This window comes from Meriones unguiculatus, chromosome 17 (assembly GCF_030254825.1).
Source record: "Meriones unguiculatus strain TT.TT164.6M chromosome 17, Bangor_MerUng_6.1, whole genome shotgun sequence".
In the NCBI taxonomy this organism is placed as follows: Eukaryota; Metazoa; Chordata; class Mammalia; order Rodentia; family Muridae; genus Meriones; species Meriones unguiculatus.
This window is the reverse complement of record NC_083364.1, coordinates 13,875,095-14,019,273: the sequence shown is the minus strand read 5'-3', so window position 1 is coordinate 14,019,273 and position 144,179 is coordinate 13,875,095. Positions and strand designations below refer to the sequence as shown.

General features: G+C 42.9%; 3 protein-coding genes and 1 pseudogene across 3 annotated transcripts; all 4 read right to left on the bottom strand.

The window, feature by feature from the left end:
* Positions 1–20,547: 20,547 nt before the first annotated feature.
* Positions 20,548–31,446, bottom strand: LOC132648675 (ribitol-5-phosphate xylosyltransferase 1-like; the record flags this gene model as incomplete). Its single annotated transcript, XM_060370893.1, is given in 6 exon segments — positions 20,548–20,674; positions 20,676–20,963; positions 23,423–23,593; positions 26,052–26,366; positions 30,015–30,117; positions 31,377–31,446. Coding segments are annotated over 6 exon segments (1,074 nt in total), but the record flags the coding sequence as incomplete, so codon positions are not given.
* Positions 31,447–89,286: 57,840 nt separating this feature from the next.
* Positions 89,287–90,006, bottom strand: LOC132648630 (sentrin-specific protease 2-like; the record flags this gene model as incomplete). Its single annotated transcript, XM_060370851.1, has 1 exon — positions 89,287–90,006. A coding segment is annotated over one exon (720 nt), but the record flags the coding sequence as incomplete, so codon positions are not given.
* A 29,507-nt stretch (positions 90,007–119,513) lies between these two features.
* On the bottom strand, positions 119,514–130,417 carry LOC132648629 (ribitol-5-phosphate xylosyltransferase 1-like; annotated as a pseudogene).
* An 8,461-nt stretch (positions 130,418–138,878) lies between these two features.
* LOC132648631 (sentrin-specific protease 2-like) lies at positions 138,879–139,537 on the bottom strand (the record flags this gene model as incomplete). Its single annotated transcript, XM_060370852.1, is given in 2 exon segments — positions 138,879–138,934; positions 138,937–139,537. Coding segments are annotated over 2 exon segments (657 nt in total), but the record flags the coding sequence as incomplete, so codon positions are not given.
* Between the last annotated feature and the right edge of the window lie 4,642 nt (positions 139,538–144,179).

Below are 144,179 nucleotides of genomic sequence, written 5' to 3'. Positions count from 1 at the left end.
GCTCTTAATCACTGCTAGTTCCTCAGCTGAGGCTGACCAGCACTGATTGTCTCAGTCACACAAAAATTTCTCTTCAACAGTGCTGGTCTTTTGTTAATCACAGCTAATTCTTCAGCTCCAGCTGTTCAGACACCACAGATTCCTCACACAAATGGCCCAGCAGAGTCTTTGCTTTCCTCTGAACCTTGCCAAGCCAGGCCTCTATTGTCAGCACCGCTCTCAACATCCTTATCTTCCATGCTCCAGCAGCTGCCCACTAAGCTGTCAACACTGAATGGTTTTTTTCATCCAAACTTTTAAGTCCTTCTGCAATCCTCCCAAAACATCACGGTCAGCTCAGTCTCACAAAACACCCCACAATCCTGGTACCAACTTGTCTTAGTTAGGGCTGCTATTACTACAGTGAAACACTGTGACCAACAAGAAAGTCAGGGAGGAAAAGGTTTATTTGACTTACATATCACTGAAGGAAATCAGGACGGGAACTCAAGCAGAGTGGGGACCTGGAGGCAGGAGCTGATGCAGAGGCCATGGAGGGGTGTTGCTTACTGGCTTGCTCCTCAGGGCTTGCTCAGCCTGCTTTCTTATAGAACTAGGACCATCAGCCCAGGGATGGCACCATTCAGGATGGGCTGGGCCCTTCCTCATCAATCACTAATTAAGAATATGACCTACAGCTGTATCTTATGGATCAATTGAGGCTCCCTCTTTTGAGATGACGCTAGCTCATGTTAACAAAAGATTAGCCAGGACAGATACCAAGGGACCTTGGGGATCTTCCTGCCTCTGCCTTTCCATCCCTGGGATTACTGTGTCCTGGGACAGAACTGGGACCTTTGGACCTTGTTCTTCTTTGCAAGCACTTTACTGATCGAGCCTTTTCTCCAGCCTGGATCTTCTAATGTCTTTCATTAAACTCTTTATTTATATGCATATTGGATCTTTTTGTTTCATTTTTTATTTATTTCATGTGAACTTAGTTATTTTCTTTTTTTTCTTTTATTTATTTATTTGTTTGTTTTTTTTTTATCAGTTACATTTTATTAACTCTGTATCCCAGCCGTGTCCCGATCCCTCATTCCCTCCCAGTCCCTCCCTCCCTCCCTCATCTCCACCCTGCCCCTTTCCAAGTCCACTGATAGGGGGGACCTCCTCCCCATTCATCTGATCCTGTTTTATCAGGTATCTTCAGGACTGGCTGCAAAGCCCTCCTCTGTGGCCTAACAGGACTGCTCCTCCCTTCGGGGGTGGGGAGACCAAAGAGCCAGTTATTGAGTTCCTGTTAGAAATAGTCCCTGTTCCCCTCACTTTGGGAAACCAATTGGTTACTGAGCTACCACAGGCTACATCTGAGTGGAGGTTCTAGGTTATATCCATACATGGTCCTTGGTTGAATGTCAGTCTCAGAAAAGACCCTGTGCCCAGATATATTTGGTCCTTGTGGAGCTCCTATCCTTTCCCCATCAGACTAACTCCCCTTCTTTCTTATGATTCCCTGTACTCTGCCAAAGGTTTGGTCATGAGTCTTTGCTTTGAAAACACTGCTAGTTAGAGTCTTTCAGATGCACTCAGTAGACTCCTGTCATACGTTCAATGCACATCCCATCTGTCTTTCTAAATGAGGATTGATCATCGTACCCCATGTCCGCTCAATTGATTATCTTTTTTAGGTGTATAGATTTCATTATGTTTATCATATCTTATAGGTCTATATAAGTGAGTATATCCCATTCTTGTCTTTCTCCTTCTGGGATATTTCACTCAGAATGATCTTTTCTAGATCCCACCATTTGCCTGCAAATTTCATGATTTCCTCCTTTTTGATTGCTGAGTAGTATTCCATTGTATAAAAATACCACAATTTCTGTACCCATTCCACCGTTGATGGCCATCTGGGTTGTTTCCAGGTTCTGGCTATTACAAATAGAGCTGCTATAAACATGGTTGAGCAAGTGTCCTTTTTGTGTACTTGAACAAACTTTGGGTATATACCTAGCAGTGGTATAGCTGGGTCTGGAGGAAGCACTATTCCTATTTGTCTTAGAAAGCGCCAGATAGCTTTCCAGAGTGGTTGTACCAGTTTACATTCCCACCAGCAGTGGAGGAGGGTTCCCCTTTCTCCACAACCTCTCCAGCATGTGTTATCGCTTGAGTTTTTCATCTTGGCCATTCAAATGGGTGTAAGGTGATATCTCAGGGTCGTTTTGATTTGTATTTCCCTGATGGCTAATGAGGATGAGCATTTCTTTAAGTGTTTTTCTGCCATTTGATATTCCTCTGTCGAGAATTCTCTGTTTAGCTCTTTTCCCCATTTTTTAATTGGATGACTTGGTTTGCTGCTTTTCAGCTTCTTTAGTTCTTTGTATATACTGGATATTAGTCCTCTGTCAGATAAAGGGTTAGTGAAGATTCTTTCCCAATCTGTAGGCAGTCGTTTTGTTTTGATGACGGTATCCTTTGCTTTACAGAAACTTTTCAGTTTCATGAGGTCCCATTTATTGATTGTTGCTCTTAGAGCCTGTGCTGTTGGTGTTCTGTTCAGGAAGTTGTCTCCTGTGCCAATGAGTTCTAGGCTGTTCCCCACTTTTTTTTCCAATTGATTTAGGGTATCTGGTTTTATGTTGAGGTCCTTGATCCACTTTGACTTTAGTTTTGTGCAGAGTGATAAATATGGATCTATTTTCATTTTTCTGCATGTAGACATCCAGTTGGTCCAGCACCATTTGTTGAAGATGCTGTCTTTTTTCCATTGAATGGAATTGGCTTCTTTGTCAAATATCGAGTATTCATAGGTGTGTGGATTTATTTCTGGTTCTTCTATGCGGTTCCATTGATCCTCCTTTCTGTTTCTATGCCAATACCATGCAGTTTTTATTACTTTTGCCCTGTAGTACAGCTTGAGATCAGGAATGGAGATACCTCCAGATGATCTGTTGTCGTACAGGATCGTTTTGGAGATTCTGGGTTTTTTGTTTCTCCATATGAAGCTGAGAATCTGTTTTTCAAGGTCTGTAAAGAATTGAGTTGGTATTTTGATGGGAATTGCATTGAATCTGTAGATTGCTTTTGGCAGGATGGCCAGTTTCACAATGTTAATCCTACCAATCCATGAGCACGGGAGATCTTTCCATCTTCTGATATCTTCTTCGATTTCTTTCTTCAGAGACTTGAAGTTTTTCTCAAACAGGTCTTTCACTTGCTTGGTTAGAGTCACACCAAGGTACTTTATGTTATTAGTGGCTATTGTGAAGGGTGTTGTTTCCCTAATTTCTTTCTCAGCCTTTTTGTCTTTGGTATATAGGAGGGCTTCTGATTTTTTTGAGTTGATTTTGTATCCTGCCACTTTGCTGAAGGTGTTTATCAGCTGAAGGAGTTCTCTGGTTGAATTTTTGGGATCGCTCAAGTATACTATCATATCATCTGCAAATAGTGACACTTTGACCTCTTCCTTTCTGATTTGTATCCCCTTGATCTCCTTTAGTTGTCTTATTGCTCTGGCTAGGACTTCAAGTACTATGTTGAAGAGATATGGGGACAATGGACAGCCTTGTCTTGTCCCTGATTTCAGTGGGATTGATTTAAGTTTCTCTCCATTGAGTTTGATGTTAGCTATAGGCTTGCTGTATATTGCCTTTACTATGTTTATGTATGTTCCTTGTATCCCTGATCTCTCCAAGACTTTAAACATGAATGGGTGTTGGACTTTGTCAAATGCTTTCTCAGCATCTAAGGAGATGATCATGTGGTTTTTCTCCTTCAGTTTGTTTATGTAGTGGATTACATTGATGGATTTCCATATGTTGAACCACCCTTGCATGCCTGGGATGAAGCCTACTTGGTCATGGTGGATGATATCTTTGATATGTTCTTGGATTCGGTTTGCAAGTATTTTATTGAGTATTTTTGCGTCAATGTTCATAAGAGAGATAGGCCTGAAAGTCATAAGAATTACCAAGATGCTTTGCTTCAGAGTGACCTCACTTTGTGTCCTGTAGGAGTGAACACAGAGTGTTACAGAATATATGAGGCCTGCTCGTTTGGCTCCATTCCTATGGTAGAAGATGTGATGACAGCTGGCCACTGTGGAAACATGTCCAGTCACCACAGCGCTCCTCTGCAGTTACTCAAGGCCATGGGTGCCCCCCTTATCTTCATCAAGGACTGGAAGGAGCTTCCTGCCATTTTAGAAAAGGAGAAGACTGTAACTTTACAAGAAAAGATTCAAAGAAGAAAAATGTTACTTCACTGGTACCAACACTTCAAAACAGAACTAAAGTGGAAATTTACTAATATTTTAGAAAGCTCATTTTTTATGAATAATAAAGTTTAATCATACCTAGTTGTAAGTGTGTGTTCATAAGTGTGAATATGTACAGCACTTGATAAGGCGGCTCCATCGACTCAGTTTCACGGAAGGGACCACATGTTCTCCTTTTTGGCTAATGCTGTATACAAGATCAAAGAAATGGTGATATTTTACTGAGGCTGACCTGGCAAGATACTGACACAGGCAGCCTGAGGGGGTCACAATCAAAGTCACATTTAAGTGGGATTCATTTAAATGGAACTGGAATTCTTCGTTTCATATTTTTTAAGGTAATGTGAATACCCCATTTTTTAAAAAGATTTATTTATTTATCTATTATGCAGTATTCTGCCTGCATGTGTGCCAGCGGGCCAGAAGAGGGCACCAGATCTCACAAATGATGGTTGTGAGCCACCATGTGATTGCTGGGAATTGAACTCAGTAACTTTAGAAAAGCAGCCAGTGCTCTTAAACTCTGAGCCATCTCTCTAGCCTGGACCTGGGATTCCTATCACCCATGGTGCTGTTGGGGTTTATTCTGTATTTGTACCTGAGAAAAGCAATGTGAGACAAGAGGCTGAACTACTAGAGAGGAATTGTTGCCTGAGCCCAGAACGGACTCGGAGGTACAGAGGCCTCAGTGGTGAATCCTAGCTCTGCTGCTAAATAGTATATTAAAAAAAATCACTACCTGCCTAGGCCTCAGTTTCCTCATCTTTAAAATGTGTTAGTTCTTAGATCCCTGGAATGGAATAAACTCTTATTGAGATGATTATTTAAAATTGCTTAACAGAAGGGCCTCTGGCTTAGGCCTTGTCTTAGTCACTCTTCTGTTGCTGTAAAGAGACACCATGACCAAGGCAGCTTACAAAAGAAAGCCTTTCCCCAGGGGCTTGTTCACAGGTTTGGAGGGTGAGTCCATGGACACCAGGGTGTCACACAGGGTGGCAGGCAGGCATGGGGGTGGAGCGGCAGTGAGGGCTTCCATACTGAGACAGCAACCGAGAGACAAACAAACAGAAAGAGGCCTAAACACTCAAACAGCAGAGCCTATGGGGACAAACTCAAACCCCCTCGGCCCTATAGTTGAAGCATCTAGAGGCTAAGAAAGGAGGAGTGCTTCCTCCCGGGAATTGAGACCAGCATAGGTACCGCAGGAAGCATCGGCCTACAGCCTCAGCCACAGCAGCCAAGCAGTTTCTACACACCAACTGCATTTGATCATCTATAATCTGTGCCTCTTACTGTTCCTGTTGAGAGAGATGCTGTGTGGCTCAGCTGCCCTCAAACTCATGGTGCCTCCTCTCCTCGACCACCACACTCAGCTTCAACAGACTTTAACAGGAAACATTTTAAAAATGAGAGACAATGCCTTACACACACTTGATTTCACCAGGGTCTCTGTAATGTGAACTTACCTGGAAGTTGTGATGAGGTATCCCGTGAGAAAGAGCACAAGAGATAACAGGTTTTATTCTGAATTCCAGTCAATCCTGGGGAAGGGATTTCAGGGGGAACCTGGGGTATTTTGTTCAATGTCGAGAGAATTAAATGCTCATAGTCAGTTTTGCTTAGCTTTTTATTCAGTCCAGGAGCCCAGCTTATGGAATAGAGCCCCACACAAGGTTGAGGTGGGTTTTCCCATGTAGGTAATCCCTCACAGGCGCACCTACAGGTTTGTCTCTGGATGCCTCTGGACCCCCACAAGTTGACAACATTAACTACCACTGTGTTCACTCAGCAATCAATATGATATGTTGAGTGTTCGTGGCTTAACGTTTCCAAGTTTGGGGATTACTCACTAAAAGTGAGCAGTTTGCACACAGTCTCACAAGAACCCCACAAGATGACACTAATATTGCCCTAATATTCCTAAATGGAATCTGGAGACTAAAGATTCTATAAATCAGACATAACGAGGATGTAATCCCAGCACACATCTTCCTGCACCCGGATTGACTCTTCTTTCCTGCTGTCTACTGTTTCCTGTGGACCTGTAACTCCTTGCCACTGGGAAGCAGGTTCACGCATGCAAGATGAGCACTTCTGATCATGGCTTTATACTGATGGATCTTGTTCCTCACCTGGCCTTCAGTGCCATCATCTTTCTCAGACTTAAGAACCAAACCGACTCCCAAATTTGAAAATGGTGGACAGCTAAAGTCTGGGGTACCTGAAGTCTGGTTCCTCCATCAGTCCTGTGTGACTTGGCTCCACCTTGTGGTGGCTGTTTTCTTAGCCCTCTGCTCCTCTCTACTGCCTCCTAATTCACATCTTTTCACTCTTCAGAGGTATGTGATGAGAACTTTGCCTGCTGGTGAGATTCCAGCCCTCTCTGGATAGTCCAAGTTTCCAGAAGCAGAGCTTCCTGTCCCATGTGACCCTTTACCCCTGGTGGAAGTAGGGGTATTCACCAGGGCCTGTGGCCAAACATTGTCACTTACAGAAGCATTGCTTTGCTTCAGTGCCGAGTAATTGAATGGTGTCAGTGTGTGTGTGTGTGTGTGTGTGTGTGTGTGTGTGTGTGCACTTGCATGTGTATACATGCATCTATACATATGAAGGAAATAGGCTGACATCACGTGTTCCTCAGCCCCTTTCCACCTCAGCTCTTGAGTCAGGGTCTCCCTCCTAACCTAGGGTGCACCCATTTGGCTAGGTTGATTAGGCAGTGGGGCCCAGGTGTTCTCCTGCCGCCTTCCAGGCTGGGAACCTACAGACTCACCCCATCACACTGAGGACTTTTTACATTTGCTGGAGATCCAAACTCATGCTTTCACGGTGGGCGCTTGACCAACTGACCCATCTTCCCAGACTCTGAAACAAATTTTAAAATAGCAAATGGAAATGCACCGTTGGTGCCAAGTTCACATACACGTTCAGACATGCACAGCCGAGCTGCAGTTAAGACTGAGTGCAGGGTAGCACAGCTCTCTTTGTCATGAAAAGAGCAGAAATTTTCATGGAAATGCTCTGCTAGTGCTAATTCTCATCTTGACCTGCATGAGTGAGCTCAAGCCACGGACTGGCAAGAGATCACACAGCCCCCTCCCTTTGCAAGTTTGATTCCAAAATGTCTTTCTTCTAGAATGTAGGCAAGGCCAGGCACATTTTGAGGCTTCATCAAAAGAAGATTAAAGAGTTTTGTTTGTAATGAAATGAGTTGATGTTTAAAAAAAAAGAAAAAAAAGGAAAAAAAAAGCTGTTTCTTTTTATTTATTCACTTTCCTGCCAATTGTAGCTCCCTTCCTCCTCTCCTCTTGATCCCACCCCTCACTCTTTCCCTTGCCCCCCTCCCCTTCTCCTTGGAAAGTGGGAGCCCCCACCATCACCAACCCACGCCAGCATATCAAGTCGCCTTAGGGCTGCATGCACTTACACGTTCAGTGATAGTGTCTGGGATCCAGTCCTGGGACATGTCATAACCAACATCAGAGCACTTTAGAGTCTGTCTTAGACTCAGACACACCACTTTACACTTAAGACGACACTTCTCAGGACCAATGCGCATATGGGGCACAGGGAGATCTCGTCCTTCTTCAGAGGAAAGCCTGAGATGCTGAAGTTCCAGTAAGCTCTGAGGAGGTGTGCTACGAAGGCCATTCTGAGGAGCAAAGACACCATAAGTTCCAAATATTGACTGGGGAAAAATTTTCTCCAGGTGAGTCTACTCATGTGAAGCTCAGAACTAAAGCACATCAAGAGTTTTACTACCTGAGTGCCCATGATGGTGCTGACAAGACAGTTTTCATTGAACACATCTCTAAAAACTAATTGTTTCTTCAGTACAAGACAGAAAAAAAAAGATAAAGTAAATGGGCAGGTACAGATAAAGCTGGGATTACAAGCACCAGGAGGCATTGCCCTTATCTCATGCCTTCCTAACTTTTTGTTTCATTGTTGCTACAGCAGGCCTGGGGCCAGCAGGATTGTCCACTGGGTAATAGTGCTGGTCAGGTGAGCCTATGAACCTGAGATGTAGCCTTGGGATCCAGCATGCAATGAGGCTCAGCTTCTAAAGCTTGTCCTCTGGCCTCCACAAATACACAATGGGACACATTCATGCACTCATACATGTATACACACACACACACACACACACACACTGTACACACCTATGCTCTCTACAAACATACTCTGTCCACACACATACTCTCTCTCTTGCTAAATGATAGTTTAAAATAGAAAAACTTAAAATTAAATCAGGCTTGTAGAATTGTGGTGTGTCCACCAGGAAAAACTGCTTGGACACAGGGTTCAAGCTGATAGAAAATATTAGTGAGCTGGCAACTACAGTGAGCACTCAGGATCCTAGGGTAGCCCTCAGCTTTTCTCAAGGTGAGCTTTTAAGCACGAAACCCATAACCTGTGTCTGAGGTCTGTCTTCCCCTCCTTTTGCTCGCATCCCAGACTTGGGAAACCATCACTGTATTCTTCTCTTCCATGAACCAGAGATTTTCAGATTATCTTATCTCACAGAGGTGAGATAATACAACATTTATCAGGTTTATTTCACTTGACATAACTTATCCATGTTCAGCCATAATTTTTCTTCATATGAAAATTCTTCCATTGTGTGTATGTCATGTATGATGAGTAATCTTGGGTTGTCAACTTGATCACATCTGGAATCAACTAAAACTCAAGCACCTGGGCACATCTGTCAGGAATTTTCTTTTCTTTTCTTTTTTTATTTTAGAACCTTCTTTTTCTTTTTCTTTTTTTTTTAACTTTCTAAAAAGATTTTCGAAATTATACTATAATTACATTTCTCCCTTCCCTTTCCTCCCTCCACACCCTGGCATTTCCCCTCCCTACTCTGCTTCAGATCCATGGCCTCCTCTCCTTTCATTAATTGTTATGGCATTGCAAATATGTATATCAGTATGCATAATCCCAAATATAACCTGCTAAGTCCATAAAACATTGCTGGTGTGAGGAGCTTCTGGGAGGCTGTTCTGCACTGGGTATCTAATCTGTGTGCCCTTCATGAAGCTGGCCCCCTTCAGATGGGATTTTCCTGGACTGGGTCATTTGAGAGGGATCCTTTGGGGTCAGATGACCCACCCTAAATTTGGGCCACACCTTCCAGTGGAAGCCTGCATAAAAGATCCTGGAAGAAGGGAGTCTTTGCCTTTTGTCCACTCACCCTCCCTTTCTCTGGCAAGTTCATCCATCTTGCTGCTGAGGCATTTCTTCACTGGCATTACAGCCTACTTCTTTGGGATTTCAACATATACTGAGGACCAGCTTAGACAGCCAGCTTTGTAGACTGAACAAACTAAGGGGATCTTGAAGGTGGTAGGGATTAAACCGTGGCCTTTGTTTATGCAAGGCATACGCTCAGTAATTGCTGATCTACAACCTCCCTTCCTATATCCTGTATTTTATCATTCGGGGCTCTTTGTATCCAAGGCTGACTGTGAAATCCCCACGTTGCTTAAGATGACCTTGAACTTGTGGTTCTCCTGCCTCTGCTTCCAGAGCGCTAGGAGAAGAGGCGTGCCCCATCACAAGCAGTTGTGTGTGGTCTGGGAAGTAAACCCAGGGTTCTTATTTGCTGGGCCAAGAGTTCCACCAAGTGAGCTCCACTCCACTCCAGCCCAGCTCTGCTTCCCCACAACTCAGCCCACACATGCTGACTTCTTTGAGCAAGCCTGCACACAGGCACACACACATATGCACACACGTACACACGTGAACACAGACAAACACACACCAGAAGCTACAGAAAGAAAAAACACAAGGTTAAATGTCAAAAATGTCAAACTGTGTCCAGAACATGAAGTGGGGTTTGGAAAGGCGGCTGTGACGGCCATTCTTGACTGAGAACTGGATTCCAGTTATCTGGTATTATGTAAAACCCCAAAATGAAAAGGCACACCTGTGAGGGATTCCTTGCTTAATTTTAATCCTCATCTTTGAACAGGGAAGCCGTGCCTCTAATCCAGGCCACACCTTCCGCTAGAAGCCTCTATAAAAGGCGCTGGAACTAGGGAGCTTTTGCTATTTGCCTGTTACTGCCTCGCTGAGAAGAAGTCCATTCCTTCACTGTCCTTGCAGTCTACTTGTGTAGAATTCTGGCCTTTACTGAAGACCAGCTGAGACATCCACACTCATGGACTGAAAAACTACTGGACTTTTGGACCTTCCATTCATAGGCAGCCATCTCTGGACTAGCTGGACTTCAGCCTGTAAGTCATCTATCTAAACTCATCTATCTATCTGTCTGTCTATCTATCTATCTATCTATCTATCTATCTATCTATCTATCTATCTATCTATCTATCTATCTATCTATCTATCCTGTGTGTGTGTGTGTTCTGTTACTCTCTAGATCCCTGACTAAGCCTGCCAGCCTTGTAAACAAGGGGTGCCCAGTTGTCCACATGCTTTGGTTCTGCCCCTGCAGTTCTCTGCTCTGAGAAGCTCCTTTGGTTAAGAGAGGAAGGCAGGAAAGAGCTGAGAGGCGCGCTCTTCTCTGTGGTTTCTCTCTGCCCTCTTGTGGCGGTTGCCTGAATTTGCAGGGTGAGAGGCACAGCCATTCCACAGTGATCCACTGGGATAAAAGGCCGCTGTCTTCGCTCACCTTTCAGAGTTTATTGCAGTTCGGTCATTTATTTGTGTTGGGGGTGCGGCAACTGCTGGCTTGCCACAGCACATGTGGAGGTCGGAGAATAATTCGGGTGACTGGGTTCTGTCTTTTTATCTTGTGTGACTCAGGAATTGCCCTGAACTGGTCAGAGTTGCCAGTGAACAGCTAACCGGGCTGAGCCATCTCATTGGTCCTCAGTTCTGTTTGGCAACGATCAAATCAAATATAATCTACAAAGCTTCGCCACTGATCAATCAGATGTTATATGAGTTTTATGGAGATATGGTTATGTATCTAGATTTTTGGGAGTGAGAAAAGCATCTACAAGCAGGTTTAAACTCATGGTTTGGCCTCCGTCTTTCAAGGTTTAAGGACATAGAAGCTTCTCAAACTATTTCTAAAAGCTTTTACAAGGGATAACTATCTTTTCATTTATTACATTTTTTTTCTAATTTTGTTTTGTACATTTTAGCAGTGATTTTTACTTAGTTCTCCAGTACACTGTTTCTCTGGGAAAAAAAAAAAAAAGAGAGAGAAATTGGCTTAGTACAAATCCTAGGTTTTATTTTTTTAAGATTTATTTTTAATGTGTATGAGTGTTTTACTTTCACATGTGTAAGAGCAGTGTGTGTGTGGGTTTCCTGCTTAAAGCCAGAAGAGAGTGTCAGCTCTCCTGGCACTGGAGTTACAGCTGATTGTAAGGTACAAAGACAGGGCTAGGAATCAAAGTGTGGTCTTCTAGAAAAGCATCACTCTTTACCACGGAGCCATATCTGCTGAGTCATCCTAAAAAGATCTCTCCAGCCAAGCAGTGGTGCTGCCACTTTTAATCCCAGCACTTGGGGGTTTTTATATTTATTTATTCATTATATGTGCTGAACTTCTGCTCCTCTGAGTTCTTACTGATCTTGGGTTTGCTTCAGCCAGCAGGAGTTCCAACAGGAATTCCAGGAATGAAAACAAGCTTTAAGACCCTAGACCTGGGGATAGTGGGCAGGGCCTCCATTCACCAATGAATGTTGCCCTGGTGCATAAAACCACATCATAACCAGCTTGTGGAAACTGGCCTTCCAGAGCCTTGGTGACAGTGGAGGGAGGCACACAGTAGTCTTGCTTCTAACGTGTGTTGACTGCTGTCTTTGGCTGAAAGTCTCTGACACTCATTGTGATTTCCACAATTTCAGGTTCTACAGAGGCTCCTTGTGCCCTAGAGCGATCCTTCTCCCTCGGTAGGGAAAAACAAAAGGCAGATTCGGAACTCCACTGACCTTTCTATAGCGAGACTGAGGAAATGCCACCTGAAAGACAAGATTAGAGAAGATCAGCTATGTGAGAAGTGTCCTTTGACACTGCCACCTCCTTCTGTCTTGGTGGCCTAACTGACCCCAGCGCCAAAAGAAACCTGTGCTCTTCCCCTGCGGATTCTGACCTTGAACCACCATGTCTGGTGTGGATAAGACATCTCCCAGTTGACTAAAGGACCCTTCAGCCATCAAGGGGACAACCCAAGAACTCCCACAGAACGACCAGCTGACCTGCACTTTGACTTGGACATCAGAAAGCTGTGTTGCAGCAGGCAGCCAACACCTGAGCAAAGACAATCCAAGTAGTCCCTCTATAAGGCAGCCTTCCAAGCAGGGTAAAAGAATGAGCCCTGAACAGCCAGAGAAAGGCCAGAAGAGGAAATGCCAAGAAGACAAAGAGGATGATGTGTGGTCCGAAGAGCCAGTCCAGTCCTGGAAGAAGGTGAAACAGGAACAGCATGAAACAGAGCTTGGGGATGAAGAGCCTGACAAGAGCCGAATATGGACACCCCAGGAAAAGGGTCCGTTACAGCTAATGGCCCCAGAGTGTGCCAAAGGCCCTGAAGAAGAGGCTGTGACTGAGGAGTCTGTGGGTGGAGGCCAGGGTCTCAAGCCCCCCCACAGCAACAGGGAGGAAGAAGTTCAGAAAAACCACAATGAAAAGTTCCCAGGGCTGTTGGAACTCCTCCAACCTGACGTCCCCGTGAGCTCTGGCCCTCACAGCACTCACACAAGCACCATGGACACCTCCAAGACTCTCAAAGGTTGTGCTGAAGGGCAGAATCATGAATCGGAAACACCTCAAATCTATACAGACAGTGTCAGCAATGGCATGCCCAGCAGCAAAGTGTCAACACCTGAGGTCAAGAAAAAGGCTCTTGAAGGCCAAGAGAAGGGCAGAGGGCTGGACTGTGGTCCTGATATCACAGTGGACATGGAGAAAGAAATCGGCAGTGTGCTAGGCCCTGGGTCAAAAGATGAGATCTTGAGCTGTGCCTTCAAACTGCAAATGACTCGAGGAGACCTGTGGACCCTAAGGAACACCCAGTGGCTCAACGACAAAGTCATCAATTTTTACATGAATCTTCTCATGGAAAGAAATCAAAGTCAAGGCTACCCGGCACTTCACGCATTTAATACCTTCTTTTACACCAAGTTAAAGTCTGGTGGCTACAGGTCAGTCAGAAGATGGACCCGGGCAGTAAACATCTTTGCAAAGGAACTTCTCCTGGTCCCAGTTCACCTGGGCATGCATTGGAGCCTGGTGGTCACAGACCTAAGAAAGAAGAGTATTGTCTACCTGGACTCCTTGGGACAGAAGAGACCCGACATCCTTGAGCTGCTTTTCTGCTATCTGCGGGAGGAGAGCAAAGCGAGAAGGAACAGCGACCTGAGCCCTGCTGAGTGGAAGCAACGTAGCATGTCGGCAGAGGAGATTCCTCAGCAGCTGAATGGGGGTGACTGCGGCGTGTTCGCCTGTAAATATGCAGATTACATTTCCAGGGGCCAGCCCATCACCTTCTCCCAGCAGCACATGCCTCTGTTCAGGAAGAAGATGGTGTGGGAGATCCTGCACCAGCGCTTACTGTAGCAGCGCCCCCTGGCGGCCACTGCGAAGCAGCTGCTCCAAGCTCTTTCCCAGGTGAGGCTAAGGACTGCAGGTACTGGGTGTGGAAGAGCCTTGAACAAGTTCTGAGTGTAAAGACTGCGGCCAGGACAGCCACGGCTGCACAGAGAAACCCTGTCGGGACAGAAACAACAACAACAACAGAAGACACGTGTGCCCACCGAAAGTTAGAAACTATCCGGCCTGCACAGCGCATGCTCACAAGCACGTGGCTTTCAAGATTTATCTGTGACTGAGGTCGATGCTGGATTGAATTTTGCTGTTCTTGTTCACAAGTTTTAGCTAACTGGCAGTGGACGGCTTCCGGTGCTTTTCGGCCTTTCGTTCTCGACTGCTTGTTTGCATTAGTTATTACTGAAAGGAAGGCCACCAGTTGCCTGTCTCCGAGTGAATCTCAGGTTCCTTCCGGTACTGTGTGCTACCACAGAAGTGTCACAGTGTGCTGCTGTTCACGGGACCTGAGCAATCCAGGAGAAGTAAGAAACCCACCGGAGGCATCTCAAGATACTTCCCAGCCTGGAAGTAAAGACACCTATTTTATTCTCCGAAGAGGAGTAACTAATGATAGATGTGCATTGTAAACCCGGGACTCCTTGAAGCCTCACCCTCCTGAGGGCTGTACTAAACTGTTTATTCCAAAAAAATAAATATATATATTTATATATATATATGTAAATAAAAAAATATTTATATATAAATAAAAATATATTTTATATATTATATATATAAATATATATATTCTTAAGCTATTTTTAAGATTTTTAAGCTATTTTTCTTTGTATATATTAAGCTGAAATTTAATATGTCATGTTAATATTTATATTCTGTCATCTTAGCCCCACTATTGGTATAGACTTAATATATTTAGTGTGAATATTGCCAACTACATGATAATCTATTTTTATACAGGAAACTTTAATTTTTTATTAGCAGTAAATCTTACATTTGTGTTGTTATTCATTAAAGTTTTTATTTAATAAAGTTTGGAGTTTTTTGAACATACTTCTCAAGATCCTGTGCCTGCTGTTCCTTGCATGGTGTAGTGAGGTTGTCCGAGAGAACTGGAAAGCAGATGTCCGAGACAAGATCCAACAGTGTAAGCCGGAACCTGTTCATACATCTGCATGCTGAGATTGCTCTCGTTCCAAACCTCTGACCTGAAGACAGGGCACTTTAGCCAAGACCTGTCCTCCTCCTGGGAGAAGCTCAATATCGCAGCCACGGCTGCCTTGAAAAACCAAACAGAACAACCAAAACAAACAAAAAAAAATATGTGATATCAAGACTTCAAAAATTCAAAGTTTTAACATAGTAATCAATGGAGTTCTGATACCTAAAATTACTTCTCATCATGTTAAAACCACCTCTGTCCAGACCTCTGGACAAAAAAAAGAATGTTGATTTTTTTAACCCCAGATATTTTTTTTTTAAATCCCCAAGCTTTTATTATGACTTAAAAGTAGAAGGCTCCAGAAGTTCATCTTTTGTAACTTAAAAGAATTCATGAGAGCCTCACGGAGTTTGCAACTTGGATCTATCTACCTGTCACAGGTCAATTGAACTCCAATCAACAGACTAAAATTTCCCAACTTTTGCCTGTTCCTGATGGAATAGGTGTGTGTGTGTGTTTGGGGGGTGCTCCAAATGTAAGAGTTTCCTTTAAGTTCCTTAACTTTAGCTTCTGTCCCTAGTCTGAATATGTCTCAGCAGATTTCCACTCACCTGACAGTCACCACCCAGGAACCAGAATCAGACAACAAAGCACTCCAAAAGTGATCTACAGCACCCAAGCCCCAGGCAGTCCTACAAAAGTGGAGAGCCTGGGCTTGCTAGGTGATGTGCTCCAGTCCAGCTGCCGTGATTGCTTCCTGTCTTTTACCTTGATCAGGAAACCAGATGCTTCTGATGAGTGCCCCATTTCCTGAATGAATCCCCTCCCAGGCTTTGATTAACATTCCAGCCTTCCTGGGCCCCTACAATGGCATCCTAATTTCAGTTGAGGCCCATTTACAAAAGCATCTATGTCACCCTTATCCTCAAAAAAAGACTGAAAAAGTTCAGTCCAAAGGAAACTCTCTGGCAAGGAAGACAAATGGCTACTTGGTGTGCCTACCCAACAAACCAGGCTGGCTCATACTGACCTCCAGGCTCCCTTGTTTGAAATAAATAAATAAATAAATAAAAAGGTACCTGTAAAAAAACAACTAGATCAAGATCCATCAGCAGGTTGATCCATTAGCTGAAGCAGTTTTGCAACATGATAAAGCACTCACCATACTCTTTGCAGAACAAGGATGTGATTGTGTGGCTGTAAGAGAAAATGTTGTTCTATGCAAACCACTCAGCAATCATTAGAGATTCCTGTACTCTCAGGAAAACAAAAAGAAAAACCAGCAAACAAACAAACCCCGTACACTGCAGACAGAAAAATGACCCAGAACAGGGCAAGCCCATGGTTGCCATTCTCATTTCTTTGATTTTCCTGGTGATAACTCTGTCTTCAGCTACTGCAGAACACCAGACACTTCTGCTTCTGCTGATCATCGCTGGCTTGTGCATCATAAATGTCTTAACTAGATACAGAAATTTTGGTCTGGGTGCCAGTATACTGATGTTTATTAAATCCCCATGTGAACAGATGTTAGGCCCACCGAGAGCCCAATTACCAGAGAGACAGATGAAGGTAACTTGGAGATGGATTGCCTCAATCAGAAGAGGTTTATTCAGGCCAGTGAGTGATGGGGCTGCTTTGCAAGTGAGCAGGGAACAGCCCCGAGAGACAAAGGCATTGGGTTTTTAAAGGAAAAAGCAAGGGAGGTGTGGGGGTTGCAAGCTTGGCAGTACATGATTGGGTGAATGGGGTTATGGGGTAGTTGACTTTTAATATCATTGGTTCCTTTTAGGCACCCACGTCCAGTCAGGCCTGCCCCCAACATCTGGTGGATATCTGATCTTCAAGTTACACCCAGAATGTCCTGGATGGGGGAGCTGTGGCCATCGGACCAGTTGCCAGGCACCTTATCTCATACTGGAGGCCTGGACATTCTTCTGCAGCAGGGTGGGTCTTGTCCCCATTCACCCACTTCTCCTTTTGTCTGTGTCCTTCTGCTTTCTGGAAAACTACCAGGAGAACTTAGTTTAATTAATATGGGGTATAGAATTCATAAAGAAACCTGTAAAGCTAGCCTGTTCCTTTCACAGGTAACCACCACAGGGTCAAGAACTTTACTCAGGATACAACTTAAGTGGGGGATGGAAGTGATGGTGAACATTATGTTTAAAGTTACTGTGCTTAAGAGAACTATCAAACAAAAAGCGTGTCTAGCCTGTAAGTCCTACTTGTCCAAGGACAGAGGAGGTCTCAGAATGCTTGGGGTTGTTGTTGTGATTGCCTGGTCTTGTTCATGGAGGATACAGACAATGTGTGGTCACTCCTGTGAATAAGCTTGTTTGCCCTTGACTGCACCTAGATGGAGGTGTCTGAGGATATGCAGGCAGGAAGTCTGCCAGTGTTCCTGCCTCTAGGTGCACAAGGCCAGGATGGACACAGCCTGTGAGACTTTAGGAACACATGATTATTGTACCTTGGGACTGCATCTTGAGAGCACTCTCAGGCACAGTCTTCACACCGGGGGTATCTGGTGCTAGCATCTGAATGAAGTTTCTTCTTTGTTAAAATTTTAATAAATAGATAAAGAAATAAAAAAGCTTTGTTTTCTGAAAGTACGGAGATCTGTGTTTTTGGAAGTTGAATGAAGTATTTCCAAATGTACATTTTCAACACTGGTATCTTCAAATATAAGTCTCAGCCTTGTTTTAAGTGCTGTACCAAACTGTTTATTCCAAAAAGGGTACTCAACTTAAAGCTACTTTAACATTTTTGGTACAGATTAAACTGAAATTAATTTGTTACTCATTAAGAGTATTATTCCCCTTCACATCCTCACTGTGATTTAGTATTTAGCCTCAATAGTTCCAGTTTCATAATAATCAGTTTTACATGTAATAGTTCAACCTTTTCTGTTCATTGCATAATTTATAATGGTATTATGAAGTCTTTATTTTATAAAGTCCAGAGATGTCCAGAACATACTTTATAAGATTATGCTCCCACTGCTACTTTTATGATGCATTCAAGATTTTCTGACACAACCTAGGGAGCAGATAGCTAGGGGATAACCCATCAGCATTTCTGTCATTCAAGCATCCTACATCAAGTTCTGATTACAGTACTTAAGGGCTTTGTTGCCTGAAATTCTCCAATCTTCCACATTTCTTCTGCAAATCACTTCCAAAGTATTAAGAATCACATGGTCAGGGTATTGTAACAACAGCCCAACTCCCATTACCGATTTTCCGTATTAGTTCCTTTTCTTGTTTACTATGAAAAAATGTTTTGACAAAGCAAGGAGAGAGTTCATAATGTATTCCACAATTCAAGGGTATAGTTGATATATATAGGAAGACCTAGTTGGTAGCTGGAGCTCAAGCAGTTGGTCACATTGTCAACTGGGACCAGAATAAGTTCCTTTGCAAAGAGGTTTAGTGCCTGTGTCCATCTTTTGACTAACCTGTAGCCCCCGTTCCATTTTTAATTGGATTATTTGCCTTTTTTTTGTTATCCAGTTTCTTGAGTTCTTTACATAGTTTGGATATTAGTCCTCCATCAGGTGTGGAGTTGGTAAAAATATTTTTGCATTCTGTAGGGTGCTACTTTAATTGATAGTGTCCTTTGTATTACAGAAGATTTACAGTTCCTTGAGGTTCCATTTATCCTAGTGCCTGTGAGATTGGTGTTCTGTTCAGAAATTCATCTCCTGTGCCAGTTAAGTACAGAGCTGTTGCCTGCTCTTTCTCCTATCCAGTTCAGTGTATCTGTTTTATGTTGACTGAACACAGCTGTATCTGTTGGTCTGGTCAAGTTTTGAAAGGTATTTCGGTGAATAATAGTACTATTGAACTTTTAGCATGATTTCAGCAGAACCCGTTGTAAAAGATTTTAGATCACCTTTTAAATTTCCTCAAGCTCCCCCAAAGCATCTATTTTGCCTGATTCCCTCCTTTTATCACAAATTCAATTCTGCAAAAAGGGATAGACCTGACACTCTTACAGATAAACACTGAAAATCCTTTCTTTCTTTTTTCATCCTGAGATCCAAGGTAATTGGCTGCTGGACTGATGGGACACACAGCAATCACCAGCTAAGATAGTGTCATCAAACCATCTTCTGTAAGACAGCAAGCAGCAGTAAGCTAACAGCTCCAGGAACATGACCTGGTGTCTCAGGTATTGCCAAGTTGACAACTGTTGGCTCCTAACCTTCCATGCTTACACTATCCTGCCATCTTCCTAGGATGAACACTCAGTGTCCTGAACTCTAGTCACAGCATGGAGTCTGTTCTAAAGGCTGTGGAGCCATTAGAAGGGGACTGGCTGGCAAAGCAGGTCCTGTGAGACTTTTACACACCTCTCTGTAGTCTGGCGTTCTTCTACCTGGTCAGCCATGATGGAAATAGTTGATGCCTGACAGTTCTGCTAGCCTGGATACATCTATTCTTGCCTCCTTTCTGGCCTTGGTACCCTGCAGATGTCAGAAACTATGAGCCAAAATAAACCTTTCCCCACTTGTTCCTGCTGGCTATTTTGTTACTATGTTAAGGACACAGATGCTTTTCATTCTGAGAAGAGAGTATGACCAGTTAGTTGGCTTGAGAAAAATCCTCATGGAAACTGAAGTTTTTAATGTTTTTTTTTTCTGACTGCAATAACCAGTGTTTTAACATATAATGCTGTTTCCCTAAAGTTTGCAATTTCTAATATCGGTACATAAAATAGAACGTGTTATCAAGTGCAATGTTTTGGGACTGTATACATTGTATACTAGCCACAACTTGCTAATTCACATACAAATCACCTCAGAGTTGATACAGTTTGTGAAAGCACGTAACACCCACTCAGGCACCTTTCAATTATATTAAAATAATTTCCATGTTGTATAGAAGAGCCATTAAGTTCATTGATGCTATCTAACCTTGCAGCCATTGTTCAGCATATATCCTGCTACTGACATGACCAGATGTCAGCCCTAGTAAATAGTACTCTATCAGTTAGTTCTTTATTTTATGTGTCATATGCACTTGTGAGCATGGAAGACAGAAGAACATGTCAGGACCTACTGAGCAATACTTACAGATGGCTGAGTGTGTGCCATGCATACTGGGCACTGAACTCAGGCTATATGCAAGGATAGTGAGCACTTTCAAACACTGAGCCAGCACTCCAGCCCCTAAAGTGGGTTAAAGTCATTGAGCACGGTCAGTAAATGCTGGCTTCTTGATCTCGGTAGAATTGAACCTGAGTCACCTGTCTACCTATCCATCCATCCACCAATCTATCTATCCACCTATTTGATGTGTTTGTGTGTGCATGCTGTTGGGCGGTCACATGACAGCCCATGAGACTCACTTCTCCCCTACCGTGTAGTTTCTGGGGGACTGAACTTAGCTCATCAGCCTTGGCAGTAAGCACCTTTAACCACTTAAGGATATTGCCAGGTAAGCCTCAGTAAAATATCGCCATTTCTTTGATCTTGTATACAGCAGTAGCCAAAAAGGAGAACATTTGGTCCCTTCTGTGAAACTGAGTTGATGGAGCCACCTTATCAAGTGCTATACATATTCACTCTTAGGAACACACACTTACAGCTAGGTATGATTAACCTTTATTATTTATAAAAAATGAGCTTTCTAAAATATTAGTAAATTTCCACTTTAGTTCTGTTTTGAAGTGTTGGTACCAGTGAAGTAACATTTTTCTTCTTTGAATCTTTTCTTGTAAAGTTAGTCTTCTCCTTTTCTAAAATGGCAGGAAGCTCCTTCCAGTCCTTGATGAAGATAAAGGGGGCACCCATGGCCTTGAGTAACTGCAGAGGAGTGCTGTGGTGACTGGACATGTTTCCACAGTGGCCAGCTGTCATCACATCTTCTACCACAGGAATGGAGCCAAACGAGCAGGCCTCATATATTCTGTAACACTCTGTGTTCACTCCTACAGGACACAAAGTGAGGTCACTCTGAAGCAAAGCATCTTGGTAATTCTTAAGACTTTCATTTGTCTCCTGAGGCTGCCACCTAGGAAATTAAACAAACAACAAGGAAATCCCTGTAAGGTTTTACTTTCCTATGGCATCTTTTTTGAAGCAAATCTTTTAATGTCATTTATCAAAAATGTGAACACATCAGAGAGATGATAAATATGAGAGGCATTGAAAATGTTGGGCCAAACACATTTCTTAAAACTTCTTTAAGGTTTGGGGTGTGGGTATAGCCCAGCTGCTAGAACTCAGACCTAGTATTGATCATCATCTATCCATAAACTGGGTATATAATTCCCTAATTCTACAAGTTGGGAGGCATAGGAAGAATCAGGAGTTTAACATCATCCTGGGCTAAATACCGAGTTTGAGGCCAGCCTGTGCTACGTAAGACTACCTAAAAAAAGTTTTTTTTTTTGTTTTGAACATTTGGAAATAATCTGAACATTTTATTACTTTATATTTAAAAATATCCAGTGATCAATCTTCGAATGGGTATTATTCATTCAATCGTATTTCCGGAGTGCTGTGTCCTCTTGTCTTACTCTGATGCAGCTGTGCTTTATCCAGTGGTGGGCATTAGGTCTTTCAGTTAAGTCAGGACATTTTCTAGAAAGTCTGAAGCCCCAAGAACTGGTAGGGAGGCCAGCAAGGTGGAAGTAGGGGAACTTAGGCGAGCAGTCAAAAACCATGAAGTCTGCTTACAGAAGACTCAACTGTAGTGTTCTGAAGAGGGAACGACATAAGCAATAAACATTTTAACAATCAATCTGGCTGTGGTCTTGAGAATGGAATGAATATATAGGCCACATACATGCAGAAGCTGAGCCTGGCATTCTTTTCTATTTGTATTCTCTTAGTGAAATAAGCTCCAATCTCTAAAGGGAGACTGAGGAGGTGTCAAGAGGTTAGGACAGAAGGTATAAAGCAGTCTTTGAGGACGAAGGGGGAATACTTTAGGAAATATAGGAGTGATGGGTTCTTCAGCTTTCAAACTGTCTAAACTTATGCACAGCTGCGTGAGTATGGCTATGGGGTGGGCAGAAGGGGAGACTAGACAGGTAGGGCTTGCTAGATGGGGGAATTAGAAAGGGGAACATATATGCAGGGCTGGTTGACTGTAGAATTTAAGCTGTGTAATTCAGAAGTTGATACAGGGACAGGAAGAACAATCTGGGCATAGTAAAAACCATGTTGTAAATTCCAGCTGAACTGTGGAGTCCCATTACAGAGAATGAGTTGGAATGGCAAGATAGGATGATTACCAACAGAAATGCTAGAATTCCAGGTCATGGAGAAACCTTGTGGTATGTGAAATGCAAGTGGTCATTTAGGAAATGACCATAACAGGAAATGGCTGATCGAAGCCTATGATCTATAAAGGGGAGAAAGGAAAGAAACCTTATACCAAGGTGATAGAAGGATTGGCTAGACTTAGAAGTCACCAAGAATTCAGACAAGACTGGTGTCAGCCAGAGGGGCAATGGAGCTCCAGTCTTTAAGGAATCAGGGAGGTAAGGTGAAGGTGAAGGCTCAGGGCTACAGAGTTCCAGTTATACACACTGGCATGAGACTGAGAACTGGGGTTCCGGGTGCAGAAGGACAGAATGGTCTAGAAGCAGCAGGAGCACAGAGGGTACTACCTGACCTCTAGCTCAGCTCAACCAGAACCATTTTATTAGTGCTTGTCCTCCAGTAAGACTTTGCTCTCTCATACCACCTCTCACTCACCAGCCCTTCAGCTGCTGTGTAAGCACCCCCCTGCCTTATGTCCTTTGCCTTGGCTCCCCTCTCTAAATGGACCCTGCTGACTCTTGTGCCCTCTTCAGGCCTGTATATAATATAGCCCTCCACCTGGTGCTCTCCTTCGCTACCTGAAAACAAATGTTCTACCCTCCACCTCAGTCCTCTCTGTGGCCTTCTTGTCTTTAATTCTCTTCTCACACGTCATTACCATCTCCTGACACACACTGTTTTACTTGTCTCCTCCAACAAGTGCTATGAGGGCAATGTTTTTGTTTTGTTTTCACTGTTTTTATGAGTAAGATGGTTTTTGTCATTTGGCAGTTGTTTGATAACTCAGAGTAAATGAATTTAATACAATTACATTAACAGTAATTGTATTAAATTCATAGTAATTAGTGATATCCATCTAGAAGGCAATTTCTGTCACAATTAAAAAATAAATTTCTAGATCTAGAAGCATATGTTTTAGGCATCCATTCCCTGGCCACTCAGCTTTATACTCCATGTGTTTATTTAATAGCAAAAGAAATTATTGCAAAATGACTTTCATTACTCCATCAATACTTGCTTCCTGATTATAATGGGAAAGACTGGAGAAAAGCCAGTTTCCTAAGTTTTAGTTACTACTGTACCTTTAGACAGGAGGCTGGAATAAGCAGTTACCACTGTTTCTCTGGAAACCTATTTGTACACAAGGTGACATTCGGATTGGAGAGCAACAGGAAGGAACCATGCAAACATTGAACTTTCTGCTCTCTTGCAGAAACCCAACAAAGTTTATCACTTCCATCTTGTTTCAAAATGTTCATTAGTGCTTGTCTTGATGAGTTTTCATAGACAGTTCCTAAAAAATTACATATGTAGGGCCTCTCATCATGCAGCATCGACCAGCTGGCTTCAACCACGGGAAACTTTCTGTATCTATAAAAGCAAGTAATGAATTACTATATGGTAGGATGCCCCTCAGCTTGGCTTGTTAAGCCATCTGTTAAGGACAATGATTTCTAAGCACATTGTACACCATAGACATAAACAGTCCTATTTGTCCACTAAAAAGAAAATATACTGTTATAATCATGATCTCTGAAGAGTTAATTTCAAAAAAATTCCAAAGAATAAAACAATGAATAAAACCTGTGTTGGTATAACATTCTTTTGAAATGTATACACCTTACCCTTGTTCATTCAAATGCTGATTCCCCCCCCCCCATCTGTCTGGTTTCAATCTGGATATTGCCTTGTGATACTTATTTTAAGCATACTGTCTCAACTGTGTGCAAACATCCCAAAATAAAGAAATTAGACACAATATTGAGCTGAAAGGAGCCAGAGGACAGGAAAGAGGGGAGGAGCCAGAGGGCAGTGGGAGGAGAGGAGAGCTAGGAGAGAGAGCTGGAGGAGAGATCTTGGAACTACGTGGAGATGGCCTGGACATAATATTTCACAAAAAGCAAGTATAACATGGGAAATCTAAATGTTAGGAAACTATGAGGGCTTGGATGTTTAGGATGGAGTAATTATTGCCCAGCACTGTGTTCTAGGTTAACTAAATAAAGCCAGTCTCTATGTGGTGATTTCGTTATACAGATGTTAGGACTATCAGCAGTTTACTAGAAGATATATTAATCACTGCTTACAACAAACCTGTTATTCTACAGAGGGGGCTCATTCCATGGGCACTGGTTTGCATATAAATGTGTGCCTGTAGTCTATCCTATACACAAGATTATTATGGCATTTTGGGTCAAATAACTTTTTGTTTTAAAGAGTGCCATACACTGCACCATGTTTAATAACATTCCTGGGCTCTACCCCCTTGACACCAGTTGTTATAATTCCCCCTCTTCAGTTGAGACAACCAAAAGGTTTCCGGATGCTACCCAATGTCTCCTCATCGGGAACAGGGTGAGGTTGGCAACACCAAAATGACTATGCTTCTGTCTTCTATTAGGCGAGTAGGTGATGTTATACAATGTGGAAAAAGTATAAACATTTCTACAAATACAGGCTCTTTTCAATAAATAGATTTTTCTGAAGGTTGGGTGTACTTACAAAGTTTTTGAAATTTTAAGGCTGGTCCCAGCCTAAACCTGTTCGCCTGGAATGTTGTCCACATAGGGGTGGGAATACCTGTCCCTGGCATTTCTCTAGTGACATTTGTACAGCTAAAGCAGTCTGAATTCAGACATGGTGGTAACCAGTGACATAATAACGAATGTCGGATTTAATTCTATCAGTGAGATGATTCATTTCCTCAACAAATATGTGAGTACCTACTGTGTATAAGCATTATTTTAAAATTTACTTTTTTTAAATTTATGTGTATATTAGTATATTTGTGTGCCTGCTTGTCTCCATGTGTAGCCAAGCACCCACAGAGTTCAGAACAGGGATTCAGAGCCTTGGAACTGTAATCACACATGGCTATGAGACACAGAATATGGGTGCTTAGAACTGAATCTGAGTTTTCTATATGAGCAGTAATTGTTCTTAACTGCCCCAGCCACCTCTATAGCCCATTTCTACAGAACTATTTTAAATCTGGGAAGAAAACTCCTGACCTCAGAAAGTTTATATACTACTGAGAGCCTATCTCTTACTATTAAAAATCTATCCACAGAAAGTTTAAAAAATGTTTTCCATTTTTTTTAAACTGGAGGATGATTATATATTGAGGATCCTAAACTATCATTTAATTAACCTCTGCTTTTACAGTTGAGATTAACATCAAGTCAGCCAATCACAAACCCAAGGGAAGTCTATACAGTATATAAAAATATTGCCACAACAGTATTTGTTTAAACTAGAATTATGGCTCTGCCTTTGTTCATTCTCTGCTAAACCTCTCTTCAGGGCACTATTAAGCTTAAATTTTTATCCTATATCCATTTTTAGAACAAACAAGTACTCTTCATTTCTCCTCAGAAGATGGTAAAATACAACAAAGTAGTTACTATTGCCACTGAGGCTCTAGGCCACTCTTTTTGATGGTAGGAAAGATAGGCCTGCCTCATCACCAGTGAACCTACTGCCATTTAAAACACCATCTTCATGTGTGATGCATTAAATCAACCACTTTCTTTCAAATATGCAAATATTTCATAATCAAATATAACAGTGTATCAGAGGAAAAGATAACTGACTAGATTTGGATTTCTGCTTAATAGCACATGGGGAGGCTAAAGTCATAAATTCTATTATGCCAAATTGTCAAGCACATTACTAATTATGTAAGTCTGTATAAAATCTACAAACAAATTTGCAAATTCCAAACAAATTCAAATTCACATTATGAGTTTAAAAATAAAATAAAATAAAACACCATCTTCCCTGTTCTGTTCAGAACACCCGAGGGATGCCTTTCTTATCTTGTACTTACGTTGCTACACCTAAAGGCCACTGGAAAACATCTGTGCCATTAATCCAAGGGCTGTCGTATGTTATGAAAAGTAGGTCCACAAAGCCTCCATTTCTTTTGAGGAACTGCATTATCCAGTCATTGTCACAGTATTCATTTCCAAGCAAGACAACAGCCAGATGCTGCAGTTTCTGGGTTTGCATTAAATTCTGTGCATAAAGTAACCACTGGGTGGCATGGGAGATCTTTGCTTTTTCTCTTCCATTTAACACAAGGACCACATTGTCCACGTCTATGGAGAAGTACCCTGGAACCACACCCGGGCCAGTGATGAAGCTGTTGAAAACAACACACCACAAGCAAGAGATAAACAAAACTGAACAAAGAAAATTTCAATCGTTTTATATAAAATCTAGAATAAGATTTAATTAATATTCTTGTTGGAAGTGCAATTTGTATAATGCAAATTTTTCTGAGCAAGTGGGACAGAATAATAGAAAGCTTTGGATGTAGAAATTCAGCTAGTATATGAGAGTGGACTCTCATTTCTTCACTGAAGGCAAGGCATTAAGATACAATGTAAAGGAATGCATCAAGCTTCAGGAGATTCTGAGCATAATTAAAAGGATTTATGTGCATGCGTGCCAAGGCGTGCTTGTGACAGCCAGAGGACAACTTGGAGGAGTTGGTTCTCTCCTTCCACCATGCAGACCTTGGGGTTGAATTCAGGTTGTCTGAGTTAAGGGCAACCACTTTTACCTGGCAAGTCATCTTACCAGCCCTTAAAGGATAATTTTATGTAAATATGAAAGTACATAAAAATAAGTATTGAAAAATACTTATATATCTTCCATCAGTAGAAATATAAAAATCTGAGTGAGATTATACATTAAGTTCCTAATAGCAATTCTTTAGTGAAGAATAAAAAGAGTAAGAAACAAAGAAAAGGTTTTATTGGAAACTATTCTGTTAGGAGGAAAGTTAAACATAGAGAATTCCTGACAGCTGAGATATATTAAGTCTGAATGGTTAGCAAGTTGGAGAATGTTGTATTTTCTTCTTTGCAATATATTTTTAAGAGTCTTCATAAAAGGAATAGACATGCTCCAAAACTCACACTGTCATCTGCTGCCCCAAGCAATCACTGCCGCCGAATTGTTCTGAACTTTGGGAGTCAAAGTGCAAGGGAATGAGCAGTTGGGAAGTGAAAACAGTGAGTGGGGACAACCATTCTGAAATTCCGGATGAGGATCAACAGAATGTAGTGGGGGAGGAAAATGAAGGAGAGAGAGGCAGCACCTGACAGAACATGGTCTGAGAAGAGAAGGATGGAATGCACAGAACATCCTGGAGTAGGGAGATCACCTCCCAGAGAGCTCAGGGTGAGTGAAGGCTCGAGAGAGAAGGGGTATAGATGCCTGCACATCTAGTTAAGGGAGAGAATTACAGATGCCCTCACTCTCAGTGTGCTAGGAATAAGAATGTGCGCCCCACTCCCTGTCCATGTGGCGCTGGGAACCAAGCGCAGATGTGCGCATGTTCAGTGAGAGTGCTACTAACTGAGCTGTATTTCCAACCCTTAGCTTAAAACACGAAAATACACTAACATTATAAAAATAAGGCTTGTGTATGAGTAGTATAATGTACAGAATGAGTGTTGTGTTCTTTGTGTTCTAATTATCTAAGGTTATTACTGAAAATCCATTAACTGAAAATAATCATGTACAGAATTCTAATTTGCTCTTGTGGGTTACTCAGCATATGTGTAAGCATCAGAACTTACAATGTTCAATATATTTTTCTACCGCTTGCTTCAACTGAAAAATGTCTTCAGAGTAAGCACTTCCATATAGCGAGCCCAGAGGAATCATTTCAGTCCGAAGTAACTGTGCAAACAGTAGAGTTTTGAAACTCACTTAAGTTAGCTTAAGTGTAACTTGACTGAGACTACAACTTGCGATTCCATGAGACTTCATTCACTTTGCATACATTATCTACTACTATTCATTTTTTAATAAGGTATTTTAAAAGTCTGTCACAGAACTTGACTACAAAGTTCTCTAAGAGGAAAGAACAAGGTTTCTTCCATGATTGTAAAATCTTGCGTACAAACCTCAGAAAGGAAAACTGGGCTTAGACTTTCTTCGTGGTAGTTAACAATGTTTTCTATCACTGTGGTAATACCAAGTAATCATAAGCTTAGGGTGACAGGCATGACTGTGCCTTCAGGGAAGAAATGAGAGTCTCACATATTCCATTCTATAGACTAGTTGAATTCCAGAAACGTCTCTGCAAAGTTAGTCCACTGACATGTTCACTGCTCAACTACAAACACAGAAAGCAATTTATGCATGCAATAGACATTCACTTTTTTTTTTTTGTACTGGCCATTGAACCCAAGGTGTTGCACATTCTATGACAGCCTTCATGCCACTAAGATCCACTTACTCTTTCAAGCAGTGAAATCTAACTAGTATGAAGCTTAGGAGTATACACACAACCTACAATGAGATTAGAACAATGAGGCTAAATACTTGTTTACACTGCATGCATGATTCCTTTGAGAGAGTCAGCAATGACAGGCTAAGGAGCTAGCTGGGTTGGCAAAGTGCTTGTGCCGTGAGCATGAGGACCTAAGGACAATTCTTGAACTAAGATGAAAGGCTGATGTCGTGATGGAGAGGCAGATCCCTGGTGCTCACTGTCCAGACAGCCTAGCCTAATCAATGAGCTTCCACATAAACCTGTTCTCAAAACCAGCTGATAGCTGCAGGCTGCCGAGGTGTGTATGTGGGCACACATGTGAACATAAGGTTGAAGGGAGAAGTGATGGGTTGTACAGAGAAGGAACTGGAGGGGAGGGAATGCAGGTTGGACTGGATCATGTATTCATGATCTAACATGTATTCATGTCCTCATGTACTAACATTATATAAAATATTTAATTGAAGACAAACCGGGACAAGCCGGGTTCAGTGATGTACACCTGTAATCCCAAAACTGAGGAGGCAGAGGCAGGCAGATTGTTGTGAGTTTGAGGCCAGCCTGGTCTACAAAGCAAGTCCAGGGCAGCCAAGGCTACACAGAAAAACACTGTCTTGAAACAACAACAATAACAAAAATGAAGTAAACATGTAAAAACAACTAATATTTATTTCCGTTAAAAGCCAACTGGAAACAGTACCTTCATGATAAAACTATGTTTTTTCTAATTAAAATCACCTTAATTCTATTTGAAAATTAAGAAGTTATACAGTGATATGTAAGTTAAATAAAAGTAAAATCCTTAAAAGTCTTGGCATTGCACTGGTTTTTTAGAATCTAAAAATCAAAACAGAAACAGTTTTGAATTTTGGAAAAAAAAAGGAGCCTACATAATTACGTAAATCATAGTAGATATGACATAAAAATGTTTTAATAAGTAACAGTTGGACTCTGAGTATTTCCAGGTTAACCTAACTATGAACGAAAAGAAAATCATGAAAGTAATGTTTACTTTCGTCCTCTAAGGCATAGAACATTGTGTTCATTTACCAGTAAAGTGTATGAAATGCGGAACATGAAGTTTTCCATATCATTAGCTAAAACCAAAATAAGACTCTCCAGGATTTATTTACAGACTTTTAGTTTCTCTCTTCTCTGCACTGGGGACTGACCCCGGGGCCTGGCACATGCCAGGCAACTCATCTGCCACTGAGGCAGGTCTCCAGCTTTCCCTCCAAAATTACCTTGAAATGTCTAATTCAATAAGCAAACGTTTACTAAAGTGTAAGCAGGACCTATTTATTTATTTATTCATTCCCAGGATTGATTTCTGTTTTCTTCCCAAGCTGAAGCATAAAAATATAAAATAGGTTTATAGAAGTATAAATATACTGTGCATACTATATGATAAAATATAGAGCATACTTATGAGAGTACATTCCCTCCAGTAGGTCCATGAGGCGTCACGCGGCAGGCAAGGTCAGTGTTGTCTAATAGTACCTGTACTGTGTTCTTCCTACAATCAATTGTCCTTCCCTCCATTGCGCAGTCACATCTGGGGGATCAAGAGTGCCTTCGAAAACATGTTCCCACAGATACAAACCTGGTAGTCAAAGAACAAAACCAGACACATCTGCTGTCTCATCCATTTTAGAATGTTAGGAAAATGTATGTTTTATTCTTTTCTCTTTTTACTCTGAGCTGAGACGTTTCTCTCCATGGTCGGTTGCAGGCAGTGACTGAGACAATCCTCGATCATGTGTGGCAGCTTACTGTATGCGGGGCAGACTTCAGTGGCTGTAGTTGTAAAGATGACAGGACATTGTACTTATACCGAGGAACCCCAAATGTTCCTGAACCCTGGCTACCCATCATATTCTGAAGCAAAATGTATATTATAAACTAAAATACCATCATTATTAGAATTAATTTAATATCGTGACTGGAGAGACTAATTGTCTTGCGCTGAAGCTACAAGTACACCAAAGCATTTAGTGTGTCAAGGGGATAGATATCACCTCCCCATTTGCTCAGACATCCTTGATGGCATGATCCCATCTGCAAGCTGACAGACACTTCATCCTGTCTCCTAAGGGCAACCAGGATGCTTTGTTTTGTTACATGAGGTAACATTAATATGCAGGCCTACAACCTCTGAGAACCCCTTGTCAGTTATTTTGAAAGATATTCTTTGGTCCATTTCCATTATGCCATGCTCTTAAAGCCACACTAACAACCAGTATGAAAATGTGGGCCATTGTATAAAACATCCAAATGTGTCAGGCTAAATAATGCCCCGCTTCTCCAGGTCATACCCTAATCTCTAGATCCTTTGACTATTGTCTTACACAGCAGAGTGTCTCAATGTGACCTAGCTGCTGAGGTGCAGAGCCTTCCAGAGACACAGACACTCCCGCCTTGAGGAAGGCAGAAGCTGAAACGTTCTCAATGGCTCCATTGGCAGTTCGCTACAGCAGCCTCAGCAAACTGTAGTATGTGGGTAGAACACCTGGAAGGGAGGTGCCACTGTAACAAACAGTTATATGTGGAAGGGGCTTGGAAACTGGGAAAAGGGGGTGGCTGGAAGAACTCTGAAGAGTAACTTTATTTTTATTTTTATAAGCAAAGTCTACTTTAGATTGCCTGAAACAGACTGCAGAATAATTCAGATGCTCACAGTTCATTTAGTGAGCAAGACTCAGAAGAGAGCAAGGAACACAGTACAGAAAACCTACATTGCCTTAAGAACAGACTCCCTGAAACTGACTTGGTTAAAGGAAATACACAATCTAGCAAATTCCATACCAGGACAGGATACACTTTACACTGTCTTCTCATGCTTTTCCTCTTACACTGACTTACCAATGGCTGCTTTGCCCCACATTTGTACACTGTGTTCATGTTTCTCTTTTGTGTGTTTCTTTAATATTTGCAGATGATCTTCTGGGCTCCTCCAAGGGTCTTGGGTCACTTCTCCAGCCCCACCCCCTGCAGCACACACAGCTTGTCTTCTAAGCTCCAGAAGGCTCTATTCCATTGCTGTTGCTCTTCTTGGTGGTCATCTTATGTCACTGCAACTGGGATGGACTTCCCCAATAGCCTCTCAGAGGCTCTCTGCATGGTCCCTTTAATCCTGGGTCTTCAACTGCTGCTGAGGCTGCACCTTCAGCAGTGGCCTCTCCTGGCTTCTCACAGAGCCAAGTCTCAGCTGATCTCCACACTCCTTCATGCCTTCAAAACCAGTACCACCTGGGTGACTCATACACTACCAAGTTCTGTTGCCAACAGCCTTGGCCACCTCTGGAACACAGCGCCTGTGTGTTGACCCCGAGAAAACACTTTCCAGAAGGCTTTGAATTAATGATGCTGGGCTCCTAAGCACTGCTAGTTACTCAGCTGAGGCTGACCAGCACTGATTGTCTCAGTCACACAAAGCTTTGTCTTCAACGGTGCTGGCCTTTTGTTAATCACAGCTGATTCTTCAGCTCCAGCTGTACAGACACCACAGATTCCTCACACAAATAGCCCAGCAGAGTCTTTGCTTTCCTCTGAAACTTGACAAGCCAGGCCTCTATTGTCAGCACCACTCTCAACATCCTTATCTTCCAAGCTCCACCAGCTGCCCACTAAGCTGTCAACACTCAATGGTTTTTTCATCCAAAGTTTTAAGTCCTTCTGCAAACCTCCCAAAACATCACGGTCAGCTCAGTCTCACAGCAACACCCCATAATCCTGGTACCAACTTGTCTTAGTTAGGGCTGCTATTACTACAATGAAACACTGTGACCAACAAGAAAGTCAGGGAGGAAAAGGTTTATTTGACTTACATATCACTGAAGGAAGTCAGGACGGGAACTCAAGCAAGGCAGGGACGGACCTGGAGGCAGGAGCTAATGCAGAGGCCATGGAGGGGTGTTGCTTACTGGCTTGCTCCTCATGGCTTGCTCAGCCTGCTTTCTTAGAGAACTAGGACCATCAGCCCAGGGATGGCACCACTCAGGATGGGCTGGGCCCTTCCTCATCAATCACTAATGAAGAATATGACCTACAGCTGTATCTTATGGATCAATTGAGGCTCCCTCCTTTGAGATGACTCTAGCTCAGGTTAACAAAAGACTAGACAGGACAGATACCAAGGGACCTTGGGGATCTTCCTGCCTCTGCCTTTCCATCCCTGGGATTACTGTGTCCTGGGACAGAACTGGGACCTTTGGACCTTGTTCTTCTTTGCAAGCACTTTACTGATCGAGCCTTTTCTCCAGCCTGGATCTTCTAATGTCTTTCATTAAACTCTTTATTTATATGCATATTGGATCTTTTTGTTTCATTTTTTATTTTTTTTTCATGTGAACTTAGTTATTTTCTATTGTGATTTCTGAGAAACCTGGGCAGTTTTAGTAGCACAAAAACTTTTATAAATGTTGATAAGAGTAGAAAGGCTCTTTAGCCTAAATTTAAATCATACATTACAAAATGTTTTTACTTATCCTCTTTATAAAATTACTGGTATTTTGACCCAGAGAACATCTAAAATTCATGATACCATACATTCTATTTTTCAGTACCCGTGGTGTTATTAATCCCCTATTATTAGTACCAGAGCAATGTTAATTAGTTATTAACATTTTTTCCATCCCCACAGAAAATCTTATGTACTTGTCCTGTTGTTTGGTCTGATCTGTGGCCATCTAAAATTGCTTTCATTAAGTTTTGTTTTGTTTTGTTTTTTTGGTCTCATGGCTCATGTCCAGTAAAACAGACTTGCATCTCTCTTTAGAAAACTGTTGGAATCTGGAGAATGTTCTTAAACACATGTGCAGTCAGCAAGTAGTTATTTAGCACCCTACATCCTCATCACTTGTTTGAGCAATGTGGGAGAGCAAACAGAAACTTGGTTTTGTCAAAATGCAGTGTGTGGCCACCTCTGTCTTGTAGATGACCCCTGTGTGTGCCTGACGGCTACCATGAGCAGGTGCTGGTTAATATTGAGTGGCATAGGTCATCCTACAAACAGGAACCATGCCTGGGAGATGGTAACATAGTCAACCTGGAGAAACATTATTACAAATCATAAATCTTGCGGGTTTTGGAAAAAGAACTCAATCTTTGTAATACATTTCTTCCATGCTGTAGCTTCTTAACATAGCAACAAAAGAAGTCAGTAGAACAAAATGAGTAAACTGTCATTAATACAAAAGAAGTCAGTAGAAATAAACTGTCCAAAATTTGCAAAATTTTGCAGTCGAACACTTTTGCCAAAATAACTTTCTTCTAAAAGGTAGATGGGAAACTGCACTTACCTATAGTTAACAGAAGAGGGCACTGCAGGCACACTCTTAAAATATATGACCATGGTATTAGAGGTTTCTGATCTAGTCTAACAAATTCTTTAAAAAATAGATTATAGAAGTTCGGTGCTTATGTGTCAGTGAATTTGTGATGCTTGTTCTGAGTTAAAAAATCAGAATGTTACAAAGAGAATTCTGGGTTTGTTATTAAAGAGATCTGTGTGCGTAAATGTGGCTAATCTTTTATGAGCAAGCTATTTCTAGGTCACTCCAACTGAGGGAACAAATGGAATAAAGATGATAAAAAGAAAGATTTCTCTGTGTTGGCCCCATCAGCTGTGCACTGAGGCTTGTCCCCTCCCTACTCTTCCTGCTCTCTGATGTGCGAGTGACCTCCTCCTTCATCATGGTTGGCTGTATTAATGTCTTCCACGTGCCACACCGGGCTAAACCCAGACAAATAGCACTGTTCCTCGCTCTGGGAGACGTGTACACTGCCACAGTGATGTGGATGCCAAAGGGCACGTGGCACTGTCAGTTCTGCTGATAGGGCATGCATGCGGCCATAGGGCGACTTGATATGCTGGCGTGGGTTGGTGATGGTGAGGGCTCCCACATTCTAAGGAGAAGGGGAGAAGGGGAGGGGGTCAAGAGAAAGAGTGAGGGGTTGGGATCAGGAGGAGAGTAGGAAGCTGGCTACAATTGGCAGGAAAGTGAATAAATAAAAAGAAACAGCTTTTTTTTTTCCTTTTTTTTCTTTTTTTTTAACTAATCAACTCATTTCATTACAAACAAAACAGTTTAATCTTGTTTTGATGAACCTCAAAATGTGCCTGGCCTTGCCTCCATTCTAGAAGAAAGATATTTTGGAATCAAACTTGCAAAGGTAGGGGCCTGTGTGATCTCTTGCCGGTCCGTGGCTTGAGCTCGCTCAGGCAGGTCAAGATGAGAATTAGCACTAGCAGAGCATTTCCATGAAAATTTCTGCTCCTTTCATAACAAAGAGGGCTGTGCTACCCTGCACTCAGTCTTAACTGCAGCTCGGCTGTGTATGTCTGGAGAAGCCCAACCTTGAACTCTAGAAGATATATTTATCTGTGTGCTGTGTTCTCACACAATAGGAGTAGGACAGTTGGGATCTCTGAGCACTAATTCACTTTCACACCACACTGCACCAGGACTCACCTTCCTCTGTCAGCTGTTTATTTATTTTTGACTCCCTGCTTTAAAAGATAACAGTTTGAAAACTCCCAGGTTGGTGATGCAGCTTGATTTCTATGTCTGTATTCTGGGGCTTCTGACTAAACTTCCCTCTTATTAATCAACATCTAGACTTAGGGGTTAGTTCTATAATTTCATAGTGGGCAGGGTAAGTTTCACTTCTGATCCCTACCAAAATGTCACCAATGTTTGGCGCTCCTAGCTCATATACTTTGTCTTGTTTGCCCAGGTCTTCTACTAGTGTGACAACATTTCCGGTTCTTTGAACTGTACCTCATGTGACACAATGTCAAATCATTCCCCTAATACTTTCAGAGAGAGCCACTGTGGAAAACAGCATGTCATTTTCCTACAGCCTGGCAATGTAGAGTTGCCAAAGAAAATAAAGTTTCCATCTTACTATAGTTCCAAAAATGGGAATTAACTTAAGTCCATAGAAGCATGCAGGAGAATCTTTATGATAAAATACAATGAGAATAAAATGAAAAGGAAAGACCCAAATTGCTGAGGACATATAGCACATGCATTCATCAGAGAACATGTGCTTGAGGTAACAATTATTCCCTAAATTATTGATGGAATTCAGTAAATCCAAATAGATAATGAATCTTGAGGCTTTAGAAACACGGACAAGTAAAAGCACATGAGGGAAGCACAAGAATGACAACAGTCTGGAAAAGTGAAAGAAATATGGAGGAGGCACAGTACTCCAGACAGAATAAAGCCACAGCGACCAAGGCACTGTGTTGTCAGTGAGCCCAAGCATTCAACAGAACATCTTAATGTCGATGTGCAAGTGAACAGTTAGTTGGTTTTTGACACTGGTGCAAAAACAATAAAGAAAAGGTAAATTTTTTCAAGAAATGGTGTTGGAATAATTAGATATCCATGAGCAAAATAGTTACACTTTTTGCAGCCTATGAAAAGTTACCTTGAAAAGGACTGTAGATTAAACATAAAATTATTATAAAGTGTTTAAAAGAAACCATAGAAAATGATCTCCATTACCTTGAGGATTGATGATAAGTTTCCATATATGACTCCAAAAAAAAATCTCTGAAAAAAATATCAACAGCAGCAGATTGAAAGGAAATGTTTGCGAGTCATATACACGAACATTGCAAAATGTAGTCTCAGTACAAAAAAACCAATGCCTGGTAGAAAAAAATGGGCAAAATATTGGAAGATATTTGTATCATTTTTTCTTTGATGTGAAAAACAAATAAACAAGCAAACAAACAAACAAAACAGCAGACAAAAGCAAGCTAAGAGCAGCGAGGTGTCTGTTGGGTCCTGGTTTGCAGGTCCTGTCGAGCAGGAGCCCCAGCGGGTGAGGCCGGGCATGCCAACAGACTGTGTCCATCCTGGCCTTGTGCACCTAGAGGCAGGAACACTGGCAGACTTCCTGCCTGCATGTCCTCAGACACCTCCATCTAGGTGCAGTCAAGGGCAAGCAAGCTTGTTCACAGGAGTGACCACACACTGTCTGTATCCTCCATGAACAAGACCAGGCAATCACAAGAACAATGCCTAGCATTCTGAGACACCCTCTGTCCTTAGACAAGTAGGATTTACAGGCTAGACACGCTTTTTCTTTGATAGTTCTCTTAAGCACAGTAACTTTAAATATAATGTTCGCCATCACTTCCATCCCCTACTTAAGTTGTATCCTGAGTCAAATCCTTGACGCTGTGGTGCGTATCTGTGAAAGGAACAGGCTAGCTTTACAGGTTTCTTTATGAATTCTATACCCCATATTAATTAAACTAAGTTCTCCCGGTAGTTTTTCAGAAAGCAGAAGTACACAGACAAAAGGAGAAGGGGGTGAATGGGGACAAGACCCACCCTGCTGCAGAAGAATGTCCAGGCCTGCAGTATGAGATAGGGTGCCTGGCAACCGGTCCGGATGGCCACAGCTCCCCCATCCAGGACATTCTGGGTGTAACTTCAAGATCAGATATCCACCAGATGTCGGGGGCAGGCCTGACTGGACGTGGATGCCTAAAATAAACCAATGATATTAAAAGTCAACTACCCCATAACCCCATTCACCCAATCCTGCACTGCCAAGCTACCTTCATCTGTCTCTCCAGTAATTGGGCTCTCGGTGGGCCTAAAACCTGTTCACACTGGGATTTAATAAACATCAGTATACTGGCACCCAGAACAAAATTTCTGTATCTAGTTAAGACATTTTCAATGGACAAGCCAGCGATGGTCAGCAGAAACAGAAGTGTCTGGTGTTCTGCAATAGCTGAAGACAGAGTTATCACCCGGAAAAACAAGGACATGAGAATGGCAACCATGGGCTTCCCCTGTTCTGGGTCATTTTTCTGTCTGCAGTGTACGGGGTTTGTTTGTTTGCTTATTTTTGTTTTTGTTTTCCTGAGAGTACAGGAATCTCTAATGATTGTTGAGTGGTTTGCATAGAACAACCTTTTCTCTTACAGCCAAACAATCACAACCTTGTTCTGCACAGAGTACGGTGAGTGCTCTATCATGTTGCAAAACTGCTTCAGCTAATGGATCAACCTGCTGATGGCTCTTGATCTAGTTGGTTTTTACAGGTACCTTTTTTTTATTTTTTTTCAAACAAGGGAGCCTGGAGGTCAGTATGAGCTAGCTTGGTTTGTTGGGTAGGCACTCCAAGTAGCCATTTGTCTTCCTTGCCAGAGAGTTTCCTTTGGACTGAACCTTTTCAGTCTTTTGTTGAGGATAAGGGGTGGCATAGATGATTTTGTAAATGGGCCTCAACTGAAATTAGGATGCCATTGTAGGGGCCCAGGAAGGCTGGAATGTTAATCAAAGCCTGGGAGGGGATTCATTCAGGAAATGGGGCACTCATCAGAAGCATCTGATTTCCTGATCAAGGTAAAAGACTGGAAGCAATCACAGCAGCTGGACTGGAGCACATCACCTAGCAAGCCCAGGCTCTCCACTTTTGTAGGACTGCCTGGGGTTGGGTGCTGTAGATCACTTTTGGAGTGCTTTGTTGTCTGATTCTGGTTCCTGGGTGGTGACTGTCAGGTGAGTGGAAATCTGCTAAGACATATTCAGACTAGGGACAGAAGCTAAAGTTAAGGAACTTAAAGGAAACTCTTACATTTGGAGCACCCCCCAAACACACACACACACCTATTCCATCAGGAACAGGCAAAAGTTGTGGAATCTTAGTCTGTTGATTGGAGTTCAATTGACCTGTGACAGGTAGATAGATCCAAGTTGCAAACTCCGTGAGGCTCACATGAATTCTTTTAAGTTACAAAAGATGAACTTCTGGAGCCTTCTACTTTTAAGTCATAATAAAAGCTTGGGGATTAAAAAAAAAATTATCTGGGGTTAAAAACTTCAACATTCTTTTCTTTCTCCAGAGGTCTGGACAGAGGTGGTCTTAACATGATGAGAAGTAATTTTAGGTATCAGAACTCCATTGATTACTATGTTAAAACTTTGAATTTTTGAAGTCTTGATATCACATATTTTTTTTTTGTTTTGGTTGTTCTGTTTGGTTTTTCAAGGCAGCCCTGGCTGCGATATTGAGCTTCTCCCAGGATGAGGACAGGTCTTGGCTAAAGTGCCCTGTCTTCACGTCAGAAGTTTGGAATGAGAGCAATCTCAGCATGCAGATGTATGAACAGGTTCCGGCTTACACTGTTGGATCTTGTCGTGGACATCTGCTTTCCAGTTCTCTTGGACAACCTCACTACACCATGCAAGGAACAGCAGGCACAGGATCTTGCAAAGTATGTTCAAAAAACTCCAAAATTTATTAAATAAAAACTTTATTGAATAACAACACAAACGTAAGATTTACTACTAATAAAAAATTAAAGTTTCCTGTATAAAAATAGATTATCATGTAGTTGGCAATATTCACACTAAATATATTAAGTCTATACCAATAGTGGGGCTAAGGTGACAGAATATAAATATTAACATGACATATTAAATTTCAGCTTAATATATACAAAGAAACATCTTCAAAAATAGCTTAAGAATATATATATATAATATGTAAAATATATTTTTATTTATATATAAATATTATTTTATTTTATATATATAAAAATATATATATTTTTTGGAATAAACAGTTTTGTACAGCCCTCAGCAGGGTGAGGCTTCAAGGAGTCCCGGGTTTACAATGCACATCTAGCATTAGTTACTCCTCTCCGGAGAATAAAATAGATGTGTTTACTTCCAGGCTGGGAAGTATCTTGGGATGCCTCCAGCGCGTTTCTTACTTCTCCTGGATTGCTCGGGTCCCATGAACAGCAGCACACTGTGACACTTCTCTGGTAGCACACAGTACCGGTAGGCAACCCCGGAGATTCACTCAGAGACAGGCAACTGGTGGCCTTCCTTTCAGAAATAACTAATGCAAACAAGCAGTCGAGAATGAAAAGCACCGGAATCCATCCACTGCCAGTTAGCTAAAACTTGTGAACAAGAACAGCAAAATTCAATACAGCATCGACCTCAGTCACAGATAAATCTTGACAGCCGCATGCTTGTGAGCATGCACTCTGCAGGCTGGGATAGTTTCTAACTTTCGGTGGGCACACTTGTCTTCTGTTGTTGTTTCTGTCCCGACAGGGTTTCTCTGTGCAGCCGTGGCTGTCCTGGCCGCAGTCTTTAAACTCAGAACTTGTTCAAGGCTCTTCCACACCCAGTACCTGCAGTCCTTAGCCTCACCTGGGAAAGAACTCGGAGCAGCTGCCTCGCAGTGGTCGCCAGGGGCCGCTGCTACAGTAAGGGCTTGTGCAGGATCTCTCACACCATCTTCTTCCTGAACAGAGGTGCTGCTGGGAGAAGGTGATGGGCTGGCCCCTGGAAATGTAATCTGCATATTTACAGGCGAACACGCCGCAGTCGCCCCCGTTCAGCTGCTGAGGAATCTCCTCTGCCAACATGCTGTATTGCTTCCACTCCGCAGGGCTCAGGTCGCTGTTCCTTCTCGCTTTGCTCTCCTCCCGCAGATAGCAGAAAAGCAGCTCAAGGATGCCGGGTCTCTTCTGTCCCATGGAGTCCAGGTAGACAATACTCTTCTTTCTTAGGTCTGTGACCACCAGGCTCCAGTGCATGCCCAGGTGAACTGGGACCAGGAGAAGTTCCTTGGCAAAGATGTTTACTGCCCGGGTCCATCTTCTGACTGACCTGTAGCCACCAGACTTTAACTTGGTGTAAAAGAAGGTATTAAATGCGTGAAGTGCCGGGTAGCCTTGACTTTGATTTCTTTCCATGAGAAGATTCATGTAAAAATTGATGACTTTGTCGTTGAGCCACTGGGTGTTCCTTAGGGTCCACAGGTCTCCTCGAGTCATTTGCAGTTTGAAGGCACAGCTCAAGATCTCATCTTTTGACCCAGGGCCTAGTGCACTGCCGATTTCTTTCTCCATGTCCACTGTGATATCAGGACCACAGTCCAGCCCTCTGCCCTTGTCTTAGTCTTCAAGAGCCTTTTTCTTGACCTCAGGTGTTGACACTTTGCTGTTGGGCATGCCATTGCTGACACTGTCTGTGCAGATTTGAGGTTTTTCTGATTCATGATTTTGCCCTTCAGCACAACCTTTGAGAGTCTTGGAGGTGTCCATGGTGCTTGTGTGAGTGCTGTGAGGGCCAGAGCTCACGGGGACGTCAGGTTGGAGGAGTCCCAACAGCCCTGGGCACTTTTCATTGTGTTGTTTCTGAACTTCTTCCTCCCTGTTGCTGTGGGGGGGCTTGAGACCCTGGCCTCCACCCACAGACTCCTCAGTCACAGCCTCTTCTGGGGGGCGTTTGGCACATTCTGGGGCCATTAGCTATAACGGACCCTTTTCCTGGGGTGTCCATATTCGGCTCTTGTCAGGCTCTTCATCCCCAAGCTCTGTTTCATGCTGTTCCTGTTTCAGCTTCTTCCAGGACTGGACTGGCTCTTCGGAGCACACATCATCCTCTTCCTCTTCTTGGCATTTCCTCTTCGGGCCTTTCTCTGGCTGTTCAGGGCTCATTGTTTTACCCTGCTTGCAAGGCTGCCTTATAGAGGGACTACTTGGATTGTCTTTGCTCAGGTGTTGGCTGCCAGCTGCTACCCAGCTTTCCCATGTCCTAGTCAAAGTGCAGGTCAGCTGGGCGTTCTGTGGGAGTTCTTGGGTTGTCCCCTTGATGGCTGAAGGGTCCCTTAGTCTACTGGGAGATGTCTTATCCACACCAGACATGGTGGTTCAAGGTCAGAAACCTCAGGGGAAGAGCACAGGTTTCTTTGGGAGCTGGGGTCAGTTAGGCCACGAAGACAGAAGGAGGTGGCAGTGTCAAAGAACACTTCTCACTGAAAGACTCCCAGGAGCCTATCTAGACGGGGAGACCCCGCTTCCCAAGGAACAGCGAGACCAGCCTTCAGATGCAAGCTGCAAGAGGTTTATTTTGATACACGGGTACCCGGGGCGACCAAGCCTATCAGAGGATTTGTGCGCCTCTTGGTTGGTGTGACGGGTTTTTATAGGGCTCGGGAGCAGGAGGCGCGGTTACAGAAGTGAGAAGCATAGTTACAGGGTTCTGATTGGGTGGTTTGAACAAAGCTGTAGTTAAGTCACGTACCCAGAACAGTGAAGGCGGGAAGGCAGATTGTGAGCCCAGTCACGTACCCACCCGGAACCGGAAGGCGGGAAAGAATGCAGCGAGGTAGCTCTTGCTATACCGCGCCTACTCTACATAGTGTTAACAATCGCTGCTTATCTTTTGGTCTTTCATTTCCCCCTTTCCTATGATCATTTGAAGACCCAATCTTGGGTCTTCCAGATATGACCCCTTGTATCTTATAGATTTATTTTTTTATAATGGGATCTGGGGTTCCTTCAGGGTGAATATAGGGGTAGTAAGCCAAGGAGAACTATTACAGGATCTCTCTAGGCTTTTAGCCCAGTTGCTGCAATATTAGTGTCCATTTCAGCTAAGCAGATGTCCAAGACAATAGCTAATGCCAGGGAGCCCCTTTTGACTTAGCATTTCAGCCTGCTAGGGGGGATTTGGTCGTAGATCGGTCTTCTGGAGCTTCTTCGAGCTGACCGTTGGACCGTAGGCATCAGGGGCTAGGAAGGCTGAAATGCCAGTCAAAGGCTGGGCAATGGGGAAGTCCCAAGCATCTGGTTCGTTGATCCACCTGAAGAGGCAGGGAGCAATCCTGTCAGTTTCCAGGAAGTCCAGATCTCAGCTTGCAGTCCACAGCTGATCCCGGACAGAGTTAAACAGGTGAAGATCTGCTGAGACAAATTCAGACTGGAGACAGGAGTTAAAATTTGTCTATTAAATGGGTAAGATCAGGGAAAATCTCATCTGCGATCCTTTTGAGCTATGCCAGATCCAGGTCACATCCCTGAAACTCATATGAAATTTTAGTACACAAAAGGAAATATACATAATTTTAAATACTCAGAAAAGTAACATATCAGCAAATCAAACATTTTGAGAGGAACAGGTAAAACTGCATCCCATTGAATGAGTATCAGTTAGCTGTTTGTTTTATAACCTTTATACACAACCTAAGTATGTCCACAGTAACACATTTTTTTCCTTTGGGCATAGCTGTTTGTAATTAGTCACGAATGAAGCTTGGCCATTTTTATACACTCAGCATATACTTTTAGTTTTCACTTTTACTTTTATGTTTACACTGGAAAGTTAAGCAGAAATACATTACTGGCTTTTAGTGCTAAACCCTGGATGCTTGGACTTTCCTTAACAAAGCAACTAGAAGGAATAGGTTTAGGATATTTCTGTGTCAAAATCTACCCCAGAAATGGCAGATATTAAGAATACCATACTAAAAGCTATGACTTTTGGGTCAGATACACACATTAAACAGATGTTTTTAAAATAACGAGAAGTACCTTTAGTCTATCTTCAGAAGCCAACAAAGGAAATTAAAATCTTAACCTGGTGACTGAATAATAAGCAGTTATTGCTCCATCAACTTATCAGAACTCTATTGATCAATGTCAACACTCTGAACTTTTAAAATTTTATAACATAAGCACAATAGTAGCAAAGAGGGGGGAGAAATTTAAAATATTTCCCATTTTTAATCTGCTTTAAAATATTTATCTCTTTATAACTTATAATTATATCTTAAAAAAACTACTTAGACTCTCCAATCTTTTGAATTTATCAACCCTGAAACATTTTTTTTAAACTAAATAATAACACTCTAGATTTTTACAACCTAAACTCCTGTATTCTCAGACCCTATATAAGCTCCACTTATTTATCTTAAGACATGAATCCTGTGAGCAAGGCAAACCTGTCTTTTTTTTTTCTAAATAATGTATCTAGTACTCTGTGGTTCTAGCTAATGATCAATGAGCTAACAGTCGATCTAATTGTCTTTTCTCTAGCTGCAAAGCTACCGTAAGCTTAGCATAGCCGTCAAGGTGTTCAGAGACCTGAGAAGGATAAATTATAAGCTAAATAAATACCAATCCATGTGCCAATCAAAATGACAGGGATGACTAGTTAGCCCATTACCTAGGCAGTGTCCCTGGCTCCTGTGTTTCAGCATCCTGAACAGACGCAGTTCTGCCAGGCACATAAGATGAGAGACTGTTTCTGTGGAGAAACTGTTTCTGTGGAGAGAATGGCCTCACCTCGCCCTTAGCAACGTGAAACATTGACTCCAGGTGTCCACAGTTTTGGCTGGGCCCTAACAGTAGGCCAGTTGAGGCAGTATTGCCCAGTGGTTAGCATACCACAATCCAGAGTAGCATTCATCTGTTGTTGTGCCCAAATCTTCTCGGAGACCTTGGGGGACCTACTGCCAGGATTGCGGGACTTCCTGTCACAATAAGCTTACATATGTTAAAATGCCTAATTCAGATTTCTGACAAGCTTGAGGGCCAGCATATCCGAGTTACTCTGTTTTTATCATCTGCTCTAAACTGTGTCCTATAAAACAGAATGCTATGATCTCTGATTCTAGCATATTTTCGAGATGCATGTCCTAGAAGTATATATTTTAAGACAAATAGATAAGAGACTAGGTAAGGCTCAACTGCAGTATTTAGCATGACTTTAAATCTGTTCTTTCTGAACTAAAATCAAAGCAAACCTTTTAATCGGATACAGTTCATAGAGAGGCTAGCTAATCTTGCTGCTCCTACCACTTGCATTAAAATTGAACATTAAAAAGCTTTGCATTTAGCCCTAATGACTAAACATATCTCCGGACCAGCATGGCGGCTGGCCACGTGTAACCGAACTGAGCTGGAATCCTTAAACAAACATGGCAGCCAAACTACAGCTTCACGCGCTCTCTATTGCTGAACCATCATGGCGGCTGGCCACGTGTAACTGAACTCAGCTGGAAGTCTTAAACAAATATGGCAGCCAAACTACAGCTTTACGAGCTCTCCATTGCTGAACCATCATGGCGGCTGGCCATGTGCTAGCATTAGCACAGGCTGTGACTGACAATACCAAACATGGCCATTAGGTGCTGATGATACAGCAAACACTTCGGAGCTTCCATAATCCCCCACAACCAAAAGTTCCCAGTAATCGAACAAGCTTTAGAACCAACTGCAAAAGAACAATTTTAAACTGTAATTATTTTAGCCATACCAAACCTATCAGCTAGAATTTTTTCCTTAAAAGAGCATAAAAAAACATTTTGTAATGAGGAATCACCAGCCTTTTAAATGAAGTATAACATTTTAAAATACAGTTTTTTTTTTAAATCATATTAACTCTCTGGCTTTTTATAACACATCCACTAACCTTCTGCAACATGCTTTATACATTCAGATTTCTAGCTTTTCTTTTCTGGCTTAACCAGACATGCTTACTTTTTTGCTCTCTTTCTTGCTTTTCAGACAACATAAAAACTCTCACTAAAATCCTTCCCATTCTGACATGATCCTGCTGAAGCCCAGAGTCTACGTACGATTTGCTTTTTATAGGCAAAGCAAAAGCAAGTTACATTACTATAAAGAGGAGTTCTGAAACTGCCAAATTTTTTTAAAATAACTTTCCTGCATCTGATAACATAAAGGTAACAACCAAACTCTAAGGAACTTAGAACAAGCTTTAAGGAACTTGGTGAAACTTCCCCTTTTCTTTGTCTCAAGATAAAGAACAGGGTGTAAACATGTTTTTTTATAAACAAAGCAGCTTATCAAACAAACAGCTCTCCATAAGATACATTTCAAAAACTGCAATTTTCTCAGTCATAGTCATACCCAAATGTCTGATAAACTTTAAACAATTTTTTAAAACCCGTTTTTGCAATATTAAAACAAAGTACCCCTTTTGTAGAAGTCACAAGGCAGAAACATAATCTTTAAAATTAAAACCAGATTTTAAAACCAGAATTTACCAGTGCAAGCAATTTAATTTTTAAAACCAATACCAATTTAAAATAAGCTATCCTTTTAACCTAGAAGGAAATGAGAATTATTTGACCAAGGTTTTCCTTTTTTTTTTTTACCCATACCAAGATGGCGGTTACATTATAAAATCACATGGTGAAGTCAAGATGGCGGCGAGACACTGAGACACTTTAGACCACGTGGCAGCCTATACAATATGCACTTATGGATCTAATAAGGCGCATAGGCACACATTTTAAACAAATTTCGTGAGGCCTTTCAGAACAGAAAACAAAAGGTAGACAGACAAACAACACTCACTACACTTATGACAAAAATCAGGCAGACAAAAGACACAAACCGCGCGGTACGAGATCAGCGCCAAAGCGAACACAAACATTCAGATGGAGACCGTGTAGGAGGTCCGGTTCCTCCATCTCCCAGATGAAGCACGTAGCCTTCTCTCAGGGGCGTCGCCCCAAAGAGTCCCACTCGGCTCGTGTTTCCAGACAGGAGGGAACCCAAGAAGGGTTACCTTTCAGACAGGGAAGCAAATGATTCCCCTACCAGGCACTCCTGAGACGTCTCCCAGGAGGCACGTAATAGAAGTACGAGCCCGTCGGCTCCTTCTAGTTTCCATCTGATACAGATGACCTGGCCAAGTCCAGACCACAGGGGGACTCGAACCCCCTGGAAACGAACTCACACAAAGACAGACCGTCTAACAGAACGATACACAAGACTCACAGAACAAAAAGCCGGCAAGTCTTACCTCCCGACGCTGGGTCGGTGGTCCCTGGGCGGGGGTCTCAGATCTCGGTGGGACCTCCAAATGAAAGACTCGCAGGAGCCTATCTAGACGGGGAGACCCCACTTCCCAAGGAACAGCAAGACCAGCCTTCGGATGCAAGCCACAAGAGGTTTATTTTGATACACGGGTACCCGGGGCGACCAAGCCTATCGGAGGACTTGTGCGCCTCTTGGTTGGGGTGACGGGTTTTTATAGGCCTCGGGAGCAGGAGGCGCGGTTACAGAAGTGAGAAGCATAGTTACAGGGGTCTGATTGGGTGGTTTGAACAAAGTCGTAGTTAAGTCACATACCCAGAACAGGGAAGGCGGGAAGGCAGATTGTGAGCCCAGTCACGTACCCACCCGGAACCGGAAGGCGGGAAAGAATGCAGCGAGGTAGCTCTTGCTATACCGCGCCTACTCTACATAGTGTTAACAATCGCGGCTTTTCTTTTGGTCTTTCACTCACATAGCTGATCTTCTCTAATCTTGTCTTTCAGGTGGCGTTTTTTCAGTCCCCCTAAAGAAAGGTCTGTGGAGTTCGAAATCTGCGTTTTCTTTTTCTCTACTGAGGGAGAAGGATCACTCTAGGGCACAAGGAGCCTCTGTAGAACCGAAATTGTGGAAATCACAATGAGTGTCAGAGACTTTCAGCCAAAGACAGCAGTCAACACATGTTAGAAGCAAGACTACTGTGTGCCTCCCTTCACTGTCACCAAGGCTCTGGAAGGCCAGTTTCCACAAGCTGGTTATGATGTGGTTTTATGCACCAGGGCAACATTCATTGGTGAATGGAGGCCCTGCCCACCATCTACCAGGTCTAGGGTCTTAAAGCTTGTTTTCATTCCTGGAATTCCTGTTGGAACTCCTGCTGGCTGAAGCAAACCCAAGATCAGTAAGAACTCAGAGGAGCAGAAGTTCAGCACATATAATGAATAAATAAATGTAAAAACCCCCAAGTGCTGGGATTAAAAGCGGCAGCACCACTGCTTGGCTGGAGAGATCTTTTTAGGATGACTCAGCAGAGATGGCTCCGTGGTAAAGAGTGATGCTTTCCTAGAAGACAACACTTTGATTCCTAGCCCTGTCTTTACAGCTTACAATCAGCTGTAACTCCAGTGCCAGGGGAGCTGACACTCTCTTCTGGCTTTAAGCAGTAAACGCACACACACACACACACACACACTGCTCTTACATATGTGAAAGTAAAACACTCATACACATTAAAAATAAATCTTAGAAAAATAAAAGCTAGGATTTGTACTAAGCCAATTTCTATTTTTTCCCCAGAAAAACAGTGTACCAGAGAACTAAGTAAAAATCTTTGCTAAAATGTACAAAACAAAATTAGAAAAAAAATGTAATAAATGAAAAGATAGTTATCCCTTGTAAAAGCTTTTAGAAATAGTTTGAGAAGCTTCTATGTCCTTAAACCTTGAAAGACAGAGACCAAACCATGTGTTTAAACCTGCTTGTAGCTGCTTTTCTCACTCCGAAAACTCTAGATACATAACCATATCTCCATAAAACTCATATAATATGTGATTTATCAGTGGCGAAGCTTTGTAGATTATATTTGATTTGATCATTGCCAAACAGAACGGAGGACCAATGAGATGGCTCAGCCAGGTTAGCTGCTCACTGGCAACTCTGACCAGTTCAGGGCAATCCCTGAGTCACACAAGATAAAAAGACAGAACCCATTCACCCGAATTATTCTCCGACCTCCACGTGTGGTGCGGCAAGCCAGCAGTTGCTGGACCCCAACACAAATAAATGACCAAACTGCAATAAACTCTGAACGGTGAACTAAGACAGCGGCCTTTTATCCTAGTGGATCACTGTGGAAAGGCTGTGCCTCTCACCCTGCAAATTCAGGCAACGGCCAGAAGAGGGCAGAGAGAAACCACAGAGAAGAGCGTGCCTCTCAGCTCTTTCCTGCCTTCCTTTCTGACCCAAAGGAGCTTCTCAGAGCAGAGAACTGCAGGGGCAGAACAAAAGCATCTGGACAACTGGGCTCCCCTTGTTTACAAGGCTGGCAGGCTTAGTCAGGGGTCTAGAGAGTAACAGAACACACACACACACACACACACACACACACATACACACACACACACTAGATAGATAGATAGATAGATAGATAGATAGATAGATAGATAGATAGATGAGTTTAGATAGATGACTTACAGGCTGAAGTCCAGCTAGTCCAGAGATGGCTGCCTATGAATGGAAGGTCCAAAAGTCCAGTAGTTTTTCAGTCCATGAGTGTGGATGTCTCAGCTGGTCTTCAGTAAAGGCCAGAATTCTACACAAGTAGACCGCAAGGACAGTGAAGGAATGGACTTCTTCTCAGCGAGGCAGTAACAGGCAAATAGCAAAAGCTCCCTAGTTCCAGCGCCTTTTATAGAGGCATCTAGCGGAAGGTGTTGCCTGGATTAGAGGAACGGCTTCCCTCTTCAAAGATGAGGATTAAAATTGAGCAAGGAATCCCTCACAGGTGTGCGATTTCATTTTGGGGTTTTACATAATACCAGATAACTGGAATCCAGTTGACAGTCAAGAATGGCCGTCACAGCTGCCTTTCCAAACCCCACTTCATGTTCTGGACACAGTTTGACATTTTTGACATTTAACCTGTGTTCTTTCTTTCTGTAGCTTCTGGTGTGTGTTTGTCTGTGTTCACGTGTGTACGTGTGTGCATATGTGTGTGTGCCTGTGTGCAGGCTCTCTCAAAGAAGTCAGCATGTGTGGGCTGAGTTGTGGGGCAGCAGAGCTGGGCTGGAGTGGAGTGGAGCTCACTTGGTGGAACTCTTGGCCCAGCAAATAAGAACCCTGGGTTTGCTTCCCAGACCACACACAACTACATGTGATGGGGCATGCCTCTTCTCCTAGCACTCTGGAAGCAGAGGCAGAAGAACCACAAGTTCAAGGTCATCTTAAGCAGTATAGGGCTTTCACAGTCAGCCTTGGATACAAAGAGCCCCAAATGATAAAATACAGGATATAGGAAGGGAGGTTGTAGATTAGCAATTACTGAGCGTATGCCATGCATAAACAAAGGCCATGGTTTAATCCCTACCACCTTCAAGATCCCTGTATTTTGTTCAGTCTCCAAAGCTGGCTGTCTAAGCTGGTCCTCAGTAAATGTTGAAATCCCAAAGATGTAGGCTGTAATGCCAGTGAAGAAATGGCTCAGCAGCAAGATGGATGAACTTACCAGAGAAAGGGAGGGTGAGTGGACAAAAGGCAAAGAATCCCTTCTTCCATGATCTTTTATGCAGGCTTCCACTGGAAGGTGTGGCCCAAATTTAGGGCGGGTCATCTCACCCCAAAGGATCCCTCTCAAATGACCCAGTCCAGGAAAATCCCGTCTGAAGGGGGCAAGCTTCATGAAGCACACACCGATTAGATGCCATGTGCAGAACAGCCTCCCGTAAGCTCCTCACACCAGCAAAGTTTTATGGACTTAGCAGGTTATATTTGGGATTATTCATACTGATATACATATTTGCAATGCCATAACAATTAATGAAAGGAGAGGAGACCATAGATCTGAAGCAGAGTAGGGAGGGGAAATGCCAGGGTGTGGAGGGAGGAAAGGGAAGGGAGAAATGTAATTATGGTATAATTTCGAAAATCTTTTTAGAAAGTTAAAAAAAAAAGAATAAGAAAAAGAACAGGAAGGTTCTAAAATAAAATAAATAAATAAAGAAAGAAAGAAAAGAAAATTCCTGACAGATGTGCCCAGGTGCTTGAGTTTTAGTTGATTCCAGATGTGATCAAGTTGACAACCCAAGATTACTCATCATACATGACATGCACACAATGGAAGAATTTTCATATGAAGAAAAATTATGGATGAACATGGATAAGGTATGTCAAGTGAAATAAACCTGATAAATGTTGTATTATCTTACCTCTGTGAGATAATATAATCTGAAAATCTCTGGTTCATGGAAGAGAAGAATACAATGATGGTTTCCCAAGTCTGGGATGCGAGCAAAAGGAGGGGAAGACAGACCTCAGACACAGGTTATGGGTTTTGTGCTTAAAAGGTCACCTTGAGAAAAGCTGAGGGCTACCCTAGGATCCTGAGTGCTCAGTGTAGTTGCCAGCTCACTAATATTTTCTATCAGCTTGAACCCTGTGTCCAAGTAGTTTTTCCTGGTGGACACACCACAATTCTACAAGCCTGCTTTAGTTTTAAGATTTTCTATTTTAAATTATCATTTAGCAAGAGAGAGAGTATGTGTGTGCACAGAGTATGTTTGTAGAGAGCATAGGTGTGTGCAATATGTGTGTGTGTGTGTGTGTGTGTGTGTGTGCATACCTGTATGAGTGCATGAATGTGTCCCATAGTGTATTTGTGGAGGCCAGAGGACAACCTTTAGAAGCTGAGCTTCATTGCATGCTGGATCCCAAGGCTACATCTCAGTTCATAGGCTCACCTGACCAGCACTATTACTCAGTGGACAATCCTGCTGGCCCCAGGCCTGCTGTGCAGCAACAATGAAACAAAGAGTTAGGAAGGCATGAGAAAGGGGCAAGGCTACCTGGTGCTTGTAATCCCAGCTTTATCTGTACCTGCCCTTTTTACTTTATCTTTTTTTTTTTCTGTCTTCTACCATTAATATAAAATATCTTCTGGCCCTGTTACTTCTCTTATATCTATTGTATTCATTACAAAAGTAGCTAGAAAATGGCCATGTAGTGGAAAACACTCTGAGACCCACACTGGAGTCACAGAATCCACATGGTGCCCTACAGCTTCCAGGAGACCAGCTTCCAATGCCTTGTTACGGCTGTCACCAGGCATACAAATGCTCCACAGATATACATGCAGTCAAAACACCCATACACATATAATAAAAAAAAATTAAAGTATGTTAATGTAGGCAACATCTCTTCCCATCTCATCGTGACTTCCCATATTCAAAACAAAAACCAAAACAACAAAACAGCCCAGTTTAAGCATAGGGGCTATAGCCCAGGACCTCCTCTAAAGGGCCAGTCTCCCAAAACCACAGTCAAAATAAAAATTCAGTTTCTTCCACAGTTTCTCCCTTTTTAGACAGTTTCACTGTGTAGCTCCCATAGCTATTCTTTGTTGTCAACTTGGCTACATCTGGAATGAACAAACGCCAAGGTTCTGGGTACATCTGTAAGGGACTTTTCTTAATTGAATCACTGGAAGTGTACAGACCCACCTTTAATCTGGCCACTCCTTATGGTGGCAGCCCATACAAAGGAGGTGAAAGCAGGAAGCTCTCTCCTTGCCTGCTTGCCCTCACTCTGACTGGCAAGTCCACTTCTTCACTGGCATTAGAGCCTACTTCTTCCAGGATTCCAGAATGTGCTGAAGACCTGCTGAGACATCCAGCCTTAACCAAACAGCTATTAGCCTCTTGGACACTCCTTTGGAGACAGCCATTGTTGGAATAGTCAGGCCACAGCCTGTAAGCCACCATAATAAATCCCTTTTACACTTTCCTGTACATATTCATTCTATTAGTTCTGTTTCTTCACTGAACCCCGACTAATACAGTAGCCTAGTATGGCCCCTAACCCAGGCAATCCCTCTACCACACCCTTCCTGAGCTCTGGAATTACATATGAGAATCAAGGGTGTCTCCATCCTATTAATTTACATCGGGGACTCAATTTTTCCTCTAGGACCCACCACAAATCCATTTCCAAAGCATAGTATGCAAATATATTCTATGTCTGTCCATTCTTTTATGACGGAAATAATCATGACTGAATATGACAGAAAGGAGGGTTTAGACCAAGCATTCTGTCTCGCTGCCACTACCCACTTCTGATGGCCTGTGGGATGTGTGACACCTGGAGCAACTCAGTTGATAGGAGTGCTGCTGGTGCTTGGGGTGCCAGGCCGAGGGTTTTCAGGTTCTTGTCCTCTTCCTCAAGAAGGAGCTAAAGCCATGCAAACATTACTTTCCTCAAAAGCTAAGTGATAGTATTGATCAGAAGGAAACATGCTGTCAAGAGTGGCATTGGCCTGTACAAGTGAGGGTACACAGTGCCCCAGTTAGTTTGGGGCTCCTTTTTCTGGGGTTCAGGGGGTGGTTATGCGCCAATCACCAACCCTAGACTGTTCTCCCTGGGCAAATATCTATCAACAAGTCAAGACTAACGCCACAGCCTGTGTCTCTAGGGGAGAGACTAGAAAAACAGGCACCCCCTTAATGCCGTCTACCGAAGTGTAAGGAAAAGAGAGCCTGACCTTTGCCTTCTAGAATATGGGCAGAGATCTGTAGCTGCTAAGAGATCTTTTTGTCATGCTTTGCTCTGAATACTTACTCTCCCACCTTTCACCCTGACTGTTGAATTGCAGCTGACAGTTCTTGTCTGGCCTAACTCTTGTTGCATTCCTTGGAGTGCTAACACCATCTTGTTAAAATAAGGGATGGGATTTAATATTTTCATCGGTATAGCCTCCTGGAATATTCATATTCTGACTACACTGTGCATCAGACACATGGGAAACCTTAGTAGGATTCTAAGAGCAGAAAATAGTTGTCCTAATGAGAGACTGGTTGGGGTAGGTGTTCAGAATTCCCGAGATGAACGGAATGAAGGCCGATCCATTGTAATTGAACTGTGACTCGTGTAGCATGGAAACAGATGGACCTGAGTACAAGCCCGATGCTCTTACAGGTGAGCAGGTGAAGACGAAAAGTGTACTGAAGAAACAATAAGTTTTTAGAGATGCGTTCAATGAAAAATGTCTTGGCAGCACTGTCACTGGCACTCAGGTAGTAAAACTCTTTTATAAGGTTATTCTCTTGATGTGCTTTAGTTCTGAGCTTCACATGAGTAGACTCACCTGGAGAATTCTTTTCCCCAGTCAATATTTGGAACTTATGGTGTCTTTGCTCCTCAGAATTGCCTTCGTAGCACACCTCCTCAGAGCTTACTGGAACTTCAGCATCTCAGGCTTCCCTCCGAAGAAGGACAAGATCTCCCTGTGCCCCATATGCGCATTGGTCCTGAGAAGTGTCGTCTTAAATGTGAAGTGGTGTGTCTGAGTTTAAGACAGACTCTAAAGTGCTCTGATGCTGGTTATGAAGTGTCCCAGGACTGGATCCCAAACACTATCACTGAACGTGTAAGTGCAAGCACTTTGTGAGGTCAGGGGTCACTGGGAGTCCAGACAGTGCTGGACATGTGTTGAGAGTCTGATGTGTGCTGCGATGGTCTGGTCTGATCCCTAAACACAAGGGAGCATGCTGGCTTCACCTGCTTCATTTGTAACCAGTCCCCTTGGGGGCACAAGAATGTACACTTTCATTTAAGGGGTTCCCAGGACAGCCCATCAGACAGGAAATTCATTAAAGCCACAATTATAGCTAAAAACTATGTGAACTTGGTGCTAACGGTGCATTTCCATTTGCTATTTTAAAATTTGTTTCAAGGTGGGAAGATGGGTCAGTTGGTCAAGTGCTCACCGTGAAAGCTTGAGTTTGGATCTCCAGCAAAGTAAAAAGTCCTCAGTGTGATGGGGTGAGTCTGTAGGCTCCCAGCTGGGAAGGCGGCAGGAGAACGCCTGGGCCCCACTGCCTAATCAACCTAGCCAAATGGGTGCACCCCAGGTTAGGAGGGAGACCCTGACGCAAAAGCTGAGGTTGAAAGGGGCTGAGCAACACGTGATGTCAGTCTATTTCCTTCACATGTAGTCTTAGAAAGATGATGGCACTGAAGGCCAGGTGAGGAACAAGATCCATTGGTATAAAGCCGTGATCAGAAGTCCTCATTTTGCTTGCGTGAACCTGCTTCCCAGTGGCAAGGATGTTCAGGAAACATCAGACAGCAAGAAAGAAGAGTCAATCCGGGTGAAGGAAGATGTGTGCTGGGATTACATCCTCGTTATGTCTGATTTACAGAATCTTTAGCCTCCAGATTCCATTATAGGAATATTAGGGGAATATTGGTGTCATCTTGTAGGGTTCTTGTGAGAATGTGTGCAAAATGCTCACATTTAGCGATTAATTCCCAACTTGTAAATGTTAAGCCACAAACACTCAACATGTCATATTGATTTCTGAGTGAACACAGTGGTAGTTAATGTTGTCAACTTGTGGGTGTCCAGAGGCATCTGGAGACAAACCTGTAGGCACGCCTGTGAAGGATTACCTACATGGGAAAACACACCTTAACCTTGTGGGGGGCTCCATTCCATAGGCTGCGCTCCTGGACTGAATAAAAAGCTAAGCAAAACTGACTATGAGCATTTAATTCTCTCAAGATTGAACAAAATACCCCAGGTTTCCCCTGAAATCCCTTCCCCAGGATGGACTTCAATGCAGAATAAAACCCGTTATCTCTTGTGCTGTTTCTCATGGGATACCTTAACACAACTTCCAGGTAAATTTGCATTACAGAGACCCTGGTGAAATCAAGCATGGTAAGGCATAGTCTCTCATTTTTAAAATGTTTCCTGTTAAAGTCTGTTGAAGCTGAGTGCGGTGGTCGAGGAGAGGAGGCACCATGAGTTTGAGGGCAGCTGAGCCACACAGCATCTCTCTCAACAGGAACAGTAAGAGGCACAGATTATAGATGATCAAATGCAGTTGGTGTGTAGAAACTGCTTGGCTGCTGTGGCTGAGGCTGTAGGCCGATGCTTCCTGCGGTACCTATGCTGGTCTCAACCCCCGGGAGGAAGCACCCTTCCTTTCTTAGCCTCTAGATGGTTCAACTATAGGCCCCATAGAATTTGTCCCCCTAGGCTCTGCTGTTTGAGTGTTTAGGTCTCTTTCTGTTTGTCTCTCGGTTGCTGACTCAGTATGGAAGCCCTCACTGCCACTCCACCCCCATGCCTGCCTGCCTCCCTGTGTGACACCGTGCTGGCCATGGACTCACCCTCAGAAACTGTGAGCAAGCCCCCGGGGAAAGGCTTTCTTTTATGAGCTCCCTTGGTCATGGTGTGTCTTTACAGCAACAAAAGAGTGACTAAGACAAGGCCTAAGCCAGAGGCCCTTCTGTTAAGCAATTTTAAATAATCATCTCAATAAGAGTTTATTCCATTCCAGGGATCTAGGAACTATCACATTTTAAAGATGAGGAAACTGAGGCCTAGGCAGGTAGTGATTTTTTTTTTTAATATACTATTTAGCAGCAGAGCTAGGATTCACCCCTGAGCCCTCTGTACCTCCGACTCCATTCTGGGCTCAGGCAACAATTCCTCTCTAGAAGTTCAGACTCTTCTCTCACATTGCTTTTCTCAGGTACAAATACGGAATAAACCCCAACAGCACCATGGGTGATAGGAATCCCAGGTCCAGGCTAGAGAGATGGCTCAGAGTTTGAGAGCACTGGCTGCTTTTCTAAAGGTCCTGAGTTCAATTCCCAGGAATCACATGGTGGCTCACAACCATCTATCATGAGATCTGGTGCCCTCTTCTGGCCTGCTGGCACACATGCAGGCAGAATACTGCATAATTGATAAATAAATAAATCTTTTTTAAAAATGGGGTATTCACATTACCTTAAAAAATATGAAAGGAAGAATTCCAGTTCCATTTAAATTAGTCCCACTTAAATGTGACTTTGATTGTGACTCCCTCAGGCTGCCTGTGTCAGCTCTTGCTCTCCCCAGGCTGACCCATCCTTTCTCTGCCAGTTATCATTACAGGAGACCAATCTCTTCATGGCACTTCTCTGCTTAAAAGGCTCCCAGTGCTCTGCCCGGCACAGGAGGGCTCCATTGTGCTGGGCATTCTGGAGCTTCTCTGTACACCGGCTCCTTCTTCAGATCCTCATGCCATCATGGCAGCCCAGAACTGAGTTTCAGACCCCGAGGGATCAGCGGTGAGTCCTAGCCCCCCCCCCCACTTCCTAGCATCAAAAAAAAAAAAAAATCACAGTCTAACCTCATGTGCAGTACACAGAAAAACAAGTCCTTTGGGGCTAGAGCCCAGCTGCCAGAGGGCTTAGCTAGAATGCCCCAAAGCCTGGGTTTATTACCCAGGACTACAGAAAAACAGTTGTGGAGGCATCTGCCTATAATTTCACCATTTAGTGGGTAAAAACAGAGGCATCAGGAGTTCAAGGTCATTCTTTCCTACTTTGCAAATTTGGGGCCATCTTGGGCTCCATGATCTTGTCTCAATAAACAAGTTCAAGGCCAGCCTGGTCTACATGAGACCTGCTGTCCAAAATAAAAGAGCCTTACTCTTACACCCTATTCTGATATAGAACAGAACATCGCTAAAAATTAAATTGAGGCAATTAGCAAGTTAAAAAATGCCAGCTCAATGTACCTTCATATGTTTAAAAAATGTGAAGTATTTTTTGTCTTCTATCATACCTAAACTTTGAGTGGATCTCTGGAAAAGTTATTTGCAGTGACCGAGGGTAAAATGTGTCTTTTCTCTGGAATGCATTTTCCTCTCTCATAGATGGCCAAGTACTTACTATTCAACCTTTAAATGCAGGAACAGGCGGCTGCAGAGTGATGGGTGGGAGGTGGGGTAGAGAGGTGGAGGAGGGGTGGTGATGGCTCAGGAATAGTCTTGCATGTATGAGGCCTTGGTTAATCCTCCACCACTTCAAAGTAACAATCAATTGTTGAAGAGCTGTTCTTTCTATAACACCTTATTCCCCAACCTGCCTCACGCACAGTCTGCTTTTCCTCCCATCCATCTCCCCAAGTCCTGAATTTGGATGACACTATTATTCCCACAGCCTGCAACTCTTTACTTATGCAATACACGGTTAAGATACTTCAGGAGAACTGCCTAACGCCGACTCCCTGTTCTTGGCTTATGTTTGTTCATTGACTAAGGGAGCAGTCGAAAAGTCGCCAAGCCACTGCCCGAGATCGGGCCGTCAGACAGGGTGATGTGTGAGCAGCCAGTCAGGGTATGACACGTCACTTCACGTCACTTAGGTGGGACCAGGGCTTATATAAACAGCACCACTTCGGGGCTCGGTCTCTCCTCCTTTCATCGCTTGCCTGTAATAAAGCCTGTTGCAGAAGGATCCTGTTGTCAGTGTGCGTTCTTGCTGGTGAGATGATCACGAGGCTCGCAACATCTGGTGCCGAAACCCGGGATTGAACAACCCGAGAAGCAGGGAGCCTGCCATCGCCGGTGCCCAAGAGAGCCCTGTTTGCGGGGAGGATTCAGAACTGCAGCATGGAGGTTAGTTCTGAGAGGCATGTTTGGTCTTGATTTATCTCATCTTTCATTTCAGCTAGCAGAAGCCCTTATTGCTTTCCCTGTTGTGATCGTTGCCCTCGTCCTCTTTCTTTTGGTTTCGTACAAGCTTGAGGGTGACCTTGGAAGGGAAGAGATTAACAAAAAGCTAAGAGTAGGCACTAAGGGAGGAGGTACAAGACGGCATGTCAGAAACAGAACGTGACAAAAGATTAGGGGCCCCAATGGATAGAAATAGAGACGTCTCTAAGAAAAAAGGCCCTTCTGTGGATGTTAAAGCTGCAGGAGCGAGAGGTAAGGGAAAGAATGCCCTGGGGGAGAAAGGTGAGAAGGGAAGGAGAAACCCAAAAGAGAAGCCTCTTTATCCGATAAAAGAATTGGAGGCTTTGGGGCTTGATAGCTCTGAATCTGAGCAGCTAAATCCCTCTGAGGAAGAGGACTTAGAGGGGGAAGCAGCCCACTATGAGGAAGAACAATACCACCTGGATGAGCAGCCATTACTGTTGTATCAGAAGCAAAGTAGTATGAGGAACAGGAAGGGCGCACTTTCTCAGTCGGCCACTCCCGTTGTCTCTAGTGCTCCTCCACCCTACACCGGGAGGCACTGTCCTGATTTCTTCTTTTCAACAAAAGATAGACACAAAATTTTTTAGACTTTTCCAGTATTTGAAGATGTGGAGGGAGGCCGTGTCCACGTACCTGTAGATTACCTGCTAGTCAAGGAACTGGCAGAGTCAGTTAATAAGTACGGGGTGGATGCTAATTTCACAATTACGCAGCTTGAGAGGCTAGGCTCTACAGCAATGACCCCAAATGACTGACAGACTGTAGTGAAAGCTGCCCTCCCTAATATGGGAGTGTATTTGGAATGGAAAGCCTTATGGCATGATGCCTGTCAATCCCAAGCTAGGGCTAATGCCAATGCAGAAGACAGTCAACGATGCTGGACATTTGAGCTACTAACAGGACAAGGTCCACATGTTCAGCAACAGACAGATTATGATTGGGGAGTGTACGGCCAAATATCTGCTGCTGCAATTAAAGCATGGAAGGCCCTTTCAAAGAAGGGTGGGACCGAGGGCCATTTAACAAAAATTATCCAGGGTCCTCAGGAGTCATTCCCAGAATTTGTGGCCAGAATGACAGACGCAGCAGGCAGAATATTTGGAGACCCGGAAAGGGTCCGACCAATGATAGAGCAACTGGTGTATGAGAATGCTTCACCAGAATGCAAGGCAGTCATTACCCCCAGAAAGAGCAAAGGACTAACAGATTGGATAAAAGTTTGCCAAGGACTCGGAGGCCCGCTTACCAACGCCAGCCTGGCGGCAGCCATATTACAAACCAATAACCGCCCAAGTTTTGGAAACAATAAAGTTTGTTTTAATTGTGGCAAAATGGGTCATTTAAAAAGAGACTGTCATGTGTCTGTGCAAAAGAAAGTTCCTGGTCTTTGCCCTAAGTGTGGAAAAGGCAATCACTGGGCTAATGAATGCCATTCAGTTAGAGATATTCAGGGAAAACTTATCCAGCATGAAACCCCCCCTAATGAGAGGAATAAGAATATTAAAAAAAAAAAAAAAACGGGTCTCAGGGCCCCCCAAAAAATGGGACACAGGCAGAAAACAGGAGGGTTTATCCAGCTGTAGAGCAACAAGAGGATCAGCAGGGCTGGACCTCCATTCCACCTCCCAATTCTTATTAATGCCACACATGGGGGTGCGACCTGTCCCAGTGGAGTTTGAAGGCCCCCTGCCTGAAGGAATTGTCGGTCTTATTTTGGGTCGCTCCTCTCTCACTTTAAAAGGACTTATGGTCCATCCTGGAATTTTAGATCAGGATTTTACGGGACAGCTCCAGGTGCTTTGTTCCTGCCCCCAAGGCGTATTTTATATTTCTCCTGGAGATTGGATTGCTCAATTAGTCCTTCTCCCAAGCCTTCATGACTGTTTTCCATCTACCGGAACACCAAGGGGCACAAAAGGACTCGGTTCCACAGGAACAGATTTTGCTCATTTGGTAGTTGATCTTAAGACTAGACCTACCCTACAAATACAAATAGAAGGAAAAAGTTTTACTGGTATTTTGGACACAGGGGCTGATAAAAGCATTATCTCTTCCACCTGGTGGCCTAAGGCGTGGCCTGTTACACAATCATCCCACTCCTTACAAGGGTTGGGATATAAGGCCAGCCCTGCAGTTAGTTCACGCTCTTTGATGTGGCAAGCACCGGAAGGTCAAACAGGAAGTTTCATACCATATGTTCTTCCTCTCCCTGTCAATCTCTGGAAAAGAGATATTTTGCAGGATTTAGGATTAGCATTGACCAATGAGTACTCTCAACAAGTGGTTGATATAATTAAAAGGATGGGTTATAAGGAAGGAAAAGGCCTTGGTAAACAGGAACAAGGGAGATTACACCCGATTTCACAGGAAAGTAATACAGGGAAACAAGGCCTGGGTTTTCATTAGCTGCCATTGAGGGTTCCATGCCCATATCTTGGCTCACAGAGGAAGCCATATGGGTTCCTCAATGGCCCCTTTCCTCTGAAAAGTGGGAAGCCGCTACAAGGCTGGTTAAAGAACAGGTACAGCTTGGTCATTTGGAACCTGTACTACTTCCCCCTGGAATACACCCATTTTTGTTATAAAAAAGAAATCAGGAAAATGGAGGCTTCTCCATGATTTGAGGGCTATTAATGCACAGATGCGATTATTTGGAACAGTGCAATGAGGCTTGCCTCTGCTTTCAGCCCTGCCTAAGCAATGGAGAATTATAATAATAGACATCAAGGATTGTTTTTTCTCCATTCCATTGTGCCCACGAGACAGACAGAGATTTGCCTTTACCCTACCTGCTGTTAATCAGTATGAGCCAGACAAAAGACATCAATGGATGGTTTTACCTCAAAGCATGGCTAATAGCCCCACCATGTGTCAATTGTATGTGCAGATGGCTCTTGAACCAGTTAGACAGCAATTTCCTTCCTTGTTGCTGATTCATTATATGGATGATATTCTCTTGTGCCATGAGGAGTTAGCCATCTTGCAAGATGCGCGTATCCTTTGTTGCAAAAAACCCTGCAACAATGGGGATTGCATATTGCCACTGAAAAGGTCCAAATTTCAGAAGTAGGTTCCTTTCTAGGGACTGTTATTTATCCGGAAGGAATAGTTCCTCAGAAAATAGAAATTCGCAGGGATCACTTGCATACCTTAAATAATTTTCAAAAATTATTAGGTGATATAAATTGGCTTAGGCCGTTTTTAAAGATTCCTTCTGCTGAATTAAAACCCCTATTTGATATTTTGGAAGGGGATGCTCATATTTCTTCACCCAGAGCCTTAACACCGGCTGCAAGCCATGCCCTACAAGTGGTAGAAAACGCTTTACAAGATGCCCAATTAAAACGTGTAGATGAAACTAAGACCTTTGACCTGTGTGTCATTAAAAGTAAACATTTACCAACTGCTGTATTATGGCAAGATGGACCCTTATTGTGGGTTCATCCCAATGCTTCTCCTGCAAAAATTATTGAATGGTATCCAGATGCAGTTGCTCAACTTGCACTTCGTGGGTTAAAAGCAGCCATTACATACTTTGGGAAGGAGCCAAAGTTCTTTTTTTTTAAATTTTTCATCAATTACACTTCATTCATTCTGCATCCCCCCAGAAGCCCCTCCCTCCTCCCCTCCCAATCCCACCCTCCCTCCTCCCTCTGCTTGCATGTCACTCCCCAAGTCCACTAATAGGGGAGGTTCTCCTCTCCTTTCTGATCTTAGTCTGTCAGTTCACATCAAAAGTGGCTGCATTGTCCTCTACTATGGCCTGGTAAGGCTGCTCCCCCCCAGAGGGAGGTGATCAAAGAGCAGGCCAATCAGATCATGTCAGAGGCAGTCCCTCTTCCCATTACTATGTAACCCAATTGGACTCTGAACTGCCCTGGACTACATCTGTGCAGGGGTTCTGGGTTATCTCCATGAATAGTCCTTGGTTGGAGTATTGAGTCTCTGGTAAGTTCCCTGTGTTCAAATTTTCTTGTTCTTGGAGCCAAAGTTCTTAATAGTGCCTTATATAGCTCACCAAGTTCAGGTATTGACTGCTACCTCTGATACTTGGGCAGTGCTAGTTACCTCCTTTAGTGGTTTGATTGATAATCATTATCCTCGACACCCCGTTTTGCAATTTGCTTTAACTCAAGAGGTAGTCTTCCCTCATGTAACGTCCCAGGAACCACTTCGGGATGGACTGGTGGTTTATACAGATGGGTCAAAAACAGGAGTGGGAGCTTATGTGGTTAATAATAAGGTTGTTTCTAAGCAATATCATGAGACCTTGCCTCAAATTGTGGAATGTTTAGTAGTGCTAAATGTTTTGGAAAAATTTCCAGGTCCTTTAAATATTGTTTCTGATTCTAGTTATGTGGTAAATGCAACCAAAATCTTAGAGGCTGCTGGATTGATTAAAGCATCTAGCAAGCTTGCAAAAATTTTTCAAAGGATTCAGTTTGCCTTAATTACCAGAAGATCCCCTGTTTTTATTACACATATTAGGGCTCATTCCGGTCTACCGGGGCCCATGTCCTATGGAAATGACCTGGCAGATCGAGCCACAAAGATGATTGCATTTGCCCTCCTTTCAAATTTAGAATTGGCTAAGGAGTTTCATAAAAAATTTCATGTTACAGCTGAGACATTGCGTCATCGATTTGACATAACTAGAAAAGAAGCTAGAGATATTGTTACCCAGTGTCAAAACTGTTGTCAGTTCTTACCTATGCCTCATGTTGGGATTAATCCCAGAGGAATCCGTCTGCTACAAGTGTGGCAGATGGATGTTACCCACATTTCATCTTTTGGTAAACTTCAATATTTGCATGTTTCCGTTGATACTTGCTCTGGAGTTATGTTTGCTTCTCCCCTGACTAGAGAAAAGGCAGCCCATGTTATTCAACATTGCCTGGAGGCATGGAGTGCCTGGGGAAAGCCGAAATTCTAAAAACTGACAATGGGCCGGCCTATACTTCTCAGAAATTTGGACAGTTTTGTCATCAAATGGGAGTGACCCACCTAACGGGTCTCCCATATAACCCTCAGGGACAGGGTATTATTGAACATGCTCATCGCACTCTAAAATCCTACTTAAAACAAAAAGGGGGAGTCGAGGAGGCTCTGCCCTCAGTGCCACGAGTGACTGTTTCCTTGGCACTCTTTACTCTCAATTTTTTAAATTTGGACAGTCAGGGCCACTCGGTGGCTGATCACCACTGCTTAGAGCCTGATAGGCCTAAGGAAATGGTCAAATGGAAGGATGTCTTGACTGGTCAATGGAAAGGCCCTGATCCTATCTTAGTAAGATCCAGGGGAGCTGTCTGTGTTTTCCCACAGCAAGAAAACAATCCATTCTGGGTACCGGAGTGCCTCACGCGAAAGCTCGTTACAGCTGAAGATGATCTTTCAACAAATACACCTGCAACTACTTGAAGAACTAAGGGCAGCGGTGGTGACCACTAATTCTACTCGAGTGAATTTATTGCTCACAGATGGCTCATCATCCTGGGTTTCTTCCGCCTTTTCTTATTTTAAAGAACGGGTGGTGGTTGGAATGTTTGGTGCAGCATTATGTTGTGGGTTAGTGTTTTTTACTCTGGTTGTTCTGCAAACTCAAAACCCAACAAAAACGTGACAAGGTGGTGATCACACAAGCACTAGCAGCCCTAGAGCAAGGCTCGTCTCCCGAGGTTTGGCTTTCCATGTTAAAAGAATGATAAAGAGCAAGGTTACCTCTGCCTTTGTAGTTGTAGTGCCACAAAATTGGATGAGACTGGATTAGCAGCCCTTGCACTCCCGGGGACGTATTCCCATTGCACAGGGATGGGTGCAATTCCATGTTGTCTCCTCATGAGTATAAAAATCAAACGGTCTGGAAAGTCAGTGACGGAAGAGTGCAAATAAGCCTGTACAAGTGAGGGTACACAGTGCCCCAGTTAGTATGGGGCTTCTTTTTCTGGGGTTCAGGGGGAGGTTATGTGCCATTCACCAACCCTAGACTGTTCTCCCTGGGCACATATCTATCAACAAGTCAGGACTAATGCCACAGCCTGTGTCTCTAGGGAAGAGGCTAGAAAAACCTTCTACCGAAGTGTAAGGAAAAGAGAGCCTGACCTTTGCCTTCTAGAATATGGGCAGAGATCTGTAGCTGCTAAGAGATCTTTTTGTCACTCTTTGCTCTGAATACTTACTATCCCACCTTTCACCCTAACTGTTGAGTTGCATCTGACAGTTCTTGTATGGCCAAATTCTTGCTGTGTTCCTTGGAGTGCCAATACCATCTTGTTAAAATAAGGGATGGGATTTAATATTTTCATCGGTATAGGCTCCTGGAATATTCATATTCTGACTACACTGTGCATCAGACACATGGGAAACCTTAGTAGGATCCTAAGAGCAGAAAACAGTTATCCTAATGAGAGGCTGGTTGGGGTAGGTGTTCAGAATTACTGAGATGAGTAGAAAGAAGGCCGATCCATTGATAATGAACTGTGACTCCTCATGCAGCATGGAAACAGATGGACCTGAGTACAAGCCCGATGCTCTTACAGGTGAGCAGGTGAAGAGGAAAAGTGTACTGAAGAAACAATTAGTTTTTAGAGATGCGTTCCATGAAAAATGCCTTGGCAGCACTGTCACTGGCACTCAGGCAGTAAAACTTTTATAAGGTTACTCTCTTGATGTGCTTTGGTTCTGAGCTTCACATGAGTAGACTCACCTGGAGAATTCTTTTCCCAGTCAATATTTGGAATTTATGGTGTCTTTGCTCCTCAGAATGACCTTCGTAGCACACCTCCTCAGAGCTTACTGGAACTTCAGCATCTCAGGCTTCCCTCCGAAGAAGGAGGAGATCTCCCTGTGCCCCATATGCGCATTGGTCCTGAGAAGAGTCGTCTTAAGTGTGAAGTGGTGTGTCTGAGTTTCAGACAGACTCTAAAGTGCTCTGATGTTGGTTATGAAATGTCCCAGGACTGGATCCCAAACACTATCACTGAACGTGTAAGTGCAAGCACTTTGTGAGGTCAGGGGTCACTGGGAGTCTAGACAGTGCTGGACGTGTGTTGAGAGTCTGATGTGTGCTGCAATGCTCTGGTCTGATCCTTAAACACAAGGGAGCATGCTGGCTTCCCCTGCTTCATTTGTAATCAGTCCCCTTGGGGGCAAAAGAATGTACCCTTTCATTTAAGGGGGTGCCAGGATAGCCCATCAGACAGGAAATTCATTAAAGCCACAATTATAGCTAAAAAGTATGTGAACTTGGCGCCAATGGTGCATTTCCATTTGCTATTATAAAATTTGTTTCAGAGTCTGGGAAGATGGGTCAGTTGGTCAAGCACCCACCGTGAAAGCATGAGTTTGGATCTCCAGCAAATGTAAAAAGTCCTCAGTGTGATGGGGTGAGTCTGTAGCCTCCCAGCTAGGAAGGCGAGAGGAGAACGCCTGGGTCCCACTGCCTAATCAACCTAGCCAAATGGGTGCACCCCAGGTTAGGAGGGAGACCCTGAATCAAGAGCTGAGGTGGAAAGGGGCTGAGGATCACGTGATGTCAGCCTATTTCCTTCACATATATAGATGCATACATACACATGCAAGTGCATACACAGACACACACACACACACACACTGACACCATTCAATTACTCAGCACTGAAGCAAGGAATGCTTCTGTAAGTGACACTGTTTGGCCACAGGCCCTGGTGAATACCCCTACCTCCACCAGGGGTAAAGGGTCACATGGGACAGGAAGCTCTGCTTCTGGAAACTTGGACTATCCAGAGAGGGCTAGAATCTCACCAGCATGCAAGGTTCTCATCACATACCTCTGAAGAGTGAAAAGATGTAAATGAGGAGGCTGTAGAGAGGAGCAGAGGGCTAAGAAAACAGCCACCACAAGGTGGAGCCAAGTCACACAGGACTGATGGGGGAACCACACTTCAGGTGGCCCAGACTTTAGCTGTCCACCATTTTCAAATTTGGGAGTCGGTTTGGTTCTTAAGTCTGAGAAAGATGATGGCACTGAAGGCCAGGTGAGGAACAAGATCCATTGGTATAAAGCCATGATCAGAAGTGCTCATCTTGCGTGCATGAAATTGCTTCCCAGTGGCAAGGAGTTACAGGTCCACAGGAAACAGCAGACAGTGGGAAAGAAGATTCAATCCGGATGCAGGAAGATGTGTGCTGGGATTACATCCTCGTTATGTCTGATTTACAGAATCTTTAGCCTTCAGATTCCATTTAGGAATATTAGGTCAATATTAGTGTCATCTTGTGGTGTTCTTGTGAGAATGTGTGCAAAATGCTCACTTTTAGCGAGTGATCCCCAAACTTGGAAACGTTAAGCCATGAACACTCAACATGTCATATTGATTGCTGAGTGAAAACAGTAGTAGTTAATGTTGTCAACTTGTGGGTGTCCAGAGGTATCCGGAGACAAACCTGTAGGCATGCCTGTAAGGGAGTACCTACATGGGAAAACCCACCTTAACCTAGTGTGGGGCTCTATTCCATAGGCTGTGCTCCTGGATTGAATAAAAAGCTAAGCAAAACTGACTTTGAGCATTTAATTCTCTCAAGATCGAACAAAATACACCAGGTTCCCCCCTGAAATCCCTTCCCCAGGATGGAATGGAATGCAGAATAAAACCTGTTATCTCTTGCGCTGTTTCTCACGGGATACCTTATCACAACTTCCAGGTAAGTTTGCATTACAGAGACCCTGGTGAAATCAAGCATGGTAAGGCATTGTCTCTCATTTTTAAACTGTTTCCTGTTAAAGTCTGTTGAAGCTGAGTGTGGTGGTCGAGGAGAGGAGGCACCATGAGTTTGAGGGCAGCTGAGCCACACAGCATCTCTCTCAACAGGAACAGTAAGAGGCACAGAGTATAGCGATGATCAAATGCAGTTGGTGTGTAGAAACTGCTTGGCTGCTGTGGCTGAGGCTGTAGGCCGATGCTTCCTGTGGTACCTAAGCTGGTCTCTTCCTTCCTTTCCCGGGAGGAAGCACTCCTCCTTTCTTAGCCTCTAGATGCTTCAACTATAGGCCCGAGGTGGTTTGAATTTGTCCCCATAGGCTCTGCTGTTTGAGTGTTTAGGCCTCTTTCGGTTTGTTTCTCAGTTGCTGTCTCAGTATGGAAGCCCTCACTGCCGCTCCACCCCCATGCCTGCCTGCCACCCTGTGTGACACCCTGGTGGCCATGGACTCACCCTCCAAACCTGTGAGCAAGCCCCCGGGGAAAGGCTTTCTTTTGTAAGCTGCCTTGGTCATGGTGTCTCTTTACAGCAACAGAAGAGTGACTAAGACAAGGCCTAAGGCAGAGGCCCTTCTGTTAAGCAATTTTAAATAATCATCTCAATAAGAGTTTATTCCATTCCAGGGATCTAGGAACTAACACATTTTAAAGATGAGGAAACTGAGGCCTAGGCAGGTAGTGATTTTTTTTTAATATCCTATTTAGTAGCAGAGCTAGGATTCACCCCTGAGCCCTCTGTACCTTCTGGGCTCTGGCAACAATTCCTCTCTAGTAGTTCAGTCTCTTCTCTCACATTGCTTTTCTCAGGTACAAATATGGAGTAAACCTCAACAGCACCATGGGTGATAGGAATCCCAGGTCCAGGCAAGAGAGATGGCTCAGAGTTTAAGAGCACTGGCTGCTTTTCTAAAGTTACTGAGTTCAATTCCCAGCAATCACATGGTGGCTCACAACCATCTATCATAAGATCTGGTGACCTCTTCTGGGTCGCTGGCACACATGCAGGCAGATTACTGCATAATAGATAAATAAATAAATCTTTTAAAAAAATGGGGTATTCACATTACCTTAAAAAAAAAAAAACACGAAATGAAGAATTCCAGTTCCACTTAAATGAATCCCACTTAAATGTGACTTTGATTGTGACCCCCTCAGGCTGCCTGTGTCAGCTCTTGCTCTCTCCAGGCTGACCCTTCCTTTCTCTGCCAGTTATCATTACAGGACACCAATCTCTTCATGGCACTTCTCTGCTTAAAAGGCTCCCGGTGCTCTGCACGGCACAGGAGGGCTCCCCTGGGTGGCTCTGACCTTCCTTCCTGGCTTCTGCACTGGGCATTCTGGAGCTCCTCTGTCCACGGGCTCCTTAGTCAGATCCACATGCCATCAGGGCAGCCCAGAACTGAGTTTCAGACCCCGAGGGATCAGCGGTGAGTCCTAGCCCCCCCCCCATGTCCTAGCATCAAAAAACTCACAGTCTAACCTCATGTGCAGTATACAGAAAAACAAGTCCTTTGGGCTGGAGCTCAGCTGCCAGAGGGCTTAGCTAGAATGCCCTAAAGCCTGGGTTTGTTCCCCAGGACTACAGAAAACCAGTTGTGGAGGCATCTGCCTACAATCTCACCATTTAGTGGGTAAAAACAGAGGCATCAGGAGTTCAAGGTCATTCTTTCCTACTTTGCAAATTTGGGGCCATCTTGGGCTCCATGAGATCTTGTCTCAATAAACAAGTTCAAGGCCAGCCTGGTCTACATGAGACCTGATCTTCAAAATAAAAGAGCCTTACTCTTACATCCTATTCTAATATAGAACAGTACATCGCTAAAACTTAAATTGAGGCAAATAGCAAGTTAAAAAAATGCCAGCTCAGTGCACCTGCATATGTTTAAAAAATGTGAAATATTTTTTTCTTCTATCATACCTAAACTTTGAGTGGATCTCTGGAAAAGTTATTTGCAGTGACCGAGGGTAAAATTTGTCTTTTCTCTGGAATGCATTTTCCTCTCTCATAGATGGCCAAGTACTTACTATTCAACCTTTAAATGCAGGAACAGGCGGCTGCAGAGTGATGGGTGGGAGGTGGGGTAGAGAGGTGGAGGAAGGGTGGTGATGGCTCAGGGATAGTCTTGCATGTATGAGGCCTTGGTTAATTCCCCACCACTGCAAACTAACAATCAATTGTTGAAGAGCTGTTTTTCTATAACACCTTTTTCCCCAACCTGCCTCATGCACAGTCTGCTTTTCCTCCTGTCCATCTCCCCAAGTCCTGAACTTGGATGACACTATTATTCCCACAGCCTGCAACTCTTTATTCATGCAATACACGGTTAAGATACTTCAGGACAGTTGCCTAACGCCGACTCCCCGTTCTTGGCTTATGTTTGTTCACCGACTAAGGAGCAGTCTAAAAGTCTCTCCGACCCTTAGATCTTGCAGTGAAAACATTTTGGCATGAGACACGCCTTTGCTATCTATCACTCAGCATTTGCTAAACTGGTTGAGAGGAGCCAGAAAAGGTCCTAAAGGGTAAACACAGCCGGATGAAAGCCAGCGACACTTAAGTGTGACCAATGCCAAGTATACCGCTCTTTCCCTGTCATCCTAGTACCTGAGCTACATCTGGGATCGAGAGGGCGATGGCGCGCGCTCAGGCAGTTTTCCTCCCTGCCTCACGGGACAGCTTTGCCCTCTTGTGCTTTTTGACAGGCAGGTCCTTCACAGCCCAATGTTCAGTTGCCTCCTGGGGTCTAGCATCTTGGATTCTTTAAGGGGGACACCCGACTCTGGACTTCCTCCCCTGGAAAAAACTATCGAGGGCCCACACAGAAGGAGGCAAGACAGTCTGTCCCGAGGTTTACAGGAGTCTCCAGGCGCAGACCACCCAGTGAAGGAGCAAGGCTCAGCGGGCTCCGCCCAGGGCGGTCACCGCTGGTGCGGGGGCCCCACTCGGGTTGGCCACAAGGGGCCTCCATCTTCCAAGACCAGCTCGGAGCCGGGACAGGGGCGAGGGCGGGGAAAGGGTTTGCCCGGAGCACGGTCCCATCTGGCGACAGGGCCCCGCCTCGCCGAAGTTCCGGGGGCCGGGGCAGCTGCGGCCTTCCTCCCGGTGCCCCGAGCACAGGGCTGAGCGCGCGCTGAGGGCTGGGCGGCCGCAGAGCCGGGGCGCGGCTCCGGGTGCGCGTGTGGCTGCGGCCGCCAGGGGGCAGCAGCGGGCGGTGGGCGGCGGAGAAAGAGCCCAGGTGCTGGGCGACCAAGGCAGCAGAGGACCCTCGCGGCGCTGGCTCCGGAGATGCGTTTCCCGCTGGCGCTGAACCGGGCGCGTCCGAGGAGCGTCGCCGCCGCCGCCCTTCGAGCCCCGCCGATCGGACTCGCGCGGGGACGGCCATCCCTTCGGCCTGCCGGGCGTCGGCAGCGGCGGCGGCGTCCCAGCCCCGGGTCTCAGACAGGAAGGGAGGAGGCGGCGGCGGCCGGCGGGGCGCGACCCCCGTGAGGGTCTCAACAATGGTGCGCGGCGCTGGCGCGGTCCCCGCGTCCGTTCCGCGGCCATAGAGGAAGCGGCCGGGAGCCGCCCCCACCCCGGACCCCCCACCCATCGCTTGCCCGAGTTGGCATGGCCGGCCTCGTGGGCTGGGGCTCCCGCTCGCCAGGACCTGCAGACCAGGACCCAACAGACACCTTGCTGCTCTTAGCTTGCTTTTGTCCGCTGCTTTGTTTGTTTGTTTGTTTGTTTGTTTGTTTGTTTGTTTTTCACATCAAAGAAAAAAATGACACAAATATCTTCCAGTATTTTGCCCATTTTTTCCACCTGGCATTGGTTTTCTTGTACTGAGACTACATTTTGCATTGTTCGTGTATATGACTCGCTAACATTTTCTTTCAATCTTCTGCTGTTGATATTTTTTTCAGAGATTTTGATTTGGAGTCATATATGGAAAATTATCATCAATCCTCAAGGGAATGGAGATCATTTTCTATGATTTCTTTTAAACACTTTATAATAATTTTATGTTTAATCTACAGTCCTCTTCAAGGTAACTTTTCATAGGCTGTGAAAATTATAACTATTTTGATCATGGATATGTAATTATTCAAACACCATTTCTTGAAAAAAAAAATCACCTTTTCTTCATTGTTTTTATACCAGTGTCAAAAACCAGCTAACTGTTCACAAGCACATCGACATTAAGATGTTCTGTTGAATGCTTGGGCTCACTGACAACACAGTGCCTTGGTCGCTGTGGCTTTAATCTGTCTGGAGTACTGTGCCTCCTCCATATTTCTTTCACTTTTCCAGACTGTTGTCATTCTTGTGCTTCCCTCATGTGCTTTTACTTGTCCGTGTTTCTAAAGCATCAAGTTTCATTATCTATTTGGATTTACTGAAGTCCATCAATAATTTAGGGAATAAGTATTACCTCAAGTACATGTTCTCTGATGAATACATATGCTACCTGTCCTCAGCAATTTGGGGCTTTCCTTTTCATTGTGTTCTTGTTGTATTATATCATAAAGATTCTGTGCATACTTCTATTGGACTTATGTTAATTTCCATTTTTGGAACTATACTAAGATGGAAACTTTATTTCCTTTGGCAACTCTACATTGCCAGGCTGTAGGAAAATGACATGCTATTTTCCACAGTGGCTCTCTCTGAAAGTATTAGGGGAATGATTTGACATTGTGTCACATGAGGTACAGTTCAAGGAACCGGAAATGTTGTCACACTAGTAGAAGACCTGGGCAAACAAGACAAACTGTGTGAGCTAGGAGCGCCAAACATTGGCGACATTTTGGTAGGGATCAGAAGTGAAACATCTCCTGCCCACTATGAAATTATAGAACTAACTCGTAAGTCTAGATGTTGGTTAATAACAGGGAAGTTTAGTCAGAAGCCCCAGAATACTGACATGGAAATCAAGCTGCATCACTACCCTGGGAGTTTTCAAACCATTGTCTTTTAAAGCAGCGTGTCAAAAATAAATAAACAGCTGACAGAAGAAGGTGAGTCCTGGTGCAGTGTGGTGTGAAAGTGAATTAGTGCCCAGAGATCCCAACTGTCCTACTCCTATTGTGTGAGAACACAGCACACAGATAAATATATCTTCTAGAGTTCAAGGTTGGGCTTCTCCAGACATGCACAGCCCAGCTGCAGTTAAGACTGAGTGCAGGGTAGCACAGCCCTCTTTGTTATGAAAGGAGCAGAAATTTTCATGGAAATGTTCTGCTAGTGCTAATTCTCATCTTGACCTGCCTGAGCGAGCTCAAGCCACGGACCGGCAAGAGATCACACAGGCCCCTACCTTTGCAAGTTTGATTCCAAAATGTCTTTCTTCTAGAATGGAGGCAAGGCCAGGCACATTTTGAGGCTTCATCAAAACAAGATTAAAGAGTTTTGTTTGTAATGAAAATGAGTTGATGTTTAAAAGAAAAAAGAAAAAAAAACGCTGTTTCTTTTTATTTATTCACTTTCCTGCCAATTGTAGCCAGCTTCCTCCTCTCCTACTGATCCCACCCCCTCACTCTTTCCCTTGCCCCCCTCCCCTTCTCGTTAGAAAGTGGGAACCCCCACCATCACCAACCCACACCAGCATATCAAGTCGCCTTAGGGCCGCATGCATGCCTTATCAGAAGAACTGACAGTGCCAAGTGCCCTTTGGCATCCACATCACTGTGGCAGTGTACACGTCTCTCAGAGCGAGGAACAGTGCTATTTGTCTGGGTTTAGCCAGGTGTGGCGTGTGGAAGACATTAGCACAGCCAACCATGATGAAGGAGGAGGTCACTGGAACATCAGAGAGCAGGAAGAGTGGGGAGGGGACAAGCCTCAGTACACAGCTGATGGGGCCAACACAGAGAAATCTTTCTTTTTATCGTTTTTATTCCATTTGTTCCCTCAATTGGAGTGACCTAGAAACAGCTTGCTCATAAAAGATTAGGCACATTTAAGAACACAGATCTCTTTAATAACAAACCCAGAATTCTCTTTGTAACATTCTGTTTTTTTAACTCAGAACAAACATCACAAATTCATTGATCCATAAGCACCCAACTTCTATAATCTATTTTTTAAAGAATTTGTTAGATTAGATCAGAAATCTCTAATACCAAGGTCATATATTTTAAAAGTCTGCCTGCAGTGCCGTCTGCTGTTAACTATAGGTAAGTGCAGTTTCCCGTCTGCCTTTTAGAAGAAAGTTATTTTGGCAGAACTGTTCAGCTGCCAAATTTTGCAAATTTTGGACAGTTTATTTCTATTGACTTCTTTTGTATCAGTTACAGTTTACTCATTTTGTACTACTGACTTCTTTTGTTGCTATGTTAAGAAGCTACAGCATCTAAGAAATGTATTACAATGATTGAGTTCTTTTGCCAAAACCCGCAAGATTTATGATTTGTAATAATGTTTCTCCAGGTTGACTATGTTACCATCTTCCAGGCATGGTGCCTGTTTGTAGGATGACCTATGCCACTCAATATTAACCAGCACCTGCTCGTGGTAGCGCTCAGGTACACACAGGGGTCATCTACAGGACAGAGGTGGCCACACACTGCATTTTGACAAAACCAAGGTTCTGTTTGCTCTGCCACATTGCTAAAACAAGTGATGAGGACGTAGGATGCTAAATAACTACTTGCTGCCTGCACATGTGTTTAAGAACATTCTCCAGATTCCAACAGTTTTCTAAAGAGAGATGCAAGTCAGTTTTACTGGACACTGGCCATGAGACCAAAAAACAAAACAAAACTTAACCAAAGCAATTTTAGATGGCGACAGATCAGACCAAACAACAGGACAATTACATAAGATTCTTCCGTGGGGCTGGAAAAAATGTTAATAACTAATTAACATTACTCAGGTACTAATAACAGGGGATTAATAACACCACGGGTACTGAAAAATAGAATGTATGGTATCATGAATTTTAGATGTTCTCTGGGTCAAAATACCAGTAGTTTTATAAAGAGGATAAGTGAAAACATTTTTTAATGTATGATTTAAAATTTAGACTAAAGATCCTTTCTACTCTTATCAACATTTATAAAAGTTTTTGTGCTACTAAAACTTCCCAGGTTTCTCAGAAATCACAATAGAAAATAACTAAGTTCACATGAAAAAAAATAAAAAATGAAACAAAAAGATCCAATATGCATATAAATAAAGAGTTTAATGAAAGACATTAGAAGATCCAGGCTGGAGAAAAGGCTCGATCAGTAAAGTGCTTGCAAAGAAGAACAAGGTCCAAAGGTCCCAGTTCTGTCCCAGGACACAGTAATCCCAGGGATGGAAAGGCAGAGGCAGGAAGATCCCCAAAGTCCCTTGGTATCTGTCCTGGCTAGTCTTTTGTTAACCTGAGCTAGAGTCATCTCAAAGGAGGGAGCCTCAATTGATCCATAAAATACAGCTGTAGGTCATATTCTTAATTAGTGATTGATGAGGAAGGGCCCAGCCCATCCTGAATGGTGCCATCCCTGGGCTGGTGGTCCTAGTTCTCTAAGAAAGCAGGCTGAGCAAGCCATGAGGAGCAAGCCAGTAAGCAACACCCCTCCATGGCCTCTGCATCAGCTCCTGCCTCCAGGTCCCCGCCCTGCTTGAGTTCCCGTCCTGGTTACCTTCAGTGATATGTAAGTCAAATAAACCTTTTCCTCCCTGACTTTCTTGTTGGTCACAGTGTTTCATTGTAGTAATAGCAGCCCTAACTAAGACAAGTTGATACCAGGATTGTGGGGTGTTGCAGTGAGACTGAGCTGACCGTGATGTTTTGGGAGGATTGCAGAAGGACTTAAAATTTGGATGAAAAAACCATTGAGTGTTGACAGCTTAGTGGGCAGCTGGTGGAGCTTGGAAGATAAGGATGTTGAGAGCGGTGCTGACAACAGAGGCGTGGCTTGTCAAGTTTCAGAGGAAAGCAAAGACTCTGCTGGGCCATTTGTGTGAGGAATCTGTGGTGTCTGTACAGCTGGAGCTGAAGAAACAGCTGTGATTAACAAAAGACCAGCACCGTTGAAGATGAAGCTTTGTGTGACTGAGACAATCAGTGCTGGTCAGCCTCAGCTGAGTAACTAGCAGTGCTTAGGAGCCCAGCATCATTAATTCAAAGCCTTCTGGAAAGTGTTTTCTCGGGGTCAACACACAGGCGCTGTGTTCCAGAGGTGGCCAAGGCTGTTGGCAACAGAACTTGGTAGTGTATGAGTCACCCAGGTGGTACTGGTTTTGAAGGCATGAAGGAGTGTGGAGATCAGCTGAGACTTGGCTCTGTGAGAAGCCAGGAGAGGCCACTGCTGAAGGTGCAGCCTCAGCAGCAGTTGAAGACCCAGGATTAAAGGGACCATGCAGAGAGCCTTTGAGAGGCTATTGGGGAAATCCATCCCAGTTGCAGTAACATAAGAAGACCACCAAGAAGAGCAACAGCAATGGAATGGTGCCTTCTGGAGCTTAGAAGACAAGCTGTGTGTGCTGCAAGGGGTGGGGCTGGAGAAGTGACCCAAGCCCCTTGGAGGAGCCCAGGAGATCATCTGCAAATATTAAACAAGCCCACAAAAGAGAAACATGAACACATGGTACAAATGTGGGGCAAAGCAGCCATTGGTAAGTCAGTGTAAGAGGAAAAGCTTGAACAGTGTAAACTGTGTCCTGTCCTGGTATGGAATATGCTAGATTGTGTATTTCCCTTAACGAAGTCAGTTTCAGGGAGTCTGTTCTTAAGGCAATGTAGGTTTTCTCTACTGTGTTCCTTGCTCTCTTCTGAGTCTTGCTCACTAATTGAACTGTGAGCATCTGAATTATTCTGCAGTCTGTTTCAGGCAATCTAAAGTAGACTTTGCTTATAAAAATAAAAATAAAAATTAGTTACTCTTCAGAGTTCTTCCAACCACCCCCATTTCCCAGTTTCCAAGCCCCTTCCACATGTAACTGTTTGTTACAGTGGCACCTCCCTTCCAGGTGTTCTACCCACCTAGCACAGTTTGCTGAGGCTGCTGTAGTGAACTGCCAATGGAGCGATTGAGAAAGTTACAGCTTCCACCTTCCTCAAGGCGGGAGTGTCTGTGTCTCTGGAAGGCTCTGCATCTCAGCACCTAGGTCACATTGAGACACTCTGCTGTGTAAGACAATAGTCACAGGATCTAGAGATTAGGGTATGACCTGGAGAAGCGGGGCATTATTTAGCCTGACACATTTGGATGTTTTATACAATGGCCCACATTTTCATACTGGTTGTTAGTGTGGCTTTAAGAGCATGGCATAATGGAAATGGACCAAAGAATATCTTTCAAAATAACTGACAAGGGGTTCTCAGAGGTTGTAGGCCTGCATATTAATGTTACCTCATGTAACAAAACAAAGCATCGTGGTTGCCCTTAGGAGACAGGATGAAGTGTCTGTCAGCTTGCAGATGGGATCATGCCATCAAGGATGTCTGAGCAAATGGGGAGGTGATATCTATCCTCTTGACACACTGAATGCTTTGGTGTACTTGTGGCTTCAGCACAAGACACTTAGTCTCTCCAGTCACGATATTAAATTAATTCTAATAATGATGGTATTTTAGTTTATAATATACATTTTGCTTCAGAATATGATGGGTAGCCAGGGTTCAGTGACATTTGGGGTTCCTCAGTATAAGTAAAATATCCTGTAATCTTTACAACTACAGCCACTGAAATCTACCCCGCATACATTAAGCTGCCACACATGATCGAGGATTGTCTCGGTCACTGCCTGCAACCGACCATGGAGAGAAACGTCTCAGCTCAGAGTCAAAAGAGAAAAGAATAAAACATACATTTTCCTGACATTCTAAAACGGCTAAGACAGCAGATGTGTCTGGTTTTGTTCTTTGACTACCAGGTTTGTATCTGTGGGAACATGTTTTCGAAGGCACTCTTGATCCCCCAGACGTGACTGCGCAATGGAGGGAAGGACAGTTGATTGTAGGAAGAACACAGTACAGGTACAGATAGACAACACTGACCTTGCCTGCCGCGTGACACCTCATGGACCTACTGGAGGGAATATACTCTCATAAGTGTGCTCTATATTTTATCATATAGTATGCACAGTATATTTATACTTTTATAAACCTATTTTATATTTTTATGCTTCTGCTTGGGAAGAAAACAGAAATCAATCCTGGGAATGAATAAATAAATAAATAGGTCCTGCTTACACTTTAGTAAACGTTTTCTTATTAAATTAGACATTTCAAGGTAATTTTGGAGTGAAAGCTGGAGACCTGCCTCAGTGGCAGATCAGTTGCCTGGCATGTGCCAGGCCCCGGGTTCAGTCCCCAGTGCAGAGAAGAAAGAAATTAAAAGTCTGTAAATTAATTCTGGGTAGTCTTATGTCTGTTTTGGTTTTAGCTGATGATACGGAAAACTTCATGTTCCACATTTCATACATTTGACTGGTAAATGAACACAATGTTCTATGCCTTAGAGGACGAAAATAAACATTAAATTCATGATTTTCTTTTCGTTCGTAGCTAGGTTAACCTGGAAATACTCATAGTCCAACTGTTACTTATTAAAACATTTCATGTCATATCTACTATGATTTACGTGATTATGTAGGCTCCCTTTTTTTCCAAAATTCAAAATGTTTTTGTTTTGAGTTTTAGATTCTAAAAAACCAGTGCATTGCCAACACTTTCAAGGATTTTACTTTTATTTAACTTACTTATCACTGTATAATTGTTAATTTTCAAATAGAATTAAGATGATTTTAATTTAAAAAAACATAGTTTTATCATGAAGTTACTGTTTCCAGTTGGCTTTTAATGGAAATAAATATTAGTTGTTTTTACATTAGTTGTTTTACTTCTTTTGTTATTGTTGTTTCAAGACAGTGTTTTTCTGTGTAGCCTTGGCTGCCCTGGACTCGCTTTGTAAGACCAGGCTGGCCTCAAACTCACAACGATCTGCCTGCCTCTGCCTCCTCAGTGCTGGGATTACAGGTGTACATCACCGAACCTGGCTTGTCCCTGTTTGTCTTCAATTAAATATTTTATACAATGTTAGTACATGAGGTCATGAATACATGTTAGATCATGAATACATGATCCAGTCCAACCTGCATTCCCTCCCCTCCAGTTCCTTCTCTGTACAACCCTCCACTTCTAGCTTCAACCTTATGTTAACATGTGTGCCGACATATACACCTCAGCAGCCTGCAGCTACCAGCTGGTTTTGAGAACAGGTTTCTCTTGGAAGCTTAGTGATTAGGCTAGGCTGTCTGTACAGTGAGCACCAGGGATCTGCCTCTCAATCACGACATCAGCCTGTTATCTTAGTTCAAGAATTGTCCTTAGGTCCTCATGCTCACGGCACAAGCACTTTGCCAACTCAGGTAGCTCCCGAGCCTATCATTGCTTGACTCTCTCAAAGGAATCATACATGCAGTGTAAACAGGTATTTAGCCTCATTGTTCTAATCTCATTGTAGGTTGTGTGTATACTCCTAAACTTCACACTAGTTAGATTTCACTGCTTGAAAGAGTAAGTGGATCTTAGTGGTAGGAAGCATGTCATAGAATGTGCAACACCTTGGGTGCAATGGCCAGTCCAAAAAAAAAGTGAATGTCTATTGCATGCATAAATTGCTTTCTGTGTTTGTAGTTGAGCAGTGAACATGTCAGTGGACTAACTTTGCAGAGACGTTTCTGGAATTCAACTAGTCTATAGAATGGAATATGTGAGACTCTCATTTCTTCACTGAAGTCACAGTCATGCGCGTCATCCTTAAGCTTATGATTCCTTGGTATTACCACAGTGATAGAAAAGGGATTAAAGCAAAACATCATTAACTACCACCAAGAAAGGTTAAGCCCAGTTTGCCTTTCTGAGGTTTGTATGCAAGATTTTATGTCATCATGGAAGAAACCGTGTTCTTTCCTCTTAGAGAACTTTGTAGTCAAGTTCTGTGACAGATTTTTAAAATACCTTATTAAACAATGAAAAGTAGTAGATAATTTATCCAAAATAAATGAAGTCTTATGGAATCGCAAGTTGTAGTCTCAGTCTCAAGTTACACAGGGGCTAACTTAAGTGAATTCCAAAACTATACTGTTTGCACAGTTATTTCAGACTGAAAAGTTTCCTCTGGGCTCTCTATGTGGAAGTGCTTACTCTGAAGACATTTTCAGTTGAGGCAAACAGTAGAAAAATATATTGAAAATTGTAAGTTCTGATTCTTACACCTATGCTAAGTAACCCTCAAGAGCAAATTAGAATTCTGTACATGATTATTTTCAGTTAATGTATTTTCAGTAATAACTTTAGATAGTTAGAACCTAGCACTCATTCTGTACATTATACTACTCATACACAAGCCTTATTTTTATAATGTTAGTGTATAGTAGGAAATTTTCGTGTTTAAATGTAGTAGCTAGGGGTTGGAAATACAGCTCAGTTGGTAGAACTCTCACTGAACATGCACACATCTGGCCTTGGTTCCCAGCGCCACATGGACAGGGAGTGGGGCACACATTCTTATTCCTAGCACACTCAGAGTGAGGGCATCCGTAATTCTCTGCCTTAACTAGATGCTCAGGCATCTTTAACCCTTCTCTCTCAAGCCTTCCCTCACCCTGAGGTCTCTGGGAGGTGATCTCCCTACTCCAGGATGTTCTGTGCATTCCATCCTTCTCTTCTCAGACCATGTTCTGTCAGGTGCTACCTCTCTCTCCTTCATTTTCCTCCCCCACTACTCTCCTTTGATCCTCATCTGGAATTTCCGAACAGTTGTCCACACTCACTGTTTTCACTTCCCAACTGCTCATTCCCTTGCACTTTGACTCCCAAAGTTCAGAACACTTAGGCGGCAGTGATTGCTTGGGGCAGCGGATGACAGTGTGAGTTATGGAGCATGTCTATTCCTTTTATGAAGACTCTTAAAAATATATTGCAAAGAATAAAATACAACATTCTCTCACTTGCAAACCACTCAGACTTAATATATCTCAGCTGTCAGGAATTCTTTATGTTTAACTTTCCTCCTAACAGAATTATTTCCAATAAAAGCCTTTTCTTTGTTTCCTACTCTTTTTATTCTTCACTAAAGAACTGCTATTAGGAATTTAATGTATAATCTCACTCACATTTTTATATTTCTACTGATGGAAGATATATAAGTATTTTTCAATACTTATTTTTATGTACTTTCATATTTACATAAAATTACCCTTTAAGGGCTGATAAGATGAGTTGCCGGGTAAAAGTGGTTGCCCTTAACTCAGACAACCTGAATTCAACCCCAAGGTCTGCATGGTGGAAGGAGAGAACCAACTCCACCAAGTTGTCCTCTGGCTGTCACAAGCGCACCTTGGCACACGCATGCACACAAATCCTTTTAATTATGTTAAGAATCTCCTGAAGCTTGATGTTTTCCTTTACATTGTATCTTACTCCCTTGCCTTCAGTGAAGAAATGAGAGTCCACTCTCATATACTAGCTGAATTTCTACATCCAAAGCTTTCTATTATTCTGTCCCACTTGCTCAGAAGAACTTGCATTATACAAATTGCACTTCCAATGAGAATATTAATTAAATCTTATTCTAGATTTTATATAAAATGATTGAAATTTCCTTTTGTTCAGTTTTGTTTATCTCTTGCTTGTGGTGTGTTGTTTTCGACTGCTTCATCACTGGCCCGGGTGTGGTTCCAGGGTACTTCTCCATAGACGTGGACAATGTGGTCCTTGTGTTAAACGGAAGAGAAAAAGCAAAGATCTCCCATGCCACCCAGTGATTACTGTATGCACAGAATTTAATGCAAACCCAGAAACTGCAGCATCTGTCTGTTGTCTTGCTTGGAAATGAATACTGTGACAATGACTGGATAATGCAGTTCCTCAAAGGAAATGGAGGCTTTGTAGACCTGCTTTTCATAACATACGACAGCCCTTGGATTAATGGCGCACATGTTTTCCAGTGGCCTTTAGGTGTAGCCACGTAAGTACAAGATAAGAAAGGCATCCCTCGGGTGTTCTGAACAGAACAGGGAAGATGGTGTTTTAAATGGCAGTAAGCTCACTGGTGATGAGGCAGGCCTATCTTTCCTACAATCAAAAAGAGTGGCCTAGAGCATCAGTGGCAATAGTAACTGCTTTGTTGTATTTTACCATCTTCTCAGGAGAACTGAAGAGTACTTGTTTGTTCTAAAAATGGATATAGGATAAAATTTTAAGCTTAGTAGTGTCCTGAAGAGATGTTTAGCAGAGAATGAACAAAGACAGAGCCATAATTCTAGTGAAAACAAATACTGTTGTGGCAATATTTTTATATACTGTATAGACTTCCCTTGGGTTTGTGATTGGCTGACTTGATGTTAATCTCAACTGTAAAAGCAGAGGTTAATTAAATGATAGTTTAGGGTCCTCAATATATAATCATCCTCCAGTTTAAAAAAAATGGAAAACATTTTTTAAACTTTCTGTGGATAGATTTTTAATAGTAAGAGATAGGCTCTCAGTAGTATATAAACTTTATGAGGTCAGGGGTTTTCTTCCCTGATTTAAAATAGTTCTGTAGAAATGGGCTATAGAGGTGGCTCAGCAGTTAAGAACAATTACTGTTCATATAGGAAACTCAGATTCAGTTCTAAGCACCCACATGCTGTGTCTCATAGCCATCCAAGGCTCTGAATCCCTGTTCTGAACTCTGTGGGTGCTCGGCTACACATGGAGACAAGCAGGCACACAAATATACTAATATACACATTAAAAAAAAGGAAATTTTAAAATAATGCTTATACACAGTAGGTACTCAGATATTTGTTGAGGAAATGAATCATTTCACTGATAGAATTAAATCCAACATTCATTATTATGTCACTGGTTACCACCATTTGTAAATTCAGACTGCTTTAGCTGTATAGATGTCACTAGAGAAATTCCAGGGACAGGTTTTCCCACCTCTACATGGACAACATTCCAGACGAACAGGTTTAGGCTGGGACCAGCCTTAAAATTTCAAAAACTTTGTAAGTACACCCAACCTTCAGAAAAATCTATTTATTGAAAAGAGCCTGCATTTGTAGAAATATTTATACTTTTTTGACATTGTATAACATCACCTATTCACCTAATAGAATACAGAAGCATATGTTCCCCTTTCTAATTCCCCCATCTAGCGAACCCTACCTGTCTAGTCTCCCTTTCTGCCCACTCCATATCCATACTCACGTAGCTGTGCATAAGTTTAGACTTAAAGAATGCCAGGATCAGCTTCTGCATGTATGTGGCCTATATATTCATTCCATTCTCAAGACCACAGCCACGTCTGCACTAGCCTGCCTGTTCACATACAGCTCTTGATTTTGAGCCCTTGGCAGTGAAACATTCAGTAATCACCCATACGAAATTGCAGCCCTGTAACTCCAGAAGCCCCTCTTTGCTTTTCCTCACAGGGCTTCAGACTTTCTAGAAAATGTCCTGACTTAACTCAAAGACCTAATGCCCACCACTGGATACAGCACAGCTGCATCAGAGTAAGACGAGAGAACTCAACACTCGGGAATTACGGAGTGAATGAATACACCCATTCGAAGATTGATCACCGGATGTTTTTAAATATACAGCAATAAAATGTTCAGATCATTTTCAAATGTTCAAAACAAAAAACTTGTTTTAGGCATTCTCATGTAGCACAAGCTGGCCTCAAACTCGGTATTTAGCCCAGGATGATGTTAAACTCCTGATTCTTCCTATGCCTCCCAACTTGTAGAATTAGAGAATTATATACCCAGTTTATGGATAGATGATGATCAATACTAGGTCTGAGTTCTAGCAGCTGGGCTATACCCACACCCCCAAGCCTTCAAGAAGTTTTAAGAAATGTGTTTGGTCCAACATTTTCAATGCCTCTCATATTTATCATCTCTCTGATGTGTTCACATTTTTGATAACTTACATTAAAAGATTTGCTTCAAAAAAGATGCCATAGGAAAGAAAACCTTACAGGGATTTCTTTGTTGTTTGTTTAATTTCCTAGGTGGCAGCCTCAGGAGACAAATGAAAGTCTTAAGAATTACCAAGATGCTTTGCTTCAGAGTGACCTCACTTTGTGTCCTGTAGGAGTGAACACAGAGTGTTACAGAATATATGAGGCCTGCTCGTTTAGCTCCATTCCTGTGGTAGAAGATGTGATGACAGCTGGCCACTGTGGAAACATGTCCAGTCACCACAATGCTCCTCTGCAGTTACTCAAGGCCATGGGTGCCCCCTTTATCTTCATCAAGGACTGGAAGGAGCTTCCTGCCATTTTAGAAAAGGAGAAGACTGTAACTTTACAAGAAAAGATTCAAAGAAGAAAAATGTTACTTCACTGGTACCAACATTTCAAAACAGAACTAAAGTGGAAATTTACTAATATTTTAGAAAGCTCATTTTTTATGAATAATAAAGTTTAATCATACCTAGCTGTAAGTGTGTGTTCATAAGTGTGAATATGTACAGCACTTGATAAGGCGGCTCCATCAACTCAGTTTCACAGAAGGGACCAAATGTTCTCCTTTTTGGCTACTGCTGTATACAAGATCAAAGAAATGGCGATATTTTACTGAGGCTCACCTGGCAAGATACTTAAGTGGTTAAAGGTGCTTACTGCCAACCCTGATGACCTAAGTGCAGTCCCCCAGAAACCACACGGTAGGAGAGAAGTGAGTCTCATGGGCTGTCATGTGACCACCCCACCAGCGTGCACACACAAACACATCAAATAGGTGGATAGATAGATTGGTGGATGGATGGATAGGTAGACAGGTGACTCAGGTTCAGTTCTGCCGAGATCAAGAATCCAGCATTTACTGACCGTGTTCACTGACTTTAACCCACTTTAGGGGCTGGAGTGCTGGCTCAGTGTTTGAAAGTGCTCACTATTCTTGCATATAGCCTGAGTTCAGTGCCCAGCATGCATGGCACACACTCAGCCATCTGTATGTATTGCTCAGTAGGTCCTGACATGTTCTTCTGTCTTCCATGCACACAAGTGCATATGACACATAAAATAAAGAACTAACTGATACAGTACTATTTAGTAGGGCTGACATCTGATCATATCAGTAGCATGATATATGCTGATCAATGGCTGCAAAGTTAGATAGTGTAAATGAATTTAATGGCTCTACTATACAACATGGAAATTATTTTAATATAATTGAAAGGTGCCTGAGTGAATGTTACATACTTTCACAAACTGTATCAACTCTGAGGTGATTTGTATGTGAATTAGCAAGTTGTGGCTAGTATACAATGTATATAGTCCCAAAACATTGCACTTGATAACACGTTCTATTTTATGTACCGATATTAGAAATTGCAAACTTTAGGGAAACAGCATTATGTGTTAAAACACTGCTTATTGCAGTCAGAAAAAAAAAAAACATTAAAAACTTCAGTTTCCATGAGGATTTTTCTCAAGCCAACTAACTGGTCATACTCTCTTCTCAGTATGAAAAGCATCTGTGTCCTTAACATAGTAACAAAATAGCGGGCAGGAACAAGTGGGGAAAGTTTATTTTGGCTCATAGTTTCTGACATCTTCAGGGTACCAAAGCCAGAAAGGAGGCAAGAATGGATGCATCCAGGCTAGCAGAACTGTCAGGCATCAACTGTTTGCATCACGGCTGACCAGGTAGAAGAACGCCAGACTAAAGAGAGGTGTGTAAAAGTCTCACAGGACTTGCTTTGCCAGCCAGTCCCCTTCTAATGGCTCCACAGCCTTTAGAACAGACTCCATGCTGTGAGTAGAGTTCAGGATGGTGAGTGTTCATCCTAGGAAGATGGCAGGGTAGTGTAAGCATGGAAGGTTAGGAGCCAACAGTTGTCAACTTGGCAATACCTGAGGCAACAGGTCATGTTCCTGGAGCTGTTAGCTTACTGCTGCTTGCTTTCTTAAAGAAGATGGTTTGATAACACTATCTTAACTGGTGATTGCTGTGTGTCCCATCAGTCCAGCAGCCAATTACCTTGGATCTCAGGCTGAAAAAAGAAAAAAAGAGTGATTTTCAGTGTTTATCTGTAAGGATGTCAAGTCTATCCCTTTTTTCAGAATTGAATTAATGATAAAAGGAGGAAAACAGGCAAAATAGATGCTTTGGGGGAGCTTGAGGGAATTTAAAAGGTGATCTAAAATCTTTTACAATGGGTTCTGCTGAAATCATGCTAAAAGTTCAATAGTACTATTATTCAAGTAAATACCTTTCACAACTTGTCCAGACCAACAGATACAGCTGTGTTCAGTCAACATAAAACCTGATACACTGAACCAGATAGAAGAAAAAGCAGACAACAGTTCTGTACTTACTGGCACAGGAGATGAATTTCTGAACAGAACACCAATCGCACAGGCACTAGGATAAATGGGACCTCATTTATCTGTATTACAGATAAATTACAGAATAAATTACAGAAACCTTCTGTAATTCAAAGGACACTATCAATTAAAGTAGCACCCTACAGAATGCAAAAAGATTTTTACCAACTCCACATCTGATGGAGGACTAATATCCGAAATATGTAAAGAACTCAAGAAACTAGATAACATAAAAGCAAATAATCCAATTAAAAATGGAGCAGGGGCTACAGGTTAGTCAAAAGATGGATGTAGGCACTAAACCTCTTCGCAAAGGAACTTATTCTGGTCCCAGTTCACAATGTGACCAACTGCTTGAGCTCCAGCTAACAATTAGGTCTTCCTATATATATCAACTATATCCTTGAATTGTGGAATACAGAATGAACTCTCTCCTTGCTTTGTCAAAACATTTTTTCATAGTAAACAAGAAAAGGAACTAATACGGAAAATCGGTACTGGGAGTTGGGCTGTTTTTACAATACCCTGACCATGTGATTCTTAATTCTTTGGAAGTGAGTTGCAGAAGAAATGTGGAAGATTGGAGAACTTCAGGCAACAAAGCCCTTAAGTGCTGTAATCAGAACATGATGTAGGATGCTTGAATGACAGGAATGCTGATGGGTTATCCCCTAGCTATCTGCTCCCTAGGTTGTATCAGAAAATCTTGAATGGATCATAAAAGCAGCAGTGGGAGCATAATCTTATAAAACATGTTCTGGACATTTCTGGATTTATAAAGACTTCATAATACCATTATAAATTATGCAATGAACAGAAAAGGTTAAACTATTACATGTAAAACTGATTATTATGAAACTGGAACTATTGAGGCTAAATACTAAATCACAATGAGGATGTGAAGGGGAAATAATACTCTTAATGAGTAACAAATTAATTTCAGTTTAACCTGTACCAAAAATGTTAAAGTAGCTTTAAGTTGAGTACCCTTTTTCGAATAAACAGTTCGGTACAGCACTTAAAATATGGCTGAGACTTATATTAAAAGATACCTGTGTTGAAAATGTACGTTTGGAAATACTTCACTCAACTTCCTAAAAGACAGATCTCCTTACTTTCAGAAAATAAAATGTTTTAATTTGTTTATCTATTTATTAAAATTTTAACAAAGAAGAGACTTCATTCAGATGCTAGCACCAGATACCCACGATGTGAAGACTGTGCCTTAGAGTGCTCTCAAGATGCAGTCCCAAGGTTCATTACTCATGCGTTTATAAAGGCTCACAGGCTGTGCCCATCCTGGCTTTGTGCACCTAGAGGCAGGAACACTGGCAGACTTCCTGCCTGCATGTCCTCAGACACCTCCATCTAGGTGCAGTCAAGGGCAAGCAAGCTTGTCCACAGGAGTGACCACACACTGTCTGTATCCTCCATGAACAAGACCAGGCAATCACAAGAACAACGCCTAGCATTCTGAGACCTCCTCTGTCCTTGGACAAGTAGGACTTACAGGTTAGACATGCTTTTTGTTTGATAGTTCTCTTAAGCACAGTAACTTTAAACATAATGTTCACCATCACTTCCATCCCCCACTTAAGTTGTATCCTGAGTCAAGTTCTTGACCCTGTGGTGGTTACCTGTGAAAGGAACAGGCTAGCTTTACAGGTTTCTTTATGAATTCTATACCCCATATTAATTAAACTAAGTTCTCCCGGTAGTTTTCCAGAAAGCAGAAGGACAAGGAAAAAGGAGAAGTGGGTGAATGGGGACAAGACCCACCCTGCTGCAGAAGAATGTCCAGGCCTGCAGTATGAGATAGGGTGCCTGGCAACTGGTCCAGATGGCCACAGCTCCCCATCCAGGACATTCTGGGTGTAACTTGAAGATCAGATATCCACCAGATGTCGGGGGCAGGCCTGACTGGACGTGGGTGCCTAAAACGAACCGATGATATTAAAAGTCAACTACCCATAACCCCATTCACCCAATCCTGCACTGCCAAGCTTGCCACCCCCACGCCTCCCTTGCTTTTTCCTTTAAAAACCCCATGCCTTTTTCTCTCGGGGCTGTTCCCTGATGATTTGGAAAGCAGCCCCATCACTCACTGGCCTGAATAAATCTCTTCTGTTTGTGGCAATCCATCTCCAAGTTACCTTCATCTCTCTCTCTGGTAATTGGGCTCTCGGTGGGCCTAACACCTGTTCACACTGGGATTTAATAAATATCAGTATACTGGCACCGAGACCAAAATTTCTGTATCTAGTTAAGACATTTATGATGCACAAGCCAGCGATGATCAGCAGAAACAGAAGGGTCTGGTGTTCTGCAATAGCTGAAGACAGAGTTATCACCTGGAAAAACAAGGAAATGAGAATGGCAACCATGGGCTTCCCCTGTTCTGGGTCATTTTTCTGTCTGCAGTGTACGGGGTTTGTTTGTTTGCTTGTTTTTGTTTTTGTTTTTCTGAGAGTACAGGAATCTCTAATGATTGCTGAGTGGTTTGCATAGAACAACATTTTCTCTTACAGCCACACAATCACATCCTTGTTCTGCACAGAGTATGGTGAGTGCTCTATCATGTTGCAAAACTGCTTCATCTAATGGATCAACATGCTGATGGATCTTGATCTAGTTGGGTTTTACAGGTACCTTTTTTTTTTTTTTTTTTTTTTCAAACAAGGGAGCCTGGAGGTCAATATGAGCCAGCCTGGTTTGTTGGGTAGGCACTCCAAGTAGCCATTTGTCTTCCTTGCCAGAGAGTTTCCTTTGGACTGAACCTTTTCAGTCTTTTGTTGAGGATAAGGGGTGACATAGATGATTTTGTAAATGGGCCTCAACTGAAATTAGGATGCCATTGTAGGGGCCCAGGAAGGCTGGAATGTTAACCAAAGCCTGGGAGGGGATTCATTCAGGAAATGGGGCACTCACTCATCAGAAGCATCTGGTTTCCTGATCAAGGTAAAAGACAGGAAGCAATCATGGCAGCTGGACTGGAGCACATCAGGCTCTCCACTTTTGTGGACTGCCTGGGGCTTGGGTGCTGTAGATCACTTTTGGAGTGGTTTGTTTTCTGATTCTGGTTCCTGGGTGGTGACTGTCAGGTGGGTGGAAATCTGCCGAGACATATTCAGACTAGGGACAGAAGCTAAAGTTAAGAAACTTAAAGGAAACTCTTACAATTGGAGCCCCCCCCCCAACCCTCACACACACACACACACATATTCCATCAGGAACAGGCAAAAGTTGGGGAATCTTAGTCTGTTGATTGTAGCTCAATTGACCTGTGACAGGTAGATAGATGCAAGTTGCAAACTCCGTGAGGCTCACATGAATTCTTTTAAGTTACAAAAGAGGAACTTCTGGAGCCTTCTACTTTTAAGTCATAATAAAAGCTTGGGGATTTAAAAAAAAAATTATCTGGGGTTAAAAACATCAACATTCTTTTCTTTGTCCAGAGGTCTGGACAGAGGTGGTTTTAACATGATGAGAAGTAATTTTAGGTATCAGAACTCCATTGATTACTATGTTAAAACTTTGAATTTTTGAAGTCTTGATATCACATATTTTTTGTTTTGGTTGTTCTGTTTGGTTTTTCAAGGCAGCCCTGGCTGCGATATTGAGCTTCTCCCAGGATGAGGACAGGTCTTGGCTAAAGTGCCCTGTCTTTACCTCAGAGGTTTGGAATGAGAGCAATCTCAGCATGCAGATGTATGAACAGGTTCCGGTTTACCCTGTTGGATCTTGTCTTGGACATCTGCTTTCCAGTTCTCTCGGACAACCTCACTACACCATGCAAGGAACAGCAGGCACAGGATCTTGCAAAGTATGTTCAAAAAACTCCAAACTTTATTAAATGTAAACTTTATTGAATAACAACACAAATGTAAGATTTACTGCTAATAAAAAATTAAAGTTTCCTGTATAAAAATAGATTATCATGTAGTTGGCAATATTCACACTAAATATATTAAGTCTATACCAATAGTGGGGCTAAGGTGACAGAATATAAATATTAACATGACATATTAAATTTCAGCTTAATATATACAAAGAAAACATCTTCAAAAATAGCTTAAGAATATATATATTTATATATATAATATATAAAATATATTTTTATTTATATATAAATATTTGTTTATTTACATATATATATAAATATATATTTATTTATTTTTTTGGAATAAACAGTTTAGTACAGCCCTCAGCAGGGTGAGGCTTCAAGGAGTCCCGGGTTTACAATGCACATCTAGCATTAGTTACTCCTCTCCCGAGAATAAAATAGATGTCTTTACTTCCAGGCTGGGAAGTATCTTGAGATGTCCCCGGCGCGTTTCTTACTTCTCCTGGATTGCTCGGATCCCGTGAACAGCAGCACACTGTGACACTTCTGTGGTAGCACACAGTACCGGAAGGCAACCGGAGATTCACTCGGAGACAGGCAACTGGTGGCCTTCCTTTCAGAGATAACTAATGCAAACAAGCAGTTGAGAACGAAAGGCCGAAAATCGCCAGAAGCCATCCACTGCCAGTTAGCTAAAACTTGTGAACAAAAACAGCAAAATTCAATCCAGCGTCAACCTCAGTCACAGATAAATCTCGAAAGCCGCATGCTTGTGAGCATGCGCTGTGCAGTCCGGATAGTTTCTAACTTTCGGTGGGCACATGTGTCTTCTGTTGTTGTTGTTGTTCTGTCCCGACAGGGTTTCTCTGTGCAGCCGCGGCTGTCCTGGCCACAGTCTTTACACTCAGAACTTGTTCAAGGCTCTTCCACACCCAGTACCTGCAGTCCTTAGCCTCACCTGGGAAAGAGCTCGGAGCAGCTGCCTCGCAGTGGCCGCCAGGGGGCGCTGCTACAGTAAGCGCTTGTGCAGGATCTCCCACACCATCTTCTTCCTGAACAGAGGCATGTGCTGCTGGGAGAAGGTGATGGGCTGGCCCCTGGAAATGTAATCTGCATATTTACAGGCGAACACGCCGCAGTCGCCCCCGTTCAGCTGCTGAGGAATCTCCTCTGCCGACATGCTGTGTTGCTTCCACTCCACAGGGCTCAGGTCGCTGTTCCTTCTCGCTTTGCTCTCCTCCCGCAGATAGCAGAAAAGCAGCTCAAGGATGTCGGGTCTCTTCTGTCCCGTGGAGTCCATGTAGACAATACTCTTCTTTCTTAAGTCTGTGACCGCCAGGCTCCAGTGCATGCCCAGGTGAACTGGGACCAGGAGAAGTTCCTTGGCAAAGATGTTTACTGCCCGGGTCCATCTTCTGACTGACCTGTAGCCACCAGACTTTAACTTGGTGTAAAAGAAGGTATTAAATGCGTGAAGTGCCGGGTAGCCTTGACTTTGATTTCTTTCCATGAGAAGATTCATGTAAAAATTGATGACTTTGTCGTTGAGCCACTGGGTGTTCCTTAGGGTCCACAGGTCTCCTCGAGTCATTTGCAGTTTGAAGGCACAGCTCAAGATCTCATCTTTTGACCCAGGGCCTAGCGCACTGCTGATTTCTTTCTCCATGTCCACTGTGACAACAGGACCACGGTCCAGCCCTCTGCCCTTCTCTTGGTCTTCAAGAGCCTTTTTCTTGACCTCAGGTGTTGACACTTTGCTGCTGGGCATGCCATTGCTGACACTGTCTGTGCAGATTTGAGGTGTTTCCGATTCATGATTCTGCCCTTCAGCACAACCTTTGAGAGTCTTGGAGGTGTCCATGGTGCTTGTGTGAGTGCTGTGAGGGCCAGAGCTCACGGGGACGTCAGGTTGGAGGAGTTCCAACAGCCCTGGGCACTTTTCATTGTGGTGTTTCTCAACTTCTTCCTCCCTGTTGCTGTGGGGGGGCTTGAGACCCTGGCCTCCACCCACAGACTCCTCAGTCACAGCCTCTTCTGGGGGGCCTTTGGCACACTCTGGGGCCATTAGCTGTAACGGACCCTTTTCCTGGGGTGACCATATTCGGCTCTTGTCAGGCTCTTCATCCCCAAGCTCTGTTTCATGCTGTTCCTGTTGCAGCTTCTTCCACGACTGGACTGGCTCTTCTGAGCACACATCATCCTCTTCCTCTTCTTGGCGTTTCCTCTTCTGGCCTTTCTCTGGCTGTTCAGGGCTTATCGTTTTACCCTGCTTGCAAGGCTGCCTTATAGAGGGACTACTTGTATTGTCTTTGCTCAGCTGTTGGCTGCCGGCCATGACACAGCTTTCCGATGTCCAAGTCAAAGTGCAGGTCAGCTGGGCGTTCTGTGGGAGTTCTTGGGTTGTCCTCTTGATGGCTGAAGGCACCTTAGTCTACTGGGAGATGTCTTATCCACACAAGATAAGGTGGTTCACGGTCAGAAACCGCAGGGGAAGAACACAGGTTTCCTTTGGCGCTGGGGTCAGTTAGGCCACCAAGACAGAAGGAGGTCGCAGTGTCAAAGGACACTTCTCACATAGCTGATCTTCTCTAATCTTGTCTTTCGGGTGGCATTTCCTCAGTCCCCCTATAGAAAGGTCTGTGGAGTTCCCACTCTGCGTTTTGTTTTTCCCTACTGAGGGAGAAGGATCGCTCTAGGGCACAAGGAGCCTCTGTAGAACCTGAAATTGTGGAAATCACAATGATTGTCAGAGTCTTTCAGCCAAAGACAGCAGTCAACACACGTTAGAAGCAAGACTACTGTGTGCCTCCCTCCACTGTCACCAAGGATCTGGAAGGCCAGTTTCCACAAAAAACTGTGGTTTATGATGTGGTTTTATGCACCAGGGCAACATTCATTGGTGAATGGAGGCCCTGCCCACCATCGCCCAGGTCTAGGGTCTTAAAGCTTGTTTTCATTCCTGGAATTCCTGTTGGAACTCCTGCTGGCTGAAGCAAACCCAAGATCAGTAAGAACTCAGAGGAGCACATATCATGAATAAATAAATGTAAAAAACCCCCAAGTGCTGGGATTAAAAGCGGCAGCACCACTGCTTGGCTGGACAGATCTTTTCAGGATGACTCAGCAGAGATGGCTCCGTGGTGAAGTGATGCTTTTCTAGAAGACCACACATTGATTTCCAACCCTGTCTTTGCAGCTTACAATCACCTGTAACTCCAGTGCCAGGGGAGCTGACACTCTCTTCTGGCTTTAAGCAGGAAACGCACACACACACACACACACACACATACACACACTGCTCTTAAATATGTGAGAGTAAAACACTCATACACATTAAAAATAAATCTTAAAAAAATAAAAGCTAGGATTTGTACTAAGCCTATTTCTCTTTTTCCCCCCAGAAAAACAGTGTACCGGAGAACTAAGTAAAAATCATTGCTAAAATGTACAAAACAAAATTAGAAAAAAATGTAATAAATGAAAAGATAGTTATCCTTTCTAAAAGCTTTTAGAAATAGTTTGAGAAGCTTCTATGTCCTTAAACCTTGAAAGACAGAGACCAAACCATGTGTTTAAACCTGCTTGTAGCTGCTTTTCTCACACCCAAAAATCTAGACACATAACCATATCTCCATAAAACTCATATAACATGTGATTTATCAGTGGCGAAGCTTTGTAGATTATATATGATTTGATCGTTGCCAAACAGAACGGAGGACCAAGGAGATGGCTCAGCCTGGTTAGCTGCTTCCTGGCAACTCTGACCAGTTCAGGGCAATTCCTGAGTCACTCAAAATAAAAGACAGAACCCAGTCACCCGAATTATTCTCCGACCTCCACGTGTGCTGCGGCAAGCCAACAGTTGCTGCACCCCCAATGCAAATAAATAATGAACTGCAATAAACCCTGCCAGGTGAGCAAAGAGAGTGGCATTTTATCCTAGTGGATCGCGGTGGAATGGCCATGCCTCTCACCCTGCAAATTCAGGCAACGGCCACAAGAGGGCAGAGAGAAACCACAGAGAAGAGCGCGCCTCTCAGCTCTTTCCTGCCTTCCTCTCTGACCCAAAGGAGCTTCTCAGAGCAGAGAACTGCAGGGGCAGAACCAAAGCATCTGGACAACTGGGCTCCCCTTGATTACAAGGCTAGCAGGTTTAGTCAGGGATCTCGAGAGTAACAGAACACACACACACACACACACACACACACACGATAGATAGATAGATAGATAGATAGATAGATAGATAGATAGATAGATAGACAGACAGACAGATAGATGAGTTTAGATAGATGACTTACAGGCTGAAGTCCATCTAGTCCAGAGATGGCTGCCTATGAATGGAAGGTCCAAAAGTCCAGTAGTTTTTCAGTCCATGAGTGTGGATGTCTCAGCTGGTCTTCAGTAAAGGCTAGAATTCTACACAAGTAGACCGCAAGGACAGTGAAGGAATGGACTTCTTCTCAGCGAGGCAGTAACAGGCAAATAGCAAAAGCTCCCTAGTTCCAGCGCCTTTTATAGAGGCTTCTAGCGGAAGGTGTTGCCTGGATTAGAGGCTCGGCTTCCCTCTTCAAAGATGCGGATTAAAATTAAGCAAGGAATCCCTCACAGGTGTGCCTTTGCATTTTGGGGTTTTACATAATACCAGATAACTGGAATCCAGTTGACAGTCAAGAATGGCCGTCTCAGCTGCCTTTCCAAGCCCCACTTCATGTTCTGGACACAGTTTGACATTTTTGACATTTAACCTTGTGTTCTTTCTTTCTGTAGATTCTGGTGTGTGTTTGTCTGTGTTCACGTGTGTACGTGTGTGCATATGTGTGTGTGTGCCTGTGTGCAGGCTCTCTCAAAGAAGTCAGCATGTGTGGGTTGAGTTGTGGGGCAGCAGAGCTGGGTTGGAGTGGAGTGGAGCTCAGTTGGTGGAACGCATGGTCCAGCAAATAAGAACCCTGGGTTTGCTTCCCAGACCACACACAACTGCATGTGATGGGGCACGCCTCTTCTCCTAGCGCTCTGGAAGCAGAGGCAGGAGAACCACAAGTTCAAGGTCATCTTAAGCAGTATAGGGCTTTCACAGTCTGCCTTGGATACAAAGAGCCCCGAATGATAAAATATAGGATATAGGAAGGGAGGTTGTAGATCAGCAATTACTGAGCGTATGCCGTGCATAAACAAAGGCCACGGTTTAATCCCTACCAGCTTCAAGATCCCCGAAGTTTGTTCACTCTACGAAGCTGGCTGTCTAAGCTGGTCCTCAGTATATGTTGAAATCCCAAAGAAGTAGGCTACAATGCCAGTGAAGAAATGCCTCAGCAGCAAGATGGATGAACTTTCCAGACAGAGGGAGAGTGAGTAGACAAAAGACAAAGACTCCCTTCTTCCAGGATCTTTTATGCAGGCTTCCACTGGAAGGTGTGGCCCAAATTTAGTGTGGGTCATCTCACCCCAAAGCATCCCTCTCAAATAACCCAGTCCAGGAAAATCCCGTCTGAAGGGGGCCAGCTTCATGGAGGGCAAACCGATTAGATGCCCAGTGCAGAACAGCCTCCTGGAAGCTCCTCACACCAGCAACGTTTTATGGACTTAGCAGGTTATATTTGGGATTATGCATACTGATATACATATTTGCAATGCCATAACAATGAATGAAAGGAGAGGAGGCCATGGATCTGAAGCAGAGTGGGAGGGGAAATGCCAGGGTGTGGAGGGAGGAAATGGAAGGGAGAAATGTAATTATAGTATAATTTCAAAAATCTTTTTAGAAAGTTAAAAAAAAGAAAAAAAAGAAGGTTCTAAACTAAAAAAAAAAAAAAATTAAAAAAAAAAAAAAAGGAAAGAAAATTCCTGACAGATGTGCCCAGGTGCTTGAGTTTTAGTTGATTCCAGATGTGATCAAGTTGACAACCCAAGATTACTCATCATACATGACATGCACACAATGGAAGAATTTTCATATGAAGAAAAATTATGGCTGAACATGGATAAGGTATGTCAAGTGAAATAAACCTGATAAATGTTGTATTATCTCACCTCTGTGAGATAATATAATCTGAAAATCTCTGGTTCATGGAAGAGAAGAATACAATGATGGTTTCCCAAGTCTGGGATGCGAGCAAAAGGAGGGGAAGACAGACCTCCGACACAGGTTATCAGAAGTACTCATCTTGCGTGCCTGAACCTGCTTCCCAGTGGCAAGGTGTTACAGGTCCACAGGAAAGAGCAGACAGCAGGAAGCAAGAGTCAATCCGGGCTCAGGAAGATGTGTGCTGGGATTACATCCTCGTTATGTCTGATTTACAGAATCTTTAGCCTCCAGATTCCATTTAGGAATATTAGGGCAATATTGGTGTCATCTTGTGGGGTTCTTGTTAGAATGTGTGCAAAATGCTCACTTTAGCGAGTAATCCCCAAACGTGGAAATGTTAAGCCACGAACACTCACCATGTCGTATGGATTGCTGAGTGAACACAGTGGTAGTTAATGTTGTCAACTTGTGGGGGTCCAGAGGCATCCGGAGACAAACCTGTAGGCATGACTGTGAGGGATTACCTACCTGGGAAAACCCACCTTAACCTTGTGTGGGGCTCTATTCCATAGGCTGCGCTCCTGGACTGAATAAAAAGCTAAGCAAAACTGACTATGAGCATTTAATTCTCTCAAGATCGAACAAAATACCCCAGGTTTCCCCTGAAATCCCTTCCCCAGGATGGACTGGAATGCAGAATAAAACCCGTTATCTCTTGTGCTGTTTCTCATGGGATACCTTAACACAACTTCCAGGTAAATTTGCATTACAGAGACCCTGGTGAAATCAAGCGTGGGTAAGGCATTGTCTCTCATTTTTAAAATGTTTCCTGTTAAAGTTTGTTGAAGCTCAGTGTGGTGGTCGAGGAGAGGAGGCACCATGAGTTTGAGGGCAGCTGAGCCACACAGCATCTCTCTCAACAGGAACAGCAAGAGGCTGAGGCTGTAGGCTGATGCTTCCTGTGGCACCTATGCTGTTCTCAACCCACGGGAGAAAGCACCCCTCCTTTCTTAGCCTCTAGATGCTTCAACTATAGGCCCAAGGTGGTTTGGGTTTGTCCCCATAGGCTCTGCTGTTTGAGTGTTAGGCCTCTTTCTGTTTGTTTGTCTCTCCGTTGCTGTCTCAGTATGGAAGCCCTCACTGCCGCTCCACCCCCATAACTGCCTGCCACCCTGTGTGACACTGTGGTGGTCATGGACTCACCCTCCGAACCTGTGAGCAAGCCCCCGGGGAAAGGCTTTCTTTTGTAAGCTGCCTTGGTCATGGTGTCTCTTTACAGCAACAGAAGAGTGACTAAGACAAGGCCTAAGCCAGAGGCCCTTCTGTTAAGCAATTCTAAATAATCATCTCAATAAGAGGTTATTCCATTCCAGGGATCTAAGAACTAACACATTTTAAAGATGAGGAAACTGAGGCCTAGGTAGGTAGTGATTTTTTTTTAATATACTATTTAGCAGCAGAGCTAGGATTCACCCCTGAGCCCTCTGTACCTCCAACTCCGTTCTGGGCTCAGGCAACAATTCCTCTCTAGTAGTTCAGTCTCTTCTCTCACATTGCTTTTCTCAGGTACAAATACGGAATAAACACCAACAGCACCATGGGTGATAGGAATCCCAGGTCCAGGCTAGAGAGATGGCTCAGAGTTCAAGAGCACTGGCTGCTTTTCTAAAGGTCCTGAGTTCAATTCCCAGCAATCACATGGTGGCTCACAACCATCTATCATGAGATCTGGTGCCCTCTTCTGGCCCGCTGACACACATGCAGGCAGATTACTGCATAATAGATAAATAAATAAATCTTTTTAAAAAATGGGGTATTCGCATTACCTTAGAAAAATATGAAATGAAGAATTCCAGTTCCATTTAAATGGATCCCACTTACATGTAACTTTGATTGTGACCCCCTCAGGCTGCCTGTGTCAGCTCTTGCTCTCCCCAGGCTGACCCATCCTTTCTCTGCCAGTTATCATTACAGGACACCAATCTCATCAGGGTACTTCTCTGCTTAAAAGGCTCCCAGTGCTCTGCCCGGCACAGGAGGGCTCCCTTGCGCTGGGCATTCTGGAGCTTCTCTGTACACCGGCTCCTTTGTCAGATCCACATGCCATCAGGGCAGCCCAGAACTGTGTTTCAGACCCCGAGGGCTCAGCGGTGAGTCCTAGCCCCCCCCCCCCACTTCCTCGCTTCAAAAAAAATCACAGTCTAACCTCATGTGCAGTACACAGAAAAACAAGTCCTTTGGTGCTGGAGCCCAGCTGCCATTCTCATTCCATTCTCATTCCATTCTTAAGACCACAGCCAGATTGATTGTTAAAATGTTTATTGCTTATGTCGTTCCCTCATCAGAACACTACAGGTCAGTCTTCTGTGAGCAGACGTTATAGTTTTTGACTGCTCACCTCAGTTCCTCTACTTCCACCTTGCTGGCCTCCCTACCAGTTCTTGGGCATACCAAGCACAAGCATGACCTTCATCTTTGTTTATTCTCTACTCTTCCCCACGTCTGCACTAGCCTGCCTGTTCACATACAGCTCTTGATTCTGAGCCCTTGACAGTGAAACATTCAGTAATCACCCATAGGAAAATGCAGCCCTGTCACTCCAGAAGCCCCTCTGTGCTTTTCCTCACAGGGCTTTAGACTTTCTAGAATATGTCCTGACTTAACTCAAAGACCTAATGCCCACCACTGGATACAGCACAGCTGCATCAGAGTAAGATAAGAGGACACAGCACTAGGGAAATAAGATTGAATGAATACACCCATTCGAAGATTGATCACCGGGTATTTTTAAATATACAGCAATAAAATGTTCAGATTATTTTCAAATGTTCAAAACAAAAAACTTGTTTTAGGCAGTCTCATGTAGCACAGGCTGGCCTCAAACTCGGTATTTAGCCCAGGATGATGTTAAACTCCTGATTCTTCCTATGCCTCCCAACTTGTAGAATTAGGGAATTATATACCCAGTTTATGGATAGATGATGATCAATACTAGGTCTGAGTTCTAGCAGCTGGGCTATACCCACACCCCCAAGCCTTCAAGAAGTTTTAAGAAATGTGTTTGGTCCAACATTTTCAATGCCTCTCATATTTATCATCTCTATGATGTGTTCACATTTTTGATAACTGACATTAAAAGATTTGCTTCAAAAAAGATGCCATAGGAAAGTAAAACCTTACAGGGATTTCTTTGTTGTTTGTTTAATTTCCTAGGTGGCAGCCTCAGGAGACAAATGAAAGTCTTAAGAATTACCAAGATGCTTTGCTTCAGAGTGACCTCACTTTGTGTCCTGTAGGAGTGAACACAGAGTGTTACAGAATATATGAGGCCTGCTCGTTTGGCTCCATTCCTGTGGTAGAAGATGTGATGACAGCTGGCCACTGTGGAAACATGTCCAGTCACCACAGCGCTCCTCTGCAGTTACTCAAGGCCATGGGTGCCCCCTTTATCTTCATCAAGGACTGGAAGGAGCTTCCTGCCATTTTAGAAAAGGAGAAGACTGTAACTTTACAAGAAAAGTTTCAAAGAAGAAAAATGTTACTTCACTGGTACCAACACTTCAAAACAGAACTAAAGTGGAAATTTACTAATATTTTAGAAAGCTCATTTTTTATAAATAATAAAGGTTAATCATACCTAGTTGTAAGTGTGTGTTCTTAAGTGTGAATATGTACAGCACTTGATAAGGTGGCTCCATCAACTCAGTTTCACAGAAGGGACCAAATGTTCTCCTTTTTGGCTACTGCTGTATACAAGATCAAAGAAATGGCGATATTTTACTGAGGCTGACCTGGCAAGATACTTAAGTGGTTAAAGGTGCTTACTGCCAAGGCTGATGAGCTAAGTTCAGTCCCCCAGAAACCACACGGTAGGAGAGAAGTGAGTCTCATGTGCTGTCATGTGACCACCCCACCAGCATGCACACACAAACACATCAAATAGGTGGATAGATAGATTGGTGGATGGATGGATAGATAGACAGGTGACTCAGGTTCAGTTCTACCGAGATCAAGAAGCCAGCATTTACTGACTGTGCTCACTGACTTTAACCCACTTTAGGTGCTGGAGTGCTGGCTCAGTGTTTGAAAGTGCTCACTATTCTTGCATATAGCCTGAGTTCAGTGCCCAGCATGCATGGCACACACTCAGCCATCTGTAAGTATTGCTCAGTAGGTCCTGACATGTTCTTCTGTCTTCCATGCACACAAGTGCATATGACACATTAAAATAAAGAACTAACTGATAGAGTACTATTTACTAGGGCTGACATCTGGTCATGTCAGTAGCAGGATATATGCTGAACAATGGTACAAAGTTATATAATGTCAATGAATTTAATGGCTCTACTATACAACATGGAAATTATTTTAATATAATTGAAAGGTGCCTGAGTGGATGTTATGTGCTTTCACAAACTGTATCAACTCTGAGGTGATTTGTATGTGAATTAGCAAGTTGTGGCTAGTACACAATGTATATAGTCCCAAAACATTGCACTTGATAACACGTTCTATTTTATATACCAATATTAGAAATTGCAAACTTTAGGGAAACAGCATCATATGTTAAAACACTGGTTATTGCAGTCAGAAAAAAAAAAATAAAAAACTTGTTTCCATGAGGATTTTGGGGGGAGCTTGAGGGAATTTAAAAGGTGATCTAAAATCTTTTACAACGGGTTCTGCTGAAATCATGCTAAAAGTTCAATAGTACTATTATTCAAGTAAATACCTTTCACAACTTGTCCAGACCAACAGATACAGCTGTGTTCAGTCAACATAAAATCAGATACACTGAACCAGATAGAAGAAAAAGCAGGCAACAGCTCTGTACTTACTGGCACAGGAGATGAATTTCTGAACAGAACACCAATCGCACAGGCAATAGGATAAATGGGACCTCATGAAACTGGAAAACTTCTGTAATACAAAGGACACTATCAATTAAATTAGCACCCTACAGAATGCAAAAAGATTTTTAACAACTCCACATCTGATGGAAGACTAATATCCAAAATATGTAAAGAACTCAAGAAACTAGATAACAAAATAAGCAAATAATCCAATTAAAAATGGAGCAGGGGCTACAGGTTAGTCAAAAGATGGATGCAGGCACTAAAGCTCTTCACAAAGGAACTTATTCTGGTCCCAGTTGACAATGTGATCAACTGCTTGAGCTCCAGCTACCAACTAGGTCTTCCTATATATATATATATCAACTATACCCTTGAATTGTGGAATACAGAATGAACTCTCTCCTTGCTTTGTCAAAATATTTTTTCATAGTAAACAAGAAAAGGAACTAATACGGAAAATTGGTACTGGGAGTTGGGCTGTTGTACCCTGACCATGTGATTCTTAATACTTTGGAAGTGAGTTGCAGAAGAAATGTGGAAGATTGGAGAACTTCAGGCGACAAAGCCCTTATGTCAGGAAACAAGAGTCAATCCGGGCTCAGGAAGATGTGTGCTGAGATTACATCCTCGTTGGACCTTGTTCTTCTTTGCAAGCACTTTACTGATCGAGCCTTTTCTCCAGCCTGGATCTTCTAATGTCTTTCATTAAACTCTTTATTTATATGCGTATTGGATCTTTTTGTTTCATTTTTTATTTTTTTCATGTGAACTTAGTTATTTTCTTTTTTTTTCTTTTATTTATTTATTTATTTATTTATTTGTGTTTTTTTTTTATCAGTTACATTTTATTAACTCTGTATCCCAGCCGTGTCCCGATCCCTCATTCCCTCCCAGTCCCTCCCTCCCTCCCTCATCTCCACCGTGCCCCTTTCCAAGTCCACTGATAGGGGGGACCTCCTCCCCATTCATCTGATCCTGTTTTATTAGGAATCTTCAGGACTGGCTGCAAAGCCCTCATCTGTGGCCTAACTGGACTGCTCCTCCCTTCGGGGGTGGAGAGACCAAAGAGCCAGTCATTGAGTTCCTGTTAGAAATAGTCCCTGTTCCCCTCACTTTGGGAAACCAATTGGTTACTGAGCTACCACAGGCTACATCTGAGTGGAGGTTCTAGGTTATATCCATACATGGTCCTTGGTTGAATGTCAGTCTCAGAAAAGACCCTGTGCCCAGATATATTTGGTCCTTGTGGAGCTCCTATCCTTTCCCCATCAGACTAACTCCCCTTCTTTCTTATGATTCCCTGTACTCTGCCAAAGGTTTGGTCATGAGTCTTTGCTTTGAAAACACTGCTAGTTAGAGTCTTTCAGATGCACTCAGTAGACTTCTGTCATACGTTCAATGCACATCCCATCTGTCTTTCTAAATGAGGATTGGTCATCTTACCCCATGTCCGCTCAATTGATTATCTTTTTTAGGTGTATAGATTTCATTATGTTTATCATATCTTATAGGTCTATATAAGTGAGTATATCCCATTTTTGTCTTTCTCCTTCTGGGATATTTCACTCAGAATGATCTTTTCTAGATCCCACCATTTGCCTGCAAATTTCATGATTTCCTCCTTTTTGATTGCTGAGTAGTATTCCATTGTATAAAAATACCACAATTTCTGTACCCATTCCACCGTTGATGGACATCTGGGTTGTTTCCAGGTTCTGGCTATTACAAATAGAGCTGCTATAAACATGGTTGAGCAAGTGTCCTGTTTGTGTACTTGAACAAACTTTGGGTATATACCTAGCAGTGGTATAGCTGGGTCTGGAGGAAGCACTATTCCTATTTGTCTTAGAAAGCGCCAGATAGCTTTCCAGAGTGGTTGTACCAGTTTACATTCCCACCAGCAGTGGAGGAGGGTTCCCCTTTCTCCACAACCTCTCCAGCATGTCTTATCGCTTGAGTTTTTCATCTTGGCCATTTTGATGGGTGTAAGGTGATATCTCAGGGTCGTTTTGATTTGCATTTCCCTGATGGCTAATGAGGATGAGCATTTCTTTAAGTGTTTTTCTGCCATTCGATATTCCTCTGTCGAGAATTCTCTGTTTAGCTCTTTTCCCCATTTTTTAATTGGATGACTTGGTTTGCTGCTTTTCAGCTTCTTTAGTTCTTTGTATATACTGGATATTAGTCCTCTGTCAGATAAAGGGTTAGTGAAGATTCTTTCCCAATCTGTAGGCAGTCGTTTTGTTTTGATGACGGTATCCTTTGCTTTACAGAAACTTTTCAGTTTCATGAGGTCCCATTTATTGATTGTTGCTCTTAGAGCCTGTGCTGTTAGTGTTCTGTTCAGGAAGTTGTCTCCTGTGCCAATGAGTTCTAGGCTGTTCCCCACTTTTTTTTTCCAATTGATTTAGGGTATCTGGTTTTATGTTGAGGTCCTTGATCCACTTTGACTTTAGTTTTGTGCAGGGTGATAAATATGGATCTAATTTCATTTTTCTGCATGTAGACATCCAGTTGGTCCAGCACCATTTGTTGAAGATGCTGTCTTTTTTCCATTGAATGGAATTGGCTTCTTTGTCGAATATCGAGTATTCATAGGTGTGTGGATTTATTTCTGGTTCTTCTATGCGGTTCCATTGATCCTCCTTTCTGTTTCTATGCCAATACCATGCAGTTTTTATTACTTTTGCCCTGTAGTACAGCTTGAGACCAGGAATGGAGATACCTCCAGATGATCTGTTGTCGTACAGGATCATTTTGGAGATTCTGGGTTTTTTGTTTCTCCATATGAAGCTGAGAATCTTTTTTTCAAGGCCTGTAAAGAATTGAGTTGGTATTTTGATGGGAATTGCATTGAATCTGTAGATTGCTTTTGGCAGGATGGCCAATTTCACAATGTTAATCCTACCAATCCATGAGCACGGGAGATCTTTCCATCTTCTGATATCTTCTTCGATTTCTTTCTTCAGAGACTTGAAGTTTTTCTCAAACAGGTCTTTCACTTGCTTGGTTAGAGTCACACCAAGGTACTTTATGTTATTAGTGGCTATTGTGAAGGGTGTTGTTTCCCTAATTTCTTTCTCAGCCTTTTTGTCTTTGGTATATAGGAGGGCTTCTGATTTTTTTGAGTTGATTTTGTATCCTGCCACTTTGCTGAAGGTGTTTATCAGCTGAAGGAGTTCTCTGGTTGAATTTTTGGGGTCGCTCAAGTATACTATCATATCATCTGCAAATAGTGACACTTTGACCTCTTCCTTTCTGATTTGTATCCCCTTGATCTCCTTTAGTTGTCTTATTGCTCTGGCTAGGACTTCAAGTACTATGTTGAAGAGATATGGGGACAATGGACAGCCTTGTCTTGTCCCTGATTTCAGTGGGATTGATTTAAGTTTCTCTCCATTGAGTTTGATGTTAGCTATAGGCTTGCTATATATTGCCTTTACTATGTTTATGTATGTTCCTTGTATCCCTGATCTCTCCAAGACTTTAAACATGAATGGGTGTTGGACTTTGTCAAATGCTTTCTCAGCATCTAAGGAGATGATCATGTGGTTTTTCTCCTTCAGTTTGTTTATGTAGTGGATTACATTGATGGATTTCCATATGTTGAACCACCCTTGCATGCCTGGGATGAAGCCTACTTGGTCATGGTGGATGATATCTTTGATATGTTCTTGGATTCGGTTTGCAAGTATTTTATTGAGTATTTTTGCGTCAATGTTCATAAGAGAGATAGGCCTGAAAGTCATAAGAATTACCAAGATGCTTTGCTTCAGAGTGACCTCACTTTGTGTCCTGTAGGAGAGAACACAGAGTGTTACAGAATATATGAGGCCTGCTCGTTTGGCTCCATTCCTATGGTAGAAGATGTGATGACAGCTGGCCACTGTGGAAAAATGTCCAGTCACCACAGCGCTCCTCTGCAGTTACTCAAGGCCATGGGTGCCCCCCTTATCTTCATCAAGGACTGGAAGGAGCTTCCTGCCATTTTAGAAAAGGAGAAGACTAACTTTACAAGAAAAGATTCAAAGAAAAATGTTACTTCACTGGTACCAACACTTCAAAACAGAACTAAAGTGGAAATTTACTAATATTTTAGAATGCTCATTTTTTATGAATAATAAAGGTTAATCATACCTAGTTGTAAGTGTGTGTTCATAAGTGTGAATATGTACAGCACTTGATAAGGCAGCTCCATCAACTCAGTTTCACGGAAGGGACCACATGTTCTCCTTTTTGGCTAATGCTGTATACAAGAACAAAGAAATGGTGATATTTTACTGAGGCTGACCTGGCAAGATACTGACACAGGCAGCCTGAGGGGGTCACAATCAAAGTCACATTTAAGTGGGATTCATTTAAATGGAACTGGAATTCTTCGTTTCATATTTTTTTAAGGTAATGTGAATACCCCATTTTTTTAAAAGATTTATTTATTTATCTATTATGCAGTATTCTGCCTGCATGTGTGCCAGCGGGCCAGAAGAGGGCACCAGATCTCACAATAGATGGTTGTGAGCCACCATGTGATTGCTGGGAATTGAACTCAGTAACTTTAGAAAAGCAGCCAGTGCTTTTAAACTCTGAGCCATCTCTCTAGCCTGGACCTGGGATTCCTATCACCCATGGTGCTGTTGGGGTTTATTCTGTATTTGTACCTGAGAAAAGCAATGTGAGACAAGAGGCTGAACTACTAGAGAGGAATTGTTGCCTGAGCCCAGAACGGACTCGGAGGTACAGAGGGCTCAGTGGTGAATCCTAGCTGTGCTGCTAAATAGTATATTAAAAAAAAATCACTACCTGCCTAGGCCTCAGTTTCCTCATCTTTAAAATGTGTTAGTTCCTAGATCCCTGGAATGGAATAACCTCTTATTGAGATGATTATTTAAAATTGCTTAACAGAAGGGCCTCTGGCTTAGGCCTTGTCTTAGTCACTCTTCTGTTGCTGTAAAGAGACACCATGACCAAGGCAGCTTACAAGAGAAAGCCTTTCCCCGGGGGCTTGCTCACAGGTTCGGAGAGTGAGTCCATGGCCACCACTGTGTCACACAGGGTGGCAGGCAGGCATGGGGGTGGAGCGGCAGTGAGGGCTTCCATACTGAGACAGCAACGGAGAGACAAACAGAAAGAGGCCTAAACACTCAAACAGCAGAGCCTATGGGGACAAACTCAAACCACCTCGGCCCTATAGTTGAAGCATCTAGAGGCTAAGAAAGGAGGAGTGCTTCCTCCCGGGGATTGAGACCAGCATAGGTACCGCAGGAAGCATAGTTCTACAGCCTCAGCCACAGCAGCTGAGCAGTTTCTACACACCAACTGCATTTGATCATCGCTATAATCTGTGCCTCTTACTGTTCCTGTTGAGAGAGATGCTGTGTGGCTCAGCTGCCCTCAAACTCATGGTGCCTCCTCTCCTCGACCACCACACTCAGCTTCAACAGACTTTAACAGGAAACATTTTAAAAATGAGAGACAATGCCTTACCCACACTTGATTTCACCAGGGTCTCTGTAATGCAAACTTACCTGGAAGTTGTGATAAGGTATGCCGTGAGAAAGAGTACAAGAGATAACAGGTTTTATTCTGAATTCCAGTCCATCCTGGGGAAGGGATTTCAGGGGGAACCTGGGGTATTCTGTTTGATCTTGAGAGAATTAAATGCTCATAGTCAGTTTTGCTTAGCTTTTTATTCAGTCCAGGAGCCCAGCCTATGGAATAGAGCCCCATACAAGGTTAAGGTGGGCTTTCCCATGTAGGTAATCCTTCACAGGCGTGCCTACAGGTTTGTCTCCGGATGCCTCTGGCCCCCCACAAGTTGACAACATTAACTACCACTGTGTTCACTCAGCAATCAATATGACATGTTGAGTGTTTGTGGCTTAATATTTCCAAGTTGGGAATTAATCGCTAAAAGTGAGCATTTTGCACACATTCTCACAAGAACCCCATAAGATGACACCAATATTGCCCTAATATTCCTATAATGGAATCTGGAGGCTAAAGATTCTGTAAATCAGACATAACGAGGATGTAATCCCAACACACATCTTCCTGCACCCGGATTGACTCTTCTTTCCCGCTGTCTGCTGTTTCCTGTGGACCTGTAACTCCTTGCCACTGGGAAGCAGGTTCACGCACGCAAGATGAGCACTTCTGATCACGGCTTTATACAGATGGATCTTGTTCCTCACCTGGCCTTCAGTGCCATCATCTTTCTCAGACTTAAGAACCAAACCGACTCCCAAATTTGAAAATGGTGGACAGCTAAAGTCTTGGCCACCTGAAGGCTGGTTCCCACATCAGTCCTGTGTGACTTGGCTCCACCTTGTGGTGGCTGTTTTCTTAGCCCTCTGCTCCTTTCTACTGCCTCCTAATTCACATCTTTTCACTCTTCAGAGGTATGTGATGAGAACTTTGCCTGCTGGTGAGATTCCAGCCCTCTCTGGATAGTCCAAGTTTCCAGAAGCAGAGCTTCCTGTCCCATGTGACCCTTTACCCTTGGTGGAAGTAGGGGTATTCACCAGGGCCTGTGGCCAAACATTGTCACTTACAGAAGCATTGCTTGCTTCATTGCCGAGTAATTGAATGGTGTCAGTGTGTGTGTGTGTGTGTGTGTGTGTGTGTGTGTGTGTGTCTGTGTGTGCACTTGCATGTGTATATATGCTTCTATACATGTGAAGGAAATAGGCTGATATCACGTGATCCTCAGCCCCTTTCCACCTCAGCTCTTGTGTCAGGGTCTCCCTCCTAACCTGGGGTGCACCCATTTGGCTAGGTTGATTAGGCAGTGGGGCCCAGGTGTTCTCCTGCCGCCTTCCCAGCTGGGAACCTACAGACTCACCCCATCACACTGAGGACTTTTTACATTTGCTGGAGATCCAAACTCATGCTTTCACGGTGGGCACTTGACCAACTGACCCATCTTTCCAGACTCTGAAACAAATTTTAAAATAGCAAATGGAAATGCACCGTTGGTGCCAAGTTCACATACACGTTCAGACATGCACAGCCGAGCTGCAGTTAAGACTGAGTGCAGGGTAGCACAGCCCTCTTTGTCATGAAAGGAGCAGAAATTTTCATGGAAATGCTCTGCTAGTGCTAATTCTCATCTTGCCCTGCCTGAGTGAGCTCAAGCCTCGGACCAGCAGGAGATCACACAGCCCCCTCCCTTTGCAAGTTTGATTCCAAAATGTCTTTCTTCTAGAATATAGGCAAGGCCAGGCACATTTTGAGGCTTCATCAAAACAAGATTGAAGAGTTTTGTTTGTACTGAAATGAGTTGATGTTTAAAAAAAACAGAAAAAAAGGGAAAAAAAACTGTTTCTTTTTATTTATTCACTTTCCTGCCAATTGTAGCTCCCTTCCTCCTCTCCTCTTGATCCCACCCCCTCACTCTTTCCCTTGCCCCCCTCCCCTTCTCCTTGGAAAGTGGGAGCCCCCACCATCACCGACCCACGCCAGCATATCAAGTCGCCTTAGGGCTGCATGCACTTACACGTTCAGTGATAGTGTCTGGGATCCAGTCCTGGGACATGTCATAACCAACATCAGAGCACTTTAGAGTCTGTCTTAGACTCAGACACACCACTTTACACTTAAGACGACACTTCTCAGGACCAATGCGCATATGGGGCACAGGGAGATCTCGTCCTTCTTCAGAGGAAAGACTGAGATGCTGAAGTTCCAGTAAGCTCTGAGGAGGTGTGCTACAAAGGCCATTCTGAGGAGCAAAGACACCATAAGTTCCAAATATTGACTGGGGAAAAAATTTCTCCAGGTGAGTCTACTTATGTGAAGCTCAGAACTAAAGCACATCAAGAGTTTTACTACCTGAGTGCCCGTGATGGTGCTGACAAGACATTTTTCATTGAACACATCTCTAAAAACTAATTGTTTCTTCAGTACAAGACAGAAAAAAAAAAGATAAAGTAAATGGGCAGGTACAGATAAAGCTGGGATTACAAGCACCAGGTGGCATTGCCCTTATCTCATGCCTTCCTAACTTTTTGTTTCATTGTTGCTACAGCAGGCCTGGGGTCAGCAGGATTGTCCCCTGGGTAATAGTGCTGGTCAGGTGAGCCTATGAACCTGAGATGTAGCCTTGGGATCCAGCATGCAATGAGGCTCAGCTTCTAAAGCTTGTCCTCTGGCCTCCACAAATACACAATGGGACACATTCATGCACTCATACATGTATACACACACACACACACACACACACACACACACTGTACACACCTATGCTCTCTACAAACATACTCTGTCCACACACATACTCTCTCTCTTGCTAAATGATAATTTAAAATAGAAAAACTTAAAATTAAATCAGGCTTGTAGAATTGTGGTGTGTCCACCAGGAAAAACTGCTTGGACACAGGGTTCAAGCTGATAGAAAATATTAGTGAGCTGGCAACTACAGTGAGCACTCAGGATCCTAGGGTAGCCCTCAGCTTTTCTCAAGGTGAGCTTTTAAGCACAAAACCCATAACCTGTGTCTGAGGTCTGTCTTCCCCTCCTTTTGCTCGCATCCCAGACTTGGGAAACCATCATTGTATTCTTCTCTTCCATGAACCAGAGATTTTCAGATTATCTTATCTCACAGAGGTGAGATAATACAACATTTATCAGGTTTATTTCACTTGACATACCTTATCCATGTTCAGCCATAATTTTTCTTCATATGAAAATTCTTCCATTGTGTGTATGTCATGTATGATGAGTAATCTCGGGTTGTCATCTTGATCACATCTGGAATCAACTAAAACTCAAACACCTGGGCACATCTGTCAGGAATTTTCTTTTCTTTTCTTTTTTTATTTTAGAACCTTCTTTTTCTTTTTCTTTTTTTTTTTAACTTTCTAAAAAGATTTTCGAAATTATACTATAATTACATTTCTCCCTTCCTTTTCCTCCCTCCACACCCTGGCATTTCCCCTCCCTACTGTGCTTCAGATCCATGGCCTCCTCTCATTTCATTAATTGTTATGGCATTGCAAATATGTATATCAGTATGCATATTCCCAAATATAACCTGCTAAGTCCATAAAACATTGCTGGTGTGAGGAGCTTCCAGGAGGCTGTTCTGCACTGGGCATCTAATCGGTGTACCCTCCATGAAGCTGGCCCCGGTCAAACGGGATTTTCCTGGACTGGGTCATTTGAGAGGGATCCTTTGGGGTGAGATGACCCACCCTAAATTTGGGCCACACCTTCCAGTGGAAGCCTGCATAAAAGATCCTGGAAGAAGGGAGTCTTTGCCTTTTGTCCACTCACCCTCCCTTTCTCTGGCAAGTTCATCTTGCTGCTGAGGCATTTCTTCACTGGCATTACAGCCTACTTCTTTGGGATTTCAACATACACTGAGGACCAGCTTAGACAGCCAGCTTTGTAGACTGAACAAACTACGGGGATCTTGAAGGTGGTAGGGATTAAACCGTGGCCTTTGTTTATGCAAGGCATACACTCAGTAATTGCTGATCTACAACCTCCCTTCCTATATCCTGTATTTTATCATTCGGGGCTCTTTGTATCCAAGGCTGACTGTGAAATCCCCACGTTGCTTAAGATGACCTTGAACTTGTGGTTCTCCTGCCTCTGCTTCCAGAGCGCTAGGAGAAGAGGCGTGCCCCATCACATGCATTTGTGTGTGGTCTGGGAAGCAAACCGAGGGTTCTTATTTGCTGGGCCAAGCGTTCCACCAAGTGAGCTCCACTCCACTCCAGCCCAGGTCTGCTGCCCCACAACTCAGCCCACACATGCTGACTTCTTTGAGCAAGCCTGCACACAGGCACACACACACATATGCACACATGTACACACGTGAACACAGACAAACACACACCAGAAGCTACAGAAAGAAAGAACACAAGGTTAAATGTCAAAAATGTCAAACTGTGTCCAGAACATGAAGTGGGGTTTGGAAAGGCGGCTGTGACGGCCATTCTTGACTGAGAACTGGATTCCAGTTATCTGGTATTATGTAAAACCCCAAAATGAAAAGGCACACCTGTGAGGGATTCCTTGCTTAATTTTAATCCTCATCTTTGAACAGGGAAGCCGTGCCTCTAATCCAAGCCACACCTTCCGCTAGAAGCCTCTATAAAAGGCGCTGGAACTAGGGAGCTTTTGCTATTTGCCTGTTACTGCCTCGCTGAGAAGAAGTCCATTCCTTCACTGTCCTTGCAGTCTACTTGTGTAGAGTTCTGGCCTTTACTGAAGACCAGCTGAGACATCCACACTCATGGACTGAAAAACTACTGGACTTTTGGACCTTCCATTGATAGGCAGCCATCTCTGGACTAGCTGGACTTCAGCCTGTAAGTCATCTATCTAAACTCATCTATCTGTCTATCTATCTATCTATCTATCTATCTATCTATCTATCTATCTATCTATCTATCTATCTATCTATCTATCTATCTATCTATCGTGTGTGTGTGTGTGTTCTGTTACTCTCTAGATCCCTGACTAAGCCTGCCAGCCTTGTAAACAAGGGGTGCCCAGTTGTCCACATGCTTTGGTTCTGCCCTTGCGGTTCTCTGCTCTGAGAAGCTCCTTTGGTTAAGAGAGGAAGGCAGGAAAGAGCTGAGAGGCGCGCTCTTCTCTGTGGTTTCTCTCTGCCCTCTTGTGGCGGTTGCCTGAATTTGCAGGGTGAGAGGCACAGCCATTCCACAGTGATCCACTAGGATAAAAGGCCGCTGTCTTCGCTCACCTTTCAGAGTTTATTGCAGTTCGGTCATTTATTTGTGTTGAGGGTGCGGCAACTGCTGGCTTGCCACAGCACATGTGGAGGTCGGAGAATAATTCGGGTGACTGGGTTCTGTCTTTTTATCTTGTGTGACTCAGGAATTGCCCTGAACTGGTCAGAGTTGCCAGTGAGCAGCTAACCGGGCTGAGCCATCTCATTGGTCCTCAGTTCTGTTTGGCAACGATCAAATCAAATATAATCTACAAAGCTTCGCCACTGATCAATCACATGTTATATGAGTTTTATGGAGATATGGTTATGTATCTAGATTTTTGGGAGTGAGAAAAGCAGCTACAAGCAGGTTTAAACTCATGGTTTGGCCTCTGTCTTTCAAGGTTTAAGGACATAGAAGCTTCTCAAACTATTTCTAAAAGCTTTTACAAGGGATAACTATCTTTCATTTATTACATTTTTTTTTCTAATTTTGTTTTGTACATTTTAGCAGTGATTTTTACTTAGTTCTCCGGTACACTGTTTCTCTGGAAAAAAAAAAAAAAAAAAAAAAAAAAAAAGAGAGAAATTGGCTTAGTACAAATCCTAGGTTTTATTTTTTTAAGATTTATTTTTAATGTGTATGAGTGTTTTACTTTCACATGTGTAAGAGCAGTGTGTGTGTGGGTTTCCTGCTTAAAGCCAGAAGAGAGTGTCAGCTCCCCTGGCACTGGAGTTACAGCTGATTGTAAGCTGCAAAGACAGGGCTAGGAATCAAAGTGTGGTCTTCTAGAAAAGCATCACTCTTTACCACGGAGCCATATCTGCTGAGTCATCCTAAAAAGATCTCTCCAGCCAAGCAGTGGTGCTGCCGCTTTTAATCCCAGCACTTGGGGGTTTTTACATTTATTTATTCATTATATGTGCTGAACTTCTGCTCCTCTGAGTTCTTACTGATCTTGGGTTTGCTTCAGCCAGCAGGAGTTCCAACAGGAATTCCAGGAATGAAAACAAGCTTTAAGACCCTAGACCTGGGGATAGTGGGCAGGGCCTCCATTCACCAATGAATGTTGCCCTGGTGCATAAAACCACATCATAACCAGCTTGTGGAAACTGGCCTTCCAGAGCCTTGGTGACAGTGGAGGGAGGCACACAGTAGTCTTGCTTCTAACGTGTGTTGACTGCTGTCTTTGGCTGAAAGTCTCTGACACTCATTGTGATTTCCACAATTTCAGGTTCTACAGAGGCTCCTTGTGCCCTAGAGCGATCCTTCTCCCTCAGTAGGGAAAAACAAAAGGCAGAGTCGGAACTCCAATGACCTTTCTATAGCTGGACTGAGGAAATGCCACCTGAAAGACAAGATTAGAGAAGATCAGCTATGTGAGAAGTGTCCTTTGACACTGCCACCTCCTTCTGTCTTGGTGGCCTAATTGACCCCAGCGCCAAAAGAAACCTGTGCTCTTCCCCTGTGGATTCTGACCTTGAACCACCATGTCTGGTGTGGATAAGACATCTCCCAGTTGACTAAAGGACCCTTCAGCCATCAAGGGGACAACCCAAGAACTCCCACAGAACGCCCAGCTGACCTGCACTTTGACTTGGACATCAGAAAGCTGTGTTGCGGCCGGCAGCCAACACCTGGGCAAAGACAATCCAAGTAGTCCCTCTATAAGGCAGCCTTGCAAGCAGGGTAAAAGAATGAGCCCTGAACAGCCAGAGAAAGGCCAGAAGAGGAAATGCCAAGAAGACAAAGAGGATGATGTGTGGTCCGAAGAGCCAGTCCAGTCCTGGAAGAAGCTGAAACAGGAACAGCATGAAACAGAGCTTGGGGATGAAGAGCCTGAAAAGAGCCGAATATGGACACCCCAGGAAAAGGGTCCATTACAGCTAATGGCCCCAGAGTGTGCCAAAGGCCCTGAGGAAGAGGCTGTGACTGAGGAGTCTGTGGGTGGAGGCCAGGGTCTCAAGCCCCCCCACAGCAACAGGGAGGAAGAAGTTCAGAAAAACCACAATGAAAAGTGCCCAGGGCTGTTGGAACTCCTCCAACCTGACGTCCCCGTGAGCTCTGGCCCTCACAGCACTCACACAAGCACCATGGACACCTCCAAGACTCTCAAAGGTTGTGCTGAAGGGCAGAATCATGAATCGGAAACACCTCAAATCTGCACAGACAGTGTCAGCAATGGCATGCCCAGCAGCAAAGTGTCAACACCTGAGGTCAAGAAAAAGGCTCTTGAAGACCAAGAGAAGGGCAGAGGGCTGGACCGTGGTCCTGCTGTCACAGTGGACATGGAGAAAGAAATCAGCAGTGCGCTAGGCCCTGGGTCAAAAGATGAGATCTTGAGCTGTGCCTTCAACCTGCAAATGACTCGAGGAGACCTGTGGACCCTAAGGAACACCCAGTGGCTCAACGACAAAGTCATCAATTTTTACATGAATCTTCTCATGGAAAGAAATCAAAGTCAAGGCTACCCGGCACTTCACGCATTTAATACCTTCTTTTACACCAAGTTAAAGTCTGGTGGCTACAGGTCAGTCAGAAGATGGACCCGGGCAGTAAACATCTTTGCCAAGGAACTTATCCTGGTCCCAGTTCACCTGGGCATGCACTGGAGCCTGGCGGTCACAGACTTAAGAAAGAAGAGTATTGTCTACATGGACTCCACGGGACAGAAGAGACCCGACATCCTTGAGCTGCTTTTCTGCTATCTGCGGGAGGAGAGCAAAGCGAGAAGGAACAGCGACCTGAGCCCTGTGGAGTGGAAGCAACACAGCATGTCGGCAGAGGAGATTCCTCAGCAGCTGAACGGGGGCGACTGCGGCGTGTTCGCCTGTAAATATGCAGATTACATTTCCAGGGGCCAGCCCATCAGCTTCTCCCAGCAGCACATGCCTCTGTTCAGGAAGAAGATGGTGTGGGAGATCCTGCACAAGCGCTTACTGTAGCAGCGGCCCCTGGCGGCCACTGCGAGGCAGCTGCTCCGAGCTCTTTCCCAGGTGAGGCTAAGGACTGCAGGTACTGGGTGTGGAAGAGCCTTGAACAAGTTCTGAGTGTAAAGACTGCGGCCAGCACAGCCGCGGCTGCACAGAGAAAACCTGTCGGGACAGAAACAACAACAACAGAAGACACGTGTGCCCACCGAAAGTCAGAAACTATCCGGCCTGCACAGCGCATGCTCACAAGCATGTGGCTTTCAAGATTTATCTGTGACTGAGGTCGATGCTGGATTGAATTTTGCTGTTCTTGTTCACAAGTTTTAGCTAACTGGCAGTGGACGACTTCCGGTGCTTTTCGGCCTTTCGTTCTCGACTGCTTGTTTGCATTAGTTATTACTGAAAGGAAGGCCACCAGTTTCCTGTCTCCGAGTGAATCTCCGGTTGCTTCCGGTACTGTGTGCTACCACAGAAGTGTCACAGTGTGCTGCTGTTCACGGGACCCGAGCAATCCAGGAGAAGTAAGAAACGCACCGGAGGCATCTCAAGATACTTCCCAGCCTGGAAGTAAAGACACCTATTTTATTCTCCGGAGAGGAGTAACTAATGCTAGATGTGCATTGTAAACCCGGGACTCCTTGAAGCCTCACCCTCCTGAGGGCTGTACTAAACTGTTTATTCCAAAAAAAATATATATATATATTTATATATATGTAAATAAACAAATATTTATATATAAATAAAAATATCTTTTATATATTATATATATAAATATATATATTCTCAAGCTATTTTTAAGATGTTTTCTTTGTATATATTAAGCTGAAATTTAATATGTCATGTTAATATTTATATTCTGTCATCTTAGCCCCACTATTGGTATAGACTTAATATATTTAGTGTGAATATTGCCAACTACATGATAATCTATTTTTATACAGGAAACTTTAATTTTTTATTAGCAGTAAATCTTACATTTGTGTTGTTATTCATTAAAGTTTTTATTTAATAACGTTTGGAGTTTTTTGAACATACTTCTCAAGATCCTGTGCCTGCTGTTCCTTGCATGGTGTAGTGAGGTTTTCCGAGAGAACTGGAAAGCAGATGTCCGAGACCAGATCCAACAGTGTAAGCCAGAACCTGTTCATACATCTGCATGCTGAGATTGCTCTCGTTCCAAACCTCTGACCTGAAGACAGGGCACTTTAGCCAAGACCTGTCCTCCTCCTGGGAGAAGCTCAATATCGCAGCCACGGCTGCCTTGAAAAACCAAACAGAACAACCAAAACAAAACAAAAAAAAAAATGTGATATCAAGACTTCAAAAATTCAAAGTTTTAACATAGTAATCAATGGAGTTCTGATACCTAAAATTACTTCTCATCATGTTAAAACCACCTCTGTCCAGACCTCTGGAGAAAGAAAAGAATGTTGATTTTTTTAACCCCAGATAATTTTTTTTTAAATCCCCAAGCTTTTATTATGACTTAAAAGTAGAAGGCTCCAGAAGTTCCTCTTTTGTAACTTAAAAGAATTCATGTGAGCCTCACGGAGTTTGCAACTTGGATCTATCTACCTGTCACAGGTCAATTGAACTCCAATCAACAGACTAAAATTCCCCAACTTTTGCCTGTTCCTGATGGAATAGGTGTGTGTGTGTGTTTGGGGGGTGCTCCAAATGTAAGAGTTTCCTTTAAGTTCCTTAACTTTAGCTTCTGTTCCTAGTCTGAATATGTCTCAGCAGATTTCCACTCACCTGACAGTCACCACCCAGGAACCAGAATCAGACAACAAAGCACTCCAAAAGTGATCTACAGCACCCAAGCCCCAGGCAGTCCTACAAAAGTGGAGAGCCTGGGCTTGCTAGGTGATGTGCTCCAGTCCAGCTGCCGTGATTGCTTCCTGTCTTTTACCTTGATCAGGAAACCAGATGCTTCTGATGAGTGCCCCATTTCCTGAATGAATCCCCTCCCAGGCTTTGATTAACATTCCAGCCTTCCTGGGCCCCTACAATGGCATCCTAATTTCAGTTGAGGCCCATTTACAAAAGCATCTATGTCACCCTTATCCTCAAAAAAAGACTGAAAAAGTTCAGTCCAAAGGAAACTCTCTGGCAAGGAAGACAAATGGCTACTTGGAGTGCCTACCCAACAAACCAGGCTAGCTCATACTGACCTCCAGGCTCCCTTGTTTGAAAAAAATAAATAAATAAATAAAAAGGTACCTGTAAAAATCAACTAGTTCAAGATCCAGCAGCAGATTGATCCATTAGCTGAAGCAGTTTTGCAACATGATAGAGCACTCACCATACTCTTTGCAGAACAAGGATGTGATTGTGTGGCTGTAAGAGAAAATGTTGTTCTATGCAAACCACTCAGCAATCATTAGAGATTCCTGTACTCTCAGGAAAACAAAAACAAAAACAAGCAAACAAACAAACCCCGTACACTGCAGACAGAAAAATGACCCAGAACAGGGCAAGCCCATGGTTGCCATTCTCATTTCTTTGATTTTCCGGGTGATAACTCTGTCTTCAGCTACTGCCGAACACCAGACACTTCTGCTTCTGCTGATCATCGCTGGCTTGTGTATCATAAAAGTCTTAACTAGATACAGAAATTTTGGTCTGGGTGCCAGTATACTGATGTTTATTAAATCCCCATGTGAACAGATGTTAGGCCCACCGAGAGCCCAATTACCAGAGAGACAGATGAAGGTAACTTGGAGATTTTTTGCCGCAAACAGAAGAGGTTTATTCAGGCCAGTGAGTGATGGGGCTGCTTTGCAAGTGAGCAGGGAACAGCCCCGAGAGACAAAGGCATGGGGTTTTTAAAGGAAAAAGCAAGGGAGGCGTGGGGGTTGCAAGCTTGGCAGTACATGATTGGGTGAATGGGGTTATGGGGTAGTTGACTTTTAATATCATTGGTTCCTTTTAGGCACCCACGTCCAGTCAGGCCTGCCCCCGACATCTGGTGGATATCTGATCTTCAAGTTACACCCAGAATGTCCTGGATGGGGAGCTGTGGCCATCGGACCAGTTGCCAGGCACCCTATCTCATACTGCAGGCCTGGACATTCTTCTGCAGCAGGGTGGGTCTTGTCCCCATTCACCCACTTCTCCTTTTGTCTGTGTCCTTCTGCTTTCTGGAAAACTACCAGGAGAACTTAGTTTAATTAATATGGGGTACAGAATTCATAAAGAAACCTGTAAAGCTAGCCTGTTCCTTTCACAGGTAACCACCACAGGGTCAAGAACTTGACTCAGGATACAACTTAAGTGGGGGATGGAAGTGATGGTGAACATTATGTTTAAAGTTACTGTGCTTAAGAGAACTATCAAACAAAAAGAATGTCTAGCCTGTAAGTCCTACTTGTCCAAGGACAGAGGAGGTCTCAGAATGCTTGGGGTTGTTGTTGTGATTGCCTGGTCTTGTTCATGGAGGATACAGACAGTGTGTGGTCACTCCTGTGAATAAGCTTGTTTGCCCTTGACTGCACCTAGATGGAGGTGTCTGAGGATATGCAGGCAGGAAGTCTGCCAGTGTTCCTGCCTCTAGGTGCACAAGGCCAGGATGGACACAGCCTGTGAGCCTTTAGGAACACATGCTTATTGTACCTTGGGACTGCATCTTGAGAGCACTCTCAGGCACAGTCTTCACACCGGGGGTATCTGGTGCTAGCATCTGAATGAAGTTTCTTCTTTGTTAAAATTTTAATAAATAGATAAAGAAATAAAAAAGCTTTGTTTTCTGAAAGTACGGAGATCTGTGTTTTTGGAAGTTGAATGAAGTATTTCCAAATGTACATTTTCAACACTGGTATCTTCAAATATAAGTCTCAGCCTTGTTTTAAGTGCTGTACCAAACTGTTTATTCGAAAAAGCGTACTCAACTTAAAGCTACTTTAACATTTTTGGTACAGATTAAACTGAAATTAATTTGTTACTCATTAAGAGTATTATTCCCGTTCACATCCTCACTGTGATTTAGTATTTAGCCTCAATAGTTCCAGTTTCATAATAATCAGTTTTACATGTAATAGTTCAACCTTTTCTGTTCATTGCATAATTTATAATGGTATTATGAAGTCTTTATTTTATAAAGTCCAGAGATGTCCAGAACATACTTTATAAGATTATGCTCCCACTGCTACTTTTATGATGCATTCAAGATTTTCTGACACAACCTAGGGACCAGATAGCTAGGGGATAACCCATCAGCATTTCTGTCATTCAAGCATCCTACATCAAGTTCTGATTATAGTACTTAAGGGCTTTGTTGCCTGAAGTTCTCCAATCTTCCACATTTCTTCTGCAACTCACTTCCAAAGTATTAAGAATCACATGGTCAGGGTATTGTAACAACAGCCCAACTCCCATTACCGATTTTCCGTATTAGTTCCTTTTCTTGTTTACTATGAAAAAATGTTTTGACAAAGCAAGGAGAGAGTTCATAATGTATTCCACAATTCAAGGGTATAGTTGATATATATAGGAAGACCTAGTTGGTAGCTGGAGCTCAAGCAGTTGGTCACATTGTCAACTGGGACCCTAATAAGTTCCTTTGCAAAGAGGTTTAGTGCCTGTGTCCATCTTTTGACTAACCTGTAGCCCCCGTTCCATTTTTAATTGGATTATTTGCTTTTTTTTTTGTTATCCAGTTTCTTGAGTTCTTTACATAGTTTGGATATTAGTCCTCCATCAGGTGTGGAGTTGGTAAAAATATTTTTGCATTCTGTAGGGTTCTACTTTAATTGATAGTGTCCTTTGTATTACAGAAGGTTTACAGTTCCTTGAGGTTCCATTTATCCTAGTGCCTGTGAGATTGGTGTTCTGTTCAGAAATTCATCTCCTGTGCCAGTTAAGTACAGAGCTGTTGCCTGCTCTTTCTCCTATCCAGTTCAGTGTATCTGTTTTATGTTGACTGAACACAGCTGTATCTGTTGGTCTGGACAAGTTTTGAAAGGTATTTCGGTGGATAATAGTACTATTGAACTTTTAGCATGATTTCAGCAGAACCCGTTGTAAAAGATTTTAGATCACCTTTTAAATTTCCTCAAGCTCCCCCAAAGCATCTATTTTGCCTGTTTCCCTCCTTTTATCACAAATTCAATTCTGCAAAAAGGGATAGACCTGACACTCTTACAGATAAACACTGAAAATCCTTTCTTTCTTTTTTCAGCCTGAGATCCAAGGTAATTGGCTGCTGGACTGATGGGACACACAGCAATCACCAGCTAAGATAGTGTCATCAAACCATCTTCTGTAAGACAGCAAGCAGCAGTAAGCTAACAGCTCCAGGAACATGACCTGGCGTCTCAGGTATTGCCAAGTTGACAACTGTTGGCTCCTAACCTTCCATGCTTACACTATCCTGCCATCTTCCTAGGATGAACACTCAGTGTCCTGAACTCTAGTCACAGCATGGAGTCTGTTCTAAAGGCTGTGGAGCCATTAGAAGGGGACTGGCTGGCAAAGCAGGTCCTGTGAGACTTTTACACACCTCTCTGTAGTCTGGCGTTCTTCTACCTGGTCAGCCATGATGCAAATAGTTGATGCCTGACAGTTCTGCTAGCCTGGATTCATCTATTCTTGCCTCCTTTCTGGCCTTGGTACCCTGCAGATGTCAGAAACTATGAGCCAAAATAAACTTTCCAAACTTGTTCTTGCCGGCTGTCTTGTTACTATGTTAAGGACACAGATGCTTTTCATTCTGAGAAGAGAGTATGACCAGTTAGTTGGCTTGAAAAAAATCCTCATGGAAACTGAAGTTTTTAATGTTTTTTTTTTCTGACTGCAATAACCAGTGTTTTAACATATAATGCTGTTTCCCTAAAGTTTGCAATTTCTAATATCGGTACATAAAATAGAACGTGTTATCAAGTGCAATGTTTTGGGACTGTATACATTGTGTACTAGCCACAACTTGCTAATTCACATACAAATCACCTCAGAGTTGATACAGTTTGTGAAAGCACGTAACACCCACTCAGGCACCTTTCAATTATATTAAAATAATTTCCATGTTGTATAGAAGAGCCATTAAGTTCATTGATGCTATCTAACCTTGCAGCCATTGTTCAGCATATATCCTGCTACTGACATGACCAGAAGTCAGCCCTATTAAATAGTACTCTATAAGTTAGTTCTTTATTTTATGTGTCATATGCACTTGTGTGCATGGAAGACAGAAGAACATGTCAGGACCTACTGAGCAATACTTACAGATGGCTGAGTGTGTGCCATGCATGCTGGGCACTGAACTCAGGCTATATGCAAGGATAGTGAGCACTTTCAAACACTGAGCCAGCACTCCAGCACCTAAAGTGGGTTAAAGTCATTGAGCACAGTCAGTAAATGCTGGCTTCTTGATCTCGGTAGAATTGAACCTGAGTCACCTGTCTACCTATCCATCCATCCACCAATCTATCTATCCACCTATTTGATGTGTTTGTGTGTGCATGCTGTTGGGCGGTCACATGACAGCCCATGAGACTCACTTCTCCCCTACCGTGTGGTTTCTGGGGGACTGAACTTAGCTCATCAGCCTTGGCAGTAAGCACCTTTAACCACTTAAGGATCTTGCCAGGTCAGCCTCAGTAAAATATCGCCATTTCTTTGATCTTGTATACAGCAGTAGCCAAAAAGGAGAACATTTGGTCCCTTCTGTGAAACTGAGTTGATGGAGCCACCTTATCAAGTGCTGTACATATTCACACTTAAGAACACACACTTACAGTTAGGTATGATTAACCTTTATTATTTATAAAAAATGAGCTTTCTAAAATATTAGTAAATTTCCACTTTAGTTCTGTTTTGAAGTATTGGTACCAGTGAAGTAACATTTTTCTTCTTTGAATCTTTTCTTGTAAAGTTAGTCTTCTCCTTTTCTAAAATGGCAGGAAGCTCCTTCCAGTCCTTGATGAAGATAAAGGGGGCACCCATGGCCTTGAGTAACTGCAGAGGAGCGCTGTGGTGACTGGACATGTTTCCACAGTGGCCAGCTGTCATCACATCTTCTACCACAGGAATGGAGCCAAACGAGCAGGCCTCATATATTCTGTAACACTCTGTGTTCACTCCTACAGGACACAAAGTGAGGTCACTCTGAAGCAAAGCATCTTGGTAATTCTTAAGACTTTCATTTGTCTCCTGAGGCTACCACCTAGGAAATTAAACAAACAACAAGGAAATCCCTGTAAGGTTTTACTTTCCTATGGCATCTTTTTTGAAGCAAATCTTTTAATGTCATTTATCAAAAATGTGAACACATCAGAGAGATGATAAATATGAGAGGCATTGAAAATGTTGGGCCAAACACATTTCTTAAAACTTCTTTAAGGTTTGGGGGTGTGGGTATAGCCCAGCTGCTAGAACTCAGACCTAGTATTGATCATCATCTATCCATAAACTGGGTATATAATTCCCTAATTCTACAAGTTGGGAGGCATAGGAAGAATCAGGAGTTTAACATCATCCTGGGCTAAATAACGAGTTTGAGGCCAGCCTGTGCTACGTAAGACTACCTAAGAAAAGTTTTTTTTTTTGTTTTGAACATTTGGAAATAATCTGAACATTTTATTACTTTATATTTAAAAATATCCAGTGATCAATCTTCGAATGGGTAATATTCATTCAATCGTATTTCCGGAGTGCTGTGTCCTCTTGTCTTACTCTGATGCAGCTGTGCTTTATCCAGTGGTGGGCATTAGGTCTTTGAGTTAAGTCAGGACATTTTCTAGAAAGTCTGAAGCCCCAAGAACTGGCAGGGAGGCCAGCAAGGTGGAAGTAGGGGAACTTAGGTGAGCAGTCAAAAACCATAAAGTCTGCTTACAGAAGACTCAACTGTAGTGTTCTGAAGAGGGAACGACATAAGCAATAAACATTTTAACAATCAATCTGGCTGTGGTCTTGAGAATGGAATGAATATATAGGCCACATACATGCAGAAGCTGAGCCTGGCATTCTTTTCTATTCGTATTCTCTTAGTGAAATAAGCTCCAATCTCTAAAGGGAGACTGAGGAGGTGTCAAGAGGTTAGGACAGAAGGTATAAAGCAGTCTTTGAGGACGAAGGGGGAATACTTTAGGAAATATAGGAGTGATGGGTTCTTCAGCTTTCAGACTGTCTAAACTTATGCACAGCTGCGTGAGTATGGCTATGGGGTGGGCAGAAGGGGAGACTAGACAGGTAGGGCTCGCTAGATGGGGGAATTAGAAAGGGGAACATATATGCAGGGCTGGTTGACTGTAGAATTTAAGCTGTGTAATTCAGAAGTTGATACAGGGACAGGAAGAACAATCTGGGCATAGTAAAAACCATGTTGTAAATTCCAGCTGAACTGTGGAGTCCCATTACAGAGAATGAGTTGGAATGGCAAGATAGGATGATTACCAACAGAAATGCTAGAATTCCAGGTCATGGAGAAACATTGTGGTATGTGAAATGCAAGTGGTCATTTAGGAAATGACCATAACAGGAAATGGATGATCGAAGCCTATGATCTATGAAGGGGAGAAAGGAAAGAAACCTTATACCAAGGTGATAGAAGGATTGGCTAGACTTAGAAGTCACCAAGAATTCAGACAAGACTGGTGTCAGCCAGAGGGGCAATGGAGCTCCAGTCTTTAAGGAATCAGGGAGGTAAGGTGAAGGTGAAGGCTCAGGGCTACAGAGTTCCAGTTATACACACTGGCATGAGACTGAGAACTGGGGTTCCGGGTGCAGAAGGACAGAATGGTCTAGAAGCAGCAGGAGCACAGAGGGTACTACCTGACCTCTAGCTCAGCTCAACCAGAACCATTTTATTAGTGCTTGTCCTCCAGTAAGACTTTGCTCTCTCATACCACCTCTCACTCACCAGCCCTTCAGCTGCTGTGTAAGCACCCCCCTGCCTTATGTCCTTTGCCTTGCCTCCCCTCTCTAAATGGACCCTGCTGACTCTTGTGCCCTCTTCAGGCCTGTATATAATATAGCCCTCCACCTGGTGCTCTCCTTCGCTACCTGAAAACAAATGTTCTACCCTCCACCTCAGTCCTCTCTGTGGCCTTCTTGTCTTTAATTCTCTTCTCACACGTCATTACCATCTCCTGACACACACTGTTTTACTTGTCTCCTCCAACAAGTGCTATGAGGGCACTGTTTTTGTTTTGTTTTCACTGTTTTTATGAGTAAGATGGTTTTTGTCATTTGGAAGTTGTTTGGTAACTCAGAGTAAATGAATTTAATACAATTACATTAACAGTAATTGTATTAAATTCATAGTAATTAGTGATATCCATCTAGAAGGCAATTTCTGTCACAATTAAAAAATAAATTTTTAGATCTAGAAGCATATGTTTTAGGCATCCATTCCCTGGCCACTCAGCTTTATACTCCATGTGTTTATTTAATAGCAAAAGAAATTATTGCAAAATGACTTTCATTACTCCATCAATACTTGCTTCCTGATTATAATGGGAAAGACTGGAGAAAAGCCAGTTTCCTACGTTTTAGCTACTACTGTACCTTTAGACAGGAGGCTGGAATAAGCAGTTACCACTGTTTCTCTGGAAACCTATTTGTACACAAGGTGACATTTGGATTGGAGAGCAACAGGAAGGAACCATGCAAACATTGAACTTACTGCTCTCTTGCAGAAACCCAACAAAGTTTATCACTTCCATCTTGTTTCAAAATGTTCATCAGTGCTTGTCTTGATGAGTTTTCATAGACAGTTCCTAAAAAATTACATATGTAGGGCCTCTCATCATGCAGCATCAACCAGCTGGCTTCAACAACGGGAAACTTTCTGTATCTATAAAAGCAAGTAATGAATTACTATATGGTAGGATGCCCCTCAGCTTGGCTTGTTAAGCCATCTGTTAAGGACAATGATTTCTAAGCACATTGTACACCATAGACATAAACAGTCCTATTTGTCCACTAAAAAGAAAATATACTGTTATAATCATGATCTCTGAAGAGTTAATTTCAAAAAAATTCCAAAGAATAAAACAATGAATAAAACCTGTGTTGGTATAACATTCTTTTGAAATGTATACACCTTACCCTTGTTCATTCAAATGCTGATTCCCCCCCCCCATCTGTCTGGTTTCAATCTGGATATTGCCTTGTGATACTTATTTTAAGCATACTGTCTCAACTGTGTGCAAACATCCCAAAATAAAGAAATTAGACACAATATTGAGCTGAAAGGAGCCAGAGGACAGGAAAGAGGGGAGGAGCCAGAGGGCAGTGGGAGGAGAGGAGAGCTAGGAGAGAGAGCTGGAGGAGAGATCTTGGAACTACGTGGAGATGGCCTGGACATAATATTTCACAAAAAGCAAGTATAACATGGGAAATCTAAATGTTAGGAAACTATGAGGGCTTGGATGTTTAGGATGGAGTAATTATTGCCCAGCACTGTGTTCTAGGTTAACTAAATAAAGCCAGTCTCTATGTGGTGATTTGGTTATACAGATGTTAGGACTATCAGCAGTTTACTAGAAGATATATTAATCACTGCTTACAACAAACCTGTTATTCTATAGAGGGGGCTCATTCCATGGGCACTGGTTTGCATATAAATGTGTGCCTGTAGTCTATCCTGTACACAAGATTATTATGGCATTTTGGGTCAAATAACTTTTTGTTTTAAAGACTGCCATACACTGCACCATGTTTAATAACATTCCTGGGCTCTACCCCCTTGACACCAGTTGTTATAATTCCCCCTCTTCAGTTGAGACAACCAAAAGGTTTCCGGATGCTACCCAATGTCTCCTCATCGGGAACAGGGTGAGGTTGGCAACACCAAAATGACTATGATTCTGTCTTCTATTAGGCGAGTAGGTGATGTCATACAATGTGGAAAAAGTATAAACATTTCTACAAATACAGGCTCTTTTCAATAAATAGATTTTTCTGAAGGTTGGGTGTACTTACAAAGTTTTTGAAATTTTAAGGCTGGTCCCAGCCTAAACCTGTTCGCCTGGAATGTTGTCCACATAGGGGTGGGAATACCTGTCCCTGGCATTTCTCTAGTGACATTTGTACAGCTAAAGCAGTCTGAATTAAGACATGGTGGTAACCAGTGACATAATAACGAATGTCAGATTTAATTCTATCAGTGAGATGATTCATTTCCTCAACAAATATGTGAGTACCTACTGTGTATAAGCATTATTTTAAAATTTACTTTTTTTAAATTTATGTGTATATTAGTATATTTGTGTGCCTGCTTGTCTCCATGTGTAGCCAAGCACCCACAGAGTTCAGAACAGGGATTCAGAGCCTTGGAACTGTAATCACACATGGCTATGAGACACACAGCATGTGGGTGCTTAGAACTGAATCTGAGTTTCCTATATGAGCAGTAATTGTTCTTAACTGCCCCAGCCACCTCTATAGCCCATTTCTACAGAACTATTTTAAATCTGGGAAGAAAACTCCTGACCTCAGAAAGTTTATATACTACTGAGAGCCTATCTCTTACTATTAAAAATCTATCCACAGAAAGTTTAAAAAATGTTTTCCATTTTTTTTAAACTGGAGGATGATTATATATTGAGGATCCTAAACTATCATTTAATTAACCTCTGCTTTTACAGTTGAGATTAACATCAAGTCAGCCAATCACAAACCCAAGGGAAGTCTATACAGTATATAAAAATATTGCCACAACAGTATTTGTTTTCACTAGAATTATGGCTTTGTCTTTGTTCATTCTCTGCTAAACCTCTCTTCAGGGCACTATTAAGGTTAAATTTTTATCCTATATCCATTTTTAGAACAAACAAGTACTCTTCATTTCTCCTCAGAAGACGGTAAAATACAACAAAGTAGTTACTATTGCCACTGAGGCTCTAGGCCACTCTTTTTGATGGTAGGAAAGATAGGCCTGCTTCATCACCAGTGAACCTACTGCCATTTAAAACACCATCTTCATGTGTGATGCATTAAATCTACCACTTTCTTTCAAATATGCAAATATTTCATAATCAAATATAACAGTGTATCAGAGGAAAAGATAACTGACTAGATTTGGATTTCTGCTAATAGCACATGGGGAGGCTAAAGTCATAAATTCTATTATGCCAAATTGTCAAGCACATTACTAATTATCTAAGTCTGTATAAAATCTACAAACAAATTTGCAAATTCCAAATAAATTCAAATTCACATTATGAGTTTAAAAATAAAATAAAATAAAACACCATCTTCCCCGTTCTCTTCAGAACACCCGAGGGATGCCTTTCTTATCTTGTACTTACGTTACTACACCTAAAGGCCACTGGAAAACATCTGCGCCATTAATCCAAGGGCTGTCGTATGTTATGAAAAGTAGGTCCACAAAGCCTCCATTTCTTTTGAGGAACTGCATTATCCAGTCATTGTCACAGTATTCATTTCCAAGCAAGACAACAGCCAGATGCCGCAGTTTCTGGGTTTGCATTAAATTCTGTGCATAAAGTAACCACTGGGTGGCATGGAAGATCTTTGCTTTTTCTCTTCCATTTAACACAAGGACCACATTGTCCACGTCTATGGAGAAGTACCCTGGAACCACACCCGGGCAAGTGATGAAGCTGTTGAAAACAACACACCACAAGCAAGAGATAAACAAAACTGAACAAAGGAAATTTCAATCGTTTTATATAAAATCTAGAATAAGATTTAATTAATATTCTTGTTGGAAGTGCAATTTGTATAATGCAAGTTCTTCTGAGCAAGTGGGACAGAATAATAGAAAGCTTTGGATGTAGAAATTCAGCTAGTATATGAGAGTGGACTCTCATTTCTTCACTGAAGGCAAGGCATTAAGATACAATGTAAAGGAATGCATCAAGCTTCAGGAGATTCTGAGCATAATTAAAAGGATTTATGTGCATGCGTGCCAAGGCGTGCTTGTGACAGCCAGAGGACAACTTGGAGGAGTTGGTTCTCTCCTTCCACCATGCAGACCTTGGGGTTGAATTCAGGTTGTCTGAGTTAAGGGCAACCACTTTTACCTGGCAAGTCATCTTACCAGCCCTTAAAGGATAATTTTATGTAAATATGAAAGTACATAAAAATAAGTATGGAAAAATACTTATATATCTTCCATCAGTAGAAATATAAAAATCTGAGTGAGATTATACATTAAATTCCTAATAGCAATTCTTTAGTGAAGAATAAAAAGAGTAAGAAAAAAAGAAAAGGTTTTATTGGAAACTATTCTGTTAGGAGGAAAGTTAAACATAGAGAATTCCTGACAGCTAAGATATATTAAGTCTGAGTGGTTAGCAAGTTGGAGAATGTTGTATTTTCTTCTTTGCAATATATTTTTAAGAGTCTTCATAAAAGGAATAGACATGCTCCAAAACTCACACTGTCATCTGCTGCCCCAAGCAATCACTGCCGCCGAAGTGTTCTGAACTTTGGGAGTCAAAGTGCAAGGGAATGAGCAGTTGGGAAGTGAAAACAGTGAGTGGGGACAACCATTCTGAAATTCCGGATGAGGATCAACAGAATGTAGTGGGGGAGGAAAATGAAGGAGAGAGAGGCATCACCTGACAGAACATGGTCTGAGAAGAGAAGGATGGAATGCACAGAACATCCTGGAGTAGGGAGATCACCTCCTAGAGAGCTCAGGGTGAGGGAAGGCTCGAGAGAGAAGGGGTAAAGATGCCTGCGCATCTAGTTAAGGGAGAGAATTACAGATGCCCTCACTCTCAGTGTGCTAGGAATAAGAATGTGCGCCCCACTCCCTGTCCATGTGGCGCTGGGAACCAAGGCCAGATGTGCGCATGTTCAGTGAGAGTTCTACCAACTGAGCTGTATTTCCAACCCTTAGTTTAAAACATGAAAATTTCCTACTATACACTAACATTATAAAAATAAGGCTTGTGTATGAGTAGTATAATGTACAGAATGAGTGTTGTGTTCTTTGTGTTCTAATTATCTAAGATTATTACTGAAAATCCATTAACTGAAAATAATCATGTACAGAATTCTAATTTGCTCTTGTGGGTTACTCAGCATATGTGTAAGCATCAGAACTTACAATGTTCAATATATTTTTCTACCGCTTGCTTCAACTGAAAAATATCTTCAGAGTAAGCACTTCCATCTAGAAAGCCCAGAGGAATCATTTCAGTCGAAGTAACTGTGCAAACAGTAGAGTTTTGAAACTCACTTAAGTTAGCATCAGTGTAACTTGACTGAGACTACAACTTGCGATTCCATGAGACTTCATTCACTTTGCATACATTATCTACTACTTTTCATTTTTTAATAAGGTATTTTAAAAGTCTGTCACAGAACTTGACTACAAAGTTCTCTAAGAGGAAAGAACAAGGTTTCTTCCATGATTGTAAAATCTTGCGTACAAACCTCAGAAAGGAAAACTGGGCTTAGACTTTCTTCGTGGTAGTTAACAATGTTTTCTATCACTGTGGTAATACCAAGTAATTATACGCTTAAGGATGACACGCATGACTGTGCCTTCAGGGAAGAAATGAGAGTCTCACATATTCCATTCTATAGACTAGTTGAATTCCAGAAACGTCTCTGCAATGTTAGTCCACTGACATGTTCACTGCTCAACTATAAACACAGAAAGCAATTTATGCATGCAATAGACATTCACTTTTTTTTTTTTTGTACTGGCCATTGAACCCAAGGTGTTGCACATTCTATGACAGCCTTCCTGCCACTAAGATCCACTTACTCTTTCAAGCAGTGAAATCTAACTAGTGTGAAGCTTAGGAGTATACACACAACCTACAATGAGATTAGAACAATGAGGCTAAATACTTGTTTACACTGCATGCATGATTCCTTTGAGAGAGTCAGCAATGACAGGCTAGGGAGCTAGCTGGGTTGGCAAAGTGCTTGTGCCGTGAGCATGAGGACCTAAGGACAATTCTTGAACTAAGATGAAAGGCTGATGTCGTGATGGAGAGGCAGATCCCTGGTGCTCACTGTCCAGACAGCCTAGCCTAATCAATGAGCTTCCACATAAACCTGTTCTCAAAACCAGCTGGTAGCTGCAGGCTGCCGAGGTGTGTATGTGGGCACACATGTGAACATAAGGTTGAAGGGAGAAGTGGTGGGTTGTACAGAGAAGGAACTGGAGGGGAGGGAATGCAGGTTGGACTGGATCATGTATTCATGATCTAACATGTATTCATGTCCTCATGTACTAACATTATATAAAATATTTAATTGAAGACAAACTGGGACAAGCCGCGTTCAGTGATGTACACCTGTAATCCCAAAACTGAGGAGGCAGAGGCAGGCAGATCGTTGTGAGTTTGAGGCCAGCCTGGTCTACAAAGCAAGTCCAGGGCAGCCAAGGCTACACAGAAAAACACTGTCTTGAAACAACAACAATAACAAAAATGAAGTAAACATGTAAAAACAACTAATATTTATTTCCGTTAAAAGCCAACTGGAAACAGTACCTTCATGATAAAACTATGTTTTTTTCTAATTAAAATCACCTTAATTCTATTTGAAAACTAAGGAATTATACAGTGATATGTAAGTTAAATAAAAGTAAAATCCTTAAAAGTCTTGGCATTGCACTGGTTTTTTAGAATCTAAAAATCAAAACAGAAACAGTTTTGAATTTTGGAAAAAAAAGGAGCCTACATAATCACGTAAATCATAGTAGATATGACATGAAATGTTTTAATAAGTAACAGTTGGACTCTGAGTATTTCCAGGTTAACCTAACTATGAACGAAAAGAAAATCATGAAAGTAATGTTTACTTTCGTCCTCTAAGGCATAGAACATTGTGTTCATTTACCAGTAAAGTGTATGAAATGCGGAACATGAAGTTTTCCATATCATCAGCTAAAACCAAAACAGAAATAAGACTCCCCAGGATTTATTTACAGACTTTTAGTTTCTCTCTTCTCTGCACTGGGGACTGACCCCGGGGCCTGGCACATGCCAGGCAACTCATCTGCCACTGAGGCAGGTCTCCAGCTTTCCCTCCAAAATTACCTTGAAATGTCTAATTCAATAAGCAAACGTTTACTAAAGTGTAAGCAGGACCTATTTATTTATTTATTCATTCCCAGGATTGATTTGTGTTTTCTTCCCAAGCTGAAGCATAAAGATATAAAATAGGTTTATAAAAGTATAAATATACTGTGCATACTATATGATAAAATATAGAGCATCCTTATGAGAGTATATTCCCTCCAGTAGGTCCATGAGGCGTCACGCGGCAGGCAAGGTCAGTGTTGTCTAACAGTACCTGTACTGTGTTCTTCCTACAATCAATTGTCCTGCCCTCCATTGTGCAGTCACGTCAGGGGGATCAAGAGTGCCTTCGAAAACATGTTCCCACAGATACAAACCTGGTAGTCAAAGAACAAAAGCAGACACATCTGCTGTCTCATCCATTTTAGAATGTTAGGAAAATGTATGTTTTATTCTTTTCTCTTTTTACTCTGAGCTGAGACGTTTCTCTCCATGGTCGGTTGCAGGCAGTGACTGAGACAATCCTCGATCATGTGTGGCAGCTTACTGTATGCGGGGCAGACTTCAGTGGCTGTAGTTGTAAAGATGACAGGACATTGTACTTATACCGAGGAACCCCAAATGTTCCTGAACCCTGGCTACCCATCATATTCTGAAGCAAAATGTATATTATAAACTAAAATAGCATCATTATTAGAATTAATTTAATATCGTGACTGGAGAGACTAATTGTCTTGCGCTGAAGCTACAAGTACACCAAAGCATTCAGTGTGTCAAGGGGATAGATATCACCTCCCCATTTGCTCAGACATCCTCTGCAAGCTGACAGACACTTCATCCTGTCTCCTAAGGGCAACCATGATGCTTTGTTTTGTTACATGAGGTAACATTAATATGCAGGCCTACAACCTCTGAGAACCCCTTGTCAGTTATTTTGAAAGATATTCTTTGGTCCATTTCCATTATGCCATGCTCTTAAAGCCACACTAACAACCAGTATGAAAATGTGGGCCATTGTATAAAACATCCAAATGTGTCAGGCTAAATAATGCCCCGCTTCTCCAGGTCATACCCTAATCTCTAGATCCTTTGACTATTGTCTTACACAGCAGAGTGTCTCAATGTGACCTAGCTGCTGAGGTGCAGAGCCTTCCAGAGACACAGACACTCCCACCTTGAGGAAGGCAGAAGCTGAAACGTTCTCAATGGCTCCATTGGCAGTTCGCTACAGCAGCCTCAGCAAACTGTACTATGTAGGTAGAACACCTGGAAGGGAGGTGCCACTGTAACAAACAGTTATATGTGGAAGGGGCTTGGAAACTGGGAAATGGGGGTGGCTGGAAGAACTCTGAAGAGTAACTAATTTTTATTTTTATTTTTATAAGCAAAGTCTACTTTAGATTGCCTGAAACAGACTGCAGAATAATTCAGATGCTCACAGTTCATTTAGTGAACAAGACTCAGAAGAGAGCAAGGAACACAGTAGAGAAAACCTACATTGCCTTAAGAACAGACTCCCTGAAACTGACTTGGTTAAAGGAAATACACAATCTAGCAAATTCCATACCAGGACAGGATACACTTTACACTCTCTTCTCATGCTTTTCCTCTTACACTGACTTACCAATGGCTGCTTTGCCCCACATTTGTACACTGTGTTCATGTTTCTCTTTTGTGTGTTTCTTTAATATTTGCAGATGATCTTCTGGGCTCCTCCAAGGGGCTTGGGTCACTTCTCCAGCCCCACCCCCTGCAGCACACACAGCTTGTCTTCTAAGCTCCAGAAGGCTCTATTCCATTGCTGTTGCTCTTCTTGGTGGTCATCTTATGTCACTGCAACTGGGATGGACTTCCCCAATAGCCTCTCAGAGGCTCTCTGCATGGTCCCTTTAATCCTGGGTCTTCAACTGCTGCTGAGGCTGCACCTTCAGCAGTGGCCTCTCCTGGCTTCTCACAGAGCCAAGTCTCAGCTGATCTCCACACTCCTTCATGCCTTCAAAACCAGTACCACCTGGGTGACTCGTACACTACCAAGTTCTGTTGCCAACAGCCTTGGCCACCTCTGGAACACAGCACCTGTGTGTTGACTCCGAGAAAACACTTTCCAGAAGGGTTTACGTTAATGATGCTGGGCTCTTAAGCACTGCTAGTTCCTCAGCTGAGGCTGACCAGCACTGATTGTCTCAGTCACACAAAGCTTTCTCTTCAACGGTGCTGGCCTTTTGTTAATCACAGCTGATTCTTCAGCTCCAGCTGTACAGACACCACAGATTCCTCACACAAATAGCCCAGCAGAGTCTTTGCTTTCCTCTGAAACTTGACAAGCCAGGCCTCTATTGTCAGCACCGCTCTCAACATCCTTATCTTCCAAGCTCCACCAGCTGCCCACTAAGCTGTCAACACTCAATGGTTTTTTCATCCAAATTTTAAGTCCTTCTGCAAACCTCCCAAAACATCACCGTCAGCTCAGTCTCACAGCAACACCCCACAATCCTGGTACCAACTTGTCTTAGTTAGGGCTGCTATTACTACAATGAAACACTGTGACCAACAAGAAAGTCAGGGAGGAAAAGGTTTATTTGACTTACATATCACTGAAGGAAGTCAGGACGGAAACTCAAGCAAGGCAGGGACCTGGAGGCAGGAGCTGATGCAGAGGCCATGGAGGGGTGCTGCTTACTGGCTTGCTCCTCATGGCTTGCTCAGCCTGCTTTCTTATAGAACTAGGACCATCAGCCCAGGGATGGCACCATTCAGGATGGGCTGGGCCCTTCCTCATCAATCACTAATGAAGAATATGACCTACAACTGTATCTTATGGATCAATTGAAGCTCCCTCCTTTGAGATGACTCTAGCTCAGGTTAACAAAAGACTAGCCAGGACAGATACCAAGGGACCTTGGGGATCTTCCTGCCTCTGCCTTTCCATCCCTGGGATTACTGTGTCCTGGGACAGAACTGGGACCTTTGGACCTTGTTCTTCTTTGCAAGCACTTTACTGACTGAGCCTTTTCTCCAGCCTGGATCTTCTAATGTCTTTCATTAAACTCTTTATTTATATGCATATTGGATCTTTTTGTTTCATTTTTTATTTTTTTTCATGTGAACTTTGTTATTTTCTATTGTGATTTCTGAGAAACCTGGGCAGTTTTAGTAGCACAAAAACTTTTATAAATGTTGATAAGAGTAGAAAGGCTCTTTAGCCTAAATTTAAATCATACATTACAAAATGTTTTTACTTATCCTCTTTATAAAATTACTGGTATTTTGACCGAGAGAACATCTAAAATTCATGATACCATACATTCTATTTTTCAGTACCCGTGGTGTTATTAATCCCTTATTATTAGTACCAGAGCAATGTTAATTAGTTATTAACATTTTTTCCATCCCCACAGAAGAATCTTATGTACTTGTCCTGTTGTTTGGTCTGATCTGTGGCCATCTAAAATTGCTTTGATTAAGTTTTGTTTTGTTTTGTTTTTTGGTCTCATGGCTCATGTCCAGTAAAACAGACTTGCATCTCTCTTTAGAAAACTGTTGGAATCTGGAGAATGTTCTTAAACACATGTGCAGTCAGCAAGTAGTTATTTAGCACCCTACATCCTCATCACTTGTTTGAGCAATGTGGGAGAGCAAACAGAAACTTGGTTTTGTCAAAATGCAGTGTGTGGCCACCTCTGTCTTGTAGATGACCCCTGTGTGTGCCTGACGGCTACCATGAGCAGGTACCGGTTAATATTGACTAGCATAGGTCATCCTACAAACAGGAACCATGCCTGGGAGATGGTAACATAGTCAACCTGGAGAAACATTATTACAAATCATAAATCTTGCGGGTTTTGGAAAAAGAACTCAATCTTTGTAATACATTTCTTCCATGCTGTAGCTTCTTAACATAGCAACAAAAGAAGTCAGTAGAACAAAATGAGTAAACTGTCATTAATACAAAAGAAGTCAGTAGAAATAAACTGTCCAAAATTTGCAAAATTTTGCAGTCGAACACTTTTGCCAAAATAACTTTCTTCTAAAAGGTAGATGGGAAACTGCACTTACCTATAGTTAACAGAAGAGGGCACTGCAGGCACACTCTTAAAATATATGACCATGGTATTAGAGGTTTCTGATCTAGTCTAACAAATTCTTTAAAAAATAGATTATAGAAGTTCGGTGCTTATGTGTCAGTGAATTTGTGATGCTTGTTCTGAGTTAAAAAATCAGAATGTTACAAAGAGAATTCTGGGTTTGTTATTAAAGAGATCTGTGTGCGTAAATGTGGCTAATCTTTTATGAGCAAGCTGTTTCTAGGTCACTCCAACTGAAGAACAAATGGAATAAAAATGATAAAAAGAAAGATTTCTCTGTGTTGGCCCCATCAGCTGTGCACTGAGGCTTGTCCCCTCCCTACTCTTCCTGCTCTCTGATGTTCCAGTGACCTCCTCCTTCATCATGGTTGGCTGTATTAATGTCTTCCACGTGCCACACCGGGCTAAACCCAGACAAATAGCACTGTTTCTCGCTCTGGGAGACGTGTACACTGCCACAGTGATGTGGATGCCAAAGGGCACGTGGCACTGTCAGTTCTGCTGATAGGGCATGCATGCGGCCATAGGGCGACTTGATATGCTGGCGTGGGTTGGTGATGGTGAGGGCTCCCACATTCTAAGGAGAAGGGGAGAAGGGGAGGGGGTCAAGAGAAAGAGTGAGGGGTTGGGATCAGGAGGAGAGTAGGAAGCTGGCTACAATTGGCAGGAAAGTGAATAAATAAAAAGAAACAGCTTTTTTTTTCCTTTTTTTTCTTTTTTTTTAACTAATCAACTCATTTCATTACAAACAAAACAGTTTAATCTTGTTTTGAAGAACCTCAAAATGTGCCTGGCCTTGCCTCCATTCTAGAAGAAAGACATTTTGGAATCAAACTTGCAAAGGTAGGGGCCTATGTGATCTCTTGACGGTCCGTGGCTTGAGCTTGCTCAGGCAGGTCAAGATGAGAATTAGCACTAGCAGAGCATTTCCATGAAAATTTCTGCTCCTTTCATAACAAAGAGGGCTGTGCTACCCTGCACTCAGTCTTAACTGCAGCTCGGCTGTGTATGTCTGGAGAAGCCCAACCTTGAACTCTAGAAGCAATATTTATCTGTGTGCTGTGTTCTCACACAATAGGAGTAGGACAGTTGGGATCTCTGAGCACTAATTCACTTTCACACCACACTGCACCAGGACTCACCTTCCTCTGTCAGCTGTTTATTTATTTTTGACTCCCTGCTTTAAAAGATAACAGTTTGAAAACTCCCAGGTTGGTGATGCAGCTTGATTTCTATGTCTGTATTCTGGGACTTCTGACTAAACTTCCCTCTTATTAATCAACATCTAGACTTAGGGGTTAGTTCTATAATTTCATAGTGGGCAGGGTAAGTTTCACTTCTGATCCCTACCAAAATGTCACCAATGTTTGGCGCTCCTAGCTCATACACTTTGTCGTTTGCCCAGGTCTTCTACTAGTGTGACAACATTTCCGGTTCTTTGAACTGTACCTCATGTGACACAATGTCAAATCATTCCCCTAATACTTTCAGAGAGAGCCACTGTGGAAAACAGCATGTCATTTTCCTACAGCCTGGCAATGTAGAGTTGCCAAAGAAAATAAAGTTTCCATCTTACTACAGTTCCAAAAATGGGAATTAACTTAAGTCCATAGAAGCATGCAGGAGAATCTTTATGATAAAATACAATGAGAATAAAATGAAAAGGAAAGACCCAAATTGCTGAGGACATATAGCACATGCATTCATCAGAGAACATGTGCTTGAGGTAACAATTATTCCCTAAATTATTGATGGAATTCAGTAAATCCAAATAGATAATGAATCTTGAGGCTTTAGAAACACGGACAAGTAAAAGCACATGAGGGAAGCACAAGAATGACAACAGTCTGGAAAAGTGAAAGAAATATGGAGGAGGCACAGTACTCCAGACAGAATAAAGCCACAGCGACCAAGGCACTGTGTTGTCAGTGAGCCCAAGCATTCAACAGAACATCTTAATGTCGATGTGCAAGTGAACAGTTAGTTGGTTTTTGACACTGGTGCAAAAACAATAAAGAAAAGGTAAATTTTTTCAAGAAATTGTGTTGGAATAATTAGATATCCATGAGCAAAATAGTTACACTTTTTGCAGCCTATGAAAAGTTACCTTGAAAAGGACTGTAGATTAAACATAAAATTATTATAAAGTGTTTAAAAGAAACCATAGAAAATGATCTCCATTACCTTGAGGATTGATGATAAGTTTCCATATATGACTCCAAAAAAAAAATCTCTGAAAAAAATATCAACAGCAGCAGATTGAAAGGAAATGTTTGCGAGTCATATACACGAACATTGCAAAATGTAGTCTCAGTACAAAAAAACCAATGCCTGGTGGAAAAAAATGGGCAAAATATTGGAAGATATTTGTATCATTTTTTTCTTTGATGTGAAAAACAAATAAACAAGCAAACAAACAAACAAAACAGCAGACAAAAGCAAGCTAAGAGCAGCGAGGTGTCTGTTGGGTCCTGGTTTGCAGGTCCTGTCGAGCAGGAGCCCCAGCGGGTGAGGCCGGGCATGCCAACAGACTGTGTCCATCCTGGCCTTGTGCACCTAGAGGCAGGAACACTGGCAGACTTCCTGCCTGCATGTCCTCAGACACCTCCATCTAGGTGCAGTCAAGGGCAAGCAAGCTTGTTCACAGGAGTGACCACACACTGTCTGATTCCTCCATGAACAAAACCAGGCAATCACAAGAACAACGCCTAGCATTCTGAGACACCCTCTGTCCTTGGACAAGTAGAACTTACAGGCTAGACACGCTTTTTCTTTGATAGTTCTCTTAAGCACAGTAACTTTAAATATAATGTTCGCCATCACTTCCATCCCCTACTTAAGTTGTATCCTGAGTCAAATCCTTGACGCTGTGGTGCGTATCTGTGAAAGGAACAGGCTAGCTTTACAGGTTTCTTTATGAATTCTATATCCCATATTAATTAAACTAAGTTCTCCCGGTAGTTTTTCAGAAAGCAGAAGGACACAGACCAAAGGAGATGTGGGTGAATGGGAACAAGACCCACCCTGCTGCAGAAGAATGTCCAGGCCTGCAGTATGAGATAGGGTGCCTGGCAACCGGTCCGGATGGCCACAGCTCCCCCATCCAGGACATTCTGGGTGTAACTTCAAGATCAGATATCCACCAGATGTCGGGGGCAGGCCTGACTGGACGTGGGTGCCTAAAATGAACCAATGATATTAAAAGTCAACTACCCCATAACCCCATTCACCCAATCCTGTACTGCCAAGCTTGGAACCCCCACGTCTCCCTTGCTTTTTCCTTTAAAAACCCCATGCCTTTGTCTCTTGGGGCTGTTCCCTGATGACTTGCAAAGCAGCCCCATCACTCACTGGCCTGAATAAACCTCTTCTGTTTGTGGCAATCCATCTCCAAGCTACCTTCATCTGTCTCTCCAGTAATTGGGCTCTCGGTGGGCCTAAAACCTGTTCACACTGGGATTTAATAAACATCAGTATACTGGCACCCAGAACAAAATTTCTGTATCTAGTTAAGACATTTTCGATGGACAAGCCAGCGATGATCAGCAGAAACAGAAGTGTCTGGTGTTCTGCAATAGCTGAAGACAGAGTTATCACCCGGAAAAACAAGGAAATGAGAATGGCAACCATGGGCTTCCCCTGTTCTGGGTCATTTTTCTGTCTGCAGTGTACGGGGTTTGTTTGTTTGCTTGTTTTTGTTTTTGTTTTCCTGAGAGTACAGGAATCTCTAATGATTGCTGAGTGGTTTGCATAGAACAACCTTTTCTCTTACAGCCAAACAATCACAACCTTGTTCTGCACAGAGTATGGTGAGTGCTCTATCATGTTGCAAAACTGCTTCAGCTAATGGATCAACCTGCTGATGGCTCTTGATCTAGTTGGATTTTACAGGTACCTTTTTTTTTTTTTTTTTTCAAACAAGGGAGCCTGGAGGTCAGTATGAGCTAGCCTGGTTTGTTGGGTAGGCACTCCAAGTAGCCATTTGTCTTCCTTGCCAGAGAGTTTCCTTTGGACTGAATCTTTTCAGTCTTTTGTTGAGGATAAGGGGTGGCATAGATGATTTTGTAAATGGGCCTCAACTGAAATTAGGATGCCATTGTAGGGGCCCAGGAAGGCTGGAATGTTAATCAAAGCCTGGGAGGGGATTCATTCAGGAAATGGGGCACTCATCAGAAGCATCTGATTTCCTGATCAAGGTAAAAGACAGGAAGCAATCACAGCAGCTGGACTGGAGCACATCACCTAGCAAGCCCAGGCTCTCCACTTTTGTAGGACTGCCTGGGGCTTGGGTGCTGTAGATCACTTTTGGAGTGCTTTGTTGTCTGATTCTGGTTCCTGGGTGGTGACTGTCAGGTGAGTGGAAATCTGCTGAGACATATTCAGACTAGGGACAGAAGCTAAAGTTAAGGAACTTAAAGGAAACTCTTACATTTGGAGCACCCCCCAAACACACACACACACCTATTCCATCAGGAACAGGCAAAAGTTGTGGAATCTTAGTCTGTTGATTGGAGTTCAATTGACCTGTGACAGGTAGATAGATCCAAGTTGCAAACTCCGTGAGGCTCACATGAATTCTTTTAAGTTACAAAAGATGAACTTCTGGAGCCTTCTACTTTTAAGTCATAATAAAAGCTTGGGGATTAAAAAAAAAATTATCTGGGGTTAAAAACTTCAACATTCTTTTCTTTGTCCAGAGGTCTGGACAGAGGTGGTCTTAACATGATGAGAAGTAATTTTAAGTATCAGAACTCCATTGATTACTATGTTAAAACTTTGAATTTTTGAAGTCTTGATATCACATATTTTTTTTTGTTTTGGTTGTTCTGTTTGGTTTTTCAAGGCAGCCCTGGCTGCGATATTGAGCTTCTCCCAGGATGAGGACAGGTCTTGGCTAAAGTGCCCTGTCTTCACGTCAGAAGTTTGGAACGAGAGCAATCTCAGCATGCAGATGTATGAACAGGTTCTGGCTTACACTGTTGGATCTTGTCGTGGACATCTGCTTTCCAGTTCTCTTGGACAACCTCACTACACCATGCAAGGAACAGCAGGCACAGGATCTTGCAAAGTATGTTCAAAAAACTCCAAAATTTATTAAATAAAAACTTTATTGAATAACAACACAAACGTTAGATTTACTACTAATAAAAAATTAAAGTTTCCTGTATAAAAATAGATTATCATGTAGTTGGCAATATTCACACTAAATATATTAAGTCTATACCAATAGTGGGGCTAAGGTGACAGAATATAAATATTAACATGACATATTAAATTTCAGCTTAATATATACAAAGAAACATCTTCAAAAATAGGTTAAGAATATATATATATAATATGTAAAATATATTTTTATTTATATATAAATATTTGTTTATTTAAAATATATATATATATTTATTTTTTTGGAATAAACAGTTTTGTACAGCCCTCAGCAGGGTGAGGCTTCAAGGAGTCCCGGGTTTACAATGCACATTTAGCATTAGTTACTCCTCTCCCGAGAACAAAATAGATGTGTTTACTTCCAGGCTGGGAAGTATCTTGGGATGCCTCCAGCGCGTTTCTTACTTCTCCTGGATTGCTCGGGTCCCATGAACAGCAGCACACTGTGACACTTCTCTGGTAGCACACAGTACCGGTAGGCAACCCCGGAGATTCACTCAGAGACAGGCAACTGGTGGCCTTCCTTTCAGAAATAACTAATGCAAACAAGCAGTCGAGAATGAAAAGCACCGGAATCCATCCACTGCCAGTTAGCTAAAACTTGTGAACAAGAACAGCAAAATTCAATCCAGCATCGACCTCAGTCACAGATAAATCTTGACAGCCGCATGCTTGTGAGCATGCACTCTGCAGGCTGGGATAGTTTCTAACTTTCGGTGGGCACACTTGTCTTCTGTTGTTGTTTCTGTCCCGACAGGGTTTCTCTGTGCAGCCGTGGCTGTCCTGGCCGCAGTCTTTACACTCAGAACTTGTTCAAGGCTCTTCCACACCCAGTACCTGCAGTCCTTAGCCTCACCTGGGAAAGAACTCGGAGCAGCTGCCTCGCAGTGGCCGCCAGGGGCCGCTGCTACAGTAAGGGCTTGTGCAGGATCTCTCACACCATCTTCTTCCTGAACAGAGGTGCTGCTGGGAGAAGGTGATGGGCTGGCCCCTGGAAATGTAATCTGCATATTTACAGGCGAACACGCCGCAGTCACCCCCGTTCAGCTGCTGAGGAATCTCCTCTGCCGACATGCTGTATTGCTTCCACTCCGCAGGGCTCAGGTCACTGTTCCTTCTCGCTTTGCTCTCCTCCCGCAGATAGCAGAAAAGCAGCTCAAGGATGCCGGGTCTCTTCTGTCCCATGGAGTCCAGGTAGACAATAGTCTTCTTTCTTAGGTCTGTGACCACCAGGCTCCAGTGCATGCCCAGGTGAACTGGGACCAGGAGAAGTTCCTTTGCAAAGATGTTTACTGCCCGGGTCCATCTTCTGACTGACCTGTAGCCACCAGACTTTAACTTGGTGTAAAAGAAGGTATTAAATGCGTGAAGTGCCGGGTAGCCTTGACTTTGATTTCTTTCCATGAGAAGATTCATGTAAAAATTGATGACTTTGTCGTTGAGCCACTGGGTGTTCCTTAGGGTCCACAGGTCTCCTCGAGTCATTTGCAGTTTGAAGGCACAGCTCAAGATCTCATCTTTTGACCCAGGGCCTAGTGCACTGCCGATTTCTTTCTCCATGTCCACTGTGATATCAGGACCACAGTCCAGCCCTCTGCCCTTGTCTTAGTCTTCAAGAGCCTTTTTCTTGACCACAGGTGTTGACACTTTGCTGTTGGGCATGCCATTGCTGACACTGTCTGTGCAGATTTGAGGTTTTTCTGATTCATGATTTTGCCCTTCAGCACAACCTTTGAGAGTCTTCGAGGTGTCCATGGTGCTTGTGTGAGTGCTGTGAGGGCCAGAGCTCACGGGGACGTCAGGTTGGAGGAGTCCCAACAGCCCTGGGCACTTTTCATTGTGTTGTTTCTGAACTTCTTCCTCCCTGTTGCTGTAGGGGGGCTTGAGACCCTGGCCTCCACCCACAGACTCCTCAGTCACAGCCTCTTCTGGGGGGCCTTTGGCACATTCTGGGGCCATTAGCTATAACGGACCCTTTTCCTGGGGTGTCCATATTCGTCTCTTGTCAGGCTCTTCATCCCCAAGCTCTGTTTCATGCTGTTCCTGTTTCAGCTTCTTCCAGGACTGGACTGGCTCTTCGGAGCACACATCATCCTCTTCCTCTTCTTGGCATTTCCTCTTCGGGCCTTTCTCTGGCTGTTCAGGGCTCATTGTTTTACCCTGCTTTCAAGGCTGCCTTATAGAGGGACTACTTGGATTGTCTTTGCTCAGGTGTTGGCTTCCAGCTGCTACACAGCTTTCCCATGTCCTAGTCAAAGTGCAGGTCAGCTGGGCGTTCTGTGGGAGTTCTTGGGTTGTCCCCTTGATGGCTGAAGGGTCCCTTAGTCTACTGGGAGATGTTTTTTCCACACCAGACATGGTGGTTCAAGGTCAGAAACCTCAGGGGAAGAGCACAGGTTTCTTTGGGAGGTGGGGTCAGTTAGGCCACGAAGACAGAAGGAGGTGGCAGTGTCAAAGAACACTTCTCACTGAAAGACTCCCAGGAGCCTATCTAGACGGGGAGACCCTGCTTCCCAAGGAACAGCGAGACCAGCCTTCAGATGCAAGCCGGAAGAGGTTTATTTTGATACATGGGTACCTGGGGCGACCAAGCCTATCAGAGGATTTGTGCGCCTCTTGGTTGGGGTGACGGGTTTTTATAGGGCTCGGGAGCAGGAGGCGCGGTTACAGAAGTGAGAAGCATAGTTACAGGGGTCTGATTGGGTGGTTTGAACAAAGCCGTAGTTAAGTCACGTACCCAGAACAGTGAAGGCGGGAAGGCAGATTGTGAGCCCAGTCAAGTACCCACCCGGAACCGGAAGGCGGGAAAGAATGCAGCGAGGTAGCTCTTGCTATACCGCGCCTACTCTACATAGTGTTAACAATCGCTGCTTATCTTTTGGTCTTTCATTTCCCCCTTTCCTATGATCATTTGAAGACCCAATCTTGGGTCTTCCAGATATGACCCCTTGTATCTTATAGATTTATTTTTTTATAATGGGATCTGGGGTTCCTTCAGGGTGAATATAGGGGTAGTAAGCCAAAGAGAACTATTACAGGATCTCTCTAGGCTTTTAGCCCAGTTGCTGCAATATTAGTGTCCATTTCAGCTAAGCAGATGTCCAAGACAATAGCTAATGCCAGGGAGCCCCTTTTGACTTAGCATTTCAGCCTGCTAGGGGGGATTTGGTCGTAGATCGGTCTTCTGGAGCTTCTTCGAGCTGACCGTTGGACCGTAGGCATCAGGGGCTAGGAAGGCTGAAATGCCAGTCAAAGGCTGGGCAATGGGGAAGTCCCAAGCATCTGGTTCGTTGATCCACCTGAAGAGGCAGGGAGCAATCCTGTCAGTTTCCAGGAAGTCCAGATCTCAGCTTGCAGTCCACAGCTGATCCCGGACAGAGTTAAACAGGTGAAGATATGCTGAGACAAATTCAGACTGGAGACAGGAGTTAAAATTTGTCTATTAAATGGGTAAGATCAGGGAAAATCTCATCTGCGATCCTTTTGAGCTATGCCAGATCCAGGTCACATCCCTGAAACTCATATGAAATTTTAGTACACAAAAGGAAATATACATAATTTTAAATACTCAGAAAAGTAACATATCAGCAAATCAAACATTTTGAGAGGAACAGGTAAAACTGCATCCCACTGAATGAGTATCAGTTAGCTGTTTGTTTTATAACCTTTATACACAACCTAAGTATGTCCACAGTAACACATTTTTTTCCTTTGGGCATAGCTGTTTGTAATTAGTCACGAATGAAGCTTGGCCATTTTTATACACTCAGCATATACTTTTAGTTTTCACTTTTACTTTTATGTTTACACTGGAAAGTTAGGCAGAAATACATTACTGGCTTTTAGTGCTAAACCCTGGATGCTTGGACTTTCCTTAACAAAGCAACTAGAAGGAATAGGTTTAGGATATTTCTGTGTCAAAATCTACCCCAGAAATGGCAGATATTAAGAATACCATACTAAAAGCTATGACTTTTGGGTCAGATACACAAATTAAACAGATGTTTTTAAAATAACGAGAAGCACCTTTAGTCTATCTTCAGAAGCCAACAAAGGAAATTAAAATCTTAACCTGGTGACTGAATAATAAGCAGTTATTGCTCCATCAACTTATCAGAACTCTATTGATCAATGTCAACACTCTGAACTTTTAAAATTTTATAACATAAGCACAATAGTAGCAAAGAGGGGGGAGAAATTTAAAATATTTCCCATTTTTAATCTGCTTTAAAATATTTATCTCTTTATAACTTATAATTATATCTTAAAAAAACTACTTAGACTCTCCAATCTTTTGAATTTATCAACCCTGAAACATTTTTTTTAAACTAAATAATAACACTCTAGATTTTTACAACCTAAACTCCTGTATTTTCAGACCCTATATAAGCTCCACTTATTTATCTTAAGACATGAGTCCTGTGAGCAAGGCAAACCTGTCTTTTTTTTTTCTAAATAATGTATCTAGTACTCTGTGGTTCTAGCTAATGATCAATGAGCTAACAGTCGATCTAATTGTCTTTTCTCTAGCTGCAAAGCTACCGTAAGCTTAGCATAGCCGTCAAGGTGTTCAGAGACCTGAGAAGGATAAATTATAAGCTAAATAAAAACCAATCCATGTGCCAATCAAAATGACAGGGATGACTAGTTAGCCCATTACCTAGGCAGTGTCCCTGGCTCCTGTGTTTCAGCATCCTGAACAGACGCAGTTCTGCCAGGCACATAAGATGAGAGACTGTTTCTGTGGAGAAACTGTTTCTGTGGAGAGAATGGCCTCACCTCGCCCTTAGCAACGTGAAACATTGACTCCAGGTGTCCACAGTTTTGGCTGGGCCCTAACAGTAGGCCAGTTGAGGCAGTATTGCCCAGTGGTTAGCATACCACAATCCAGAGTAGCATTCATCTGTCGTTGTGCCCAAATCTTCTCGGAGACCTTGGGGGACCTACTGCCAGGATTGCGGGACTTCCTGTCACAATAAGCTTACATATGTTAAAATGCCTAATTCAGATTTCTGACAAGCTTGAGGGCCAGCATATCCGAGTTACTCTGTTTTTATCATCTGCTCTAAACTGTGTCCTATAAAACAGAATGCTATGATCTCTGATTCTAGCATATTTTCGAGATGCATGTCCTAGAAGTATATATTTTAAGACAAATAGATAAGAGACTAGGTAAGGCTCAACTGCAGTATTTAGCATGACTTTAAATCTGTTCTTTCTGAACTAAAATCAAAGCAAACCTTTTAATCGGATACAGTTCATAGAGAGGCTAGCTAATCTTGCTGCTCCTACCACTTGCATTAAAATTGAACATTAAAAAGCTTTGCATTTAGCCCTAATGACTAAACATTTCTCCGGACCAGCATGGCGGCTGGCCACATGTAACTGAACTCAGCTGGAAGTCTTAAACAAATATGGCAGCCAAACTACAGCTTTACGAGCTCTCCATTGCTGAACCATCATGGCGGCTGGCCATGTGCTAGCATTAGCACAGGCTGTGACTGACAATACCAAACATGGCCATTAGGTGCTGATGATACAGCAAACACTTCGGAGCTTCCATAATCCCCCACAACCAAAAGTTCCCAGTAATCGAACAAGCTTTAGAACCAACTGCAAAACAGAACAAATTTAAACTGTAATTATTTTAGCCATACCAAACCTATCAGCTAGAATTTTTTCCTTAAAAGAGCATAAAAAAACATTTTGTAATGAGGAATCACCAGCCTTTTAAATGAAGTATAACATTTTAAAATACAGTTTTTTTTTAAATCATATTAACTCTCTGGCTTTTTATAACACATCCACTAACCTTCTGCAACATGCTTTATACATTCAGATTTCTAGCTTTTCTTTTCTGGCTTAACCAGACATGCTTACTTTTTTGCTCTCTTTCTTGCTTTTCAGACAACATAAAAACTCTCACTAAAATCCTTCCCATTCTGACATGATCCTGCTGAAGCCCAGAGTCTACGTACGATTTGCTTTTTATAGGCAAAGCAAAAGCAAGTTACATTACTATAAAGAGGAGTTCTGAAACTGCCAAAATTTTTTAAAATAACTTTCCTGCATCTGATAACATAAAGGTAACAACCAAACTCTAAGGAACTTAGAACAAGCTTTAAAGAACTTGGTGAAACTTCCCCTTTTCTTTGTCTCAAGATAAAGAACAGGGTGTAAACATGTTTTTTTATAAACAAAGCAGCTT